At 41.8% G+C, this 139,545-nt stretch overlaps 2 protein-coding genes and 1 long non-coding RNA gene across 6 annotated transcripts; 2 read left to right on the top strand and 1 right to left on the bottom strand.

The window, feature by feature from the left end:
- Window positions 1-7,272: 7,272 nt before the first annotated feature.
- On the top strand, window positions 7,273-9,678 carry LOC134355235 (transmembrane protein 125-like). The gene has a single exon (XM_063065024.1). It carries the CDS (start codon window positions 8,600-8,602, stop codon window positions 9,260-9,262), a length of 663 nt encoding a protein of 220 aa, XP_062921094.1. The 5' UTR covers window positions 7,273-8,599; the 3' UTR covers window positions 9,263-9,678.
- Window positions 9,679-18,204: 8,526 nt separating this feature from the next.
- Window positions 18,205-69,861, top strand: LOC134354982 (uncharacterized). 2 transcript variants are annotated; one of them, XR_010019943.1, is made up of 4 exons: window positions 18,205-20,566; window positions 61,284-61,443; window positions 67,536-67,648; window positions 69,739-69,861. It is a non-coding gene; the product is annotated as an uncharacterized LOC134354982 (long non-coding RNA). The 2 variants fall into 2 exon arrangements; XR_010019944.1 differs by having other exon boundaries at window positions 67,536-67,652; window positions 69,739-69,770.
- LOC134354981 (AP-1 complex subunit mu-1-like) lies at window positions 22,352-72,970 on the bottom strand. Of its 3 annotated transcripts, none has more exons than XM_063064570.1 (12): window positions 72,835-72,970; window positions 59,142-59,298; window positions 57,158-57,225; window positions 55,294-55,424; window positions 46,721-46,868; window positions 44,457-44,583; window positions 42,545-42,687; window positions 36,378-36,449; window positions 31,548-31,706; window positions 27,992-28,117; window positions 26,582-26,657; window positions 22,352-25,811 (listed from the first exon to the last, which is right to left on the bottom strand). In XM_063064570.1, the coding sequence occupies exons 1-12, from the start codon at window positions 72,874-72,876 to the stop codon at window positions 25,786-25,788; spliced, it is 1,275 nt and encodes a 424-aa protein (XP_062920640.1). In that variant the 5' UTR covers window positions 72,877-72,970; the 3' UTR covers window positions 22,352-25,785. The 3 variants fall into 3 exon arrangements, with proteins under 3 accessions (XP_062920640.1, XP_062920642.1, XP_062920643.1); XM_063064572.1 differs by having other exon boundaries at window positions 72,738-72,849; XM_063064573.1 differs by lacking the exons at window positions 57,158-57,225; window positions 59,142-59,298; window positions 72,835-72,970 and adding an exon at window positions 55,845-57,139.
- Window positions 72,971-139,545: the final 66,575 nt, after the last annotated feature.

Here is a 139,545-nt window from a genome sequence, read left to right as displayed (position 1 = left end):
ATCTCCATTGGAATCACTTTTTGCCTTTAGGGCAGGAGGTATGTGTTGGTCCAGAACCTGACTTGGAACTCTACACAGAAGGAGGAGAACAGAAAGGCAATCAGCAGAAAGAACTGAAAAGAAACCAAACACTGAATACTGGAATACCGTACAGACTCAGGGGATGAGTGTGTATGCTTTCCCTTATGCAAACTCTCCAAGAATTGATGAAGAGATGTTTGAATCTCCCAACTCTGACTCAGATGTAGCGGGGTGGGGGGACTAGCAGTGGACAGGCAGACATGATGATAGTCAGTGAGGGGAAACTGGGCTCCAATGTAATTGGGGATGTAGCCGAGCTCAGTCAGGTGACAGGGGGACCTGAGCTGCTGGAAGATACAAGTGATGGATAAGGGGAAGCACCCACAAGTAAACAGGAACAGTCCCAAGGAGTGCCTGAGGCTGAAGATGAGATAAGAATGTCTCAGAGAGTCAGGAAACCCCCAGATAGGCTGGCATATAACACACTGGGGAAACAGAGTGTTATGGCTATCCCAATAATGAGATATGTTACTGCCATTTACAAATGGATTGCGGGGTGTGGGCCCTGAAATCATGAAATTCATTTGGATACTGTGACGATCTAATAAATTCCAAATGGATTTAATAAGTTCCAAAGTCAAAAGGACATAACTATTTTTGGTGGGGGAGTGAATGTAATGCCCTGGTTAAAATTTCTACTGCTATGCTGTGAGGTAATTCATTTTAGTAGTATTTTGCAAAAGTAGTGTGTCCTGCTGGTAAAATGTTCTGGTGTACGAATTGTCATTTCTTGGCAACCAGTAATTCTGTATGGCGGTATTTATCAAGGTTCATATCAAGGTTCCTTTAATCAGAACTTCCCAGCTTTCCTGTTTAGTTGAAACACAAACCATACCGACCCAGACGTATATTATTATAACATATTGCCTTCTCATTGCAGAGTCAGGTGGCTGTTAGTGGAGTTATCTATCAATCCAATTTTGCATATGAGCCCCAGTGAGAGGGCTACAGTTACATTTTTCTGTATGTAAATATAATTGATTGTGTTTATTTCTTACAACTCAGTCAATTGTTTAATTATCAAACTATCATGGCCTACTTCACTACCAATATACAAAAGCTAATTTTAGAATTCAGTATATACACAAAATCAAGAAATCAGTAAGGCTTACACATTATCTTCAACTGCAACATTTTGTGCAAGTACTTTCTGGAGTATATTTGAAAATAATCATTTTTTAGATCAGTGGGGTATCTTTGTTTTCTCATGTCTATGTGGTTGGTCCATGGTAAGATTATAATTTTTGATTCTTTACAGATGGGAAAAATTCAGAAAGTCTTTATGTCATGATCCCGATCATTTATTCCCTATCTTGCTTCTAATTTCTGTTGATTGCATCACGGTTCCGACTGTTAATTTCCCAATTGCTTCTAATTCGCTTTGATGACAGCACACCTGGTTTCCATCAAGAACTGCAGTATAAGAACTCCGGCATCACAACCACTAGTCGCCAGATCGTTGGTCTTTTTCCTGTGAGTAAACTACGTTTCCCAACCGCTTAGAACCACTTGTTCTAAGTTTAGCTCCAGTTTCAAGGTTTACCTATGAGACTCCGTTTCTCTGAATCAAGGCTCCGTGTCAAGTCTCTGAGTCAAGGCTCCGTGTCAAGAACCCTCCTGCTTGCTGTTCAGCGTTTACACCCGTGTAAACATCCAAACTCAATCTCCGTGCCTGTGTCCTGCACTTGGGTTCGCTTCCTTCGCTCCTTGCAACACTTTAATTCATTCTGTTTCTTGTCACATTTCCTTTTATGACTGGTCCTGTTGAAAGTCCCCGCTCCCCCTTGTCAGTTTTCATTAGTTTTCGCTTTGGGGACTTTATGATGTGGTATATGCCTCACACAATAAAACTCTTCTAAGCTTGTGAACTGCATTCTGAAGGGTTTGGTGCACTTGAGATTGATGGTCACCATTTACATCAACAGTGGGCCAGAATCGAATGCATGTCAGTGTTTCATCATTGAAAATCGCTGCTGCAGGAGCAGAAGAAATTTGGGGACTGCACAAAATGCTGGAGGAACTCAGCAGGCCAGGCAGCATCTATAGAAAAAAGGGCAGTCAATGTTTCAGGCCCAAATGTCAACTGTACTCTTTGCCATAGATGCTGCCTGGCCTGCTGAGTTCCTCCAGCATTTTGTGTGTGTTGCTTGGATCTCTAGCATCTGCAGATTTTCTTTTGCTTGTGAATTTTGAGAACGTTGAGAAGGTCCTGGTGAGGGTACTGCACGGGATACCAGATAATGACCTAAATAAGCACCTGAACCCAAGCAAATCTCAAGTCTGTTCCTTTCACTGAGATAGTGGGATGTGGCACAACCTTTCAATGTCACGGGAGTGGGGGGCAGGGGCTCGAACATAATGAACAGTCAGTGTAATTAGACTGTGTACTTGATTGCAAAAACAAACAGATGTAGCAGAGACAACAGAAATTCTGCAGATGCTGGAAATTCAAGCAACACACATCAAAGTTGCTGGTGAACGCAGCAGGCCAGGCAGCATCTCTAGGAAGAGGTACAGTCGACGTTTCAGGCCGAGACCCTTCGTCAGGACTAACTGAAGGAAGAATTAGTAAGAGATTTGAAAGTGGGAGGGGGAGGGGGAGATCCAAAAATGATAGGAGAAGACAGGAGGGGGAGGGATGGAGCCAAGAGCTGGACAGTTGATTGGCAAAAGGGATATGAGAGGATCATGGGACAGGAGGTCCGGGGAGAAAGACAAGGGGGGGGGAAACCCAGAGGATGGGCAAGGGGTATAGTGAGAGGGACAGAGGGAGAAAAAGGAGAGTGAGAGAAAGAATGTGTGTATAAAAATAAATAACGGATGGGGTACGAGGGGGAGGTGGGGCATTAGCGGAAGTTAGAGAAGTCGATGTTCATGCCATCGGGTTGGAGGCTACCCAGACGGAATATAAGGTGTTGTTCCTCCAACCTGAGTGTGGCTTCATCTTTACAGTAGAGGAGGCCATGGATAGACATGTCAGAATGGGAATGGGATGTGGAATTAAAATGTGTGGCCACTGGGAGATCCTGCTTTCTCTGGCGGACAGAGTGTAGGTGTTCAGCAAAGCGGTCTCCCAGTCTGCGTCGGGTTTCGCCAATACATAGAAGGCCACATCAGGAGCACCAGGCGCAGTATATCACCCCAGCCGACTCACAGGTGTAGCAGAGAACTCATCATTCAACAAATCCTCAGATCTTATTAGCAGGCAGTACGTCATCTAAGCACATTACTTCTCTGTATTTGAACATTCCTACTTTACTTCGGACACTGAAGTCACATTAAATGTTAGCACTGCTCATATATGTTCTGGCACAGAAGTATAGTGGTTAGCACATCACTTTACAACACCAACGATCACCGATCGGGGCTCAATTACGTTCTCCCCATGACCATGTGGGTTTTCTCTGGGTGCTCCAATTTCCTCCTGCATTCCAAAGAGTTATGGTTAGGATTAGTGAATTGTGGCCCATGCTGGGATTTTGCTGACACTTGCAGGCTGCCAAGCACAATTGTGACGATTTGATTTGATGCAAGGGATGCGCTTCACTGTATGTTTCAAGCCCAAGTTTATTGTCATTCAACCACACACATGGATACAGCTCAATGAAACATTGTCCCTCTGGGGTGAAGGTGCAAGGCACAGTCCATGTAGTCACACACCGCGCATACTGTATAGTTATGATCCAGCTCATACAGTTACAAAATAAGATTAGAAAAAGTCTCTGAGTGGCATGGCCTGAATATTAACAGTATGACATAAACGGTGAGGTGCATGCTTATGTAAGACAGTGTGGAGTTACTGGCATTATTATAATAAAACAAGCAGACATGCAAATCTGTGAAACAGCAGCAATAAATGGCCAGTGCAGGATGAGAGTGTGTCTGTGATTTGGGCAGTGAGGTGTTTTGATGTAGATTTGTCAAACAAACTTATCTTTATGTTATAATTGTTAATGGGAAAGTGTGATGGCTGCAGGATCAGATGAATGTTTCAAAACATCTGAAATCCTCTCTTAAAAACGCAAACACGAGGAAATCCGCAGATGCTGGAATTTCAAGCAACACACATAAAAGTTGCTGGTGAACGCAGCAGGCCAGGCAGCATCTCTAAGAAGAGGTACAGTCGACATTTCGGGCCGAGACCCTTAGTCCTGACGAAAGGTCTCGGCCCGAAACATCGACTGTACCGCTTCCAAGAGATGCTGCCTGGCCTGCTGCGTTCACCAGCAACTTTTATGTGTGTTACTTGAGGAATTCTCTCTTATATACTTTCTCACATGAGCCCGGTGAAACCCATCAACATTGCTACTGCAGCTACACACTAGCACACAGGCTGTCATACTTTCCTCTGCTGTGTTTTGAGGAGATAATATAACTTAAATAGTATAATTTTAATGTATATAATACCAGAAACCTTGGATATATATGTTCACCTGTCATCAAGGAAGGACAATACAAGAAGGCTAATTTTACAACTGGAGTGTTAAAGAGAGACACAGAGGAAAATTAAAATCATCTTCATCTTTAAGATTTCCATTAGACAAGTGTAAAAGAGAATGAAATAATTGTTACTCTGGATCTGATGTAGCCAGTGTAACAAAAGATGAAGAACATAATAGTAATAAACACAGTAAATATAAATACATGAGATCGTTTAATTGTATGTCCATAAAGTAATGCTAGGCACAACGTGACTGCTAAGAAATGATGAAGTCATGGTATCTGGGGTTGTGGAGGAGTGGATTAGTGAGCGGAGGTGTGAATCAGCCATACTGTTTGATGCCCTTGATACCCAGCCACGCAAGTCAGTGGATCATTATTGGTCAGGTGTTCCTGAATGTTTTTGTGCATAGGCAGCCTTGGCCCTCTTGATGCCTGATATGAGGTTCCTCTTGGCTGCAGAAGAGTCAAGAGAATTTAAGAATCTTTATAAATGACTGTGTCGGCACATAGCAAAATTCACAAGAAAAACATAAACTATGCATAAATTATACACATTTTTTTACAAGAAGAAAACATATAGAACAAAAAAAAGTCCATCATGGTGCAAAGTGGCCAAAGTGGTTATAGTGTTGCTCTACTGAGGCAGCAATTGAGGTTGTTCACGTTGGTTCAGAAAAAGCATTTTATAGAAGCAGCATTGAGTGTGTCCGGACAGGCTGCATCTTCATCCTGTATGGAAGCAGCTGAGCATAGGACCAGAAGTCCCTACAAAGGACTATGAGAATGGCTGAAAGGATCACAGGGATCTCCCTAGCATCCATCGGGGACATTTATTAGGAGTACTGCGTATGCAGGGCACTTAGTATTATCAAAGATCCCACCCATCTATCCAGCATCTGACGTTCTACCATCAGGCAGGAGACTCTGATGCATAAAGGCAAGAATAATCAGGATGGGAGAAAGCTTCTTCCCCCAGGCCATTAGGCTTCTGAACTCCCTACTGCATAGCATTCAATGTGTCACTAGTTAATCTGTTCTGTACCTTACAATATTTAATCTATGCACTTTGTTCATTTACGCATAATTTACTTGTAGACGTAATTCTTACTTTTCGAAGTTATTGTGTGTTATGTGTACTACTGTGCTTCACATCCCAGTCCGGAGAAATGTTGCCTCGTTTGACATGTACATGGTTAAATAACAATAAACTTGACTTGACTTGAATGGACAAGTCTCAGGACAACTGAAAGAGAAAAGACAAAAGACTTAGTGAGGGTTATTGAGAGTTGCATGCAACATGATTTGGAGTGTTCTTTCTGGATTATTACAAGGCGAAAATTCAAAGGTATCTTTCAAAATGAGACCAGATAAATCCTTGAGGGGGAGCATTTTTCAAGGCAAAGAAGACAGAACGAGTGACGAAGCCAAATATATTAACACAAGAGATTCTGTAGATGCTGGAAATCTAGAGCAATGCACTCAAAATGCTGGAGGAACTCACCAGGTCAGGCAGCGTCTATGGAAGTGAACAAACAGTCGATGTTCTGGGCCAAGGCCCTTCTTCGGAATTGGAAAGGAAGAATGAAAATTTGAGGGGGGTGGGGGTGGAAGTGATGGGTGAAGCCAGGTGGGTAGGAAAAGTAAAGGGTTGGAGAAGAAGAAATCTGATAGGAAAAGAGAGTGAACCATAGGAGAAAAGGAAGAAGAAGGGGCACCTGGGGGGAGGTGATAGGTAGGTGAGTGAAAGAGGTAAGAGGCCAGGGTAAGAAATAGAATCAATTAAATGGTTATCTCATTTAAGGCATTTCCACTAGTTTGATGGGCTGAAAGGTTTGCCTCTATATTTGATTCAATCGAATGACATTGTCAAAAAGCTGATAAATTATTGGGATTTTATTTTCAGAAAACTTCCAACAATACCAGCAGTATTATGCTAATCACACCACTAAATCATTACACCACGTGGCCAGGCATTCAGATTAGGACAATTGTCATACCCCAAAGGACTCCATTATTTATAAGACAAGAGGACATGTTACCTATGGAGAGATGGCACCAGCTGACATTTCAGCTCTTCAGAAGCACCAGTCGACCATTCCACCATTTTCCAGCTGCATAACAACTACAGAAAGGATCTATTCATTGAACAAAGACCACACTCACACACCAGGGACCAGAAATAAAGTATAATGCATGAAGCAAGAGAAGCTCATGGCAGTAAGAAAACAAAGGAAGTGTGTGTGTAATCCAGGCAAAGGCTGACCCAATACTCATTAGACATATTTAAAAAGTGCCAGATAGTGAGTTAAGCCTTTGTATTAATATAAAACTGTTTTGCTCTTTTTCTCTTCAAGGGAAACTAGAAAACTCTATCTGACATTAATTTACTATTTTTAATATTAATGATATTTTATGGGATCTGGCACACATATTTAAAATTACAAGCATTTTCTTTTTATGTTTCTGTGGATCAGAGATTTTCTTTTAGTACATGTAAAATTTTTCTGTATTTGCTGAAGTCCACCTTAAGTGGAAGTGGCTGACTGTTCCAGGTGAAACACTGGAGTAAACTACCCAAATTATAAATGCACCAAGGAAGGTTTTAGTTAAACAAAGCACTTTGACTGGCTTGTTGTACAAGCCATTCTGTCTGCAAACTGCCCAAGTGGCTGGATTATTTGAACACAACACAAAGCTTGTCAAAAGGCACGGTCTAACAATAGTAGGACCTGAATCTTCTTGGGAGCAAAAGTGGAGGCAGAGTCAAAGCTTGCTCACAAGAGATTTACCTGAAACTGGAAAACAGCACAGCAAGCTCCACCCACAAGATTCTGGAAAAATCTGCCAAACTGCAGGATGAAAACTGACAATGGATTTACTTTCTTCTCCGAGATAGTTGTCTGAAGCAGCAACTCACTCCACCACCAGAGCTGGACTAATCAGTTACCTGCTTTAAGACGGCAGTAATCGATCTGGAAATTAAACACCTTGCCCTGTGACAGGCTGGAAAAGATCAAGGTGATATAGCAGAAGAAACGTCTAACCTGGAGTCAGCGTAATTGGAATGAGACAGTAAGCTCACCCTGATAAACAAAGCCTGGAGAATTCTCACTGTTTGCAAACTCAGCTTGTAAACAGCAAATACCCTTTGGAACTGCAGAATACCATCACAATCTGTGCGCATGGACTATTTGTGGACTGGAGGACTGCCTTCTTTCACATCAGGTTTGCACCTCTTAGTTGCATCTTCATTAGACGTTAGCCTTACCTTGAGAAAGCCATCCGGTGTGAAATTGCACCATTGGCTGAAACTCATTACTAATAAGGAGCAGGATGCTGGCGAGATTTAACACAGAGAGATAGCTCTGAATTGAAGATTGCATTAAGAAAAGCAGCAATAGTCATCCATCGGTGAACTTTATGTTATCCTGTTTTCTGAGATAGCCCCAGGCTCAGCAAATCATCAGAAGTGCATCTTTTCCTTGACCACATTATGAGAGATGGGAAATTCACCTCATCGTTATGGAACTGAGTAAGGAAGAGAATTAGAGAAGATAGTGTGTTTGAATTCACTGAGTGATTTCATAAGACAGGCTCAGACTTATGGATGGTTGGAATAATGTTACCTATGATTTTCCTGTGAACTTCTGCAAACTTACTAACATCCAAGACAAATAAAAGTCCGGGCATATATATCCAAGGCTGCTTTATTTGTGGTATCAAGGATGTACTGAAGAACATGAATGAAAAGGTGATACTGAAAAGCATAACATGGAATTTATAATGTCTATTCAAATGAAAATCATGTTCAAAAATGTGGTGAATACTGCTTTCCAATTCCTGAAGTTTCTGTTCTCTGATCTGATGTGACATGACTATCTATTAAGACCACGGTTCTCTTGTTATCTATAGGTTCTAAATTAATCTGAACAACTTTGAAGATTTTTGTCAAATAATTATTCAATCAGTAGAACAATTTTGAGTTTTGCTATATGTGTTTTCAAAATCTTGTATATTTCTAAGACTTAGATAGATATTGATTTTCCTTTTGAATGACTGTGGACAATTTCTCCAGATGTCTGAGCAATCTGAGATCACACCTGGCCGACCACCAGCAAATCCTTTTCGTATCCAACAGAGCATTCTGGAGGATCAGGTGGAACTGTGGTGGTTCCAGGACCTTAAGCGCTCAATCTTATGTTACTCCGTGGCTGTGGTGTTGATCCTGGCCACTGGATTGGGAGGAATCGTTTTATTGTCCACAGCCACGAGTAAATCGAGTGAATGGCGTCTGGGAGTTGGAACTGTCCTGTGCCTCCTAGCTTTAGGCATCCTCCTAAAGCAGCTGCTGAGCTCTGCAATCCAGGATATGAACTGTATGAGGAACCGGACCCAAATTAACAAGCTAAGAAGTGGAGGGTCAATTGATTATTTGCTTATTTTAATTGCTGGATCTGTAATACTCATATGTGGTTATGTGCTGATAATCCTGGCAAATTCCGATCCTCATCTCTCAGTCAGGTCCTGGAGTGACATGTTAATTGCAGGAGTTGCTATTACACTGTTCGGCTCTATCATTCTCCTCCTGCTCCTTCTCTACAGTTTAATCTTCAAGCTTTGTCCCCACATAGTAACTGGGACTTCAGGTAGAGCGGAACTGAGCATTTATGTCATACCAGCAGCTGTTACAGAGGGGAGACAAAGACAAGTCTCTTCCAGTACAGCCAACCTGATATAGGATGGGCACTCCTGCTCAAAATAATGAATTGTTTAAACAGTGAAATGACCAGTTTGTCTCGCTTTTGTGGACACAGAACACATAACAGCAGGAATAAGCTTTTAACTAATTAATACCAAAATCAAATTTGTTTGAGTCTAATCTTAAACTTTAGTAGGCTGGTGGAAATCTGGCACAACATACAAGCAGAAATTTGATATCACCTTATGAAAATATTAATCCATTGCTAATCAATAACTGTAGACTAACCACTGCAGTTGTCACGAATGGCACTCGCACAAAGCACTTTGTTTCTGGTATGTCAGGGGAGCAAACTGAAATTAATGTCAAACACAAACGCACTTTGCTTTGGCCAAGTCAGGAACAAAAGGTACTGTTTAGCTGCTGAAAATAAATGGAAATAAATGTTAAATATTCAAGAGTGGGATTGATTTCTATTCACCTGTCACGAGAGCACCTCTAGTATTTGATCTGCCTGATCTTTCTTCATTGCCTTCATTTAATATTTAACTGTTGCAGTGTTCTAGTAAAAATATGTTCATAGGGTGTTACTTACTTTAACATTTCTGTTATTATATTGTTAAGGTATTTATATTACTCATTCTTTGTTAACAAATTACTTCAGCTTAATGTTTACTACTTTAATTATTTCATTTGGTTAGTTTGCAGAATTGGATTTATATCTAGTTTGAAGCTAGTTAAGCATCTCAAAAGTCTTAGGAGCTTTTATCTCAATTAGATCAGAAGGTTTGGGTAGAGTGCAGAGTGTAGTCACATGGTTTATTTACCACAGTCACATCCTGTGGAACATAGTACACCTCTTTATGTGTCATGTGGCACGGCTATGCCCATCTCATAAACACAGGAGATTCTGCCAATGCTGAAAATCTTGAGGAACGCATACAAAATGCTGGAGGAACTTTACAGGTTAGGCAGCATCTATGGAGAGGAATAAGCAATCGATGTTTCAGGCTGAGACCCTTGATCAGGACTGGAGAGGAAAGGGGAAGATACCCAACACACAGCTTTTCATATATTGTACTTTAAAAAGGCTAAAACTCAGTAGCATCACTGCTGAGTAGGAAATGAGGTAATTGTTTCATCCCAGTGTTAATGGTAGCTTTCCAGTGCACCTTAAGTGTTTGTTGGAAGAAATCCAGGTTGCTGAAGCATATGAAACCATTGCATCTTGATAGACTATCAGTTTTGTGCCAAGTCTGAGGCCTTGTTCTTCAAATACCTCTTTTTTCAGTTGACCAAAGTCTATGTAAACACACTGCATCATCAGTGTCTACCTTCACTGATATTTTTGGTAATTTCAAAATATTAAACTAATCCAAAGAAAGACTCGCAGAGTCCAAAATTGCAGCTCTGGCTTTCTCTTTACTTTAAGCGGGGCACAAACATATCATGTGCTAGCATGATGATGTATGCAATTAACATATTTTTACATATAACCTGTACTAATTATTTAAACAAACAAGAATACTTTATCAAAACAATATATATAAGATTACTCAAATATTATTGAAATATTAAATACACAGCATTCGCCAGTAACAAGGCCCTGACACAAGGACTGGCCATGCCATTCACATGTCCAACACCAAAAGATGCATGGGTAATAAGTTACAGGTACATGGGTACAGAAAGTTAGCTGCTAAGTTAAAGACTGAACCACCAGGGTTGTGATCTCAGGATTGCTATTTATGCCACATTCCACTGAGGCCATAACTAGGAAAATAATACAATTTATGGGCTATGAAGATGGTGCATGAGGGAGAGCTTCTAATTTTAGGATCATTGGGCTCTCTTCCAGGGAAGGTGGGACCTGTATAAAACGTATGGTTAGCATCTGAACTAGAGGGGAACTAATATCCTCGTAGGAAGGTTTGCTAGTGCTTCACCTGGGGGTTTAAACTAGAGTTGTAGTGAGATGGAAACCAGAGTACCAGAGCAGATAGTGAAGTGGCTATGAGAAAAGATGTTGTTAAGTTTACATACGAAGTCAGGGATTGAAAGATTGAGCATGGTGGGACTAATGTTCTGAGCTGTGTATTTTTCAATGCAAGGATTATGGTAGGAACGACAGATGAGCTTAGATCATGGACCAGCACGTAGAAATGAATTGAATTGACTTCATTACTTACATCCTTCATATACATGAGAGGTAAAAATCTTTATGTTATATCTCCATCTAAATGTGCAATGTGCAATTTATAGTAATTTATAATAAATAGTATGTACAACAGGACAGTCAATATAACATAGAAATACAATTTTTATCAGCAGGGATTACTCAGTCTGATGGCCTGGTGGAAGAAGCTGTCCTGGAGCCTGTTGGCCCTAGTTTTTATGCTGCAGTATTGTTTCCCAGATGGTAGCAGCTGGAACAGTTTGTGGTTGGGGTGACTCGCATCCCCAATGATCTTTTGGGCCCTTTTTACACACTAGTCTTTGTAAATGTCCTGAATAGTGGGAAGTTCACACCTACAGATGCGCTGGGCTGTCCGTACCACTCTCTGCAGAGTCCTGCAGTTAAGGGAAGTATAGTTCCCATACCAGGCAATGATAAAGCCAGTCAGGATGCTCTCAATCGTGCCCCTGTAGAAAGTTCTTAGAATTTGGGGGCCCATACGAAACTTCTTTAACTGTCTGGGGTGAAAGAGGCGCTGTTGTGCTTTTTGCATCACACAGCCGGTACGTACAGACCACATGAGATCTTCAGGGATGTTTATGCCGAGGAACTTAAAGCTGTTCACCCTCTCAACCCCAGATGCACTGATGTCTATAGGTGTTAGCCTGCCTCCATTTCTCCTGTAGTCCACAACCAGCTCCTTTGTTTTTGCAACATTGAGGGAGGTTGTTTTCTTGACGCCACTGTGTCAGGGTGATGACTTCTTCTCTGTAGGCTGCCTCGAATTATAACACTATAGTCATTAGTGAGACTTGGTTGCAGAAGAGGCATGACTGACAGCTCCATGTTCTGGAATTTCATTGTTTTAGACTGAAAGTGACATACTTGAATGTGTGCAGTACACAGGATAAGGTAAGTGAACTTGGAGCACAGTTACAGATTGACATGCATGATGTCGCCATCACTGAATCATGGCTAAAAGGAGATTATAGTTGGGATCTTAATGTTCAAGGATACACATTGTATGCCAAAAGGACAGGCAGGTAGGCAAAGGGGTGGTGGGACTCTGTTGATAAAAAATGAAATCAAATCATCAGAAAGAGGTGACATAGGATTGGAAGGTGTTGAATCGTTCTGGGTAGAGCTAAGGAACTACAAGGGTAAAAAGACCCTGATGGGAGTTATGTATAGACCCTAAAACAGTAGTAAAGATATGGTCTACAAATTACATCAGGAGATAGAAAATGCATGTCAAAAGGGCAATGTTACGATAGTCATGGGGGATTTCAATATGCAGGTAGGATGGAAAAGTCAGGCTGGTGCTGGATCCCAAGAATGCCTACGGGATGGGTTTCTAGAGCAGCTTGTAGTTGAGCCCACTAGGGGATCTGCTATTTTGGATTGGGATCTATGCAAAGAACCAGAATGTATTAAGGTAAAGGAATCCTTAGGGGTACGTGATCATAATATGACAGAATTCACCCTGCAATTTAAGAAGGATAAGCGAAAGTCAAGTGGATCAGTATTACAGTAGAGTAAAAGGGATTACAGAGGCATGAGAGAGGAGCTGGCAAAAATTGATTGGAATAGAACATTGGCAGGATGACAGCAGAGCAGCAATGGCTGGAATTTCTGGAAGCAATTCACAAGGCGCAGGATGCATACATCCCAAAGAAGAAGAAGCATTCTAAAAACAAGATGACACAACTGTGACTAATTGCAGTGAAACTGGGTGAGGCTTGAACTAGAAGTTATGGGTTAAGTGTGAAAGGTGAAATGTTTAAAGGGAACTTCTTCACTCTGAGGGTGTGTGGAATGAACTGCCAGTGAAAATGGTGGATATTGGTTTGATTTCAACATTTAAGAGAAATTTTACTTGGTACATTTTAATAGGTAGGGTTATAGAGTGCTATGGTCTGGGTGCCGGTCGATGGGACTAGGCAGAATAATTGTTTGGCACGGTCTAGATAGGTTGAAGGGCCTGTTTCTGTACCATAGTGTTATATGACTCTATAACATGTGAGGTACAATGAAAAATTTACTGCAGCAGCATCACAGGCACGTAGCATCACACAAGTAGCATTCAAAAGAAAAAATAATTAAACACAAATTCTACTTTGTTTTAAGAAAAGGGAATACAATTAGAACAAAAAGAAATCCATTTTGGTGCAAAGTGTCATGTACCCCATGACGGGTTAAAGAACCAGCAGAAATGGAAAACACTTTGGAGTCCAGTATTGCTATTAACTAATAATATTCATTAGTAACTACGCAATAGAGTAATGTAAATGCAGATAAATCAAACAGGTTAGCAATGATTATATATAAGTAAGTGTGGAAATATATGAAAACCAAGCTTCTTCAAGTCTAGGGGTAAATAGATACAGTCTTATGATGATGAGTAAAGTTCAGTTCAGTTCATGGTATTGAGTTGAGTAGTGATGGAGAGAGAGAGAGGGAGAGATTTGAGTCTTCAGGTGAGCTGACGCCGTCGATCTTCCCATTGTCCTCCGAAATCCTTTAGAAGTCACCGACTATGACCGCAACAAAAGGGGACTGTCCTTCTGTGGTGGAGCTATCAACCCAGACGAGGGCTGGACACACAAATAACTCCCCACTGGTCATGCCCTGTTCACACTGCGAGAGCCACTGATCAATCTGCCTGATCAATCCTCCAAAACCCACTTTTTATATGGGCACAACAAAGCTCATTCAGTGTTCAAAACCATGTGTCTGGAGTTTATCATCTGACACTCTATTCATCTCCCCGTGCTGAAGACCAACTGTCACTCAAACAGCTCCTCCCTTCTCTGTCTGTAAGAATTTCCAAGCAGGCAGCGTCCTTGTAGAAATGTAAACATACTGTGAGCAGTCTTCGCCTCTCTCTCTCTTTAAAAACAAGATGACAGTGTTAAATAATCTCTCTCTCTTTTTTCAAAAGCACAGTTCATAGGGGTAATCGAGCACAGTTCATAGGGGTAATTCAGGACCCCGTCACAAAAGTGATCGTAGTGGTCAGTTTTGATAAACTGCAGTGATTAGGGTTGTGCTGGTTAGCTCAAGAACCAAATGGTTGAAGGTAAGTACCTGTTCTTGAACCTATTGGTGCGGAACTTCAAGCTTCTATACTTTTGCTAGTGGTTGTCTGTGTGAAAGTGGCATGGCCTGTTTAGTGGGAATCCTTGCTGATAGATGTAGACATGCTGAGCTCGTCAATTTTATCAGCTTTGCCTCTGTCTTCACTCTGCCCTTGAATTCACTTAGTCCATCTCTGACACCTTCCTCCCCTTTCTTGATCTCTCTGTCTCCATCTCTGGAGACAAGCTGTCAACCGACATCTTTTACAAACGTTCTAATTCCCATAGTTATCTCGACTATAGTTATCTTGAATACAGTGTTGGGAAATATTTGATAATGCATCTTGGTAAAAGGAACAGTAGTGCAGACTATTATCTAAATGGGGAGAAAATTTGAAACATCAGAGGTGCTAAAGGACTTGGGAGTCCTCATGCAAGACTCCCAGAAGCTTAGTTCACAGGTTGAGTCTGTGGTGAAGAAGGCAAATTCAATGTTGGCATTTATTTCAAAGGGAACAGAATAAAAAAATCAAGGAAATAATGCTGAAACTTTATAAGACACTAGTCAGGCTGCTCTTCAAGTATTGTCAACAGCTTTGAGCCCCTTATCTCAGAAAGGTTAGAAACATAGAAACATAGAAAATGTTTTGACATTGGAGAGAGTCCAGAAGAGGTTCACGAGGATGATTCCAGAAGCGAACGGATTAACATATGAGGAGTGCTTGGCAGCTTTGGGCCTGTACACACTGGAATTTAGAAGGATATGTGGGAATCTCATTGAAACCTGCTGAATATTGAAAGAGCTAGAATGGGTGGATGTGGAGGGATATTTCCCCTGGTGGATTTATCCAGAACTAAAGAGCACAGCCTCAAAATTGAGGGGTGACCTCTTAGAACAGAAGTAAGGAGGAATTTTTTAAGCCAAAGAATCCGCGGAATGCTCTGTCACAGACTGCAGTGGATCCTTTCGTGGGTACTTTCAAAGTGGAAGTTGATAGATTCCTCATTGGGCATCACATATGGTGAGAGGGCAGGTGTGTGGGGTTGAATGGGATCTGGAATCAGCCATAATGAAATGGTGGAGCAGACTCGATGGGCTGAATGGCTTAATTCTGCTCCTATGTCTTATGACCTTATGGACTATACCTCTTCCCACCGGATTCCCTTTTCTCAGCTTCTTCACCTCTGCACATCTATTCTCAAGGCTTTCCATTCCTGGACATCTGAGATGTCCTCCTTCTTTAAAGAACAGGGTTTCCCTCACTTTATTATCGATGCTGCCCTCAATACATTTCCTTCATTTCCCATACATTTGCATTCACCCCATCTTCCTGTTGCCATAATGATAGACTCCCTCTTGTCCTTACCTACCACCCTACCATTCTCCACATCCAACACATTATCCTCCCAACCTCTGCCATCTCCAGAAGAATCCTACCACAAAACATATTTTTACCTCCCCCCACCCCCACCTTTCCACACTGATCGGTGCTTCTGTGATGCCCTTGTACATTTGCCCCTTCTCCCAGGCACTTAACCCTGCAAGCAGCCTAAGTGCTATCCCTGTCCTCTCTCACCTCCATTCAGGGCCCCAAACTGTCCTTCCAGGTGAGGCAACACTTCATCTACAAATCTGCTGGGGTCATCTATTGTGTGCGGTGCTCCTGATGCAGCCTCCTGTACATTGGTGAGACCCGTCGTAAATTGGGGGATCGCTTCATCAAGCACTTCTGCACCATCCACCACAAGCGGGAATTCCCGGTGGTCAAACAGTTTAATACCGATTCTCATTCCCGTCCAACGTGTCAATCCATGGCCTCCTCTTGTGTCAAGATGAGGCGACCCTCAGGATGGAGGAGCAAACACCTTATATTCCATCTGGGTACCCTCCAAACTGATGGCATGAGTATCAATTTCTCCTTCTGGTGAAAAATATTTTCCCCCTCCCCCTTCTTCCATTCCATCTCTGACCTTTCACTTCTTCTCGCCTGCCTATTACTTCCCCCGGGTGTCCTTTTTTTCCCATTCTCCACTCTCCTCTCCTATCAGATTCTTTCTTTTCCAGCCCATGACCTTCCCCACCCACCTGGCTTCACCTATCAGCTTCCAGCTAGCCTCTTTCCCCTCCCCTACCTTTTAATTCTGGCATCAACCCCCTTCCTTTCAGTCCTGAAGAAGTGCGTCAGCCCGAAACATAGACTGTTTTCTCTTTTCTATAGATGTTGTCTGACCTGCTGAGTTCCTTCAGTATTTTATGTGTGTTGATTCCGTAGAAGTTTATTAGAGTGTTTGGTGATTAGAAATGTCAGCTATGTTGGCTTAAAATTAATTAAGGTGTTTAACAGATATCCAATCTGTCCTACCGAAGGAATGTTTATCCCAACAGATCATTTATGCCAGATTTCTACATTACATTACTATTTGTGGGATCACTCGGTGAGGGAATTAGCTGCCTCATTTCACTGACAAGACATCAAAAGTAATCAATGAGCTATTAATGTGTAATATTAGTACAGGTTTGTTCTTACCTTTGTTGTCTGCTTGGATTTATCAAGTTATGTTTTAACCCCCTAATCTTTCATTACATGTTCCTATAACCTTTGCATATGGTGCAAATTTCCCACTGCATTGATACTCCCTCCCTTTTATCACACACATCCACTTGACCTTCAGTTTTGTGATAGGAGTTCCTATCTTTTTATACAATGTCTTGTTTTAGAAGACTGTATTGGGAATTGATTGCAAAATGTGTAAAAGACCATTCATAATCTCCTGTTTCATCTTTTTAAGCAAAATATTCATTATCAAACAACCAAAACGATCAACAAGTTCCAAGACTTTGGCCTCAATACCTCCTTGTGCAATTAGATTCTGGATTTCCACACTTGCACACCTCAGTCAGTCTAGATTGACAACAAAATCTCCTCCATGATCTCCAACAGCACAGCTGCATCACAAGGCTATGTTACTTAGTACCCTGCTCTACTCTCTTTACACTTATGACTGTGTGGCCAAGCACAGCTCCAATGCCTTATTCATGTTTGCTGGTGGCACCAAAGTTGTTGCCAAATCAAAGTTGGTTATAAATCAGCATTTCGGAAGGAGATTGAAAGTCTGGCTGAGCGGTGTAACAACAACCACCTCTAACTCAATGTTATTAAAACTGATGAGCTGGTTATGCACTTCAGGAGATGCTAATTTATTCATACAATTTATTTATTTTTGTACTTGCATAGTATGCTGTCTTCTGCACTCTGGTTGAATGGCCTAGTTGGGCAGTCTTTCATTGATCCTGTTATTGCTATTATTCTATAGATCTATTGATTTATGCCCACGGGAAAATGAATCTGTGTTGATATGATGACATATATGAACCAAACTACAGAGGTATCCAAGTGCAAATATCATACGGTTTCAGAAAAGATCTTTTCACAAAGATAACCATATGCTGAAAAATCCTGATTTATGTTTTGGTTTGCCAACTCTAGTTGGGTCATCTCAAGGACAGCCCCTCCTCCACCATTAATATCCCAACCCTAGGTTGTTGTTGTTGTCTCATACAACAGTAACCATCACCTCCTATCCCAATTGGAAAAAGAACAGACTACGTTATTCAATTGGATTAATCTTCACTATAGACAGAAATTTTTTCCCATTTTCATTTTTGTTTTTATAAAACTGATGAATAAAATTGTTCACAGAATGTGAAAATTAGTGATGTTCTTGCTAATGACCTTCCTTCTCAACCTTTACAACAGGTAATGGAAATTTAATCTTTAGTTGCTGTGGTACCAAAAATACTCCAGGTGTACACAAAAGACAACCACACAAATGCCACATTCTTACAACTTCAGACTTACAGAATGTATTAGCCATTTAAATCATCTTTTTGTTATGTGTGACAAGGATAGAGATTGAATATAGAACAAAGAGCAGTACAACACAGTACAGAGTCTTCAACCCACAATGTTCTGCTTATCTTTTAACCTACTCTAAGATCAACCTGACCTTCCTCTCCATTTTTCACTCATCCACGTCTTATCTAAGAGTCTTTTAAATGTCCCTAATGTATCTGCCTCTACCACTACCCCATCAGTACATTCCACATACCTACACTCTGTGTAAAAAAACTTACCTCTGACATCCCCGCCATACCTTCTTCCAATCACCTTAAAATTGTGCCACTCATTTTAGTTTGAGTTTGTCATTTATGTTGCCACAGAATAAGTCATAAGACTATAAGAAATAGGAGCAGAATTATGCCATTCGCCCCATCGAGTCTGCTCTGCCACTCTGTCATGGCTGGTTCATTATTCACCTCAACCCCATTTTTCTGCCTCCTTCTCATAACCTTTGACACCCTGACTGATCAAAAACCTATCATCCTCCACTTTAAATATGCTCAATGTGTTGGCCTCCTCAGCCATCTGTGGCAATGAATTCCACAGATTCACCACCCTCTGGCTAAAGAACTTCTCCCCTAAATAAGTTTCTCCCCTAAATTACTCTCTGTTCTAAATGGATGCCCTTCTGTTCTGAGGTTGTGGCCTCTGGTCCTAGACTCCCCTGTTACTGGAAGCATCCTCTCCATTTCCATTCTGTCAAGACCTTTCAATTTTCAATAGGTTTGGTAAGTGTAAAGAAAACCAAGTTCTATTGTGTGGAAACCTTACAGAGCATTTTATAGAATTATTTTATTTGCTTCATTTATAGAATCTTAAATAATTATAAGAATACTTTAAGAACTATTGATTTTTACACACACAAATTTCATGCTCTTCCACTGTAAACAAAACATTGACAATGTCTGGAAACTCTGGATTTCTGTCAGTATCTCTAGTAATTTATAAAAATAACCTATCTGAATCCCTCTCCACACAATGCTGTGGTTGTGTAGTTGTCATCTTGGACCCTGCAGCCTATGGCTGAAAAGGCTCAGGATCTGTTGACATGTAAGTTCCCAGCCCAGGCCTTCTTTACCCAGACAGAAGAAGAATTAACAGGTGTCTTTTAGACTAGTAAATAGTTTGAAGGGACAGACATAAATGGTTAAGGCCACTTGAGGGGAACCACAACAGTGACTTAGTCCCTAATAAATCCAGAGGGGAGAGGTTTTATTCAGACATAGAAACATAGAAACATAGAAAATAGGTGCAGGAGTAGGCCATTCGGCCCTTCGAGCCTGCACCGCCATTTATTATGATCATGGCTGGTCATCCAACTCAGAACCCCGCCCCAGCCTTCCCTCCAAACCCCCTGACCCCTGTAGCCACAAGGGCCATATCTAACTCCCTCTTAAACATAGCCAATGAAGTGGCCTCAACAGTTTGCTGTGGCAGAGAATTCCACAGATTCACCACTCTCTGTGTGAAGAAGTTTTTCCTAATCTCAGTCCTAAAAGGCTTCCCCTCTATCCTCAAACTGTGACCCCTCGTTCTGGACTTCCCCAACATCGGGAACAATCTTCCTGCATCTAGCCTGTCCAATCCCTTTAGGATCTTATACGTTTCAATCAGACATAGGTTAGAATGAGGGACTCACTACTGAAGTAATTCATTCAGAGAGAAATTGGATTAGCTCTGAAGAGAGAAAGGCACATGAAAATATGAGGGAACATAAAGATGAAGGGGGTTGGGAGGAAGTTTGCATGGAGCAGCAACACCAGCGTGAATTTGGACCGAATGGCCTGGTTTCGGGCAAGCACATTCTATGTAACTCAACACAATATTGTTTCAGGTGGGTCAAGGTCATGAGAAGCTGACAGGTTCAGGTTACTGTGGTGCAACTTGCCCTCTGCCTGACGCTCATGTGCAACAATAACTGAGCTCTGCCCAGGCATGTCAGCAGCTTCACTCTCCAGGGGACCTGTTTATTTTAGTTCTTAAGAGAACACATAGCAGTAACCCCTCCTCCCTCTTGCACACTAAAATGATTCCATTCAAAGCTGTCGGAATACTTCCAAGCCGTAGCTATTCTGCTTTGGAACTGATGCAGCTCTCCAGCGCATGCATAGCAGCTTTCTCAGCTTCCATCACCCCAAGGACCTTCACAAACCACGAGGTACTGGTGAAGTGTGATCGCAGCTGCAAGGTAGGAAAACACAGCTGCTAATGTGAACGAGATGTTTCTACCAACAGCAGTGCACTAACGGACTGATAACCTCTTTTATAATGTTGATTCCAATATATTGTGTCTAGGACAAAGAAGTGGGCAAGGAAAATCATTGCGGACCCTATCCTTTTCTGAAAGCTTCCTTCTGGAAAGTGCTGTACAGCTATTAAAACCCACCATCTTAAAGATTTTTTTACCCCAGACAGCTGATCTAATCAACCATTCCAGTTAGTCCCACACCCTCCTCTATTATATTGGTTACTGCACTACACTGCAAACACTTTAAACCACGTTTTACAATGCTGTTTATATTGTAAATACATGCTGGTATTTATGCACATTTTATTCCATATCTGTACGTTAACCTCTAACTTTACAGAGCAAATTTCTAATACACGTAAATGTGTATGGTGAATAAAGTTAATCCTGTATTCAGAAATAAGCGGTGGCCTTGACACCAGGGATCCAGCTCCTGTGGCTCAGACCAACACCATGGGATAGTAAGCCTAAATGAAGGGGCAGCTTGGCTTAATGTCAGTCCAGCAACAGCATTGGAGTGTCTGATCTGGTCACGGGTGAGGAACACAGTGACAAGTGAAATAACCGAGCCACATCAGATACCTGTGGGCAATGGCTTCAGCTTTCTGCCAGACACTGAGTATATTTCTCAGCAGGAGTAACACCCTTATCTATTCGTTATCTATCAAAAGTTAAGTGTACTGTTATTGTCAGTGCATTTTTGGGAAACTGTTCTGGAGGAGTGTGGTAGATTATTGCACATAATGATGAACATGCTTCTAGAAGGCTCAAAGCAGAACTTCCAACCTTGATCCACCCCACCTAGTCAAATGGAGATTTCTCCATACCTGCAATTTTATAGCTATTAATTCTGAAAGAGTCTATCTATTTGTTTCTGACCGCGCTGCCCCCCGTGACATTTTGTATTACTCTATTCCTGAGGAAGTTCAATCTTCTCAATCCTTCCATGCATGAATTATTGATTAGTTAATGTTACACAAGTTTGCAGTCCTGCTGGGATGTTCTGAATATGAAGGGACAGATTTTTCTCAGCAAACACTCAGCTTTATTAACCAGTGGCTAGACAACAAGTTCCAGTGAGCATTCCTGCCCACTGAACTCAGATGCTCTTGTCTAGGTGGACCTACTTTTTTTTTAGAAGCTTCCCCATTCCAGTATCTGAGCCAACAACTCAGCATTGAAAAACTTGGAACATTCTTAAATTTTCTGTACTCGCACAATGGATGCTCACCGAAGTTACTCAGTAATATTTGGGCTGTCCATTCTGGCTTCAGTTGATTATTAGCTATGAGTGCATCCCTGGAATTGAAAGAGTGGGGCCTCATACCTTCAGACAACAAAAAAAAACACATGGAATTGCACCATTAACCCTTTCAGCTCTACTTAAAGAACATAGAGCATTACAACACTGTACAGGCCCTTCAGCCCAATATGTTGCACCGATCTTTTAACCTCCTCTAAGATCAATCTAACACTTCCCTCCTACATATCCCTCCATTTTCTTATCATCTATGAGCCTGTCTAAGTATCTCCTAACTGTCCCTAATGTTTCTTCCTCCATCACCACCCCTGGCAGCACGTTTCACAAACCCACCACTTTCAGAATAAAAAACTTACAGTATATCTGGTACTTCCCCGATACTCTTTTTGAATCACCTTAAAATTAGTCTGTCTCATATTAGCCATTTTCACCCTTGGAAAAAGTCTGGCTGTCCACTCAGTGTATGCCTTTTATCATCTTGTCCACTTCTATCAAGTCACCTCTCAATTTAACTCACTCTTCTAAGATCATGGCTGATTTTTTTTTTTACCTCAGCACTACCTTTTCTGCATTCACCTAATTTTGATTGATTCTTTTAAACTCGAAAAGTATATTCATCTCCAGCTTGATTATATTCAGTGACAGAACCTCTGTGTGATAGAAATCCTTCATATCATTGGGAGCACAAGAGACTGCAGATGCTGGAATCAGCAGCAAAAAAAAACAAAAATTGCTGGAGAAACACATCAGGACTACAGCATCTGTGGAAGCAAAAGGACAGTTGACATTTTGGGTCAAAACCCTATGTTGGGGGTATTAAAGAGCCACAGACCACTACAGCACACAAACAGGCCCTTCATCCCATCTAGACCATACCGAGTTATTATTTCTTTTTCTCTTCATGATTGTTCTAAATGGCTGACCCCTAATACCGACATACCTTGGTCCCTCATACCATTTGCCCAGAGAAGCATCAACTCCACTTTTAACATGTCTAACATTTTACTAATATTCAGGAGAGTATGGCCATACCCAGCCTTGCCTCAGTGACAGCCGGTTTCACCCAAGTTCCAGGCTATAAAAAGATGGCAGCTTTGCACTGAGAGCAGTTCAGTGTTTTGGAATACCTGTCAGGGAGCTTGGACACAATGTCAAACAATGTGGAGGAAGGGCCAACATCAGGTTAACATGCCATTTAAAGGACTGAGGCAATGTAGTCAACCACATCCCATGCAGTTCACTGATTGCAAAGTGTGGAAGGATCCTTGGTAACAAAGCACCCAGGCATTATTACAATAGAGACTCCAACCATTGTTATTCAGGCTTCAGGTTCCAGATCTTTGCCAATGATATTTTTACAACCATCAAACCTAGCTATGATAACTCCCATTTACCAAAGATAAGTATAGAACAGAGATGAGAAGGAATTTCTTTAGCCAAAGGGTGGTGAATTGGTGGAATGCATTGCCTCAGTGGGCTGTGGAGGCCAAATCATTGGGTATATTTAAAGCAAAGGTTGATAGGTCATTGATTAGTCAGAAGTTATGGAGAGAAGGCAGAAGAATGGGGTTTAGAGAAATAATAAATCAACCATTGGAATGACAGAGCAGACTTGATGGGCTGAATAGCCTAATTCTGCTACTATGCTTTGTGGAATTATATGTTCAGGGATTTACAATACAGAGGGCATTGAACTCACAATCACTGTGTCAGCTCATTGCTAAAGTAATCTGAAAGTATTTGAACTACCTTACTCTTGCATAAAAATGGTGCCATAATAGTGTCGTGGTTAGTGCTACGCCACTACAGCTTGGGGCATTCTGGAGTTTGGAGTTCAATTCCAGCACTGTCTCTAAGTTCTTCCCCTGTGACTATTGGACTTCCTCCGGGTGGTCTGGTTTCCTCCAATAGTCCAAACGTACTGGTTCGTAGGTTAACTGGTCATTGTAAATTGTCATGTGTTAAATCGATGGGGCTCGTTGCACCGTAAGGGTCTGACTTGCATTGTATCTCTAAACACAAACGTTGTAAATTAAAACATAAACATTTGTTACACAACTGGACACCATTTAACCAATCATGCTCTTGCTCGCCTAAAAAGACACTTTCAGAGAATTAGTCCATAGCTTTGTTGATTATCTTCTGGTTTTCATCCAGGTACATGATCGGGAGTAAGAAGAAAAGGGTGCAGAAGTGAAGGAGGACATAGAGATAAACACTGGACAAATGCCCTAGATTTTTAATGTGGGGTAAAACCATAAGATAGAGGAGCAGTAGTAGGCCATTCAGTCCATTGAGTCTGCTCCATCATTCCCATAGGTTGGGAGAGGCAGTGTGCACATCCTGGTTCCACATTCAAGTATGGGAATTATAAAAAGCAGACCGTTTCTAGTTACTGGCCTGGATACTCCCTTGAAGGACTGCTGATTAGGCCACATATTGATCTGGTTTTCCTGACAGCGACATCACGGGACAGGGTAATGGACCTGTCACTGACAGCTGTGACAGCTTCACTGAAGTCTAAGGTTTCTGAATGTCTGGCTTCTGACATTCTTCACCTTGAGGAGGAAAGCAAACAATCAACCTACTCCTGCAAACTGCCACAGGCAGGCTGACATCCTGCAGATTCTGTCAGAATGGGCAATATAAACCCAACAGTAAGCAGCGCAGTATTGGGCTCCCAATCCTTTCCCAAGTAGAAAACTCAGTAACAAATAACATCTGTACTACCTTGATAGGTAATTGAAAGAGGGCTAAATTGATGGAAGGTGGCATATAGGACATCATGATTTCTAGCTGGAACTAAAATGGTAAATGATTTGTGAAATGGAGGAGCACCAGATCAGGCAGTTGTAGATCACCAGGCAGTGGAGGAAAAACTCTTTCCTTCTACTGCTTTCAACTTCTTTTCCACTTTGTATTTGTAACTACGTCCCAATTATTTTGCCTCAGACAATTAGTCAAGGTGAAGACATGGAGAGAATTCAGGGAAGTAGACACACTGTAATGGTGTCAATGTGCACAATTCAAAGTGTTAATGTCAATGTGAAGAGCCTGGGGTGAGAAACCTGCAATTTGGACTTTCTTTGGGAGAATGGATGGAAAGAGGAGCAAGGGTTAGACTTATCTTTTGTTTATTTATTAATTCATCAGTTACAGGTGTTGCTGGTAATACCAGCATTTACTGTCCTTCCCTAGTTGCCCCTGAACTGAGGCTGCAGTTAAAGAGTCAACCATATTATTGTGTCAGGAGTCACAGGTGAACGAGGGTGGCAGATTTTCTTCCCTGAAGGATATTAGTTAACCAGATGCCTTCTTTGTTTAAGTCTTTGTAAATCTATTTTTAATTCCAGATTCTTTAAATGACTTTAACTTAAATCCCCCAGCTGCCATTGTAAGATTTCAAGAATATTCTAACCCCTGGTTTTAGTTCAGGAAAGTAACCACTATGTGATGTGATTGAGTAAAAGGAAACATAATCCATATCTCATCCACTGCCCTCCTGGACCTTTCTTAGGTCAATACCACCAGATTCCCCTCTGTATCAGCCTGATGAAAATGTTTGCAGCATGTCAGAATGTTTGAAGTAAGACAGAAATCCCAGCAGAGAACAGCAATTAGCCTGGACATAGCCTTCAATTGACCATATCCAGGTAGCAGCAAAACCAGGAAGGATAAATAATGAAATGATAACCTAACACTCATTCATTTGCTACAAAGAAATGCTATGTCAGTAGTAGCTGCTTTTTCCTATTTGATTGGTACAAGCTCTCTTTCAACGCTTTGCCATGTAATAGTGTCCCGAAGCCTTGTGGACTTGGATTTAGGACCATCATTTTCCACTTCTTTACTAAATTGTGTCCTTCAAACTTGGGAATTCCATTGGAGAGCAGTGTTCCTATTGGTTGGTGCGCAATTGATAATCTAGAACATAACAGAAGACACATTAAGTAACAGGAACAGGGCAACTATAAGTCACAGATATATGGTTCAACACAAACCCTCCCCTGTTAAACCATTTCTCTTCCAAATACCTATATCTGTATATTGACCTAAATTTATATCAACATCGACCTTTCAGATCTCCTACTGGTGAGTAAATAAAACTTTCACCATTCACTCTTCCCTTTCATCAACTAATTTTTCTTCTTACAACATGTGAGTATGAATTTGCTTCAGGATAGAGTGGATATGATTTCTCTGTAATCTAATGCACTCTGCTTACTCGGAGAGTTGCTAAGTAAACAGCAGCCCAAGTTATTAATGGTGCAAGGTTCATATATTTGCTGGGCTTTTTAGGGTGATTACAACCATGCACTTGTACAAAGCTAGACTCTTATATGTTTTTCACAAAGGAATTAGATAAATTCAAAGAATTATTTCCACAGAATAATCCATTCCTATCAATTTGGAAATTATCCAAATGGTTTATGCCCATTGAAAAAAGATTGCATCATTGTGTACTCAAGATTGGAGAAAATATTTCAGGGAGTGCCATTTCTCCGGCACTTAGGAATTTGATGATAGATTTGACAGATTTTGCAAAAAATAATCCGGAGTTATCATTGAACCATTAAAAAGGATGTGAGCTAAATCTGAGAGCTAATAAATAGTAACTATTAACTCTGAGAATCATAAAATTTCATAGTACAGAAGGCAAACTTTGGACTTCTCTGTTTTACCAAATTGCTTACCTCCACTCTGGGTAATGTATCGGACCCAAGGGAGAGCTTGATAACCGCTCTTCTCGATGATCTTCAAATAGCGGACCTAGTGGGCGATAAAAAAGCATGCATGTAGTGAATTTTCCCAAACATTTTCCAGTGATATTTCATATTACAACTGTCATTTTAACTTTTCTCTGCTGGGGCTAGAGTATAGAAAGGTGGGGGAAGAGGGAGAGGACAGCAAAACAGAGGGAAGGAGTTTCATTCCAGGACGAGGGAGATGTCCTTTTTTTAAAGAAAGGGGCTTCCCTTCCTCCACCATCAACTCTGCTCTCAAACGCATCTCCCCCATTTCACGTACATCTGCTCACACTCCATCTTCCCGTCACCCCACTAGGAATAGGGTTCCCCTGGTCCTCACCTACCACCCCACCAGCCTCCAGGTCCAACATATTATTCTCCAAAAAAAAAGATGCTGCCTGGCCTGCTGCGTTCACCAGCAACTTTGATGTGTGTTGAAGGAAGTTTGGGGAAGGTGGGACACAGAGAAAGGAGGAAGAGTGAAGGAGGAGAGTGAGAGAATAAGCAGGGAGAGAAGAAGAGTTGGAGAAAGGGAGGGAGAGTCATGACAGGAAATTGCAACTATAATTAGACATAATTTTTAAAATTTTTATTTTTGCTTCAATTTGTATGGTGTTTCATGAATTTTTTGGTGATAGGCAAAATTAGGTAAGAGATTCTGTAGATGCCGGAAATCTTGAGCAACGCACACAAAATGCTCAATGTTTCAGGCTGAGGCCTGAAAAAGACTGGAAAAGAAGGCAGCAGAAGCCAGTATAAGGAGGTGGGGGAAGGGAAGGAGTACAAGTTGGCAGGTGATAGGTGAGATCAGGTGATGGGGGGAGCTGAAGTAAGAAGATGGGAGGGAATGCTTGGAAGAGGTAAAGGGCAGAAGAAGAAGAAACCGAATAGGAGAGAACAGTGAACTATGGAAGAAAGGGATGGAGGAGGGGAACCAGAGGGAGGTGATGAGCCGGTGAGGAGAGGAGAATGGGTGAGAGGGGAGCCAGATTGAGGAATGGATAAAGGAAGAAAGAGGGAGGGGGGAAGAAATTACCAGAAGTTCGAGAAGCCAATGTTCATGCCTTCAGTTTGGAGGCTACCCAAAAGAAATATGAGGTGATGCTCCTCCAACTTGAGTTTGGCTTCGTCAAGGCAGCAGAGGAGGCCATGGGCAGACATGTCAGAATGGGAAGTGGAAGTAGAGTTAAAATAGGTAACTACAATCTAACAGGATTGGTCAGCAGTCTGTAGGAACTTCTTCAAAGCCAAGTGCTATATTTTAATGCAAATGAACAAAATTGTAAGTTTCTGGAAACAAACAAAAAGAATGTAAAATTGGAAACTCCAGCTTCCTCCCTTAACTGAAATGCTGACCTGAATTCCAGAGACAGTAAAATATGGAATTTCAAAATTGATGGTAATGGGCGGCTTTCCCTCCTGCTCTTCTCCCTCAACGCTTGGGAGACCAAAGTGTGCCCGCATCAAGTACTCCTTACCACCCTGAAAAGACAAAAAAAAAATTGGGCAATATTACAAATGCTGGAATAAGCCCAAGTGTTCACAAAAGCAGAATGTAGCACTGCTGGCAAGTTTGGTACAGATTTCATATTCCACTTAAGTGTTGGTACTATTGAGGAGACTGAAGCAGGTGAGCACCACATCTCTCTCCCCCCACCCCCCACCACACCATTCTGACTAATTTTTACAAGAGCACCATACAGACTGTCCTGACCAGTATAGTGATATACTGTTTACTTTTTAACTTGTGTCATAAATGCACCTTATGTTAAATATCAATCTTTGGGAAATATCACACTATTTGTGATTAATTTATGGTAATATTACTCTATATGTTGTGTATGAGTTATATGTACTGTGTTGTATAACTTGGTCCAAAAGAACATTGTTTATTTGCTGGTATAATTGTATACGGTTGAATGACAATACACTTAAACTTGAAAGCATTCCTGAAATGGAGACACAAGAGTTTCTGAAGTTTACAACACAATAGTTATTGAGATTGCGCAGGATTGGTCCTTCAGGACCTTCAAGCTGCACCTGCCCAACAAACCCTGAATTAACCCTGGCCTAATCATGGGACAATTTATATTGACCAATTAGCCTAGCAAACAGTATGTATTTGGACTGTGGGAGGAAACCCAGAGCACCCAGAGGAAACCCAAACGGTCACAGGGAGAATGCACAAACTCCTTACAGACAGCATCAGGAAGTGAACCCAGATCAATGGTACTGTAAAGCATTGCACTGACCACTATGTCACCATGCCACGGAAATTGTTGGAGGTGCTGGTTCTCAAACGAGACATTAAATTACCCTTTCAGATGGAGATATAAAATACGGCACCAGTGTGAAGAGAGAAAGGAGAGTTCTCTATAATACATAACTGCTACTTTTCCCAAGTCTTTCAGGGGCCATTAATCAACTGGTGATTATCTTGTTACAGCTGGAACTCTGGCAGAAGCCATTGTTGTTTTCTCTTAAGAGTTGTGGTTGCTCGATCTGTGCTGATGCATCAATGCGATTAATAAAACTGTCAAAATAAAAAAGCTCAGCCTCTTTCTTTGGCTAAGATATAACAGTTGCCCAGATTCAGAATCAGGTTTAATATCACGGGCATATGTTGTGAAATTTGTTGTTTTGCGGCAGCAGTACAGTGAAATACACAAAAAACTATAAAATACAATAATTATTCTATATATACAGTGCCTATAAAACGTATTCACCACCCCCCCACAGAAGTTTTCATGTTTTATTATTTTACAACATTGAATCGCAGTGGATTTAATTTGGCTTTTTTTTGACACTGATCAACAGAAAAACATTTTCTCGTGCCAAAGTGAAAACAGATCTCTACAAAATCATCTAAATTAATTACAAGTATAAAACACAAAATAATTGATAAAAGTATTCGCCCCCATTTAATATGACACACCAAATCATCACTGGTGCAACCAATTGGTTTTAGAAGTCACACGGTTAGCTAAATGAATATCTATTTTTGAAAACCTGTGCAGACAAGGTGTTTCAATTGATTGTAGTAAAAATACACCTGTATTTGGAAGGTCCAGCTGCTGTTGAGTCAGTCTCCTGGCAAAAACTACACCATGGAGACAGAACAACACTCCAAGCAACTCTGTGAAAAGGTTATCAAAAAGGACAAGCCAGGAGATGGATACAAGAAAATTTCCAAGTCACTGAGTATCCCTTGGAGTACAGTTAAGACAATCATGAAGAAGTGGAAAGAATATGGCACAGCTGTAAATCTGCCTAGAGCAGGCCATCCTCAAAAACTGAGTGACCGTGCAAGAAGGGGACTAGTGAGGGAGGTCACCAAGAGACCTATGACAACTCTGGAGGAGTTACAATCTTCAGAGCTGAGATGGGAGAGACCGTGCATACAACAACTGTTGCCCAGATGCTTCACCAGTTGCAGCTTTATGGGAGAGTGGCAAAGAGAAAGCCAGTGTTGAAAGAAACTCACATGAAATCTTGGCTACGTTTGGTGTAAGCTAAACACCGTACATCATCAAAATCACACCATCCCTACCATGAAGCATGGTGGTGGCTGCTTCACTGCAGCAGGCCCCTAGAAGACTTGTGAAAGTAGAGGATAAAATGATTGCAGCAAAATACAGGGAAATCCTGGAGGAAATCCTGATGCAGTCTGTAAGAAAACTGCGATTTGGGAGAATGTTTTTTTCCCCAGCGAGACAAGGACCCCAAGCTTAAAGCCAAAGCTACACAGGAATGGCTTAAAAAACCATAAAGTTAATGTCCTGGAATGGTCAAGTCAGAGTTCAGATCTCGATGCAATTGAGATTTTGTGGCTCGACTTGAAAATGGCTGTTCACTTACATTCCCCATGTAATCTGATAGAGCTTGAGCAGTTTTCTGAAGAAGAATGGGGCAAAATTGTAGTGTTCAGATAGAGACCTCTCCACACAGACTCAAGTCTGTATATTGCCTCCAAAGGTGCACCTACTAAATACAGACTTGAAGAGGGTGAATACTTATACAATCAGTTATTTTGAGTTTTATTTTAATTCATTTAGATTACTTTGTAGAGATCTCTTTTCACTTTGACGTGAAAGAGTCTTTTTCTGTTGATCTGTGTCAAAAAAAAGCCAAATTAAATCCACTGTGATTCAATGTTGTAAAGCAATATAACACAAATATTTCCAAGTGGGAGGGTGAATACTGTATATTAAATAAGTAGAGCAAAAAGAGTAAAAAAAAATAGTGAGATAGAGTTCATGGGTTGATTTCTTGTCCGTTCAGAAATCTGATGAGGGGGAGGGGGGAAGAAGCTGTTCTTAAAATGGTGGGTGCGTGTCTTCAGACTCCTGTACCTCCTTCCCGAGAAGAGGGCATTTCCCGGTTGATGGAGGACAGGAATCCTTTTCAATATTTATCCCTTATTCAATATTTTATATAATATAGTTGTTATTTCACTGTTGTATATTCTGGATGCAAACAGGCTGCCACATTGCTTAAACTACTATATTGACTACCCTTCAGGTATACTTCATTGGGTATAAATTGCTCTACGACTTCTCATGATGGACATGAAATTCAACATGGAAATAAATGTATTTTCTTAAATAAAATAACTGCTTTCCTACCCAGAGTAAATAATCCAAATAATTCAAATAATATATCAATCTTAATAATTTCTCCATTCTACTTGGACTAGAGTAATTTGGATGGAAAATTTGTCAAGTTGTAATCCCAGAAAACTGTTCAAAGGTTTTCACCAAATCTGTTGCGTAGACCTCCCTTTGAGAAGCTCCTGCAGCTTCACCTTTCCCAGTGTTTAAACAGCGGAAGGGCAGGATAAAGACACCTTACCCGTTCTGGTTTGCTGAACCACTATGACAGCACTATCTTCAACCATCCACATATTACTCACAGGGAAAGACTTGATCGACCAGACAACAACATTCTTTTCTGGCAGCCACTTTGCATTGCCGGTACTGGTCTTGAATTTTGGTGAGTCAGCATCGCTAGGAACTGGCACAAATATCTCGACATTGTTTGCAGTAGAACGGTGCTTAAATTGACTTTTTGCCTGAATTTGAGGAAGTACAACAATTTCAGTTATGAAATTAAGGTAACAAGAAGATATAATAGATATGTGACATAAACACATTCCAAAAAAAACCCGATAACAATCCTTACAGGCAAAAGCACGCCGAATTCCAAACCACCCCACCCCCAACACACACACCACAGACACACACACACACACACACGGCCATAAGAAACTACAGTCTAATCAAGAACAGGGGAAGCAGACAAACCATTTGTCTTTGTTTCCCCCCATTTTGTAGACTGTGAACTGTTTCTTGCTCTTGGATAATCTAATCAGAGCAACTGAATGTGGACACAGGAAACTTCAGGTGATGCCCTGCTAAACCTAAGACTATTCTCAAACAAGTAGCTATTTGTTATGTGAAGGGTGTGGACTCTAAACTAATTCTTGACTCTGGGACAATCTAATCAGAGCAACTGAATGCGGACACAAGAAACTTCAGGTACTGACCGACTAAATCTGAGATCATTGAAACAAGAAGAGTAGCTACTGATTATGTGAAATGCCAGACCTATCAAAGAAGCAATCAGTAATGTCGTTAGACTCGATCTGGGTTGGGTTGTCTCATTTAACTGGTTTGGATCAGTCAGCGTCGACACAAATACACAAGGCTGGGGTGGGCAGAACCATGAAACAATGTGGGTTTTAGCCCTGTACAATGACTAGCAAGAAGGTGACCCAGGTAGGTCAGGTGACCTTGAGCCAACGGGATGGAGATCCAACAGTTCAAATGATGAGGAACAGTGTAAGACTCAGGAGCTCTCAATACGTAGAGATGATGAATCTCCAGCAACCAGAGACCAACCATCGCGGAAAGGAGGACCCCAAAGACGCGAGGAGATTGGGACCACGAGGAAAGCCTGGCCAGCATAGATTCCTTTCCCGGGTAATACCTTTTCTCTGCATTGACTGTTCATGGAGGGTCAGGGATATCTAGTAGGGTGCACACAGGTAGATAATTTGCAAACCCACGTGCTTTTTAGTTGAAACAATAAAAGTTGCTTATCAGTAAATACAGATTCTCCGTGCCTCACTGATAATTATTACAAGGGGTGATTTTTGTAACAACACACACACACAAAATTAACAGTAATTTAAGTCAAAAGATTTATACTAAATATACCATATAGTAGATTAGGAACAGGCATTGTAAATTAATGTATCAGTTTGAGAGATCAAAGCTATACCTGCTCAATGGAATGATCTCAGTAATATTCGTAACTAGACAATGGGGTGACCCGTTGGGGCACCCTATGAGAGAAGGGTAGTGCAATCTGATGTGACCAGGATGAACATTAAATTTTCCTGAATGCTATTGGTATGGCTTTGCTTTGGAAACTGAAGTACAAAACCTCAGTTTATTGAAGAACAACACGTAGCAAAGCAAACATAGCTGCTCCTTTTTTAACGAAGGACACTTTTGATGGCATCATTTCTGGTTTATCTGCCACCCTCATGCCTCTCGTCGTCATTCTGGAGACGTGCAGCCCTTTTGTTCCCCCGTCTCTTCAGCTCTTCTGCTGTTGTTGTTTGTCTCTGATCGTGCATTTCTCAGCTCCTTTCCTAGCATCTGTGCTTTTCCCAAATGGCAACAGGCTCAGCAGGTGCTCAGAAGTTTTCTTTTGGTGAACACTCACCACTAAATAAATATGTTTCAAATTCCACATATTTCATCACAGTGTGTTGTTTCTTCCCCTAATCACCACTGTTGTAAATAGAGTGGATAAACAAGATGCTGTCAGATACACCTTGACTTTAAGATGTGCTACATTCCATCGCTTACTCAGTTATTTTTTTGCCCTTTGCTCAACCATACTTGTTCTGGCTCCACACCTTGTCTTAACACGACAGTATTGACTATTTATAGCAAAGCCTCTGAACATTTTGCTGTTTAGCATAAAGGAAATAGTTAATGCCAATTTTTTTTGAGGTTCCTTGGCAGGGATGCCTTAAATATTTGCCTATGGTATGACTGTTCTTCACAATGGTATGAAAGCACGCGATAAGACCATAAGACAAAGGAGCAGAATTAGGCCATTCAGTCCCTCGAGTCTGCTGCACCATTTCATCACGGCTGATCCATTTTTCTCCCAACCCCATTCTCCTGCTTTCTCCCATAGCCCTCATGCCCTGACTAATTAAGAATCTATCAACCTCTGCCTTAACTGCCCCCAATGACCTGGCCTCCACAACTGCTTGTGTTAATGAATTCTGCAGATTCATCACCCTCTGACTAAAGAAATTCCTCCTCATCTCTGTTCTAAATAGATTTCGCTCTATTTTGAGGCTGTGCCCTCTAGTCCTAGATTCCCTCACCAAAGGAAACATCCTCTTCACATCCACTCTGTTTAGGCCTTTCAACCTTTGATAGGTTTCATTGAGATACCCCTCATTGTTCTAAATTCCAGTGAGTGCAGGCCCAGAACCTTCAATGGCTGCTCATATGATAACCCTTTAATTCCGGAATCAATCTCGTGAACCTCCTCTGAACCCGCTCCAATATCAGCACATCTTTTCTTAAATAAGAGGCCCAAAACTGCTCACAATACTCCAAGTGCCTCACCAGTGCCTTATAAAGACTCAGCATTACATCCTTGCTTTTATTTTCAAGTCCTCTTGAAGTGAATGCAAACATCATATTTACCTTCCTTGCCACCTGTTCAACCCACAAATTAACCTTCTGGGAATCCTGCACGAGGACTACCAAATCCCTTTCCACCTTGTACTTTTGAATTTTCTGCCCATTTAGAAAATAGTCTATGCTTTTATTCCTTCCGTCAAAGTGCATGACCATACACTTCCGACACTATATTCCATCTGCCATCTCTTTGCCCATTCTACTAATCTAAGTCCTTCTGCAACCTCTCTGCTTCCTCAGTGCTACCTGCCACAAAGTCATCAATTTCATCACCCAAATTGTTAATGTGTAACATAAAAAGAACTGGTTCCAGTACAGACCCCTTTGGAAAACCACTAGTGACTGGCAGTCAATCTGAAAAAGATCACTTATTCCCACTTTTTGCCTCCTGCCAATCAGCCAACGCTCTATCCATTCTAGTATCTTTCCTGTAATACCCTGGGCTTTTACCTCATTTAGCAGACTCACGTGCGGCACCTTGCACAACATCCACCAAATCTCCTTTGTCAATGCTGCTTGTTAGTTCTTCAAAGAATTCCAACCGATCTGTCTGGCAAGATTTTCCCTTGAGATAACCATGCTGACTTTGGCCTATTTTGCTATGCGCCTCAGAGCACCCCGAAACCACGTCCGTAATAATCGACTCCAACATCTTCCCAACCACTGAAGTCAGGCTAAGTGGCCTATAATTTCCTCTCCTCTGCCTCCCTCCCTTCTTGAAGAGTGAAGTGACATTTGCAACTTTCCGGTCCTCAGGAAATATGCTAGAATCTATTGATTATTGAAAGATCGTTACTAATGCCTACACAATCTCTTCAAGCTACCTCATTTAGAACACTGGAGTGTAGTCCATCAGGTTCGAGTGACTTATTTAGACTTTTCAGTTTCCCAAGTACCATCTCCCTAGTAATAGCAACTGCAGTCATTTCTGCTCCTTGAACTTCCAGCATACTACTAGCGTCTTCCACAATGAAGACTGATGCAAAATACTTATTCAGTTGACCTGCCATTTCCTTGTCTGGCATCATTTTCCAGCAATCCAATCTCTACTCTCACCTCTCATTTACTCTTTATTGATCTGAGAAAAACTTTTGATATTATTTTTGATATTATTGGATAGCTTATCTTCATGTTTCATCTTCTCCCCCCTTGTGGCTTCATACAGGGAGCGATTAGGATTGGACTCCATGATCAGTGCTGTTTGTTAGAATAAATAGTGTGTTTGGGGAGGGCTGGAGCACTAAGCTCACTAAATCAGCATCTTATGAACTGATATATCTGTAACGAAAGTGATTGGGACGTAACTGAATGGCAGAGTAGGCCTGAGGAGAAGAATAACCTCCTGGTCCATCTTGTGCTCTTAAATCTTGCTGGGCTGTCTTAGCTGGGGACTGTACAGCCACCAGATGAGCTTGGCCATTTAGATCAAGGATCAACAGGCTGTAGCCCAGGAGTGGAATGGAGAAGTGGAAGGGGTGAAAATTGGGAATAGAGACACACACAAAATGCTGCAGGAGCTCAGCAAGTCAGGTAGCATCTATGGAGGGGAATAAACAGTTGGGGTTTCAGGCTGACACCCTTCATCAGGACTGGAAAGGAAGGGGGAAGAAACAGGAATATGAAGGTGGGGGTATAGGTAGGAAGTAGTACAAACAGGCAAGTGATAGTTGAAACCAGGTGAGGGGGAAAGGTGGGTGGTTTGGGGAGAGGAACAAAGTGAGAAGATGGGAAGTGGTAAAGGGCTGAAGAAGAAGGAATCTGATAGAAGAGGAGAGTTGACCATGAGAGAAAGGGAAGGAGGAGGGGCCTCAGATGGAGGTAATGAGCAGTTGAGGAGAAGGGGTAGGAGTGGAGCCAGAAAGCTGCGAACTGTGTTTCATACAAGATTTATGGACCCACACCCTCATTAGACAATGCGACTCTGTGAACTTCAGAACAGACAATAGGAGCCAGAATCCTTGAGGAAACGTAGTAAACCTCCATAACAGGGTTTTTACCGTCAATCTTACCTTTATCATAATCTCCACCCTGCTGTGTGAATATTTCTCAATTGCTGACTCAATCCAAATCAAGGGCTTTACCTGCAAAACAAATTATTGTGACAAACTGTGTGCATGTCACTTTTTTATAATAATAACTAACATTCACTAATAATGTTCAATGAATAAATGTTTCAAACAAAACCACACGTGTATACTGGGATTACCCAATATGCTTCCAATCTGTAAGTGCAGATATCTCAGTAGTTAGCCAGAACTACCTCCAAAGCAAAGCATAGGTATCTGTACGAACTATCTTACCACATGTACTTCTGACAAAATTCTTTGCTCACTGTCAAGCATGATGTAAGGTAACATGCAGGTGAAATATTCATTCTTCAGCAAGTAATGAGAGAAGAACATATAACTAGTGTAAATGAAAATGCACATTTTTACGCTCTCCCTGTGACTGTGTGGGTTTCCTCCCACAGCCCAAAGACGTACTGGCTGATAATTCAGTCATAGGTTAGTTGGTCATTGTAAATTGTCCTGTGATTAGGCAAGGATTCAGTCCAGGGATTTTCGGAAGGGCCTATTTCACACTGTATCTCAATAAATACATAACATCCCAATCTCGTCGATATTACGCAAAAATTGCTTTTACATCAAGCTTAGTTTTACATTGCCAAATCAAGCTGAATTTCTTAAAAAAGCCACACACAAAATATGTTCTTTACCCAAAGCATATTAATTAAATTGTTTTCCTGGTACAGATACACGTGTGTGTCCTATAACCGGGTTTATATTTATGAGTGCTACATGGAAGCACCTTATGTACTGGAGGACACGATTATGAGTAATATTACAAGACCATAAGACCATAAGATATAGGAACAGAATTAGCCCATTTGGTCCAGGGAGTCTGCTCCAACATTCCGTCACGGCTGATCCAATTTTCCTCTCAGCTCCAATCTTCTGCATTCTCCCTGTATCCATTCAAGCCAGTCAAGAATCTATCAACCTCTGCCTTAAATATATATCAAGCCTTGGCCTCCAAAGCTGCCAGATTCACCACTCCCTGGCTAAAGAAATTCCTCCTCATCTCTGTTCTAAAAGAACGCCCCTCTATTCTGAGGCAGTGTCCTCTAGTATTAGACTCTCCCACCATAGAGAGCATCCTCTCCACATCTACCCTATCAAGGCCTTTCACCATTTGATAGGTTTCAATGAGGTCACCCTTCTTCTGAATTCCTGCAAATACAGGCCCAGGGCCATCAAACGTTCTTCATGAGACAAGCCACTCAATCTGGAATCATTTTTGTGAACCTCCTTTGAACCCTCTCCAGTTTCAGTACATCCTGTCTTAGATAAAAGGCCCAAAACGGCTCACAATACTCCAAGTGAGGCCTCTCCAATGCTTTATAACGTCTCAACATTGCATCCTTGCTTTTACATTCTAGTCCTCTTGAAATGAATGTTAACATTGCATTTGCCTTCCTCACCACAGACTCAACCTGCAAATTAACCTTTAGGGAGCCCTGCACAAGCACTCCAAAGTACTTTTCCACCTCAGCTTTTTGTATATTCTCTCCATTTTAAAAAATAGGCAACCCTTTCATTTCTTCTACCAAAATGCATGACCTTCTGACACTGTATTCCATCTGCCATTTCTTTGTCCATTCTCCTAATCTGTCTAAGTCCTTCTGTAGCCTCTCTACTTTCTCAAAACTACCTGCCCTTCCACCTATCTTCATATCATCTGCAAGCTTTGTAACAAATTCATCAACTCTGTCAGCCAAATCATTGACATACAATGGAAAACGAATCAGTCCCAACACAAACCCCTGTGGAACACCACTAGTCACTGGCAGCCAGCCAGAAAAGGCTCCCTTTATTCCCATGCTTTGCCTCCTGCCAATCAGCCACTGCTTTATCCATGCTAGAATCTTTCCTGTAATATCGTAAGACCAGGTAATGAATCTGAATGTTACTTCTGAGGTCGCTTGTTAAGCAGTCTCATGTGTGGTACCTTGTTAAAGGCCTTCTGAAGATCCAAGTACATAACATCAACTGATTCTCCTTTGTCTACCTTGCTTGTTACTTCTTGAAAGAATTCCAACAGATTTGTCAGGCAAGATTTTCCCTTGAGGAAAATGGCCTGTCAGCTTATTTTATCATTGTGCCTCCGAATGCCCTGAGGTCTCATCCTTAATAATTGACTCCAACATCTTCCGAATCACTGAGGTCAGAATAACTGGCCTATAATTTCCTTTCTTCTGCCTCTCTTCCTTCTTGAAGAGTGGAGTGACATTTGCAATTTTCCAGTCTTCCGGAACCATTCCAGAATCTAGTGATTCTTGGAGGATCATTACTAATGCCTCCACGATCTCTTCAGCCACCTCTTTCAGAACTTGGGGTGTACACCATCTGGTCCAGGTGACTTACCTACCTTCAGGCCTTTCAGTTTCCCAAGAACCTTCTCTGTAGTTATGGTAACTTCACACACTTCATGACCCCTGACACCTGGAACTTCCACCATGAAGACTGATGGAAAATACTTATTCAGTTCATCTACCATTTCGTTGTCCCCCATTACTACCCCTTCAGCATCGTTTTCCAGCGGTCTGATATCTACTCACGCCTCTCTTTTACACTTTATGTATCTGTAGAAACTTTTGATATCCCCTTTAATATTATTGGTTAGCTTACTTTCGTATTCCATCTTTACCTTTTTAATGACTTTTTTAGTTGCCTTCTGTTCCCAGTCCTCTAACTTCCCACAAATTTTTGCTCTATAATATACCTTCTCTTTAGCTTTTACGTTGGCTTTGAATTCTCTTGTTAGCCACAGTCGTGTCACCTTTGGCTAACAAGAGCCAACATAAAACCCAAACAGAGGACATATAATCGAACAAAAACTAGTGGGAAGTTAGAGGATACCTATGGATACAATACATGGTATACAATTGTGGTACTAATTCTGAACATGTAATGAACCTGAATGTTACTCCCTCTCTCTCCTTCACAGTCCATTAAGGATGACTGCTTCCCATAACCTTATCTAGCTGGGCAGAAGATGCTTAACAGGGAAGGGTTCTGTGTTCAGTCTGGTGTTGTTATAGGGTATGGGAAAAACAATGCCCTTGAATGGAAAAGCCTACCAAAAATATTGGATACAGCCCAATCCATGGGTAAAGCCCTCCCCACCATTGAGCACACCTACAAGGAGTGCTGCTGCAGGAAAGCAGCATCCATCATCGAGGACCCCCACCATCCATCCAGGCCATGCTCTCCTCTTGCCGCTGCAATCAGGAAGAAGGTACTGGAGTCTCAAGAACCATGCCACTAGGTTCAGGAACAGTTTTTACCTCTCAACCATCAAGCTCTTGACCTGAGGGGATAACCTCACTCAACGTCACTCATCCCAACACTGAATTTGTTCTCACAACCTATGGATTCACTTTCAGGGATTCTTCATCTCATGCTCTCAATATTTATTGATTATTTATTTATTTATTTATTTTTTATTATCACTTTATTTGCTTTATTTTTCTTTTTGTTATTGCACAGTTTCTTGTCATTTGCACATTGGTTGTTTGTCCGTCTTGTTTTGTGCATTTTTTCTCTTGATTTGTGGTGTTTCTTTGTATTTACTACGGATGTCCACAAGAAATTTGATAATAAATTTACTTTGAGCTTTGAATGCTGAACTTTACATGGTCTAGTGGAACAAACTTTAAATGGATTCTTGGTGTTATCTCAGATGCTCTTTTTCTATTTTCTTTTCTTTTTAAATCTTTTTATTAATTATTATTGAAAATCAACAACAGAGAAAAATACATCAAAATAATCAAGATAACATATCCATATATAGAGTAAGAATTAAACTATCGACCAGGCTGAACAGTATATCAATAATAATCAAAAAACAAAGTATTAAAGCTTTTTTTTATGGAAAAAAGGAAAGAAAGAAAAAAAAGAACCCCTACTAACTAAAACAGAGAAAACCCCTGATAACTTTTAAAAAAGGGAAAAAAAAACCAATTGGAGAACAAACCCGGAGCTATGTGCCATACAAGCTTCCTCTTTTTCTATTTTATCTGGTTATGGTCCAGGGATTCCTATAAGTTAGAGATTTTCAAAAAGTCTTTAGGAATATCCTTGAAGTGCCATATGAGAAATCCTGTGCCTTGAAGAAACTCAGTAACACAATATCTTTCTCTGAGTCTGATGTCTAGCACAGAGATAATGTGGCCCACACATTAGAGGCTTGAAGTTGGGGAAGTTGGGGATGTTGGGCAGGCACGGGTCACTGGCATTGGCCGCTTTATCCTGCCACTAGGTTTGATGGGACTTGCCACGCCCGAGATGATTGTTGCAGGAAAGACATAGTGAAGAAGGCATTTGTTGCATTGTTCTTTGTCAGTCAAAGCACTGGGTACAGGAGTTGGGCTGTTCTATCACAATTCTACAAGATGTTGGTGAGATCACACTTGGAGAATTGTACGCAGCTTGTGTTGCCTTCTTATAGGAAAGATCATTAAAATGGAGAGAATGCAGTGGAGATTTATGAGGATGCTGACAAGACCTGAGATCCTGAGTCATCGGGCGATGTTGGGCAGACTAGTATGTTATTTCTTGGAGTATTGGAGACTGAGAGATGATCTTATAGAGATGCATAAAATCACAAGGGGCATAGATAGGGTGAATGCACGTGATTTTTTTTCAGGGAAGGGGAACATAAAACCAGAGGGCATATGTTTGAGGAGAGAGGCGAAAGATTTAAAAGGAGCAATATCTTCATGCAAAGGGCAGTGCTCATGTGAAGCAAGCTGCCAAGGGAAGGGATTGAAGCAGGTACAGTAACAACTTTCAAAAGACATTTTGATAAGACATGGACAAGAGAGGTTTAGATGCATGCAGGCAATTAGGGGCAGCACGGTGGTGTAGCAGTAAGCACATCGCTTTACAGGCACAGTGATCACTGATCAGAGTCCAATTCCTGCTGTTATCTTTAAGGAGTTTAGACGTTCTCCCTGCGATTGAGTGGGTTTCTTTCCACATTCCAAAGATGAATGGTTAGGCTTCGTGAGTTGTGGGCATACATCCTGCAGCAGGATGAGTCTTGGCCCGAAATGTCGACTGTACTCTTTTCCAGAAATGCTGCCTGGCCTGCTGAGTTCCTCCAGCATTTTGTGTTTGTTACTTGGATTTCCAGCATCTGCAGATTTTCTCTTATTTGTGGGCATATGGTGGCGTGGCAATATCTGCAGACTACCCAGCACAATCCTCTCTGAGTTGATTTGACACAAAACTACGCATTCCTCTGCATGTTTCAATGTTTTGATGAACTTAAAACTCTTAAAACCTCAAATAGGCCTTGTTTTGTGGGCCCGATGGTCAGCATGCATGAGTTGGGCCAAAAGGCCTATTTTCATGCCATATTAAGCTATGATTCCCATTAATGCCTCAGAAAAGTTAAAAGTTCAAAGTAAATTTTATTATCGAGGTACATACATAAATGTCACCACATATAACCCTGATATTATTTTTCCTGTGGGCTTGCTCCACAAATCTATAGAAAAGTAACTATAACAAGATACAGGACACAATGAAAATCAAGTAACGTTCAGAAGACAACAAACTGTGCACATGCAGATATAAATAAATAGTAATAAGTAACGAGAATGTGAGATAACAAAATAAAGAGTCCTTAAAGTGGGATCATTGGGCAGGCCTTTTGTTCAAGGACCTGATCGCTAAAGGGTAGTAACTGCTCCTGAACCTGGTAGTGCGAGTCCTGAGGTTTGTGTACCTTCTAGCTGATGACAGCAGTGAGAAGAGAGCATGACCTGGGTGGTGGGGACCTTTGATGACGGATGCTGCTTTCCTACTGCCCTGAACATTGTAACAATGTTTTTCTCTCAGATGGTCAAAGGTAACAATGTTGGTTTGGGAGAAATGGTGAATTTCATCATCAGCTTCTATTCCTGCTAAGAGGTGGCTCCAGAGGTATGGAAAATAATCCACAGTTCAGCAAAGGGCCTTTGCCTTATGAATACTTGATATTAACCATGTTCTCTTGTTCAGTGCAGAGAATCAATGACTTAGTACAGTATACTTCATGACTAGTGTAACATTTGCCAGTATACTAATACCTGAGTGTACATTTACTGTACAGCTACTCTGTTACGTACCTGTGTATATAACCGGTAGGACATGAGTTCAAATTCTCCATCTGGAGGGATGAAGGATATAGTTCGATCATTTTCAAAGCGGGATAGACGCACACACTGATGAAACTTTACATCCTCCAGTTCCACAGATTTAGACTTGTCCCCTAACATAAGCAAAAAATAAAATGTGCCAACAGTTAGAGAAGAAGCTGAGCAAAAAAGACTTTGCAAAATGAGGTGATTCAGGAGTGATTCGTAAACACAAAATACTCTGCAGATGCTGGGGTCAAAGCAACACGCACAACACGCTGGAGGAACTCAGCGGGTCGGGCAGCATCCGTAGAAACGAACAGTCAACGTTTCAGGACGAGGGTCTCAGCCCGAAACGTTGACTGATTGTTTCCACGGATGCTGCCCGAACTGCTGGGTTCCTCCAGCATGTTGGGCGTGTTGATTCGGGAGTGATATTTTCTAAAGGGTTGACAAGGTCCCAGTCATTGAAAATGAGGATGGTATTACACAAGGTCAGTGTCTGGGAACCTACAAGCTGCAATTATTTTTTTCCTAGAACATGTGTGGTCTTTAATCTCCTTTCAGTGCTGAGTTGTATTGTTGGCTCTGCCTGACTCATAGTATTTCAGTAATAGGCCGGCAAACTTTCCAATGCAAAAACATATCAAAGAGCAGGGAACCAGAGCCTGCTCTCTAATTCAATAAGATCATGGACAATCTGATTTGCTCTTAACTCTACTTTGCTTCTTGTTTCGCATGACCGTTGGTTTCATTTCAAGTCAAAAACCAATCTGTCTTATACTTAACATTTGCTGCTCTTAGCTTAGAGAGAGAAGTTTTAAGAAGTCACATTCCTATAAATGCTTCAAAATTGCATTGTCATTTCCATTCTATGATCACCTCACCAGAAGTAAATTACATTTACATTATTTCCAAGTAAAATTGTGTTAATTGTGAATCAGATTTCCTGTTGCTATTCATGTTTACACATCTAAGCTTTTTTTCTGACATCTGTGATGAACTTAATGAAATACTCAGCAGGTGAGGCAGTACCCACGGAGAGAGAAACAAAGGAATAGAGCTGATACTTCGAATTCATGGTATTTCATCAGACCTGGCAAAAAGTTACAAAACCTCCCTTGTGGATTGTTTCCATAGTTTTCTGCTTTTATTTCTATTTCTAGCATCTAGACTTTTTCTTTTGCTCTTAGAATGTATTTCCTTGTGCAGGTTTTCTTTGATGACTGTTGATGTCGGAATATGTGTCATTCTGTGGAAGGACTTTGAGCCAAAGTTCTGGTAAATGGAATGCAATTTTTTTTAAAACATGAAATTGTCAATTTTGGCAGAAGAAGCATTTTATCTAAATGATGGCGCAATGCTGAGCCATCTGGGTGCATGATTCATTCAAGGTAAGCTGATGCAGTGGGTAATTAGGAAAGCTAAGAGAATTTTATTATTTATTACCAAAGGAACCAAGTAAAAAATAGGGAGGCTGTGTTTCAGATATATAAGGCATTGCTGAGACTTCATCTGAAGCAGTGTGTACAGTTCTGATGTCTTATTTAAGTTCAGAGGTTTCTAGATTAATAACTAGAATGGGGGTGTGTTTAAGAGTGAACAGACAATTGAAACATATAAGAAACCTTTTGTAGAGTGATTGTTGAGGTAATGTTTCCTACTTTGGGAGAATCAAGAACTAAGTATCATTTTTCAGAAATAAGTGGACATACACCAAGGACAGGAGTGAGCCAAAATTCATTCTCCCAGATGTTCATGAGTCTTTGGAGCTCTTCTTGAAAGGGCAATGGAAGCAGGGCCTTTCTTATATTTTTTTAAACAGGTGTAGTTAAGATACTTGCTGAACATGTGACCTAGTCCTGCTCTTATTTCATTTGTCAGTATGCCCATTTCTACTTACTTCCAGAGATCTCGAACAGGACCTTATCATTGAGTCCAAGCCGGAGTTCTGGCATTCCTGAGAGTATAACCTTCAGTTTTACATTTCCAACAATTTCACTTTTCAGGACATTGCCATTTGCACTCACCTGGAGAAACAGGATACAATGAAGCAGGCAACACCCAGCGCGCAGAAAATCAATAGCATTCTGTGGCAATTCACATACACGTACATACGTGTGTGTATATATGTACAATAGGACACACTGCAAACACATGCCCACAGGGTTATACACATCTAACCGTATGCACACACTCTCACTCTCTCTCTCACACACTCACGTACAAAAGCTGTACACTTAATGACACATATCCATACAGTATAAAAACACATGGACATACACACAAATGCACAAATCTATACTCAAGATTATACACATGACCTGGCCCCCATCATTATAGGACGAATGTGGAAGCTTTAGAGATGGTACAGAGGAGATTTACTGGGATGCTACCTGAACTGGAGAGCCTGCCTTATGAGGATAAGCTAGGGCTTTTCTCTTTAGAGTGAAGTATGATGAGAGATTACTTGATGGTGGTGTATAGGAGTTATAGATCAAGTGGATATCCGGAGTCTTCTCCCTAGGGTGGAAATGGCGCATACAAGAGAGCATCAATTTAAAGTGATTGAAGCAAAGTTCAGGGGAAAGTCAGAGAAAAGTTCACATACAGAGAGTAGTGGTAAGTAGAATGCCTTGGTGGTGCATAGAACTCCCTGAAGGTGATGGCAGAAGCATATATATTCAAGACATTTATTAAACTCTTAGACACATAGATGATAGAAAAATGGAGGGCTTTGTAGGAGAGAAGGTTTAGATCTTGGAGTAGGTTAAAAGGTTGGCACAGCATCTTGGGCTAAAGAGCTTGTAAAGTGTTGTAATGTTCTATGTTCTAAAATCACACACATAAACCTATATACACATACTTAAATAACTTCCAGTTCTGCCAGACTGTAAGCAGATTATTGCTCATTTCTACTCTCCCTCGATCCTTGTGAACCTCTTCTGCACCCTTCCTATTATTTCATACACTTCTTATGAAAGGAATGAGAAGTTCTAAAAAGTGTTAATTGTGAATCAGACTTCCCGTGGCTATTCATGTTTACATATCTAAGCTTTTTTCTGACATCAGTGATGAACTTAATGAAACACTCAGCAGGTGAGGCAGTATGCATGGAGACAGAAACAAAGGAATACAGCTGATACTTCAAATTTATGATATTTCATCAGACCTGGCAAAAAGTTAGACAGAGTTAAACAGAGTCCTCCTCTAGCGACCTCACCAAGGCTTCACATTGACCACTATGTGCTGATCTGCATGTGCTCTGCTTACGTTTGCCAAACCCACTGACTACCTACATTTTTCTGCCTTACTCAGCACATGAGTGAAAAGTAAAAGTACTTGGTCTAAATCACAAAGCCACAATGCTGGGTTATGCTATTGAACACAAATCAACTCTGACAGCAGTTGACTTGCACTGACTGACAAGAGAAAATTCTGATACACTGAGTCAGGAGAAACTCTTAATAGCAGTAGCATCTTATTTGTGCATTTATGAGTAATTGAATGCTGGAATAGATTACTGAACATGCTATGGAAGTACATACAATGGCAAATTTTCCAACATGATTGGATAAAAAAGAGGAAATAAATACAGGCTATGTGGATTCAATTTGGAAAGTGAAATTAAAGACAGTACTACTGAAGAACTGGCATGGGCACAATTGTATGAATGGTCTTTTGTCTGCATCAGTATTATACGCTGACACAGACTGAAGGCCATTCATGTAATGGTCTTTATATGCATGACCGATGTCACTGAACCCAAAAATGTATTTATAACGCCTCAATGATGTTTTTTTTGGTTTCCACCTGTTTGCTAATTATGTTGGCTGAAGGGACTAATTCCTTAGCACTTCAATTTTTAGAATGTATTTATGCATGTACAGAGTATAGAGCTTCTCAGTCATTAACATATGCACTTACGATGGGTCTACTAACAAGAATTAACAAGAATTTAACTCAAACAGGATTAACATCCTCCAATTACTAAAATGAAATGGACATCACAATCTCAGATAAATGGTAACTCTCACCAAAGGAGGGCAGTACATTGCAACATTCATGTCAAGGTGTTTTAATGCAAATTCCTCTCTCCCTATAAGAGCTACGTAGAGATTTAAAGTGGTTTGATGGGATCCCACTGCTGCAGAAACTGCTGCTCACCAGTAAGTTGACAGATTCAATCAGATCAATGAACACTTCATTCTTTCTGTATTTAATACCATCTGACCTCCAGGACACCGCATTTGTTAGGGTAGCAGGAGGACGTGGTGCTCCAATCTCCAGCTTGTGTCCCTGTTGAATGATGTACCTGAAAATTAAGGGTAACAAGAGACATTAGATAAACAATGGAATTCACTCCAAATAGGATTAAGACACACCTTGTTACAAGAACACAGAAACACACCTAAACATATAATATACTGGGCATGTTGTCACATGGGTTAAGTAGTGTAGTGTTAATATAATACTAGTCCAGTACCTACAAACAAAAAGAACTAAAGTATAGCTGGTCATAGAATAAATTAAATTTTAAGTAATATGCACAAAATTCCAGAGGAACTCTGCAGGTCAGAAGGGAATAAGCAGTCAGCATTTCAGGCCTAGACCTTTCGCTAATTTCTCCATACTCCTCCTTCTCTCCTTTTCTGTTCCCTATTCTGTCTCCTCTCTTACCTCTCCTCCTCTCCTCAACCTGTCAATCACCTCCCTCTGGTGCCCCTACTCCTTCCCATTTCTCCCAATGTCCACTGTCCTCTCCTGTCAGATTCCTTCTCCTTCAGACCTATACCTCTTCCACCCATCACCTCCCAGGTTCTCACTTCATCCCCACTTCCTCACCCAACCATCTCCCCCTTACCTAGTCTCACCTATTGCCAGCTTGTACTCTGTCCCCTCCCCCGCTTTCTTATTCTGGCATCTTTCCTTTTCCTTTTCAGTCACGATGAAGGTTCTTGGCCCGAAACGTCGACTGCTTATTTCCCTCTTTAGATGCTGCCTGAACCTGTTGAGCTCCTCCAGTATTCTGCGTGTGTTACTCTGAATTTCCAGCATCTACAGAATCTCTTGTGTAAGTGAAATTTTAAACTTTCCTTCGTTCTCTACAGACTGGTGTTGAGTATTAGAAACAAGGGTCTTGGTCCAAAACATCGACTCATTTCCTCTCCACAGATGCTGCCTGACCTGCTGTGTTCCTCCGGCACTTCAGCACTTTGTGTGAGTTACTCTGGTGTTGAGTATTTCTAGTTTTCTTTTTTATTTCAGGCTTTCAATCTGTGTGGTATTTTGCTTCCATGTTAATAATCTGCCTGTACCTCTTCCTAGAGATGCTGCCTGGCCTGCTGAGTTCACCAGCAACTTTGATGTGTGTTGCTTAATAATCTGCCATTTATTTTGAATATCTTAACTACCTGGTTTACATCTTCCAGTGGCTATATTACATCATTGTATTAAAGAATATCAGACATGCCACATTAGTTCAACGTGTGTGGAAGTTTTTCTGATTTCCCAACAAAAGCATCCGATGCAAAAACTTCAGATGACTGAATTTCCCCATCCGCTCTTTTGTGATACAACAAATCAATTCATCCAGCACTTTTTCAGTCCATTCTTTTACACACACTGTAACTTATCTACTCCTGACACGTCGTGTCTGAGCAAGACTATTGTTGCTATCACTTCAGTTCATCCATTGCAGCAAAGATCTGCCTTAGCTAAAAGAAAAATCATATTGTGTCTCTGTAGGGATGGTCTTTCACTGGGAATACACAACTGTCTTAAGATGAATCGAGTTCTTTCGGTTACTGTATTGCTTTATAAAATCATAGTGGGTTTATGTATTCGTTTTAATAACTTCAGAATTCTCACATCAATGCCCAAAGAGTTCAAAAATCTCAGAAATGAATCAGACGTTATTGGTTGTAATTAATGATCCTCTAACTAAACACTCACTGGTATGTTCAACATTTTCAGCATTAGTTTTTTATTTCTGATTTCCAGCACTTGCAGTATCTTGCATTTAAATACTTACATTCATTCTTAAGCAAATTTATGTTGGATTTGTATAGTTCTTACTGGATTCAAAATAACACCATTTAAACTCAGCCCTCGCACATAGATACCAGCACTCCCTCCCCTCCCCCAGCCCAACCTTATCAAAACCAATTTTTCAAACTAAACAACACTTAGGAAAAGAAATCAAGTGGCAACATCCCAAACAAAACTCCACAAATGTATTATTTGGGTGATCTCGCCATTTAACATCATTGTAACATATGATCTTCGTTGGGTTAGAATTGCAGAAAATGCATATTTGTTTGTGTATGGATTTAAATAAGGTTAAATACTTGTGTCTTTTATTAATAGGGTTCTATGTGTATTTTCTTTTACATTTCAAGCTCTGACACTGAATCAGGCATTCTCAAGGGAGTGATACTATTATTTCCATCATCCTCTGCTGCATGAACACATAACTAAATAACAGGCGATTAATCACGACAATGGCTGTTTGAACTTCCAGGAATTCTGTTCAGGTAGAGAAGCAGAGAACTAATTCATCATTATTTATGGGTAGCTTTTATTGAGGAGTAAATATAAATGTGGGCAACCAGGATTCAGTGAGAAGTGGCTGAGTGTAACTGCAGTTTATGGAGCAAGATTGATTGTTAAGAGGTTGGCTCAACATTGTGGCCGGTGCTATGTTCTGTGTTAACATGCAGGCTGAGTCGGTGGTAAGGAAGGTAAATGCAAGGTTGGTATTCATTTCGAGGGGACTAGAATTTAAAAGCAAGGATGTTATGCTTACACTTTAAAAGGCAGACCACACTGAGTATTGTGAGCAGTTGTAGTCCCCTTGTCTATGAAGAGCATTTAATGGCTCTGGGCCTTTATTCACTGGAATTTAGAAGAATGAGGGGTGACCTAATTGAAACCTATCAACTGGTGAAAGTTAAATAGAGTGGATGTAAAGAGGATGTTTCCTATGGTGGGAGTGTATGAGGCCAGAGAACACAGCCTCATAATAGAGGGGCGTCGTTTTAGAATGGAGATGAGGAGGAATTTCTTTAGCCAGAGTGGTGAATCTGTGGAATTCATTGCCATGGGCAGCTGTGGAAGCCACCTTTATGTATATTTAAGGCAGGGGTTGATAGAATTTTGATTGGTCAGGGCATGAAGGGACATGGAGGGAAGGCAGGAGACTGGAGCTGAGAGGAAAAATGGATCAGCCATGATGAAATGGCAGAGCAGACCTAACAGGCCAAATGGCCTAATCCTGCTCCTATATCTTATGGTCTTATGGTCTAAAAGACGTTCTGACAGAAGGTCCAGAGGATGTTCACTAGAATGATGCTGGCAATTTATTGAAGAAATTACAGGCAAGGTAGGCAAAGGAGATGTAGTAGATGTGGTATACTTGGATTTTCAGAAGGCCTTTCAAAAGTGTCGCACATGAGGCTGCTTAGCAAGATAAGAGCCCGTGGAATTACAGGGAAGTTACTAGCATGGGTGGAGCATTGGCTGATTGGCAGAAAACACTGAGTGGGAACAAAGGGATCCTGTTCTGGCTGCTGCTGGTTACCAGTGGAGTTCCACAGGGGTCGGTGTTGGAACCGCTGCATTTTACGATGCATGTCAATGATCTGGATTATGAGATTAATGAATTTGTGGCTAAATTTGCCAATGATACAAAGATAGGTGGAGGCGCGGGTAGTGTTGAGGAAACAGAGAGCCTGCAGAGAGACCTAGATAGTTTAGGGGAATGGGCAAAGAAGTGGCAAATGAAATAGAGGGTTGGGAAGTGTATGGTCATGCACTTTGGTGGAAGAAATTATCAAGCAGACTATTATTTAGATGAGGAGAGAATTCAAAATGCAGAGATGCAAAGGGCTTGGGAGCCTTTGGGCAGGATATCCTAAAGGTTAATCACCAGGTTGAGTCAGTTTTGAAGAAGGCAAATGCAATGTTGGTATTCATTTCTAGAAGTACAGAATATAAGAGTAGGGACATGATGTTGAGGATCTATAAGGCACTCATGAGACCACACTTGGAGTATTGTGTGCAGTTTTAGGCTTCTTATTTTAGAAAGGATATACTGACATTGGAGAGGATTCAGAGAAGATCCACAAGAATGATTCCAGGAATGAGGGGTTACTGTATGAGGAACGTCTGGAAACTCTTGCGCTGTATTCCCTGGAGTTCAGGAGAATGAGGGGGGATCTCATAGAAACATTTCAAATGTTAAAAGGCCTGAACAGATTAGACATGGCAAAGTTATTTCCCATGGTAGGGGAGTCTAGGACTAGAGAGCACAACTTCAGGATTGAAGGACGTTCACTTAGAATAGAGATGCGGAGAAATTATTTTAGTCAGAGGGTGGCAAATCTGCGGAGTTTGTTGCCACAAGCGGCTCTGGAGGCCAAGTCATTGGGTGTATTTAAGGCAGGGATAGATTGGTTCTTGATTAGCCAGGGCATCAAAGGATATGGGGAGAAGCCAGGGGAGTGGGGATGACTGGAAGAATTGGATCAGCCCATGATTGAATGGTGGTGCAGACTTGATGGGCTGAATGGCCTACTTCTTCTCCTATATTTTATGGTCTTATGAAATGAAAGGGTTAACGTATAAAGAGCATTTGATGGTACTCGCTGGAGTTTAGAAGAATGAGGGGGCGATCTCACTGAATCACATTGAATACTGAAAGGCCTAGATAGAGTGGATGTGGAGAGAATGTTTCCTATAGTGGGTGAGTCCAGGTCCAGAGGGCATAACCTCAGAATACAGCAACGACCATTTAGAACAGAGATGGGAGGAATAATCAATCAGCCATGATGGAATGGCAGAGCAGACTTGATAGGCCAAGAGGCCTAATTCTGCTCCTATGTCTTGTGTTCTTAAAATGTTATGTCCTATTAGTGAACTACAGTAAGGGGGGCTCCTGTCTTCTAATTTCTTCACCAGTGCTATATAAATTTGTTTTATATTTCTAACCAAAAGGATAAAAGGCAAGGAATTGGATGACATGTGACACTTATTTTCCTTTCTTGATAAATATATTCCACTGTATCCTAAAAGAATGGATAGTACAAGTCAGGACCATATCACTAAAATCCAGGAACTGATTGTAGACTTCAGGAAGGGGAAGTCAAGGGAATACATATCAGCTCTCACTGAGGGATCAGCAGTAGAAAGGGTGAGCAGTCTCAAGTTCCTGGGAGTCAAAATCTCTGAAGATCTATCGTGGGCCCAACATATTGATACAATTACGAAAAAGGCATGTCAGCAGCTATGTTTCATTAGGAGTGTGAGGAGATTTAGGGTGTCACCAAAGACTCTAGCAATGTCTAAAGATGCACCATGGAGAGCATTCTCACTGGTTGCATCTGGTATGGAGGAGCCACTGCGTGGGATCAGAAAAAGCCGTAGCGGGTTACAAGCTCAGCCAGCTCCATCATGGGCACAAGCCTCCCTAGCATCAATGCCTCAAAAAGGCAGCATCCACCATTAGGGAGCCCCATCACTCAGGAATACTCTATTCTTAATTCTAACATCAGAGGAAGTACTGGAGCCCAAAGCTTCTCCCCCTCCGCCATCAGATTTCTGAACGGACTGTGAACACCATTTCTGCCCTTTTTTTGTACTACTTATTTAACTTATTTTTATATCTATTTCTTATTGTAATTTATAGTATTTTTATGTATTGCACTGTAGTGATACCACAAATCCACAAATTTCATGACAGATGTCAGTGATATTAAATCTGATTCTGATTCATGTAATTACAATTGGGCCTTCTACTCGTCACTTAAAATCAATCTCTAGGCTTTCCTGACTTTGTTCAAACTCTTAGGTGAATCAGCCTGCCTGACTGGCACTTCATTCAGTAGCCTAATTAAAAGATATAGGGTGATCACCAAAAGGCGCAGGGATGTGATGAAAACCCACAGGGGCTCTAGATGTCAAGATGCTGAGTATTTTTACGAAAGAGATAAATGCATTTCTTGATACCGAAGGAGTCAAAGGATATAGGAGAGAACAGCTAAATAGTATTGCTGTAAATGATCAAATGAACTAATTGAATGGTGAAGCAGGTTTGAATGGCTGAATGGCTTACACCTACCGGAAATAGTAAGGAAAGTGACTTGGTTTGGCACTGGAGGAACAGTAATGTGCCTGGCTGTTAAATACTGTACGCTTCAAGGAGCCCGCAGATCTGTTGATAGAATGCCCTCACATTGTGCTATAACGCGTCCATTTCCAGCCAGTTTTGGAACAGTTTAGACTATAGTGAATGATGGTTTCCTACTTCGTTTCTCTCCAGAGAAAGCAATCAAGATGGTGGGATACTGCATGATACCCCAAAGGACGTTATGAAGATCATGTGGAAGACGAAAATTCAAAAAAGAAAAGTTACATTTCTCCAGTCCTGCCGAAGGGTCACAGCTTGAAACGTCGACTGTACTCTTTTCCATAGATGCTGCCTGGCCTGCTGAGTTCCTCCAGTATTTTGAGTGTGTTACTTGGATTTCCAGCATCTGCAGATTCTCTCTTGTTTGTGATTACAAAGATCAAAGTGTATGGCAACATTATTTAGAACTGTGCAGGACTACTAATCCAATTAGTGAACTAGATTGTGATACAATCATTCAGCTGTTCCTGAATTAAATGATTAGTTTTAAATCATTATGGTTAAGCACTATCAATGTTGACATTTATCCTTGCAGTTTCTTAGTGCTTGCATGATATGACAGTTCAAATCATTTTGCCTAAGGAATACTGTGGAATCACCTTCACATGCCACACAACAGACCACAATGATTTTATTTATTCATTTGTTTTTGAGATGTAGATGTCCATGTCAAGACCAACATTTGTCACTTATTATTAACTGTCCTGAGAAGATGGTGAAAGACTAACGTTCTTCAGTTGAGTCTACAGGAACATATTGGTTCCTGGATATGGGCCCAGTAATCCTGAGGGACTAGTAATGTATTTCCAAAGCAGGATAAGACCATAAGGCATAGGAGCAAAATTAAGCTAATGAAAGACATGAAGAGAAAGTTGCTGTGGTGTTGTTCCCATGCACCAACTGCTCTCAAACTTGCAGATCAGGAGCTCCCAACATTTTTTATGCCATGGGCCCCTACTATTAACCAAGGGATCCATGGACCCCAGTTGGGAACCCTGTTCTCAATGATATCTGTTCTAGATGATGCAGATTGTAGGACTGGAAGGTGCTATCCAAGTAACCACAGTAACTAGGTGCAGTGCATTGATGGCACAAGGCAAAGATAATGAATGTTTGCTGCAATGGATGGGGTATCAGAACAGTGGCCTGCTTTGTCCTGGGTGGAGAAGTGCAAATTGAGTGTTGCTAGGACTGCACTCATCCAGATATGTAGAGTACTCCATTAGGCCTAACTTAGATTGGGGGCCCCTTTGTCAAGCACCTTCGTTCTGTCTGCAACAGGGAGGATTCCTGGAGGCCAACCATTTTAATTCCACTCCCATTCCCATTCCAAAATGTCAATCCATAGCCTGCTCTACTGACACAATGAGGCCACTCTCAGATTGGAGGACTAACACCTCAAATTCCATCTGGATAGCCTCCAACCTGAAGGCACGGAGATCAACTTCTCTGACTCCCAGTAATTTCACCCACCCCCTTCCACATCTCTCCTTTTCCATTCGCCATTTTGCCTTCCCTCTTGCCCCTTTTCTCCTTAACCGCCTATCACCACCCTCTGGTGCCCCTCCTGCTTCTCCCATAGTCCACGGTCCTCTCCTATCAGATTCCTTCTTCTTCAGCCCTTTACCTTTCCCAGCTATCTCCTCCATGCCTCTCACTTTATCCTCCCAATCCCCCTAGCTTCAACTATCACCTTCCCGCTTATAATCCTTCCTCTCCCCGCACATTTCTTCTCCATTCCTTTCCAGTCCTGATGAAGGGTCTCAGCCCAAAACATCAACCCCTTATTCATCTCCGTAGATGCTGCCTGACCCGCTGAGTTACTCTGGCATTTTGTGTTTAATCTCAATTTCTACCTGTAGGTGCTGTGGATGGTGGATTAGTTTTGGGATGTCAGTAGGTGAATTGCTTACCCGAGGATACTCAGCCTTTGACCTGCTACATTATTTGAAAGGCTGGTTCAGTTGAGTTCTGACCAGAATTCTGAAAATAGCAACGCCTTTGACTGATAAGGATAGGTGGGTAGATCCAAGGTATGCAACCAACAAGGTGTGACTTTATAATATTCCAGTAGGGAGTACTGTTTGACCTGTGATTCAGAACCTTCAGTCTCCTATGACGGATAATCAATCGAAAAAACATTACTTTTACAGATTTAACAAATTGGAGCTTGTGATGTATCATAACTGTTATTCCAAGCACTGAAAGAGAAGTGGCTAGTGTAACAGCATCACAGCGGCAGCGACATGGGTTCAATCCCACCGCAGTCTGTAAGGAGTTTGTACGCTCTCTCCATGAGTGTATGGATTTCCTCCAGGTGCTTCAGTTTCCTCCCACATCCCAAAGACATACGGGTCAGTAGGGTTAATTGATCACATGGGTGTACTTGACTTGTTGGGCCAGAAGACCCTGTTACCCTGCTGTATCTCTAAATAACTAAAGAACATATATGTAATAGCTTTCGACAAAAAAAGAAATTTACTAGAGACAAAAGTGCAGATGAACATCAGTAAGTTATGGATAAAATTAAATTCCTCAGTTCTATACTTACTCCTGTAGTATCTTACTATCAGTTGTCTGTGGGAATCCAAAATCCATCACCTCATCCAAAAGTTCGTAAACGATAACAAAGTTATCTCGAATACTTTCTTCTTCAACCTCTTTAAAATATTCTGTGAAAACCTGAGGGCAACACAAATTAAAAGTGGAAGTACGGTGTCAGAGCAATGATTATTTGGGCAGATCCAGTAAAAAAGATATGTGGACTGGAGGGAGAGGTCTTATAGGTCTGTGTGGATGCCAGACAGGGAGATAGGGATCAGAGGGCTGGAAGGCAGAGTCAGCAGGTCATAATAATCACTGTTTGTCAAAGCGACAGTGTAAAGTGGTTGGGGCTGGGCGGTGAGGTTGAACTGGAGGCGTGAACTGATTTTGCTCGCTCTCTGCTGTGTTCACTCCTTTCTCCATGGCACTGTGGCTATGATGACTGCCCCGGTCCAAGCCCACTAATATAATGAACTAATGCCAAGGCTTTGGGCCTATTCCGGGCTAACCTGCGTTCCAACCTAAGAACTCAATTTGGTTTGGAATGTTGTTGCTCACTTCTATTGTTTGCATGACTTTTGGGGTTTTTTCCCCCTTTCTCTCGCACATCGGCCGTTGATCTTTTTTTTAATTGGTTTCTTTCAGATTTCTTGCTTTGTGGCTACCTGTAAGCAAACAAATCTCAAGGTTGTGTAATTTATACATTCTTTGATAATAAATATACTTTGAACTTTGAGTTGTGGGTGGAGTGAGAGGGGAGTTGGGAAACTGGGGTAGAGGATTCTGCTGATAGAAAAACATGTATTTCTGCAATGTAACAAAATGACAGGAACATACATTCTCAAACACGAGGAAATCTGCAGATGTTGGAATTTCAAGCAACTTTTAGGAACATACATTCTATCTCCTTTATATCCTGTTTGCTTGACCTTTACATTGAAACCTGAAACCACATAGATAAGAAGAAGAACTGGTTCCAGAGATCATGGCATTGAGAGTGTGAGAGTGCGAATGTATTCTTGTCTGACATAAGAGTGTTAATGAACTGATTCTGTCATGAATGATGAGGTAAGAATAACAAAGTAATTACCCAGTGCTGTTAACTTTAAAATGATAGATTTTGCCAATACGCAGATTTGCACTTCTAGAACTAATTCCAGTTTTGAAGCTTATCGGCAATTCTTTATGCCAGTAGAAAATCTAACTCAGTAGCCACTTTATTAGGTACACCTGTACACCTGCTCATTAATGCAAATATCTAATCAGCTAATCATGTGGCTGCAACTCAGGGCATAAAAGCATGCAGACATGGACAAGAGGTTCAGTTATTGTTCAGACCAAACATCAGAAAGGGGAAGAATTGTGATCTAAGTGACCTTGACCATGAAATGATTGTTGGTGCCAAATAGGGTGGTTTGAGTAACTCAGAAACTGCTGATCTCCTGGGATTTTCACTCACAGCAGTCTCTAGAGTTTACAGATGTGAGAAACAAAAAAAACATCCAGTTCTAAAGAGTGACAATGCCTTGTTAATGAGAGAGGTCAGGGGAGAATGGCCAGACTGATTCAAGCTGACAGGAAGGCGACAGTAACTCACATAACCATATGTTACAACAATGGTGTGCAGATGAGTATTTCTAAACACACTTGTCGAACCTTGACGTGGACGGGGTACAACAGCAGAAAATCACATTGGTTCCACTCATGTACTTAATAAAGTGGCCACTGCGAATAATAGTACGTCAATACAAAATAAAAGTAATATTTTTTGTTCAGTACAGCACAATGTTTAAAATCAAGACCAATAAAATCCAACTGTGTAGGCAGAAGAGTTAATCTTCATGTTTCCAAAACACAAGAACGACACCCACCTGAATAATTTTATATAAAAAAGCAAAAACCAGAGCTGCATTTGCATTTTTCTTTGTCATTGCTACCACTTGGTGTTCAAGGTTAAAGAAGTTAAGTTGTTAAACAGCAGGTTGAACAGTTGAGCGGGTATTTTCTGGTCACGATATCTAATCCATCTATCTATCAGCCCTGAACCGTATGGAAAGTTCTAAATGCCATTTTGTTACAATAAAGTTCTGAATCAGCAATTAATTTGTTCCACTTCAATTCACTGTTATAGGTTTTAAAAATTACAGGATTTCAATATAAAACTGAACATAAACATAAGGAATTGGAGCAGGAGTAGACCATCTAGCCCATCAAGCCTGCTCCGTCATTCTAGCCATTGTCTCATCTCCATCTACCTGCCTTTTCCCCATAACTCTTAATTCCCCAACTATGCAAAAATCTATCCAACCTTGTCTTAAATATATTTACTGAGGTAGCCTCCAATGCTTCAATGGGCAGAGAATTCCACAGATGCGCCACCCTCTGGGAAAAGCAGTTCCTCATCTCCATCCCAAACCTACTCCCTAGAATCTTGAGGCTATGTCCTTGAGATATAAACATACATCTGATTATCATTTAAGTGCATCCAGTATAACAAGAATATTTTGTGATATACGGTTAGAAATTATTGCTGCATTTTGTTGGATAAACAATTATCACATTCCGTAATGTTCTACTATTCATTGTTTTAATGTAAATGTAACATAATTCCTGTGTTAAAATAGCAATCATAAGGAAATGTCCAAAAATTGGTCTAAGCATATAAGTAATATCTTGTATTGTCAAAATTTTGGGTTTTGAACAATTTTATATTGGTCTTAATGTGTACCTAGGCATTCTCCTATTATATGCATGCCAACTACTTGCAAATCATCCAGTATTATACCCCATTCAAAATCAACATTGTCTATTAACCCCAACAGATAATGTTTGAGAACTCATTGTGTTCACAGGTATAAGGAAAAGGAGTTCTAACTGACCGCCTGCCACGGTAGTGAAATTCTGCCCAGTTTCTCCTCTTTTATTTGCAATACTATGGCCCTTTATAGATAGACAAGACCCCACATCTTTCTCCAAGTGAATACAACGTGCAAATGACTGAAAACATCAAATAAAATTTAAAAGGTCCAAAATTTTGTTAACCTTAGTGCAACTATGAGGGTATTACATAGAACATTGAACATAGAATAATACAGCACATTACAGGCCCTTCGGCCCACAATGTTGTGACAACCCTCAAACCCTGCCTCCTGTATAATCCCCCACCTTAAATTCCTCCATATGGTGCCCTGGGGAAGAGGCGCTGGCTATCCACTCTATCTATTCCTCTTACTATCTTGAACACCTCTATCATGTCTCCTCTCATCCTCCTCCTCTCCAAAGAGTAAAGCCCTAGCTCCCTTAATCTCTGATCATAATGCATACTCTCTAAACCAGGCAGCATCCTGGTAAATCTCTTCATTACAAGTTATGCTTCCTCAGGTCAGGGCTACTATACCAAATTATATTGGTACAATAGGCCAAATAGCCTCTTTTTGCTTTGGCATCATGTTGGTAAAAACAAAATGGGGACAACATGGTAGTGTATTGGTTAGCATAACGCTATTACAGCCCCAGCCACCGGGTTCAGTTCCCCGCTGTCTGTAAGGAGTTTGTGTGTTTCCTCCATGACCACATGGCTTTCCCCCAGGAAGCTCTGGTTTTCTCCCACATTCCAAAGACACGTGGGATTGGTGGGTTAGTAGATCACATGCTGTTATTGGGCAGCGAGGGCTCATTGAGCTAAAAGTGCCTGTTACCGTGCTGTATCTCTAAATAAAACCAAATAAACAACAGGTATCTCCAATCTCTTCCCAATCAAGGCCATGCTAAGTATTACTCTTATGTATTGCTGTGGATCACACCAATAGCGTCTACAGAAATCCGCCCCAAAACTGGGCTTACTTTAAAGGATACAGTACAAGTTATTGTGCCTTATCCAGAGGAAATGAACACGTCCATGGACGAGGAATGGGGAGCTAGTCCCTTCATCCTCTTTCTGTGTCAGCACAGGTAGGAAGTAGTCAATCTCATTCATGTCCACATCACCCATGTAGTTTCTGCATATTAGAACCTGGCAAAAGAATATGTTAAATATAAGAACTCCGTATGAAATGAACATAGCTGCTAGAGACCTTGTTTTGCAATCTCAAGCATTTTAGACCAAGTAATTATTAGACATGAGAACTATTAGTTAGGGTGGCACAATTGCATAGTGGTTAGCACAATGCTTTACAGTACCAGTGACCTAGGTTCAATTCCCGCCACTGCCTTTAAGGAGCTTGCACGTCCTCCACATGATTACATAGGTTTCCTCCCACAGTCCAAAGATGTACCAGTTGGTAGGTTAATTGGTCGTTGTAAATTGCCCTGTGGTTAGGCTAGGATTAAATCGGGATTGTTGGGTGGTGCAGCTCGAAGGGCTGGAAGGGCCTGTACCACACTGTATCTCCATAAAAAAAAACTGATCCCCCTTAAAGGAGATGAATAGCGATGAAAAATCAAATCAGTTATGATAGTTCCATTACACCACCTCACATTCATTAAGGACTGTAAGTCATTACATTCATTACGTTCTGATAAGATGGTGGCACATTTGATCGCAGCAGCTTCTACAGGGTCAACCAGAGGTGTTATTGTCTTTTATAAACATATTTTTTATGATTGCAAGACCCTGCTGGACATTAAGAACTTAACAGTACTGCAGGTGTACCCCATCAGAGATTTGCTCATTGGAGGGGAAACTGAAGGAGCTGGTCTATGTCTGGACGGTACTGTTGCCTGCGTCAAAGGAGTCAGAGTTGAACGTTGTTAATTTAGAATGCTGTAAGCACGATTCACTGATTTATTGCCGGGGAGCAGAGGCAAAATGGCGAGGAAGCTGTGTGGCCTCAGTTGTACAGAGGACCAGGCCTCAAGCCAGGGTGTCACCTGTTAACAGACGCCCGGGGAGAGGCAGTAGAGTTGGGGTGCTCCACCAGAGTTGGTGTGGCAAGCCACCCTACTGGAGTTGGTGTTATCCCCCGCCCCCCCCCCAGCATTCACTCAGCAGAAGACAAGCTATATTATGTTATACTGCGACTGCTGCAACATTCATGGACTCATGATGTGGTATTGTGTTTTGCATCTTGGGCCCAGAGAAATGTTGTTTAGTTTGGCTGTGTTCATGGGTATTTGTGTATGGTTGAATGACAATTAAACTTGAACTTGAAATTGCTGGTACTCATTTTTGCACCAAACATTGGACGCATTCCATTAACATGAAACAAAATGAGTTTCAATAATTATTCATGTCATGCACAAATCCACAGGGCAACAGTTTAATTGCTGATTTGGTTGAGGTGATAGCTAATGAATTCACTGATAGAGCAGTTCATTTAGAGAAGCAGTTGTTGAAAATCTTCCATTGAAACAGGTAGTTTGCTTTTAGGAATATGCAGATTTGGGGAAATGGGGTTGCAGAGAGATCATGGGCTTCCCCAAATTTAGGATGTGTACACTTGTACATAAATGCATAACGTGCATTTAAATTCCCCTCCAAAAAGTCAAAAATTAATGTTGATCTTATTCTGCTGGGGAAGGAAGATTCTATGAGAAAGATGTGATGTTCATGGCTAACAAGTTCAAAGTTCAAATTACATTTATTCACAAAATATGCATATGTTACCATATATTACCCTCAGATTCATGTTCTTGCAGGCATTTACAGAGGAAAAAAAAGAAACATAATAGAATTTTACAAAAAAAATTGTACATAAACAGACAAGGACAGACAAACAACCAACTTAAGTAAGTCAAGGATGGTATCAATGTTAAAGAAAAGGCATACAGTGCTGTAATAAATTAAGTGTGAGGGGTTTCTGCTTTCATGTTATTTGCTAAGGCTAATAAAATGGCTTCTCTGTAGTGTTATAATAAGATGGCTTCTCTGTAATGTTAACTGCTGATGTATGGGGTTCTGTGTAGCAGCATATTTGGGTTATAATTAGTGATAACGGGACTTGTATTCATTTGTTAACCAATTGGGACAGGTGTTATTCTTTCTTGTGCATCTGAAAGCTGCTGTTCGCGTGGGATTTGGTCAGAACGCGCCATGGGGAAGAAGAGAGAAGACGCACCCGAAGAGATGCTGTGACCCAGTGAGCAGAGCGAATCCTGAGCGGGAGCTCGGGACCCGGCGGAGTTCGGAGGAGATCGAATGGTGGAAAGTGGATATTGCGTGAGCTCCAACAAATTATTTGCGCACAGACTGAATAAAGATATAGTGGCGCCTTTTTAAAAAATTTTATATTTTGGTTCTCTACTAACCCCATAGTTCAAGTAAAAATTATAAAATCTTAATTATTTAACCGCATCCTGTGTACGGCTTGTCATTACAGGGTACTCATTTGAAACAGGGGGCACATCGCACAGCATTCACCCAAACGAGAGTTCTAAGGTTTGGCCGGGCAGAGGGTTATCACCCCGAGATCATGCCACTAGACAAAGCGAGTGTTACCTAAGTATAAGCCAGAGGATGTGCAAGTTATTGGAAACCATCAAAGAAAGAGTAAAAATTGGGCATCACAGGGTGTAGTGGTTAGCTGAATGCTGTTACAGCTTGGGGCATTCTGGAATTTGGAATTCAATTCTGGCCCAATTCTGTAAGGAGTCCCTGTATGTCCTCCCTGGGGTATGCATAGGTTTTCTCCAGACCCTCCAGTTTCCTCCCACAGTCCAAAGACATACCAAGTAGGTTTAAAAACGCAAACACGAGGAAATCTGCAGATGCTGGAATTTCAAGCAACACACATAAAAGTTGCTGGTGAACGCAGCAGGCCAGACAGCATCTCTAGGAAGAGGTACAGTTTATGTTTCGGGCCAAGACCCTTCGTCAGGCCTAACTAGTAAGAGACTTGAAAGTGGGAGAGGGAGAGGGAGATCCTCTCAAATCCCTTTTGCCTATCAACTTTCCAGCTCTTAGCTCCATCCCTCCCCCTCCTGTCTTCTCCAATCATTTCGGATCTCCCCCTCCCCCTCCCACTGTGTACTGAGTCCCCTCCTTTACTCCCTGTATACCCATGACTGTATCGCCACCCACAGCTCCAATTTGCTAATTAAATTTGCCAATGACACTACATTGATTGGCCTTATCTCAAACAATAACAAGTGGGCCTACAGGGAAGAAGTCATCTCTCTGATACAGTGGTGTCAAGAAAACAACCCCTCCCTCAATGTCGCAAATACAAAGGAGCTGGTTGTGGATTACAGGAGGAATGGAGACAGGCTAACCCCTATTGACATCAATAGATCTGAAGTTGAGAGGGTAAACAGCTTCAAGTTCCTCGACATACACATCACCAAGGACCTCACATGGTTTATACACACCAGCTGTGTGGTGAAAAAACCACAACAGCACCTCTTTCACATCAGACGGTTGAGGAAGTTCATATGGGCCCCCAAATCCTAAGAACCTTCTACAGGGGCAAAATTGAGAGCATCCTGACTGGCTGTATCAGTGCCTGGTTTGGGAAGTGTACCACCTTTAGTCACAGGACTCTGCAGAGAGTAATGCAGATAGCCCAGCGCATCTGTAGTTCTGAACTTCCCATGATTCAGGACATTTACAAGGACAGGTGTGTAAAAAGGGCCCGTAGGATCATTGGGGACCCAAGTCACTCCAACCACAATCTATTCCAGCTGCTACCATCTGGGAAGCAGCACCGCAGCATAAAACACAAGGAAATCTGCAGATGCTGGAAATTCAAGCAACACACATCAAAGTTGCTGGTGAACGCAGCAGGCCAGGCAGCATCTCTAGGAAGAGGTACAGTCGACGTTTCAGGCTGAGACCCTTTGTCAGGACTAAGTGAAGGAAGAGTTAGTAAGAGATTTGACAGTGGGAGGGGGAGGGGGAGATCCAAAATGATAGCAGAAGACAGGAGGGGGAGGGACGGAGCCAAGAGCTGGACAGGTGATAGGCAAAAGGGATATGAGAGGATCATGGGACAGGAGGCCCAGGGAGAAAGAAAAGGGGGAGGAGGGGAGAAAAAACAGAGGATGGGCAAGGGGTATAGTGAGAGGGACAGAGGGAGAAAAAGGAGAGTGAGAGAAAGAATGTGTGTATATAAATAAATATTGGATGGGGTACGAGGGGGAGGTGGGGCATTAGCGGAAGTTTGAGAAGTCAATGTTCATGCCATCAGGTTGGAGGCTACCCAGACAAAATATAATGTGTTGTTCCTCCAACCTGAGTGTGGCTTCATCTTCACAGTAGACACATTTTAATTCCACGTCCCATTCCCATTCTGATATGTCTTTCCACGGCCTCCTCTACTGTAAAGATGAAGCCACACTCAGGTTGGAGGAACAACACCTTATATTCCGTCTGGGTAGCCTCCAACCTGATGGCATGATCATTGACTTCTCAAACTTCCGCAAATGCCCCACCTCCCCCTCATACCCCATCCGTTACTTATTTATATACACACATTCTTTTTCTTTTTCTCTCTGTCCTTTTTCTCCCTCTGTCCGTCTCACTATACCCTTTGCCCATCCTCTGGGTTTCCCCCCCTCCCCCTTTTCTTTCTCCCTAGGCCTCATTTATATATATATATATATATAAAATAGTTAAATAAAAAATTGCGCAAAAAAAGAAATAATTTTTAAAAATAGGTAGTGTTCATGGGTTCAATGTCCATTCAGAAATCCGATGGCAGAGGGGAAAGAGCTGTTCCTGAATCACTGAGTGTGTTTTCAGGTTTCTGTATCTCCTTCCTAATGGTAACAGTGTGAAGACGGTATGTCCTGAGTGGTGGGGGTCTTTAATGGACACTGCCTACCTCATCCATGTTGATTAGTGGCCGCCCCTCTGCATTAATCCCACCTAACCCCGGCATTTGACTGGATCAGGCTATTGCAACATTCTGTAATGACACCTCAAATTCTCCAATGCAGTATCCTATATCACTCCAATTTATGAAATCTTACCATAGTTCTTGTAGATCTCATTTGAAACATCTTCCTGTCCTTTAGAGTCTTGTCATTATGTTGCATGCACAATCATAACAACCAATAATTTCCAATATATTTTGTTAGATTGTACATATTTGGAAAGCATTAGATGTTCTTAACATCCAACTTTATTAGCACATATACAATATATTCATAATAAAGTCAGAAAACACTGGGAACCCTCAAAAAATCAGGCAACATCTGTGAAGAAAGATGTAGGTTTTCATTTCAGGTCCATGGCCGTTCATCAAATGGTCAGCCACGTATTTCAGGCAATTTTATTTTTATTTCCAATTTCCAGCAATTGTGTATTCAGCCTTAGCATTTAAGCATTAATATTATAATTACAGTTATTCAGCCAATTTACTATTTTTTGTAATTATATAGATTCAAAGCTGTTTCCTCTATTTTCTCCCAACTCCCCTCAATGCGATATAATCTATGAACAATGAATTCCTAACTTCCATGTCATTTGTATACGTATGTTAAAAGCAATGCATTTTTGTTGGGTCATGGGACACCTTGCCGTGTTTCCCTCTGACCTCAGATTTCTAAGCAATACTGACTACGTCTTGTTCATGTGCATTCCCTTAGGGCTTGTTTGCAATGCTAATGGGAAAATGTATGGAAATTGCCATACATAGTCCTTAGCCAACTCCTTATGATCAGAGTTTGCCACAAATACCATTTTATCTTCACACAGCAGTGTGATATGAACACCACAATCTGGAAGGCTTATCACAGAGTACACTTCCAAATAAAGTTCGTCAGCTGCAGCCTTCGCTTTCTAAAGAAAACAAACTTGCTTTTATGTCACAGGCTAAGGGTATGTCGAAGAACTAAATGTAAATTATAATTACTGTGTTCAACCAAATGGTACCAAGCAATGAGTGGTCAGCCATTCTGCTATAGTGACATTGATGGAAGAATATCTGTAGAACTCCCCCGGTCTTCTTCAAGTAACAGTTTAGGGTGATTTATATTCATAAGAAAGTTTGAAATATTACCCAAAAAACTAATCTGTCAAAGCAACATGACACCAGAACAGCACTGAAGCCTCAGCCTGTATTACACACCCAGGCTCTGGAGGAAGTCTTAGAACCCACAGTGCTCTGACTCAGATACACTCATAATGTTATGCTGACATATAACACCCAAGGTCAAGCTAGATGCTATTTGGTCTCATTTCCATTCCTCTAAGGTATGTAGTGTATTTATGAAGAAACAAACAAAAATCTGAACAACAAAGGTTAGTGTCAAGGGACCTCAATCTAAAAAAGATGTGATCAAAACACTATTAAAAATTCACTTGAGCATGGATTTAATGATTTTAGTACTTCCATTACTTTCTACTGTAAGTATCATAATAGGCTTAATGACTTTAATGCCGTGCTTTTGAGCAATTATAAAATCTAAACAATGCTAATCTTCAGTTGGGGGCTCCTATTTTAATTTACTGGGACTGGAAATTTGTTCACAGCTTGGACTTTTCATGGAGTTTATAGCAAATTCAGCCAACAGAGCTATGAGTGTTTTATGTGGGAAACCTGCGCAGGGATTACTCAGGGCAGTGTCCTCGGTTTAACTCTCAGATACAGCCAAAGGGGGCAAGCTTCATGATAATTGTGCCTTCATCCCAAGAACTGCAAGGGTTCAAAGTTCATAGTTGAAAGTAGATTTATTATCAAATAACTTATCACAAGAGATTCCAAGAAAGTGGCTCATTACCACATCTCAAGGGCAATTAGTACACAGAACAATAACAGTATAGCACAGTACAGCCCCTTCAGCCCACAATGCTGTGCCAGCCCATATAAATGTAAACTTTCCCTGCTACACAGCCCATAACCCTCCAATTCCCTTACATCTCTGTGCCTATCCAAGTCTCTCGTGTCCTCATTAAATCAGCCTTTACCACTACCCCAGCAGTGTGTTCCAAACACCCACCATTCTCTGTGTAAAGAACCTTCCCCTGAAACTTCCTTTAAACTTCCTTCTAATCAGCTTAAACATATATCCTCTGGTATTGGCTGTTGTCGCCCTTGGAAAGAGCTGCTGGCTGTCCACTCTATGCCTCTCATAATATTATGCATCTCTATCAGGTTGCCTCGCATCTTCCATAACTCCAAAGCGAAAAGCCCAAGCTTGCTCAACCCTTCCCAACCTTTCCCCGTAGGAAATGTTCTTTAATCATCCTGGTAAATCTCCTCTGAACCCTCTTTAAAGCTTCAAAAATGGCCATTAAGATATGGCCTTTCCACTCTTCACCTACATCTCCTGCATTCTGTAAATGTAATGCTCCACAAGCCAATACTCCTTTCACTATCATATGTACTTAAAGTTATCTATAAATGTGTTAATGATAAGTATATGGCTGGCTGTCCACATCACACCAATTTGACAATGAATTCCATCGCCTCAACTGTCTGTGAGAAAATCTGCTTTAATTTATTCCACATACAATATCAAACCTTCAATGTACATGTGACAAATAAAATTAATCTTTAAATCTGCAGTCCTCCAAGAGGATCACAACCTTGTTGTAGAATTTGGAGGCTTGTGTGCCTCAATGACCCAGAGAGCTACATTGGCTGGAGTCAGGGCCTTGTGCTTTGGCTCTTGGTAGGGTTACCCATGGCTACAAGATCAAAGGATAAGGACCAGATTAAGAGAAGTCCACCAGTCCTCCAGGTTTAGGGGTTCAGCTCAGGGCTAACAATCCTGACTGATCAAAAAAATTGCTACAGAAACATGCATACAGACAGAAATGGAGGACCTTCGTTGCTACCCTAAACACCAATGGTGTAACAGGCAGTAAGTAAGTACGTAAAATCTGCAGAGTCTTCTTATATTTTCCTCACCCATCACTTTAAGTAATTGCTCCACATCCACCTTATATAATGCCTTTTTCACACTAATGACCTCTATCCTTTTAGTCTGCCTTCCAGAGAAAGGATCTTCAATCTGCTTAGCCCTACCAATTACATTTTTAACTCTCTTGGTGTACAAACATGGATGGAAAGAATTTAATAAGCAGCCTAAACTGGCGGAGTACCTTACTGACCTTAGTTTGTGCCAATTTGGTGTAAACAAAAATACTTTAGAATACAAAGAGGCCAATATGTGCAGAGCACGTTGTTGCAAATGGCAAAACAACAATGACCAGATGATCTATTGAAGTTGGGAGAAGCACAGTGAAGTAAACTTCAATGCATTTCAATGAACAGTCCATGGGATCTTTTACATCCATATAATGCCAAACTGACCCTCAGTTGAACATCTTATTTTAAGTTTTTAAGTTCTCTGTCTTCTTCTTAGGTAGTTCCTTGCAGTGAAATATGACTTCTGTTCCATTGGTTATGAGATGGCTGAAATGTTCCATGTGGGATCAACAGACCATGTCACAGACGGGGCATTTAGTGGTTAACAAGGTAGGTAGGTTCTAAACTATTTTCACATGGTCACATCACAGAAGTATAAGGTGTTCAATGACCTCCTAGTTCCTCCTTCTCTATTTTGCATGGTCACGACCAAGTAATATTCTCTCGAGTCAGTAGGGAAAAATAACATTCCCAGTAGGGATATTACTTTTGTTTGAGGAGCCTGTGATTCCTTGATGTGTTTTCTCTTTGTTCCTGGAAATCACTCACTGTGACAAGAGTACAGCACTGGTTATGAATTCCAGGCAAACAGATGATAGAGTCAGGTACGTTGAAGATGACTGAGTGTCTCAGTAGTGTGGATATTTCCCTGAGCAAGGACACGGGTCCCAAAGACTATTTTCTGTCCAGTGCATGGATAAGAGAACCAGAGAGGCAATCGGAGTGTGATAGAGTCATAGAGCATGGAAACCGGCCCTTCAGCCCACTGGTCTTTACTGACCAAGGTGTCCAATCCAAGCTAGCCCCATTTGTCAACTTATGACCAACAACCTTCTAAACCTTTCCAATCGATATACCTGTCCAACTGTATTTTTAGAGTTGTTGTTGTATCTACCCTAATCACTTCCTCTGGCAGCTGGTTCCACATGGATAGTACCCTTTGTGTAAAGGTGTTGTCCCTTAAGTTGCTCTTAAATCTTTCTCCTCTCACTTTACACCTGTGCCCTCTGGTTCTTGATTCCCCAACTCTGGGGAAAAGAATGAGTACATTCACCCTATCTATGCTCATGTTGTTATACACTGCTGTGGGAACACTTCTCAGACTCCAACGCTCTAAGTAAAATCTTACCTCGCCCAGATCTTCCTATGCTTCAGTCCTTTAGGTCCTGGCAGCATCCTTAGAAATATTTTCTTTACTCTTTCCAGTTTAATGACATCTTTTCTATAGTAGGGCAATTAAAACTGAAAACAATACTCCTCGTGTGGTCTCATCAGTGTCCTGTACAAGCACTCCATGATCTCACACATACTATAATCAATGCCCCGACTGATTAAGGTCAATGTGCCAAAAGCCTTCTTCACCACCCTGTCTACCTGTGACTCCACTTTCCGTAAACCATGTACTTGTGCTGCAGTATCTCCCTGTCTCAGGGCCCTCCATTCACTGTGAAAGTCCTACCTGGATTTGGCTTTCCAAAATGGTAATTCTTGGATTTATCCAAATTAAGCTCCATTTGCCGTTCCTTGGCCCACTTACTCAATCAAGATTCTCCTGTAATTTTTGATAACCTTCTTCATGGGTCAGTTACTGTCATCATAGCAACTGTAAGCATGGATATGGCAAAGGAAAAGGATCTACTGATTCTGAGCTTCAAATTAACAAGAAGAAGCATAAAGCTAATAAATATTAGATTAGGACACAATTAGCTTTATCCTACATGTAAACTGGCATGGAGTCAATGAGAACAGAGTGTTAAATATCTGGTTCAAAGATAGGTGTAGAAGAATGGAATTCAATTCACGGTTCACTGGTATTTGTACTGGGAATAAAGGAAGCTGTTCATTTGGGTCAGACTACACCTTGTTGGGCTGGAACTATTGTCCATTAAAACTGAATACTGTATGTAAGATTGTAGATAATGTTTTAAACCTGATATTGTGGATGGTCGGGTAGCAGAGGGGAAGGTTCTGGGGAGGGGGAATTTGGAAGTTAAAGAGAAAAAGGGCAAGGCAATAGTGCAGGCTGGGAACATAGAACCAGAAAGTGACAAGAAGTAACAGAGCACATAAACACATGAGTATATCTCCAGTTAGAATCAAGGGGAAATGATACAAAGATAGAACTGAAGGCATCTTATCCGAACATATGCGGGCTCTGCAAAAAAAAAGATTAATACACAGCACATAAGTAAAAAGAAACAACTGTATATGATGCAACTGCCTTTACAAAGACATAGTGGCCAAAACTGGGAATTAAATATTCCAGAAGACATAACTTTTACGAGGGGTGATTGATAAGTTCGTGGCCTAAGGTAGAAGGAGATTAGTTACACAGCTTTTGTTACATGCACATGCAGTTCAACTCTTTGAGTGAAAATGCAGAAAGTTTGAAGTTAATAACTCATCTCCTTCTACCTTAGGCCACGAACTTATCAATCGCCACTGCTGTTCGCCACTGCTGTGGACCACTTTCTGGAGGTCCAAGACGCTGACTTCTACAAAGAAGGGATCCGTATGCTCCATGACCGCTGGACTAAGTGTGTAAATGTAGGAAAAATAAATATGCTAGGTTTTCTAAAATTGACTCCTTCTACCTTAGGCCTCGAACTTATTAATCACCCCTCGTAGAAGGACTGGGCAAAGATAAAAAAAAGGAAAAAGTGGCAGCCCTGATAAAATAATATAGGATAAAGGCAGTAAAGAGAAACCTTAGTTCAAAACAATCATTTATTACAATCAGTTTGGATGTTGCCCATTAATAGTGGGAGAAATAAAACATAGGTGGGTGTTTATTACAGGATCTATATTGTAGTGGGTATAAATTGAGAATTCAAAGGCACATGTTACAATATTAATACAAGATATTGGTTAGTGAAGGACATCAACCTACATATAGACGAAATAAGCAGTAATATTGTGGTGGATGAATTCAAGGAGTGTATAAGAAATGATTTTTGAGAATGGTATTCTGAGGAAACATCAAAGAAACAGGCATTTTTACATCTAGTATTATGCAATGAAAGATCATTAGTTAATAATCTGGTGATTAAAGTCCTTCAGAGAAGAGTGATCACAATCTGATGGAATTTTATATCAAGGTATTGAAAGATATCCAGCTCAACCTGAAATCAGCGTCTCAATTATAAACTAAGGAAATCACAATGGTAGAAGACATGACTTGGCGATGGCAAATGGGGAAACTAACTAAAAGATACAGTAGTAAATGACACAATTGTCACAGCTGTGAATGATCAGAGATTTGTAAAAGATTGTGCATTTCTTTTACTTAAGCCTTGATGGGAAGACGAAAAGAAGTTGAAAAGCTAATTTGTTCTTTATCTCAAAGGAGCTGGGGCAGAAAGAGGTGTAAGTTATTTTGCCATCATTTGAAGCTGTGATTAGGTCCTATTTTGAGCAATACATTCTGAGCTGGGCACTGCACATCAGGAGCAATGTCATGAAATTTGTTCTGTAGCAGTACAATGAAATACATAAAATATACAAAGTTACAATAAGAATTGTATACTGTATATTTTTGAATAAGTAAGTAGTGCAAAAAGAAAGCAAAAATAATGAAGTAGTGTTCATGGGTTCATTGTCCATTCAGAAATCTGATGGCAGGGGGAAGAATCTGTTACTAAAATGTTGAGTGTGTGTCTGCAGGCTCCTATACCTCCTCCCTGCTGGTAATAATGAGAAGAGAACATGATAGGGGTCCTTATAGACGGATGTTGCCTTTTTGAGACATCACCTTTTGAAGATCTCCTCAGTGGTGGGGAGGCTAATGCCAAGCTTGCAACACTTTGCAGCTCCCCTGCCAAAGGAGACCATGTGATGAGAATTGGATCTGCTGTTGTTGTTCCTTTTCACGCCTTGTGGTGCATCGGGCGGCATTTTATTGCCATTGCTTTAGCATTTGCTTGTTTTTTACAAGATGGAGTTGTTAGCTCAATGCTCGACCTAGCATGGATGGAAAGTGTGCAAAGGGCCAGTCGGATTTGAACCTGGGACCACTCGCCTCAAAGTCCAGTGCTGATGCCACTACACCACCGGCCCACATAATTGGATCTGTACCGTTCAGAAATTGATGTTCCACAGTGTTTAATTACACAGAGAAATAACAGAAATTTGGATCTCTTCTCTCTCTTTTGTTGATGATGATGATAGTCAAATGAACATTTCAAAACCAGGAATGATATGGTTTATTTGGTCATGATATTTGGGATGACGGAATTGAACGGTCTATGTTCTTTGAGAAGAATGAAACATGTAGGATCACTGGGGAGTATGAAAGATGGATATCAAGATGTTTTTACAAGTGGGACAATCTTAAATGAAAGAACATATTTACACCTGCAGAACTAGGGGACAGTGTAGCCAGCCTCTGGAATTTTCTGCCCAGGAGAGTTGTGGACCTTAAATCATTGAGGGTATTTTAAGAGGAAGTAGACACATCAAAGAATTGAGATTTATGGTGAACTAGGAGAGGGGGCAGACATAATCTCATTGAATGTGGGGGGCAGTGTTGTGGACCCTTATGAACGGGACAGAGGGATTCAATGGCTGCAGACTCCCTCTATCTCTCCTGCAACACTAACCCCCATAACCAGTCAAAAACTCTTTCTAACCTCGTCCTCATTACTTGCATCGGGATCTTGAGATCCAAGTGCACTCTTGTTTCAGGTCCCAGCACCACTGCTTCTTTTTTTTTGACAGACTGGTGCGGGTAGGAATTTGCAAAATATAAAACGCAGAACAGAACCAGTTCTGGATGGAGACGACTGGCCCATCCATCACCTTTCCTCCTTCCACCACCGTCCCCCTCCCCACCTGCCCAGCATGAGCTGTTTCCTTCGCCATTCAACCCCAGAGCACCCCCCCACACACACACACACACACACACACACACAACCCCAACCCCGCCTTTAGAAAGTGACGGCAGGGGGAAATGTAAACAGGTTTTACCTGTAGTAGGATTACAGGATAGCAATCCGTAGAGTGCTTAATATGCTCTACACTAATCACAGGGCAAGAAACCCGCAGAATTTAACAGTGTGATCAGCAAAACCAAAAGCTGCAGTTTGCGAGTTTGGAATGTATTTATTGTTATTTTCCTTCCCTGGAAACCGGCGAGTCCCCAGGAACTAATCAGTCATCCGGACATCACCGAGAGGCTGGGGAAAGACAAGCTGGGCCCCGAGAAACAGCCATGATAAGAACTAATCTCTATAATTGTAGCTTTAAACTAAATTCCAGCCGTAACTTTTGCTCCATTTCACTGGAAAAGAACGCCCTCTTCGGAACTCCTTTGGAATGACCCAAACAAAGAGCTGCCGATCCATCGAAACCCGTTGCTGCAAACTTATTTTCTCTTGCAGCAGAAATGGGCAAAACTCGAGAGAAACTGACGCCGGCTCACCTGCGCTCTCAGGTGCAGGACCTGCTCCTCCCAACCTCTCCTCGCCGCCCAGTTGTTGCTGACAAACCAGCAGCAAGAGCGCGTCCCGGGGCCTTACCTTCCCCTTCAGATCGAGCACGAAGACGGCCGAGGCTGACATGTTCCGCGCAGCAGCTCAGAAGCCAGATCCCCGCTCCCGCCGGCTTGCTGGGGTTGTCTTACTTGTTTCCGCATCCTCCGCGTCATGGACAGTGATACCGACAGCTCTGGAGATCGTGGGAGCCTGCATGTTCCAGCAGTGGCGCCCATCCATGCGTAAATATCCGAGATAACACGGGAAATGTATATAGAGGAAGGCCTGCATATATATACAATGTATTTCAGCTTCACAAGCAATCCGATATACTGTATCTGACCTTTTCCGACCCTTCCACACGCTAGTGCTATCCTCACCTACCCCCCTCAGTCATCTGCAGCCTCATTGCATCCAACCTTGCCACACTCCATGTCTCACCGCACCTTGCTCCCCTACCTCACCAATCGTCTGTTCCCTCGCTCACAGCCCTGTTGACCCTCCTCCCTGTGAATACTGACCTTCCTCTCCGTGCCCTTCCCTTCTGCTCCCCGATCCTCCTCCCTACTTCTCCTCCTCTCATTGACACTCTCCTCCCTACCACTCCTCCTCTCCCCTCGCTGACCATCTCCATCCAAACCCTCCTCCCCTTACCTCACTGACCACCTACTCCCTATCCTTCCCTCCTCCCTACCCCTCCACTCCTTCTCTCACTGGCACTCTCCCCTCTACTCCCCTTCCCTCACTGACCTCCTTCTCCCTATCCTTCCCTCCTCCCTACCCCTCTACTTCCCTCACTGGCACTCTCCTCTCTACTCCCCTTGCCTCACTGAACCTCTCCTCACTCCCCTCACTGACGCTCTCCTCTGTACCCTCCAGCCCTTCCCTCACTAACGCTCTCCTCCTCTTACCACACTGACCACTTCCCTACCCCTCCTCCTATTCCCTCACTGATGCTCTGCTCCCTACCCATAGTCCCCTTCCCTCATAGACCCTCTCCTCCCTACTCCCCTCCCCTCACTGACCCTCCTCTATCTTCCACCCCTTCCTTTACTGACTCTCCTCCCTAGCCTTCCACTCCTTCCCTCACTGACCCTCTCCTCCCTGTGTTCCTCCCCTTTCCTCATGGACCCACTCCTCCCTACCCTACACCCCTTTCCTCACTGACGCATTTCTCCTTATCCCTCCTCCCTTTCCCTCACTGACCCTCTCTGCCCTACCCCTCCTCCGCTTCCCTCACCTTCCCTCACCAACCCTCTCCTCCTCTGACCTTCTCCCCCTACCCTCCAGCCCTTTCCTCACTACCCTCTCCTCCCCTCCCACAGTTCCCTACCTGTCCTCCCATTCACTCACTGACACTCTCCTCCCTACCATACTTCCTTCTCTCACAGACCCTCTCCTCCCCACCCTCCTCCAATTCCCTTACTGACCCTTCCATCCACCCCTTTCCTCACTGACCGTCTCCTCCCTACACATTTTCCTATTCCCTCACTGACACTCTCCCTTCTACCAGCCTCCCCTTCCCTCATAGACCCTCTCCTCCCTACACCCCTCCCTTCACTGACCCTCTCCTCTCTATCCTCCACCCCTTCCCTCACTGACCTACTGTTCCCTACCCGTTGTCCCAATCGCTCACTGACACTCTTCTCCCTACCACACTCCCCTTCCCTGATAGACCCTCTCCTCGTCAGTCTCCTCCCCTTACAGACCCTCTCCTCCCTACCTTCCTCCCACTGTCCTGCTCCTCCCTTCCCCTCTCTGTTCATCTCTTCACACCCCCTCCCCTTCCCTCACTGACCCTCTCCTCTCATTCCCACACTGATGCTGTCCTCCCCTCTCCTCAATGATCCTCTTCCTCCTCCTCCCCTTCCCTCACTGACTGTCCTCCCTATCCTTCCTCCCCTCCTTCACTCACCCTATCCTCCCTACCCTCCTCCACTTCCCTCACTGACCCACTCCTCCCTTCCCCTCACTGTTCGTCTCTTCACAACCCCTCCCCTTCCCTCACTGACCCTCTCCTCCCATTCCCTCACTGATACTCTCCTCCCCTCTCCTCAATGATCTTCTTTCTCCTCCTCCCCTTCCCTCACTGACCCTGTCCTCCTTCACTCACCCTATCCTCCCTACCCTCCTCCCCTCTCCTCACTGCCCTGCTTCTCCCTATCTATCCTCCACTTTCCTCACTGACCCTCTCCTCACCTTCCCTCACTGACCTCCCCTTACCTCACTGAACTTCCCCTCCCTACTCCTCCTCCCCTTCTCTTGTTGAACTCTCCTCCCTGTGTCTCACTGAACTCCTCCTCCTCTCCCCTCGCAGACAGCTCCTCCTGTTTACTGCCCCTCTTTCCCCTCTCCCCCCTCTCCCACAGACACGGGCTGCTCAGGAATGTAGCTGGAGATCTGTGGCCTCAAACTCCCAGAGAACTAGGATCTCTCCTGACTTCTGGTGTTGTTTGTGTTGAGTTTGCATGTTTTCTCTCCGAGTGTGCAAGTTTCCTGCATGTCCCAGAATGCAGATTGACCACTGTAATTTGCCTCAAGGTAATTGACAACTGTAATTTGCCTCAAGGTGATTGACAACTGTAATTTGCCTCAAGGTGATTGGTAGAATCTTCTGGGGGTGTGGAATTTGATGGAAATATGAGGAGAATAAGATCTGGGATTCCTGTAATGTAGATGTTGCATCTATGTAATGTTACAACAATGAAGTTTTGCATTATGTCAGAACTAATATAGATGAGTGTTTAATTGCACAGATGTGATAGACCAAAGGGCCTAATTCCATGATGTATGACTAGTGCTCTATGACTTACCATTCTCTTTTTTCACTGACCAACCTCTTCTCACTCTACATCTCCTTGTTTAACGGCGGGAGGAGAGGGAGCAATGCGCCGCACGTGCGCAGCCCTCTGGTGAAAAATGATATTGTTTCCGTTAAATAGGGGCCGTGGACAATTCTGATTTGATGGAGACAGACGTGAAAGCACAGAGGAACATCTGGAGAAATTTCTGAAACGCTCGTTTGCTGCTGTCGTTACTGCGCGGTCGGGAATCTTCCGGAGGGAAGGCCTCAAAATCCCCAGCTTTGCCTGCTGTTGGCGACCAAGATTGAGGTCAAATCGTTCGGACAGAGATGGTGCTCAGTTCTCGTTGTCGGAGAGCTGATCAGAGCTCGAAATTTTCGGACGACTCAGAGTCGGATTGTGGTCGGCATGGCAGGGAGATTTTTTCTTCCTTCTCCCGTCTGCGTGAGATGTGGGATGTTTGAGAGACTTTGAACTTTTTACTGTGCTCATGGACTTCTTCATCAAGTTATGGTATTGTTGCACTGTTGTAACTATATGTTATAAATATGTGGTTTTGTTAGTTTTTTCAGTCTTGGTCTGTCCTGTATGATATCACACTGGAGGAAATAATGTATCGTTTCTTAATGCATGCATTACTAAATGACAATAAAAGAGGACTGCGTGTCTTCATAATCTATAATCTATACAATTTTGGCCATTCATTCCATTCCACCATGCCCCTCCTTTTCCCTTATTGACCCACCTCTTCATCCTCACTATTTTTCTTTATCTCCCCCTTTGCCCTGTCACTGACCTCCACTCCTTTCTTCACAGCATCTCCCCTTACCTATTGTCCTTCCCCACCATTTCTATTCAAACCTCCTCCCTACTGTTCGCTGCCTGCTTCCCGCATTGCCCCACTCCCTCACTCCATTATTGTCCAGCAACTCCTCCCTCACAGACTTTTCTCCAATCCCTCTGACCTACCTCCCATTAATTCTTTGAACATCCCCCTTCCCTTGTTATCTCTTTTCTTCCTTCACCATTCCTCCTTCCCTTCCCTCATACATTCAACTTCTTCCTTACTGTCCTCCCTTGCTTTTCTTTACAGTTTCTTCTCTTTCCTTATAACTCCCTCCCTCCCTCCCTCCTCGTGGCTCCTCCATGCTTTCCTCCAATTCCTCCTGCAGATCTTCTTTTCCATCATAATTCACTTTTCCTTCCACTTTTGACTCCATCCCCTCTCTCCCAACCAGCTCTGGGCAACATTAATGATCTCATTCAGTATTTTGAAGAAATCTGGAAGATTATTCCAGAGTATTGAAGCTATTTTTCCCTCAAGCAATGTCATTAAAACCTGATTAACTCATTGTAGAATGGCTACATTTCCAAACAAACCATCCGTGGCTTGATGTGGCAAGCTTCATCATTTCAAGAACATATTATTATTCACTGAATATTAACTACTCCAGTGACAGGCCTGGCATAATTTATTTCAATCTCCACGACACCATAGATATGTTTCAATTTCAGCAATCATTACAAAGTATTATCAGGAAAAAATACTTTATACTTTATTGTCGCCAAACAATTGGTATTATCATAGCGATATTTGATTCTGCGCTTCACACTCCCTGGATTACAAATATTAAATATTAAAGATATTAAAAATAGTTAAAATTAGTAAATATTAAAAATTTAAATCATAAATCATAAATAGAAACTAGAAAAATGGGAAGTAAGGTAGTGCAAAAAAAACGAGAGGCAGTATGTTTTTGCATAATAGCTTTATATGTGTTTTATTAATATTTGTTTTGTATTTCCTAAATAAGGTCATCTTGAAGAGTATATTGACCATGTAAATGTATTCTCTCAATAAATAACAATTTTTATTCTAAGAGAGAGACATTGTATCTTTGGCATCCTTTGCTGTATTATGACAATACCAGTGGGATAGTATTACTACTATTTCACTCTGGCTGAATTGTAGCTATAGGATATTTCTATACTGAGGTTTACTGGGAAAGCCCTAATGCAACGTTACAACAATCATGTTTTACATTATGTCAAAACTACAGAAAACAGACATTATAATCGCATCATCTAAAACAAGCAGAACTACAGCAATGGAGCATTACAGTACTGATCTATGCTAACAGACATACACAGAGAGATATATTAATGAGATCTTATTGAGTTTCAGGGCTACAGCAGTTGGGCATCAGGTTACTTGTGATCTTATACTCTAGCTTTGGTGGTGGAAATTGCAGTACTGTTAAGATTACATCAGCAAGCATAAGGCAAGTTGAATTGTTTTCAAATAAAAATATCTCTTCTCAATATGGGCATATTTTCGCACTGAAAAAATGGGAATGTCTTGTGCAAATGGAAACCTGCCATTGGCCCCCTATAGAAATATTCAATTTGTGCTTCTTGAAAGAGTCACTGATGTAAATATAAAATAATGAATTTTCTGCCTCATATTCATTTTGATCTTAACCATCTACAGTGTTCTCAGACAGCTCCATGAAAATTCAAGGAATAAGCATCACCTTTCAGTGAGCTGTTTTACAGGTTCATTCATGAGGCCAACAATTTCAGATCTAAAGCCGCCAGTGTTTATTCAATATCTGCAGATAAGAACACCATTGTTGCCATTTATACCTCTTCAAGACCCATATTCTGTTTCTTTTCTTGTCGTATTACCAATTACTTTTATCTCCCATTATTATTTCTCTCACCTGGATTCATCTATCACCCTGTAGCCCAAGCTGCTCCCTTGCCCTTACTTCTTTTTAAATTTTAGTTTCTGTTCTGTTACTTTTCAGTCCTGATAAAGGGCCTCAACCCGAAATGTCAACTGTCTATTTCCATCCATAGATGCTGTCTGATCTACTGAGTTTCTCCAGCATTTTGTGTGTGTTGATCCAGATTTCCAGCATCTGCAGAATCTCTTGTGTCATTATTTCTCCTTTGTTTAATTCCTCCTGCTATCTACATATTTGTCTCCAATCACCTACCTTCATCTGGCACACACCAACTCCCACCCAATATTTTCTCTACCTTTGTGCATGCTTAAAGCCTGTTTTGTCTCTGGCCCTTGCTAGTTTTGACAAAAGACCATGGATTCAATTGTCTTCTCTGGTTTCCTCTCTCCACTGACGCTGTCTGTCTTGATGCCCATTCACAGCACCTTTCATTACAGTAGCAAGAGTGAATGATATCTGCAACAGATCTCATAAGCCTGCTGCTGACCATCTGAGTGGATACTTAGTCTTTGCCATCTTTATCCTGCAAAACAGATGCTTTGTGGAAATACTCAACTCACAGATATATCCCATTGAGGTGATTACCTTCTGTGTTTTTACATTATCACCAGCAGAGTGGGCAAACTGATTGTTAACTGATAGCATGGACTCCTGCGATCGATGATTTTATATTTTCTGTATAATCTCTTTCTAGAACCTCCTTAACATGGTCTTAAAAAGTCTTAGCAACAATGGAAGATCTACTACCACACTGGAAGAACTCAGCAGGGCAGGCAGCATCTGTGGAAAAGAGTACAGTCAACATTTTGGGCCGAGACCCTTCATCAGGACCGGAGAAAAAAAGATGAAGAGTCAGATTTGGAGGGGGTGGTGAAACAAAAGGTGATAGGTGAAACCGGGAAGGGTGGTAGGGGTGAAGTAAAGAGTTGGGAAGTCGATTGGTGAAAGAGATACAGGGCTAGAGAAGGTGGAATCTAATAGGAGAGGACAGAAGGCCATAAAAAGGGGGAGGAGCACCAGAGGGAGGCGAAGATCTGCTACTTATTTCACTGCCCTTTAGAATGGTGTGGTAAACAGAACTCAAGGGATCTAAGGCAGGATTCTCAAATCACCACGGTTCCCCCATTCGTTATTTCCTCACTATTACCAGCTTTTATCTAGTTCTGGGCATCCATGTTAATACCTCAGCACTCAGTTAATTAAAAAAAAGTGCTACCATTCAACTGTACTGTCTACAGATTCTTTGGGTGTTGGAAGTCTTGTGGTTTTGTTTTTCTCATCCTCAGGCATCTGAAATATTATTTCATGTGTGTCTAGGAAGCGAAGTATTCATTAAACAATGATTCAATTTCCTTTCATTTCTTCAGACTCATATTTAAAATGACTCCATAATGCAAAAACAAAAAAAGAATCTGACAAATGAAAGCAGATTTTGCAAATCGTCATTTATCATTTCAGGCATATATCCTGTTTTCTATTTAAGACTTCCACTAAACACTTTATATCCATAACGAGGATACCTTTGTTCTGTCAACACTCCTGTATCCAGTGTTAAGGTTATAGCTATGGCACCTGATCAGTGACGGGGGGTAGCGCACAGTGAAAAGGTTACTCACAGGTGGGTGGTGCTCGTTTAAAAGGAGAGCTTCGCGGGCACTCGGTGTCAATCCGATGGCCCAATCAGTGGCAGGAGCAGCACAGAAGAGGAGTAAATAAAAGTACAGAAGCGACAAGCAGAGCGGCCATTGTTGGGAGTGGGCCATTTGCGAGAGTGGGAGTGTCAGGCTTTGCTCAAAGGACGCTCTGTCTCAGAAGAGGCATTGGCTCTGTGTGAGTTATCGGGATAAGTTTCTGTTAAGTTTCCCTTTTTCCTTACTGTGTCAGGGGTACATAGTGTAGTTTAAATGGCTGTTGTGTGTTCCTCACGCCAGATGTTGGAGTCCTGGGTGTTCCAGAGTTTCCCAGGGAACTATATCTGCATGATATGCATCTGGCTGCAGCTCCTTCAAGACCGTGTTGGGGATCTGGAGCAGCAGCTGGATGACCTTCAACTTGCACGGGAGACTGAGGAGATCGTCGATCAGAGTTACAGGGAAGTAGTCACCCCTAAGCTGCAGGAGGTGGGTAGCTGGGTGATCGTCAGGAAAAGGAATGGAAAGGTGAATAGGCAGTTAGCACAGAGCACCCCTGTGGCCATTCCCCTCAATAATAAGTATACCGTTTTGGATACTGTTATGGGGGACCTCCCAGGGGAATGCTACAGAGACCAGGTTACTGGCACTGATCATGGGTCTGTGGTACAGAAAGGAAAGGGGGAGAAGAGGGGACTGATGGTAATAAGCCACACTGTAGTCAGAGGAACAGACAGGAAATTCTGTGGATGTGAACGGGACACCCGGATGGTATGTTGCCTCCCATGCGTCAGGGTCAGGGACATTTCAGATCACGTCCACAGCATTTTGGAGAGGGAGGGAGAGCTACCGGATGTCTTGGCACATATTGAGAAGCAGGACCTCCAAGGTAGTAATTTCTGGAACTCTACCCATGTGCCAATGAGGGTTGGGCAGATAAATGTGTGGCTGAGAAGCTGGCGCAGGGGGAAGGGCTTCAGGTTCTTGGATCATTGGGTTCTCTTCTGGGGGAGGTATGACCTATTCAAAAGGGGCGGATTGCACCTGAACCCAAGGGGATCAATATTCTTGTGGACAGGTTTGTTAGAGCTGTTGGGGAGGGTTTAAACTAATTTGGCAGGGGAATAGGAACTGGAGTGAGGGGACTGATGATAGGACAGATGGTAAAAAAGCAAAGATAGCAGGCAGTCAGACTTTCAGGAAGGGCAAGCAGATGATAGGACAAAATTGCAAGCCAGCAGGGTGAGTATCAGTGCACTAGGGGGGACTGAATCAAAAAGGGTCGCAAATACAGTACTGAAGGTGTTATATCTCAATGCGTGGAGTATAAGAAATAAGGTGGATGATCTTGTTGCACTTTTACAGATTGTCAGGTAGGATGTCATCACTGTATTGTGACTGAAGGACTGTTGTAGTTGGGAGCCGAACGTCCAAGGTTACACATTGTATCGGAGGGATAGGAAAGCAGACAGAGGGGGTGGTGTGGCTCTGTTGGTAAAGAATCGCATCAAATCATTACAAAGATGTGACATACGATCAGAAGATGTTGAATCCTTGTGGATTGAGTTGAATAAAATGCAATGGTAAGAGGACCCTGATGGCAGTTATACAGTAGCTGGGATGTGGACAACAGGTTACAGGAGGAAATAGAAAAGGCATGTCAAAAGGGCAATGTTGTGATAGTCATGGGAGATTTTAACATGCAAGTAGATTGAGAAAATCAAGTTGGTAATGGAGCTCAAGACTGTGAATTTGCTGAATGCTTACGAGATGGCTTCTTGGAGCAGTGTATCATTTAGCCTATAGGGATCAACTCTGCTGGATTGGGTGTTACGTAATGAACTGGAGGTGATTAGGGAACTTAAGGTAAGGAACCTTAGGAGGAAATGATCAACAATATGATTGAGTTCAACTTGAAATTTGATAGGGAGAAAGTAAAGTCTGACATAGCAGTATTTCAGTGGAGTAAAAGAAATTACAGTGGTACGAGAGAGGAGGTTAATTTGCAGGTTGAGTTAGTGGTGAGGAAGGCAAATGCAAAGTTAGCATTCATTTCAAGAGGTCTAGAATATGAGAGCAGGGAGGTGATGCTGAGACTTTATAAGGCACTGGTGAGGTATTGGATATTGGGAACTGTTTTGGGCTCCTTATCTAAGAAAAGATGTGCTGGCATTAGAGAGGGTTCAGAGGAGGTTCACAGGGATGATTACAGGAATGAAAGAGTTATCATATGAGGAATATTTGATGGCTCTGTGCCTGTACTCACTGGAATTTAGAAGGATGAGGGGGAATCTCATTGAAACCTCTCAAATGTTGAAAGACAGAGTAGATGTGGAAAGTGTGCTTCCCATGATAGGGAGGGGGGTCCAGGACAGGAGAGTACAACTTCAGGATAGAGGGGTGTCCATTTAAAACAGAAGCGGAGAAATTTCTTTAGCCAGAAGGTGGTGAATTTGTGGAATGTGTTACCATCGGCAGCTGTGGAGACCAGATCGTTGGGTGTATTTAAGGCAGAGCTTGATATGTTCTTGATTGGCCATGGCATCAAAGGTTAAGGGGAAAAGGCCGGAGAGTGGGGCTGAGGAGAGGGAAAACAAGGATTACCCATGATTGAATGGCAGTGCAGACGCATTGGGCCAAATGGCCTAATTCTGCTTCTATGTCTTATGGTCTTATAGTTATTCTAAGTCAGGGGCTTCCAACCTTTTTTTAAGCCATGGACCAAATGCATCAAGCAAGGGGTCCTTGGATCTCAGGTGGGGAACCCCTGCCCATGCTGGACAAGCAGTTTTTTTTAATCATGTACAAACCCTGACTCCTGAAGCAGAGTCTCTATTCTTAGCTCTATCATGGACAGAGGTCTAGAGCTGGACAGAAGCTTCACTGAACAATTGCAACATTTCTACCCACTCCTGGGAAATTCTGGTCCTCAACTTATCAAAATGGAGAAAGAGCATTTGTGAAGGTATTCAGAGTCCTAAGTACATCCACAGATGTCTGATGTCAGTGGCTAAGGAAACATAATTCCACACAAACCCATGTGTCCTTTCAGTCATCACCTATACCATATATGGGAAGGCTTAGCTTTATTATTCACCTGAGGACTAGAAGTATATTATTGTTGATGAAGGATAAGAACGTCTTCTGTGGAGTCAAAGTTCAAAATTCAAGGTACATTTATTATCAAAGTCCTGCTGAAGTGCACAATATTAACCTTACGTTAAATATTTCCAAATGAAACAACCGAGGAATTTTCATAACTTGAACAAATCGAAGATACAAATCAGGATCAAATATTGAAGGCCTTCATCTGGTCCATAGTATCAGTTAAAGAAAAGACAGGATAACTTGGCAAGTGTAGAAACATTGAACTAAAATCAAATAATTACAAAGAAACTTGTCTTCCCATTTGCCATTTCATTCACAGGCCAATGAAGTCCCATTATTTGGAGCTTCAAATTATTTGCCATCTTATTCCCATTTTCCATTGTAATACCAGGGGATCCAGGCAAAGATGGGATCCAAGATGGACAGAACTGAAACATGAGGCTAGATTTATCACATTATTAACAATATAAGTAGTGGACAATATAAGTTCTGGGAGCCTGTGGAAGGCAATCCAAGGCCTCCTGAAGTTTCAAAAGCTGAAAACCAGCAGTTTCCATCAAAAGCCCTGAATCCAAACAGCAAAATTTACTCCAGTAAAAAGACAGAGAAATGTGTAACTAGATATAGTAGAAGAAAGTCTATGGAGTCAAGGTAAAAGGCCAATAAAACTCTCAGGAAAGATTTCTAGACAGCTGATTCATTGGATTTGCAATAGCAGAACTCTATCAGTTCCTTCCTCCCATATCTTCACTCAACCTCGGCTCCATTTTTCTTTGTAATTTGTTGTGTGATGCGTCTTGTGGGGAGAAAATAGGAGGGTTGAGTTTTGGGATAGAGTACAATTAGCTCCTTAAATGTAGATTCATAAGCTTGGCAGGTATTTGAATGTGTGGTCAAACTTGAACTTGAAGCTGTGTACATGAAGAGCTGTGGACTATGATCTGGAAGATAGGAATAGTGGGTTAAGCTCTTTTCAATTGGTAAAGGTAAGGTGGGCTGAATGGCTTCCTTCTGTGTTGTAAAGTTTCTGTGATTCAATCGATGCACCTGAAATCAAAGCAGTGAATTTTGGAAAGGAATAGTGTCACCATTCAAACTGAAACAAGAAGGGATGTTAACACTGCAGATTCAGACACCCTGTAGAAATTATGATCCACCGGGCAAAGAAGAATCTACTCCATCCTTTTTCCATCCCACTCTACTCATACCCAGCTACAAAGAAAATCAGCTAGATATTTGATGCCTCAGGTCGCTTGTTTCAGTTTTCACATTGGATACAGGAGAAAGATGATACTTAACCTCCTCTTGAACATTATTGAAACAGTAGAACGACTCAAATACAGAGCATCAGGATGAGACTTGGAGGAAGTGTTTTAATGTTATACTGCATTTAGACTGAACCACATTTGCAGTCAAATTCAGTGAACATTTATCCCTCTTTTGTTACAGAGGAGAGCTCACAACAAGCAGCAGAAACTGGAAGGCGGGCACTGGAGGAAGAACTTGTGGCATTTCTTCATCTGGAAAAGTATTTGGCCAATTGCTGCAAGTGATGGATGTCACATGAGAAGCAATGGACAACACCAATATCAGATATTACCTCTTCTTCTATCTCATGTTCACCGTTTTGATTTATTTGCTTATTTATTTTTGTATTTGCACAGTTTGTCTTCTTTTGCACATTGGTTGTTTGTCGGTCTTTGTGTGTGGCTTTTTATTGGATCTGTTGTATGCCTGTAAGGAAATGAATCTCAGGGCCGTATATGGTGACATGCAATATGCGTATTTGATAATAAATTTACTTTGGACTTTGAACTTGATTCATTTTCTTTCTCTGACAGTTGCAATTTCTTCTTCATACACAACGGGGAGAGGCTTCAGCAAGTTCCAGTGCCTGAGCAACAAACTTTAACCATCGCGTATGATAAAGTGGACAGCAAGACTCAAGCTCTCAAACTGGTGAAAACAGACTGGTTTAGAAAATATTGAGGTGGTGGATCTGCTGTTGTTAAATGGTAACGTGCATCTCTTCGTCATCTTCAGATTTCGCTCCCATCTGAATGTAATTATCTTCAATGTATCCGTCATCTTCTTCCAGGCCCTCAGATGGATACATGGGTTGATTTCTATTTTCCTTCATGTTGCCATCATATACCATGCTTACACTAACTGTGTCATTATCTTGGGTGGCCACTTCTGGCAGCAGTTGGTGGCTGTAGCTGGTAAAGTACTTGCGGAAGAGTTTAAACTTTGCACAAATGACAGTCAATGCTGAGAGGCAAATCGCTGTCACCAGTACACCAACAAGATAGTGCCATGCCTTGCTGCCGCCTTCTGGTGACACGTATGAAGCTGAAGATTTCAATAAACACAGTGTTAATTAAATACTTATCTGGACATATATCAATGAATATTTATACAATATATGTGAGCCATATGAAGAATGTTATTTCAAAATTAATATGAGTTCTTGCCAAATGGACCGAATGTGGAAAGGAAGCCTTGTCTTGGGAATTTTCCAGATCTTTTCTGGAAGGTTTCCTCACAACACAATATTAAAGATAGACATAAATATCAAAGTTCATCATACTTCTCAATGTTTAAAGATTTTCTTCACTCTGAAGGTTGAGAGAGTGTGGAGCAATGTGCCAGTGGAAGCTGTGGGTCTGGCTTCAATTTCAATATCTAAGAGAAATTTGGATAGGTACATGGATGGGAAGGGTATGGAGGGCTATAGTCCGGGTGCAGGTCGATGGGGCTAGGCAGATTAATACTTTTTTACAGACTAGATGGGCTGAAGGGCCTGTTTCTGTGATGTAGTCATAGTGTTCTATGACTCTATATTTTCTGAGCAAGTTTCCACTATAAAGCGGCAAGCGCAAAAGTAACTAACTTGTTGAACGTTGCAAACTGGAACTTACAAAATCTGGAAAACCGGTAGTATCAGATCAAAGGTATTGAAAATACCTTCTAGCTCAATATCACTCAGACACACCATCGCATTAGACAGTAAGAATGCCTTATTGTTACAGGACATAAGCAGGAGAATGAAACTGAGAGGAATAATAAATCAGCCATGTTGAAATGGTGGAGCAGACTCGATAGGCTAAATGGCCAAATCCTGCTTCTATGTTTTATGGTCTTATTTGGGAAAGTGATTCAAGCTAACAAATCTTAGGTTGGCTAAGTCAAACCCAGTGCTGGGCTGTGGATCCTAAATTCTTGGGTAAGGTAGGCAGTGACATTCTGAAGAATTATTCTATCAGATTATTCAAACTTCCCACCTTCAAATCTTATGGTTCCTATTTGACTCGGTGTATCAGCAACTTCAATTTGTCATTCTGTTCTCATGAAACAAATTGAACAGATTTTTAAAAAAAATGTACATAAGACTTCCTCTCCAAAAAAAAACATGCTTAAACATAGTGGCTGAACTCAGCGTGAATACATAGAGATTTATAAACAAAATGACCTTTGAAAAGAGCTCAAATATTGAAAAGCAATTCATTTATGGGAGGGAACAAATGCATTGAACTGTAAAGGAAATAAACAGGAAGCCTTAGCATAAAGCAATGGTTACAGAAGTTTGATATCTTCATAACAAAATAGTATTCAGTAGAGGAAAAATAATTACCACAAACATAATTTCTACAAGTATTTATTGTACTCATTTACTATTATTGTAAATTTAAGGAATTAACATGTAGAGGAACTTTACTGTGTATTTTACTGGGCAGTAAATGTGCTTCCTCAAGATTCGCCTCTTATTTACACTCAACTCTCTGGCAACTTTTTAATGCTGCATTGTTCATAGGTATTGAACAGTTTTGGAATACAGAAGGGACAAAAGAGACTGCAGATGTAGGAATCTTGAACTGGAGGAACTCAGGAGATCAACCAGCATCTGTAGGAAGGGAGGAATTGTTGACAGTTTGGGTCAAGGCCCTGGATCAAGACGGGAATATGCTGAGGTGGGGTGAAATTTATAACAGCAGAAATATACAGAATAACATTTCTGGAACAACAATAATAATTTGTATTGCAATATAAGGCCTTTCCAGACAAGGAGGATCAAGAAGATTAAGGCACATGGAATTCACGTGACTAAAACTAACGGAAGAGGGAGTATAATGGTGGAGGAGTATTATTCTGACTGGAGGTCTCAGCCGGGACCTCTGTTGCCTGTGGCATACACGTTATTACACAAAAATTAAGGTGGGCTGATTAGTAAGTTTGTAGATAACACAGAAATTGCCGGAGTTATGGATAGTAAGGAAGGTTGAATAGGGTGCAGAAAGATATAGATCAGTGGGAAATTATGGGCAGAGGAATAGCAAACAGAGCTTAATATTGGAAACTTCGGGACACTTTGGGACATTAAATATAAGAAGGAAATATACAATAAATGATAGAACTCTGAGTACATAAAATTGAGAGGTACAGAGAAAGTAGACAGAGTCTTTCAGCTTGGAAATTTCAACTAGAGGGCATAGCTTTAAGGTCAAGGGGAAATTTTAAAGTAGATTGCAAGCCCAGTTTTTGTTAAAAAAGTGGCAGGTGCTTTGAATATTGTGCCAAGGGAGGTGCTAGAAGCCGATGTGATAGCTATGTTTACATACAGACAGGTAAGAGAATGAAGTGGATTTTGCGCAGGTAGACAGGATTCATTTAATTTTGGCATCATGGAATAAAAGGCCTGTTCCTGTGTTGAACTGTTTTGTGTTCTATGCTCTGTATTATGAACAGCCTCAAGATGGTTGAAAAGAAAGTAATGGAAGTAGTCTTGTTTCCACTGTGAACATGTGTTCGATGGCCTGTGTTTCTAACTTTTGTTTGTGAAACCATGAAGCATGTGCTGGACTCAATCCATAGCCCTCAATATCCACCAGTGATCCGTATCTGCCTGCTGTTGACTTGATGGGTTAAGTAGTCAATCCTTCTTCTCCTGTCACATACTACAATTGCCAAGCACAGCATGTGACGTTCAGCAAGCAATATGAGAATATGCAAATATATACAAAGACTTTTGCTTACTCTGATTGGCGGAAGTTGTCAGTGACGCCATTTCATGAACTTTGCATCAAAATCTTGCATATGTCTGCAAACAGGACACATGAGAGAGGTCCAGATTCAGCAGATCTTTTTTACCGGCAGTCAGGTGACAGCATGCAGTGCAAGTCTTCCAAATCTTCAAACAGATGTCACTGCACTTTTCTAGACACTGGCAATCAAATTAGAAGGATGCAGATGAAGGATTGGCAGAGCACCTCCTCTTGAAAAGGACCCTACTTTGGATCATCAGAAAATTATCTCCAACACTATCACTAGCTTCATCAATTCTGGAGAACTCCCATCCATTTTCACCAAACTCATAGAATCCTTACCCAACACTACTCACTTCTATCCCCTACCCAACATCCACAAACCTGACAGTCCAGGTAGGCCCATTGTCTCTGCCTGCTTGTACCCCACTGAACTTGTGTCTACACACCTTGACTCCATTTTATCCCCCTCGGTTCAGTTCCTTCCCACCTACATCCGTTACACTTCACATACTCTCAATTTCCTCAACAACTTTCAATTGCCTGATCCTGACTGCCTCATTTTCACCAAGGATGTTCAGTTCATATAGACTTCAATTCCCCATCAAGGTGGGCTTAAAGCACTCTGTTTCTTTCTCCACAAAAGACCCAACCAGTTTCCCCTCCACCACCAACCTCCTCCGCCTGGCAGATGGTCCTCACTCTGAACGATTTCTCTTTCAGCTCTTCTCCATTTCTCCATCCTCAAGAAGTAACCATGGGCACCCAGTAAGCCCCCGTATGCCTGCCTTTTCATTGTCTACATGCAATAATCCATGTTCCAAGCCTTCCACAGTAACACTCCCAAGCTCTTCCTGCGCTACATTGATGCCTGCATTGCTGCTGTCATGCTCCCATTCTAAGTTAATCAATTTCATCAAAGTTGCTTCCAAATTCCACCTTGCCCTTAAATTCACCTGGTACATTTCTGACACCCCTCTCACCTTTCTTGATCTTTCTGTTTCCATCTCTGGAAATAAACTGTCTACCGATAACTTTTATAAGCCTACCTATTCCCACAGCTATCTTGACTATATTGCTTATCTCCCTGTCTCCTGTAAAAATGCTATTCCCTTTTCTCAGTTCCTTCGTCTCCACCACAATTGTTCCCAGGATAAGGCTTTCCTCCTTTTTCAAAGAATGGAGTTTTCTTTCCTTCGCCATTGATGTTATTCCCACCTGCATTTCCCAGAGATCTGTGCTCAACCTATCTTCCCACCACCTTAACAGGGATAGAGTTCCTCTCGTCCTCACCTACCACCCCATATGCCTCCGCATCCAACATATCAGTCACCTCCATTCATGGCACCAAACAGTCCTTCTAAATGAGGGAACACTTCACCTCCAAATCTGTTGGTGTCATCTATTGTATCCAGTGCTCTCGATGCAGCTTCCTTCACATTGGTGAGACCTGCCGTAAATTGGAGGACTGCTTTGTCAAGCAACTCCACTCCATCTGCCAAAAGCAGAATTTCCTGGTGGCCAATCACTTTAATTCCTATCCCCACTCCCTTCCGACATGTCAGTCCACGGCCTCCTATTTTACCAACCTCTTTTGCTTGAGCATCTATTTCTCCTTCTGGTAAATGTTTTTCCTCCACCGCCCCCCCTTGTATTCCCCACATTGGCCACCTACATCTTCTCCCTGCCTGTCTATCGCCTCCCCCTGGTGCCCCTCCTTCTTCTCTTTCTCCCTTGGTCCACCCTCCTCTCCTCTCAGATTCTTTCTTCTCCTGCCCTTTATCTTCCCCATCCACCTGGTTTCATCGATCACCTTCCAATTAATCCTCCTTCCCCTTTTCCCACCTTTTTATTCTGGCATCTTCCCCCTTCCTTTGCGGCCCTGAAGAAGGGTCTTGGCCCAAAACATTGACTGTTTATTCAGTTACATAGATGCTGCCTGACCTGCTGAGTTCCTCCAGTATTGTGTGTGTGTTGCTCTAGATTTCCAGCATCTGCAGGTTATTCGTGTTTATGCAGTACTATTTGTTTCAGAGTCACAGACAGTGACAACCATTTCTTGGTGAAAATATCAATTTGTAAATCCCAATGTGAAGCTCACTTGTACGCCTCATATAATTTCAGTACCAGTTGCGATGCTGTTCGCTGTGCAATGTTCCTCTTGGATAATTTAATGTCTGCTGTCATTTCCTAGACAACCACGCTTTCATTGCACACCGCAGGAATGGGAGCTTGCCATTTACTTTACTTACTTTCTCTTATTCAGTAAGTTTCTTATTTACTTTCTTTCCAACACTGCCCAAGAATGGTACCCAACACCAGACCATCTTCTGACAACTTGGCAAACCGATGCCCTGATGGCCACAATATTCCAATCACCATTGCATGCCCCTCTCACAAAGACACACACTCTGCATTGCTTCAACTGCTTCAATGGCAAATCCCCCTGACAACACCACAAGTAATCTCAAGCAACACACATAAAAGTTGCTGGTGAACACAACAGGCCAGGCAGCATCTCTAGGAAGAGGTACATTCGATGTTTCGGGCCAAGACCTTTGTCAGGACTAACTGAAAGTAGAGTTAGTAAGAGATTTGAAAGTGGGAGGGGGAGGGGGAGATCCGAAATGATAGGAGAAGACAGGAGAGGGAGGGATGGAGCCAAGAGCTGGACAGGTGATTGGCAAAAGGGATACGAGAGGATCATGGGACAGGAGGCCTAGGGAGAAAAAAAAGTAGGAGGTGGGGGAACAAAGCCCAGAGGATGGGCAAGGGGTATAGTGAGAGGGACAGAGGGAGAAAAAGGAGAGAGAGAAAAAGAATGTATGTATATAAATAAATAACGGATGGAGTACGAGGGGGAGGTGGGTCATTAGCAGAAGTTTGAGAAGTCAATGTTCATGCCATCAGGTTGGAGGCTACCCAGATGGAATATAAGATGTTGTTCCTCCAACCTGAGTGTGGCTTCATCTTTACAGTAGAGGAGGCCGTGGATAGACATATCTACCGCACAAAGCCACTTGGCGCCAAGTGATGGGGACCTTGAAAGAGCCTTTTCCTGTGACTCCCCCAACCCCCTCCATTTCCCAGCTCAGTCTCCTCCCCTTATTCCCTTGCAGGCTGCATATGAGCGTGCTACATGCTGAGCCATCACATCTGTCAGTGCAGTGCTCCCTCTGCTGGTCACTGAAGCGTCAGCCTCTCTACAAAAGGCGGCAGAAGTAACACTAACTTTCGGACTCAAGGGCAACAACCACTATACTGAGCAAGCAAATGACTGCTGTGCAATGACAGTAGCAATACCAGCAGTCTATGTAGTAAGCGAGTTCTGGGACCAAACAGTGACACTTCTGAACAGTGCTACAGACTGCCACGTGCTACAGACACCCTAGGTATTGTCTAGCCTTAGGCATGTATTATATTCCTGCAAGGCCACTTTATTAGGTACCTCCTGATCGTGGTCTTCTACTGTTGGAGCCCAGTCACATTAATGTTCAACATGTTATGCATTCAAAGATGCTTTTCTGCACACTACTGTTGTAACGTGTGGTTATTTGAGTTACAATCGCCTTCTGGTCAGCTTGAAATAGACTGTTCATTCTCCCCTTACCTCTCTCATTAAAAGGCATTTCTGCGCACAGAGCTGCTACTCACTGGATTTTTTTTTTTTGCTTATTTTCTGCATCATTCTCTGTAAACTCCAGCGACAGTTGTCAGTTAAGATAGATAAGATATAAGAGCGGAATTAGGCCAACAAGCCATTTGGCCCATTGAGTCTGCTCCACCATTTCATCATGGCTGATCCAACTTTCCTCTCAGCTCTAATCTCCTGCCTTCTCCCCGTATTCCTTCATGCCCTGACCAGTCAAGAATCTATCAACTTCTGTCTTAAATATACATAAAGGTGGCCTCCACAGCTGCCTGTGGCAAAGAATTCCACAGATTCACCACTCTCTGGCTAAAGAAATTCCTCCTCATTTCTGTTCTAAAAGGACACCCCTCTATTCTGAGGCTGTGTCCTCAGGTCTTAGACTCTCCCACCATCGGAAACATCCTCTCCACATCCACTCTATCAAGGCCTTTCACCATTCAATAGGTTTCAATGCGGACACCCCTCATTCTTCTGAATTCCAGTGAATACAGGCCCAGAGTCATCAAACGCTCTTCATATGAGAAGCCATTCAATCCTGCAATCATTTTTGTGAACCTCCTTTGAACCCTCTCCAGTTTCAGCACATCCTTTCTATGATAAGGGGCACAAACCTGCTCTCAATACTCCACGTGAGGCCTCACCAGTGCTTTATAAAGTCTCAACATTACGTCCTTGCTTTTATATTCTAGTCCTCTTGAAATGAATACTAACATTGCATTTGCCTTCCTCACCTCAGACTAAACCTGCAAATTAACCTTTAGGGAATTCTGTACAAGGACTCCCAAGTCCCTTTGCACCTGAGTTTTTGTATTTTCTCTCCATTGAGAAAATAGTCAACCCTTTCATTTCTTCTACCAAAGTGCATACCATACACTTCCCGACATTGTAATCCATCTGCCATTTCCTAATCTATCTAAGTCCTTCCATAACCTCCCCAAATCCTCAAAACTACATGCCTCTCCACCTATCTTCATATTGTCTGCGAATGTTACAACAAAGCCATCAATTCCATCATCCAAGTCATTTACATTATGACATAAAAGGAAGGAGTCCCAACACAGACCCTTGTGGAACACCACTAGTCACCAGCAGCCAACCAGAAAAGGCTCTCATCCTTAATAATTGACTCGAACATCTCCTCAACCACTGAGGTCAGACTAACTGGCCTATAGTTTCCTTTCTTCTGCCTCTCTCCCTTCTTGGAGTGACATTTTTCTAATTTTCCAGTCTTCCAGAACCACTCCAGAATCTAATGATTCTTGAAAGATCATTACTAATCCCTCCATGATCTCTTCAGCCACCTCTTTCAGGTCTCTGGGGTGTATACCATGTGGTCCAGGTGACTTATCTACCTTCATACCTTTCAGTTTCCCAAGAACCTTGTGTTTAGTTGTGATAACTTCACACCCTTCATGCCCATGATACCTGGAACTTCCACCATACTGCTAGTATCTTCCACAGTGAAGACTGATGCAAGATACTTATTCAGTTTGTCTGCTATCTCATAGTTCCCTCGTTACTATCTCTCCAGCATTGTTTTGCAGCGGTCCAATATCCACTTTTGCCTCTTTTTTACACTTTATGTATCTGAAGAATCTTTTGGTATCTAAAGTTGTGTGTCAAAATTCTGGGAGATCTGCAGTTTCTGAGATACTGAAACCACCCCGTTTAGAACAACAATCATTCCATGATCAAAGTCACATAGGTCACATTTCTTCCCCACTTTGACATTTGGTCTGAACAACAACAGAATCTCTTGACCATGTCTGCATGTTTTTAAGCATTGAGTTACTGCCATATTAGATATTTGCATTAATGAGTAGGCATAAAGGTATACCTAATGATGTTGCCACTGAGTGTATACTGAAATCAAAAGTGTATGTTAGGTTGACATTCAGAAGGTTATTTCAATCTAATCCAATTAATAGGATAAACTCATTTTACATTTTACAGTTCATTTTACAGCCAGTCCATAGTCCTTTTCAATTGCATACTGATCGGTGTCCTACCATGTAAAGCTTTGGTTAAAACTCATACTTCAGTCCTGATGTTGTGGAGAAACATCAGGCTCAAAGATCACACTGATGGCCCTCTTCTCGTTACTACCATCAGGGAAGAGTACAGGAGCCTGAAGGCACACATTCAGCATTTTAGGAACAGCTTCCTCCCTTCCACCATCAGATTTCTGAATGGTCCATGAACTCATGAACACTACCTCACCAGTTTGCTCTGTTCCTGCGCTACTTATTGACTTCGAAAATAGAGCATAGAACAGGGACAGGGCAGCACAGGAACAATGTTGTGCTGAACCAAATAAATTAGTAATCAAATGGCCAACTAGACTAATTCTTTATGCCTACACAATGTCCATACCCCTCCATTTTCCTCACATTCATGTGCCTATCTAAATGTCTCTTAAAAATCCTTGATATATCTTATTCTATCCAGCGCATTCCAGGCACCCATGTCTCTCTGTGTAAAAAGCTTGCCCCTCACTCTAAATGCATGCCCTCTGGTATTAGACATTTCACCCCCAGCACCTAGTATTAATCACCTATTTATTTATTTTTCCTGTGGATCTATTTGTGTACTGCACTGTACTGCTGCCACAAAACAACGAATTTCATGACATAGGTCAGTGATAATAAACCTGGTTCTAGTTCTCATTCCAATGTTCCCCAGAAACTCCGCAGGCTTATCTGAAACTGAGTTGAAATTGCTAGTTGTTAATCGCTTTCCCAGTTGTAGCTCCAGCCTGATCTGAAGTGGAAGCAGTGCCTGATCATAGAACAAGGATTTCCTTTCAGCCAAACCTCATCTTTTGCTTCAAATTTTGCTAATGGTATTACAGTCAGTCATTCTGGTCAGCTTGTTATGTTCCAGATTCAGTGCTGACAATTCCCTCACACTGCTGAAGCACCAAGACGTTTAATCTGTTCAAGTCCTTTTATTGTGGGCCAAAGGGCCCATACTCTATGACATTATTGCTCAGAATCAGTATCTATAAGATATGAGACTACTTAGGGCAGAAGCAGATTAATTTGCAGTTATTCAGATTTTACACCCTGAGTATCTCCAAGTTCACAAGTTCCACTCAGTTTAGAGACAAGATATGATTGTTTAAGAGACGAGGAAGGTTAGATTTCCAAGTGCCTGCAATCTCCTCTCAGTGTTCTCTGGATGAGATATATTTACTAAGTTTTATGACAAATCCAACTGGTTAGTGCCAGGAAGATTTGCAGGTACCTTTGTAACATTATTACCAATGTAACATGCTGACTCCTGGGAACTACATTCAAAATGGTGTAAAGGGAATTACAGAAGCACGAGAAAGGAGCTGGCCAAAGTAGATTGGAAGGGGACACTATTAGGGATCACGGCAGAACAGTAATGGCTGAAGTTTCTGGGAGCAATTCGGAAAGTGCAGGACAGATACATCACAAAAAAGAAGAATTCTAAAGGCAGAAGGAGGCATCTGTGGCTGACAAGAGAAGTGAAAGCTAGCATAAAAGCAAAAGAAGGGACATACAGTATAGCAAAACACAATTTTTTCCTTCTGTCTGTGAGACTAATACCATGCCTCCAATGAGATCTCAGTACCTGGACACAGTACTGTTTACCTGTGCTGTGCACTACATACATTTTGAATTACATTTTATTAACTTATTTATAATAAGTTTATTTATGGTAATATTATGTGCTGTGTGTGATGTATGTTTTCTGGGTACCATGATCTGGAAGAACTTTGTTTTGTTTGGTTGCAGTCAGATGACAGTAAACTTACACCTGAACTTGAACTTGTAAGGTAGCCAACAATATAAAAATAGGTTCCAAAAGTTTTTTCAGATATATAAGGAGTAAAAGAACAGCGAGAGCTGGAAAATGCACTGGAAAGGCAGTAATGGGGAACAAAGAAATGGCAGATGAACTTAATAAGTATATTGCATCAGGCTTCACTTTGAAGACACTAGCAGTATAGCAGAAATTTGAGAATGTCAGGGGGCAGAAATGAGTGTGGTTGTTATTACTAAGGAAAAGCTGCATGGGAAGCTGAAATGTCTGAAGGTAAATAATTCACCTGGACCAGATGGACAACACTGCAGGGTTCTGAAAGAGGTGGCTGAAGAGATTGTAGAGGCAATAGTAGTAATCTTTCAAGTATCTCTAGATTCTGGATTGGTTCTGGAGGACTGGAAAAATTGCAAATATTATTCCACTCTTTAAAAAGAGAGGGAGGCAAAGGAAAGGAAAATAGGTGCCAGTTCACCTGACTTCAATGGATGGGAAGATGCTGGAGTCCATTACGAAGGAAGCAGTTTCAGGGTACTTAGAGGAACATGACAAAATAGGCCAAAGACAGCATGGTTCCCTGAAAGGGAAATCAAGCCTGACAAATCTGATGGATTTCTTTGAGTAAATAACAGGCAAGCTAGACAAAGGAGAGTCAGTGAATATTGTTTACTTGGATTTACAGAAGACCTTTGACAAGCTGCTGCACATGAGGCTGCTAAACAAGATAAGAGCCCATGGTGTTACAGGAAAGATATTTGCATGGATAGAGGAGTGCCTGACTGGCAGAAGGCAAAGAGTGGGATTAGAGGGAGCCTTTTCAAATTGGCTGCCAGTATCTAGTGATGTTCTGCAGGGATTAATGTTGGGACTGATTCTTTTCATGTTATATGTCAATAATTTGGTTGACAGAATTGATGGCTTTGCGGCTCAGTTTATGGATGATACGAAGGTTGGTGGAGGGACAGATAGTGTTGAGGAAGCAGGCAATCTGCAGGAATTCTTGGACTTGAGAGAGTGGGCAAAGAAGTGGCAGATGGAAAATAATGTAGGGACGTGTAGGATCACGCACCTTGGTAGAAGGAATAAAGGCATAGACAGTTGTCAAAAGGGGGAAAATTTCAGAAATCAAAAGCGGCCAGATGCAGGATTCCCAGAAGGTTAACTTGCAGGATGAGTGGGAGGTGAATGAGGCAATTTCAATGTTACCATTCAATTCGAGAGGAATAGAGTATAAAAGCAAGAATGTAATCCTGCAGTTTTATAAGACATTGATAAGACCGTAATTTGAGTATTGTGAGCAGTTTTGGGCCACTTGCCTAAGAAAGGATGTACTGGCATTGGAGATAGTCCACAGGAGGTTCACACAAATAATTCTAGGAATGAAAGGTTTAACACATGAGGAGTGCTTGATGGTCCTGACTCTGTACTCATTGGAGTTTAGAAGAACGAGGGGTAACTCAGTGAAACCTATCGAATATTAAAACAGAAGATTGAATCAAATATTGAATAGAAGGATGTGCCGTCTGTTCAGTGCTGATAAATGTGAGGTGCTGCATCAAAATAGGACATACATGGTAAATGGTAGGGTATTGAAGAATGCTGTAGAACAGAGGGATCTAGGAATAATGGTGCATAGTTCCCTGAAGGTGGAATCTCATGTGTGTAGGGTGGTGAAGAAAGCTTTTGGTATGCTGGACTTTATAAATCAGAGCATTGAGTATAGGAGTTGGGATGTAATGTTAAAATTGTACAAGGCATTGGTAAGGCCAAATTTGGAGTATTGTGTACAGTTTTGGTCACCGAATTATAGGAAAGATGTCAACAAAATAGAGAGAGTACAGAGAAGATTTACTAGACTGTTACCTGGATTTCAGCACCTAAGGTACAGAGAAAGGTTGAACAAGTTGGGTCTTTATTCTTCGGAGCATAGAAGGTTGAGGGGGGACTTAATAGAGGTATTTAAAATTATGAGGGGGATAGATAGAGTTGACGTGGATAGGCTTTTTCCATTGAGAGTGGGGGAAATTCAAACAAGAGGACATGAGTTGAGAGTTAGGGGGCAAAAGTTTAGGGGTAACATGAGGGGGAACTTCTTTACTCAGAGGGTGGTAGCTGTGTGGAATGAGCTTCCAGCAGAAGTGGTAGAGGCAGGTTCGATATTGTCATTTAAGGTTAAATTGGATAGCTATATGGACAGGAAAGGAATGGAGGGTTATGGGCTGAGTGCAGGTCGGTGAGACTTGGTGAGAGTAAGCGTTTGGCATGGACTAGAAGGGCCGAGATGGCCTGTTTCCATGCTGTAATTGTTATATGGTTATATGGTCCTAAACTCCCCCACTATAGGAAACATCCTCCCTACATCCACTCTATCTAGGTCTTTCAACATTCACTAGGCTTCAATGTGATCTCCCCTCATTCTTCTAAATTCCAGTGAGTATAGGCCAAAAGCCTCCAAATGTTCCTTTTTATATATATTTATACTGATTCACTCTTGGAATCATTCTTGTGAACTTCCTCTGAACTTTCTCCTGTGTCAGCACATTATTTCTTAGATAAGGTGCCCAAATCTGATCACAATGCTCTTAACAAAGGTCTTGCCGGTGCCTTATAAAGACTTGGCATTACATCCTTGCTTTTATATTCTAGTTCTCTCAAAATGAATGCTAACATTGCATTTGCCTTTCTCACCACCAACTCAACCTGCAAATTAACCTTTAGGGAATCCTGCACAAGGTCTCCCAGGTCCCTTCACAACTCAGATTTTTGAATTTTCTCTCCGTTTAAAAGTAATAAGAAGAGATTATTGCTATAAAATGCAAAGCATAAATGCAGCCTTGGGTAGTTGGGTAGTCTATGTGATTATAATTCTGACTATAAATTGCACATCAGGCCAAATCTTGTGGAAGATATCTTACAAGTACCTTCCCCACACAACAACCTGACCTGTTAGTCTTAGATCCAAATAAAAGGAATTTCTAAGTCATTTACTGTAAGCTTTTTTTCGTAAGCACTCATTGCATGTGGAACAGCCACCAGGTCTCCCAAGGAAAACAAGAACAAGCAAATACAATTCTGCCGAGTTATTGTCATAGTCTGTCCCAGAGTCCTAACTAAAGTTAATATTTTAAAAATTGCATTAAATTGCAGGAGAAATCGAGGATCAATAAAAACATCTTAAGTATTATGAGCTTTGCAATTATCCAGACCACTGAGTCATTGAGATTTTCACCATTAAGATCTTACTGAAGTGGTTATCAAAGCCACAACTAATATTCTAAGTGACTGTTACAATTTGTCCTTCCTCATCTATTTCTTCAACAGGATTGACACTTACAATTCATTATCTCCATCCAGCTGAGTGGCTGCATTCACTTGGTTCCATCCTATATTTTCCAGACTGAAGAAGAGAATCACAAATAATGGCTCCTCTGCCTATCACTCAACATTACCTTAAAGTGTTCTCACGATCTATCACTCACTCTCTCCTATTATCCCCTCCTGTGATTCCCCTTGGTAATATCATCCAGAAACAACACAATGGGGTAAATCTTGCTGGAGAGTGTCAAACTTCTGAATGAAACTGCCTGTATTCAGCCTTTGAAACTTCATTTAAGTTTTCGAATTCAACTGTTACTGAATGGCTCCAAATTTGTCTCAATGTCCATTGCTGATCTCGACATGGAATCCAGCACTGAGGTTAGCTCATTGGTTTGTCAACCAGGCTTGACATTGAAATCTTTTCTAAATAAAGACACGACGTTAGCCATCCATGGCTAACTATGATTCAAATGTCGCTACAGTATCCAATGATACACTTATTCAAGTCCTAGGGATTTATTGACCTTTATGTGTTTTAAAAGTGCCAGCACATCCTTGTTTGTAAAGTCAATATGTTTCAGGACACCACTATTCTGTTACCTGAATTCCTTAGCTTCTATGACCTTCTCCATGGTAATTATAGATGTAAAGCATTCATTTAAGACTTTACCATGTGCCATCTCTTCACACATAGATGACCACATTGATCCTGAAGGGATCCTATTCTTTCCCTAGTTCTTTTAGGGAATATCTTAAGATTCGCTTTTACTTTATCTGCCAAACCATCTCAAGTCCTCTTTTTGCCCTCTTGATTTCTTCATTAAGTGTACTTCTATGTTCCTCATAAGACCATAAGACAAAGGAGCAGAAGTCGGCCATTAGACCCATCGAGTCTGCTCCGCCATTTTATCATGAGCTGATCCATTCTCCCATTTAGTCCCACTCCCCCGCCTTCTCACCATAACCTTTGATGCCCTGGCTACTCAGATACCTATCAATCTCTACCTTAAATACACCCAATGACTTGGCCACAACTGCTGCCCTTGCCAACAAATTCCATAGATTCACCACCCTCTGAATAAAAAAACTTCTTCGCATTTCTGTTCTGAATGGGCGCCCTTCAATCCTTAAGTCATTCCCTCTCGTACTAGACTGCCCCATCATGGGAAACAACTTTGCCATATCCACTCTGTCCATGCCTTTCAACATTCGATATGTTTCTATGAGGTCTCCCCTCATTCTTCTAAACTCCAAGGAATACAGTCCAAGAGCGGACAAATGTTCCTCATATGTTAACCCTCTCATTCCCGGAACCATTCTAGTGAATCTTCTCTGTACCCTCTCCAACATCAGCACATCCTTTCTTAAATAAGGAGACAAAAACTGCCCACAATACTCCAGGTGAGGTCTCACCAGCGCCTTATAGAGCCTCAACATCACGTCCCCGCTCCTATATGCTATTCCTCTAGAAATGAATGCCAACATTGCATTTGCCTTCTTCACTACCGACTCAACCTGGAGGTTAACCTTAAGGGTATCCGGCACGAGGACTCCCAAGTCCCGTTGCATCTCAGAACTTTGAATTCTCTCCCCATTTAAATAATAGTCTGCCTGTTTATTTCTTCTGCCAAAGTGCATAACCATACACTTTCCAAAATTGTATTTCATTTGCCACTTCTCTGCCCATTCTTCCAATCTATCCAAGTCTCTCTGCAGACTCTCCATTTCCTCAGCACTACTGGCCCCTCCACCTATCTTCGTATCATCAGCAAACCTAGCCGCAAAGCCATCTATTCCATAATCCAAATCGTTGATGTACAATGTAAAAAGAAGCGGCCCCAACACGGACCCCTGTGGAACACCACTGGTAACGGGCAGCCAACCAGAATAGGATCCTTTTATTCCCACTCTCTGTTTCCTGCCAATCAGCCAACGCTCTATCCACGTATGTAACTTTCCCATAATTCCATGGGCTCTTATCTTGTTAAGTAGCCTCATGTGTGGCAACTTGTCAAAGGCCTTCTGAAAATCAAATATACAACATCCACTGCATCTCCCTTGTCTAGCCCATTGGTAATTTCCTCAAAAAATTGTAATAGGTTTGTCAAGCAGGATGTTCCTTTAAGGAATCCATGCTGAGTTCTGCCTATCTTATCATATGCCTCCAGGTACTCCGTAACCTCATCCTTGACAATCGACTCCAACAACTTCCCAACCACCGATGTCAACCTAACAGGTCTATAATTTCCTTTTTGCTTCCTTGCCCCCTTCTTAAATAGCGGAGTGACATTTGCAATCTTCCAGTCCTCCGGAACCATGCCAGAATCTATCGACTTTTGAAAGATCATCGCTAATGCCTCCACAATCTCCACAGATACTTCCTTCAGAACACACGGGTGCAACCCATCTGGTCCGGAAGATTTATCTAGCTTTAGACTATTCAGCTTCCTGAGTACTTTCTCTGTCGTAATTGTGACTGTGCACGCTTCTCTTCCCTGCTACCCTTGAGTGTCCGGTATACTGCTGATGTCTTCCTCAGTGAAGACTGATGCAAAATACTCGTTCAGTTCCTCCGCCATCTCCTTATCTCCCATTAGAATTTCTCCAGCATCATTTTCTATCGGTCCTATATCTACTCTCACCTGTCTTTTACTCTTTATATACTTGAAAAAGCTTTTAGTATCTTTTTTGATATTATTTGCTAGCTTCCTTTCATAGTTAATCTTTTCCCTCTTAATGACCTTCTTAGTTTCCTTTTGTAAGCTTTTAAAAACTTCCCAATCCTCTGTCTTCCCACTAATTTTTGCTTCCTTGTATGCCCTCTCCTTTGCTTTAACTTTAGCTTTGACTTCTCTTATCAACCACAGTTGCATCCTTTTTCCATTCGAAAATATCTTCTTTTTTGGAATATACCTGTCTTGCACCTTCCTCACTTTTCGCATAAACTCCAGCCACTGCTGCTCTGCTGTCTTTCCCGCCAATGTCCCTTTGCAGTCAACTTTGGCCAGTTTCTCTCTCATGCCACTGTAATTTCCTTTACTCCACAGAAATACCGACACATCAGATTTCGGCTTCTCTTTTTCAAATTTCACAGTGAACTCAATCATGTTATGATCACTGCTTCCTAAGGGTTCCTTCACCTCAATCACTCTAATCAGCTCCGGTTCATTACACAATACCCAATCCAGTACAGCCGATCCCCTAGTGGGCTCAACAACAAGCTGTTCTAAAAAGCCATCTCGCAGACATTCTACAAATTGTCTCTCTTGAGATCCAGTGCCGACCTGATTTTCCCAATCTACTAGCATGTTAAAATCTCCCTCATACAGTTCCTATATCAGAAATATTTAAAAAGTGCTAAATATCCCTTCATTTTGCTTCTGTCAAAGACTCGCCTTCACGACATCTCAAGCCCAATTGCCAGTCAAATCTTGGTTCCTGAATCCTGGCTGCAGAGGAGAACCAGATCTTGCAGCTTATCCATGTCTGGTTGGATTTAGTGAGCTCGAACACAATGTCAGATTCCCTGTATACATTGATAACCTCCTATTCTGTTTGATCATCACCATCTCTCTTGAACCTTACACTATCTCTATATAGTTCACCAATTTATCTTGTAACAGATGTTCATAGAGCTGAAATTTCTCCTGCAAAATGTTGGGAAAGACAGAGCCATTGACCTCAATCCACTCCACAAATTCTTTAGTCATTGATCCAAATTGCTCATGACTTTGGTATCAACATATCCTTGCCATCACTATCAGAGTATACTTTCACTTTTTACAAGATTGTTTGATTCTGTCCCTTTTAACTATTGAGGATGCCATCGTCTACCTGCTGAACCGTGTCTACGCCAACCTGGACAAGCCAGCGGTCATGTTTTTTGACTTCTCCAGTGCATTCAACACCATCCGCCCTGCTCTGCTGGGGCAGAAGCTGACAGCGATGCAGGTGGATGCTTCCCTGGTATCATGGATTCTTGATTACCTGACTGGCAGACCACAGTATGTTTGCTTGCAACACTGTGTGTCCGACAGAGTGATCAGCAGCACTGGGGCTCCACAGAGGACTGTCTTGTCTCCCTTTCTCTTCACCAGTTACACCTCGGACTTCTACTACTGCACAAAGTCTTGTCATCTTCAGAAGTTTTCGGATGATTCTGCCACAGTTGGATGCATCAGCAAGGGAGATGAGGCTGAGTACAGGGCTACGGTAGGAAACTTTGTCACATGGTGTGAGCAGAATTATCTGTAGCTTAATGTGAAAAGGACTAATGAGCTGGTGGTAGACCTGAACAGAGCTAAGGTACCGGTGACCCCTGTTTCCATCCAGGGGGTCAGTGTGGACATGGTGGAGGATTACAAATACCTGGGGATACGAATTGACAATAAACTGGACTGGTCAAAGAACACTGAGGCTGTCTACAAGAAGGGTCAGAGCCGTCTCTATTTCCTGAGGAGACTGAGGTCCTTTAACATCTGCCGGACGATGCTGAGGATGTTCTACGAGTCTGTGGTGGCCAGTGCTATCATGTTTGCTGTTGTGTGCTGGGGCAGCAGGCTGAGGATAGCAGACACCAACAGAATCAACAAACTCATTCATAAGGCCAGTGATGTTGTGGGGATGGAACTGGACTCTCTGACGGTGGTGTCTGAAAAGAGGATGCTGTCTAAGTTGCATGCCATCTTGGTCAATGTCTCCCATCCACTACATAACGTACTGGGTGGGCTCAGGAGTACATTCAGCCAGAGACTCATTCCACCGAGATGTAGCACAGAGCGTCATAGGAAGTCATTCCTGCCTGTGGCCATCAAATTTTACAACTCCTCCCTTGGAGGGTCAGACACCCTAAGCCAATAGGCTTGTCCTGGACTTTTCATAATTTACTGGCATAATTTACATATTACTATTTAACTATTTATAGTTCTATTACTATTTATTATTTGTGGTGCAACTGTAATGAAAACCAATTTCCCCCGGGATCAATAAAGTATGACTATGACTATTTGTGAATCAGAAGTTCATATTTTCATATATAATGTCAAAATCTAATGATATTAAGTGTTGCAGAGCAATATTGTTGGAATTAATGATGGTAACAAAAATCAACAACACTGATAGCGACTAGAACTAGAGGTCATAGGGTGAAGGGTGAAAAGTGAAATATTTAAAGGGAACCTAAAGAGAAACTTCTTCACTCAGATGGTCTTGTGAGTGTGCAACAAACTGCCAATGGAAGGGGTGGATGCAGGTTCAGTTGCAACATCTAAAAGAAGATTGAATAGGTACATTGATGGTAGGGGTATAGAAGGCTATGTTCTGCATTCAGGACTAGGCAGAAAAACAATTCGGCACTGACTAGATGGGTGAAAGAGCCTTTTTTTCTGTGCTGTTGTGCTCTGTGACCCAATGACTCTACGATGATCTAATATCATAATTTGGTATTTATGATATTTCATAAATATTGATAATCTAATAATCAGATGGTCAAAAATAAGCAGTGATTTGTAATAAATAATAAAAATACAGATGAACCATATTTCAAATTGATTATTAATATTCTAGTCAATGAATTTCTAATGCCTTCTTACTCTAAGTATGGCCAGTAATCTGTCTATAATTAAAGAGATTATTTTTTCATAGAATATGGGCCTCTCCAGAACTCAGAACTTCTTTCCTGTCTGTTCTTTAGAAAATAGCGTTCGGAAGTGTTCACAAGGTGATAGACCCATTGTTTAAACACAGTACTAATGTGGAAAATAGCCAGAGGAACACTTAAATATTATTCCAGTGCTCAGCAAGTTAGACCATAAAGTTGCCTGGAGTCAGAGCCAGAACCTCCAGGGTCCAACTAGTAAACAAACGGTGGAGCTCCAAGGTTTCTCATGGAGGGGAGGGCAACCATTGTTTTGTAAAAACAATGTGTAATATAAATTTGGCACTTCCTCCTGTGTAACTTTGTAGTTCAAGACATTATTATTAAACAAGATTCTAAACGTGGGAGCTTTTTGCAACTTCTATCAGATTAGACTGCCACTTGCAGTTCCACATTGTTAACCATTAGTGCCCGTTATGTCCACAATGCATTTATTTGTGATCTTACCTGATCCTAGGTCATAGTCATTTGCTGTCAAGATCGCAGCAAGCCTTCACTTAAATACATTGGCATCCTTGAGTGTTGTTATTGATATTTCCCCTGTGTTATATACTTGGCATGTCAGGGGAACAATGTAGTCCATAATGTCGTCAATCCAGTCAGGAAAACAAAATCAGCACTTGGAAAAGAAAGTGTTACTCATCTAATTGATTACCTTCTGTGAATAATCTTGTTTCTCTCATTCTAAGCCAACCATAGAATTCTAGAAATTTACAGCACAGGGAGATTTCCCCTGTATTTATCTTGGGAAAATAAATAATTTATTAAGATAATCCCAATTCCCAACTCTCAAACAGTAGCTCTGTAATCCACAGGGCATCAAGTACTCATACTTTCTAAACATAAAGAGGGTGTCGGTCTATACCTCTCTTTTCAGACAGTATGAGGAATTACATGTGCAGTAAAATAACCAACGCTTTTTATAGTCTTGAAGTCTTCTGTTGGTCCATTGATCCAATCAGGGCCATTATTTTACAGGCTGATTATCAGGAGGTAAGAGAATCCCAGTCCTGTCTGCATTCACTTGTTCATTGTTTGCTGTAGTTAATGACAGATCATCTGTTATCAACCCTATTTACTTTCTATGTTCTGTGGCCTTTACTGAGTTCTCCACCACCATTTTCAAACTCTCCATATTTGACCTTGTCTCTACTTCTTCAATTTCCTCCAGCTCTACAACCTTCCAGACGTAATATATTACATCTCTCGATATAATCCTTCCAATTTTGCAGGTTGTGATTTCAATTGTCCTTACCTCCAAAAATTTTGCCCGTTTCCTCCTTCAATTCTAATCCTGTCCTCCTCAAGTTCTTTTATGGTTTATTAATTAATTTGAAGATTCTGAACTCAAAACACTGATGTCTATTTCCCTCCATAGAGGCTGCCAGGCCTGCTGAGTTCCTCCAGCATCTTATGTGTTGCCCCAGATACCAGCATCTGTAGTTACTTGTGATTCTAGTGTTAATTTTACTTTTAGCTTGGTACCACTCCTATAAAGTGCCATAGGATATTCTGTTTAATTAAACACAGATAAATTATTGTTTCTTGGTTATCCCTATATTAGTACAGTACTTGAGTCTTTATTACAGGGTGATGCAGCACTCTAAGAGGAAATGTGCACAATGGCCTAATCTCTGCTCTCTTATATTCAATAAAATGATGTGCAGAATTAAAAGGGAGCCTTGAGTTAAAAATATGCAGATTGTTTTCCTCCTCTACCTGGAAGAACAACCTGCTAGCTGGCTGCATCACCATCTGGGTTTGGGGGTGGTGGGTGGGCGGGGGGTGGAGGGCTGTTGCACAGGATCAGGGCTGCAGGGAGTTGTAAACAAAGTCAACTCCACCATGGGCACTGGTCTCCCCAGTATCAAGGATAATTTCAAGAAGCGATGCCTTAAAAACGTGCCATCCATCATTAAGGGCCCCCATCACCCAGGACATGCCTTGTTCTCATTGCTACCATCAGGAAGGAGGTACAGAAGCCTCAATGATTCAGGAACAGCTTCTTCCCTTCTGAATGAACATTGAACCTACAAATACTATCTCTCTACTTTTTATTTCTATTTTTGCACTACTTATTTAATTGAACTATTTAATATATATACTTATTGTAATTCATTTCTTCTCTATTTTTATGGCTGCCACAAAGTCAGCAAATTTCACAACACGTGTTGGTGATATCAAACCTGATTCTGATTCCGATTCAACTCCATGTTCCTGTTACTCCATTTTAAAGCCTTCCACATTTTCCCATCTGCTCTATTCCACTTAACGTCAATGTTGTGTATGGTCCTATGTGGTTTCATCCACAGTTGCTTCTCCCATGGCTGCGCAATTTAAACATCAGGGCATTGGATCTATACTCAGTGGCTGCATTACAGGTACACCTGTACACCTGCACAGTGATGGTAACACCTAATCAGCCAGTCATGTGGTAGCAACTCAGCACATGAGGACATGGTCAAGAGGTTCAGTTATTTTACAGACCAAACATCAGAATGGGGAAGAAATGTGATCTAAGTGACATTGACCATGGACTGATTATTGGTGCCAGACAGGGTGATTTGAGTAATTCAGAAACTGCTGATCTTCTAGGTGTTCATGCACAACAGTCTCCAGAGTTTACAGAGAATGGGGCAAAAAAAAAACAAAATAAAAAACCAGTGAGCAAAAACACCTTGTTAATGAAAGAGGTCAGACGAGAAAGGCCAGACTAGTTCAAGCAGACGTGAAGGGGACAGTAATTCGAATAGCCACTCATTTCAACAGTGGTGTGCAGGAGAGCATCTCTGAAAGCACAATACATTGAACCTTGAAGTGGATGGCCTAGAGCAGCAGAAAGCCACACTGAGTCCCACTTCTGTACCTAATAAAGTGGCCACTGAGTGCATTTTTTGGGCTAAGAGGAAGTAAGTCTGCCTTTGCACATGTCGTTAACGCAATTGCTCAGTAGGCAGACAGGAGGAAGTAGGCCTTTCCTTTTAACATTTGCTTTAAAAAGTGGACAAACGAGGAATCACTTACCTGAGGCTGTTAACTTAAAAATAAGAGGCTGGTTTCTCGCTGTCGTTTTCTCTCACCAAATTCAAATGTGTTTGTAATAGAGGAGTGCCACAGGGCAAAGGTTGAAGCTTTTGGTAATCTTGTCCTGGCTGTAAACTGTTCGCTGTGGTTGATCTATACAAGACGAATACTGGCTAATCTTTAACCAGACAATCGAATCAAACTTGGATTCTGCCTTTCCAATCATTCACTATGGTGGTAGTGAACTGAAAGTAGCAATTACATATTGTCAAACACACCAGCAGTTTGCACTACTTCCCTAGTAGCTGAGAATGCCTAAGAAAACAATGCTTATTTTGAAATGTCAGTCGACTGTGAAGTTTGATTGTGAGCATTTGCAGTTTAACCATTTCTGAGCTGATTTTCTGCTCTATCAACAACACTTCCTGTTAGCATACCTTTTCCGGCAGGTCAAATGTTAGAGAAGCAACTCTAAACATCCATGGAGATTTAATCCAATAAGCAAGCTGCTTCAGAAGCTTAATAGGTCAAGCAGTATCTGTGGGGAGAAATGGACTGTCAGTGTTTCGGGTCGAAACCCTGCATTAGGACTCTCTGCAGTCTCTTGTGCCTGTCATCAGTGAAATACAGGACACATTTTCCAGGTGACTAGTCAGGTAGGGATGGGTGGATATTGCATAGTTTCAGAGGAATGTTGTTGCAAAAACATTTCTCATTGATCTCCACAGTAAGGCAGCAAAATGCTACAAGTGCAAAATTAACCTTTAAAGTGTCAGAGCATGGTTGTTGAATGCCTGAGGGAAGCAGTTCCCTTTCTTTCTGGTTGTTTCTAACAGCACAAGCAACAGCCTGCACAACCATTCCAAGTGGCTGTACAACACGGTAGTGTTGTGCGTAGACAATGCTTTACAGCACCAGCTGTCAGATCAGGATCAAATTCCTGCCGCTGTCTGTAAGGAGATTATACGTTTTCCCGTGACTGTGTGGGTTTCCTCTCACATTCCAAACACATAGGGTTAGGGTTAGTGGGCATGCTTTGTTAGTGCCAGAAACTTGGTGACACTTGTGGGCTGCCCAGCTCTATCCTCACTTATTTGATTTGAAGCAAATAATGCAGCCCACTGTCAGTTTTGATGCACAGGTGACCAATAGACCTAATCTTTAAATAAAAGAATTAAACAATTATCTTTAATCTTTTCTTTTGGTCTGAGACTGAAGAACTTATGATCTATCATTACCCATTTAAATGCTCCCTCCCTCTGGTTTGCAGACAAGAATTTGCAAGGCACCTGACTGCAGGTTCCTACAAAGGATTGCAAGGACTGTTGAAAGGATCACTGGACTGTCTCTTCCACCCATCAGAAATATTTATCAGAAGCGCTGCGTTTGCAGAGCCCTTAATATTGTCAATAATCCCTCCCATTCATTCAACAATTTCCTTGACCTTAAGGCAGGAGGTACAAGAACTGTTAGGATGGGAAACAGCTTCTTCCCCCAGGTTGTAAGACTACTGAACTCCCTGCCACCAACCAGGTCTCATCACACATGAAACACCACTGGTGCTATACTGTTTACTTTTTAACTTGTGTCTTAAATGCACCTTATTATGGGTTAATATTACTTTATGTATTAGGTGTGTGAGTTATAGGTATTGTGTTGTGCACCTTGGTCCGGAGGAACGTTGTTTCGTTTGGGGGTACACATCAAGTAGAATGACAATAATCTGATCTTGAACCTGATCATACTCACATCTGCCCTTTATTCCAGCCAGGGGAAATATTCTTCTCTTTTTAAAGATTCAAGATTCAAAATACATTTATTTTAAAAGAATAAATGCATTATTGAACCTTGAGATTTGTTTGCTTACAGGTAGCCACAAACAATGAAAGGTTTCAATTAGGTCACCTCTTATTCTTCTGAATTCCAGTGAATACAGGCCCTCACTTCTGTTTCCTTCTGAACTTCTCTCATGATTCAAATTGCCCTTTTCCTTTGAATCATAGATTCAGTTTTTGTTGAATTATATCCATGATTTGCTCTCTCATACCTCCGCTCTCTCTCACAATCTCATCTCTCACCCATTCTGAATTGTCCTAGATCAATCCTAATTCCAACCCACCTTTGCCTACATTTAACCTCTCAAATTCATTAATAAATCTCTGGCTTACACCTTCTATTAATCTCACAGACTTGCCCTCTGTTATATTCCAATATTGCAAAGGTCTCTTCCATAAGGATCTTTATTTTGTCTTCTAAAAATAAAATGGAAATCCAAATACTTCGATCCTTTAAACTTTAGCACTGAGCCCCATACCAAGGTTAACACTTGGGCTACTAACCTGGGATTGTTTTTTAGGGAATAAAGACCATTTCCGCAATGTAATCAAGCAAGTCTGATTTACAGGGTTGGGAGGAAGTTAGATATGAGCTTACAAAAACAATATTCCATGTCCTGCTGACTAGAATGACTATCGGCCTCTGAACTTTGCTGTCAACACAGTCATGTGACCTTGGCAAGAGAGAGTGGGAAAGGATCAGTGATATGAAATATTTCTCCAACCAGACAAAGTTTCCTGTAATGAAATGCTTTAAATTGGCGGCGGGCTCGGGGGGTGGGGGTGAGGGGAGAAAAAATTTCTTTCTTTATTCTAAAATCACTTCCTTATTCCAGGAAGTCCTGTTGTGGAACCTAGCCCCTCACTGCTATTTGACACAGGGTTAGTAGGCAGCTCTGTGACTGCTGTGAGACAATAAGTTAGTAACTAACTCAATTACTTTTGTCACGCATAGATCAGTAATCAGCATATTCAGTGATTCAGATTCAGATCTATTGATCACGTGTACACTACTGTTGAAAAAGTCATAGGTACCCTGGCTATACCTTTGTGCCTAAGACTTTTACACCCCTTCATCTTTGGAATCAACCTGGTGAACCTCCTCTGCACTGCCTCCAAGGCCAGTATATCCTTCCTCAAGTATGGAGACCAGAACTGCACACAGTACTCCAGGTGCGGCCTCACCAGTACCCTGTACAGTTGCAGCATGACCTCCCTGCTCTTGAATTCAATCCCTCTATCAATGAAGGCCAATATTGCCTTCTTAATAACCTGTTGTACCTGCAAGCCAACTTTTTGTGATTCATGAACAAGCACTCCCAAGTCCCTCTGCACAACAGCATGCTGCAATTTTTCACCATTTAAATAATAATCTGCTCTTCTATTATTCCTCCCAAAGTGGATGATCTCGCATTTACCAACATTCCATCTGCCAGACCTTGGCCCACTCACTTAACCTATCTATATCCCTCTGCAGACTCTCCACATTCCTCTGTACAATTTGCTTTCCACTCAGTTTAGTGTCGTCAGCAAATTGTGCTATGCTACACTCATTCCCCTCTTCCAAATCATCAATGTAAATGGTAAACAGCTGCAGACCCGGCACCGACCCCTGCAGCATCCCACTCACCACTGACTGCCAACTGGAGAAACACCCATTTATACCAACTCTCTGCCTTTTGTTGGTTAACCAATCCACTATCCATGCCAATACACTTCCTCCGACTCCATGTATCCGTATCTTATTTATAAGTCTCTTATGCGGCACTTTATCAAATGCCTTCTGGAAATGCAAGTATACAACATCCATCTGTTCCCCTCTATCCACTGCACTCATTATGTCCTCAAAGAACTCCAGTAATTTTGCCAAATAGGACCTGCACTTTCTGAATCCATGCTGCATCTGTCTAATGGAACCACTCCTTTCTAAATGTTTCGCTATTTCTTCCTTAATGACAGCTTCAAGCATTTTCCCGACTACAGATGTTAAGCTAACTGGCCTATAGTTGCACGTCTTTTGCCTACATCCTTTTTTAAAAAGTGGTGTGACATTTGCTGTCTTCCAGTCTGCCGGGACCTGCCTAGAGTCTAGAGAATTTTGATAAATGATTACTAACACATCTACTATAACCCCCGCCAATTCTCTCAGCACCCTGGGATGCATCCCACCAGGACCAGAGGACTTAAGTACCTTCAGGCCCTCTAGTTTTCTCATCACTATCTCTTTAGTGACAGTGATTTTATTGAGGTCTTCACCTCCCATTTCGTCCATAACATCATTTTCTGGCATATTAGATGTTTCCTCCACTGTGAAGACCGACACAAAATAGTAGTTCAATGCCTCAGCCATTTCCTTATCACCCAATATCAATTTCCCCTTCTCGTCTTCCAAGGGACCTATGTTGACTTTAGCCTCCCTCTTCCACTTTATATATTTATAAAAACTTCTGCTATCTGTTTTTTATATTTTGTGCTAATTTACTTTCATACTCTATCTTCCCTTTCCTTATTTCTTGTTTAGTCGTTCTTTGTTGCCTTTTAAAGTTTTCCCAATCCTCCAGTCTGCCACTATCCTTTGCGACTTTGTACACATGAGCTTTTAATTTAATACCATCGCCACAGATTCCCTTACCAACATAGCATACCCACAATGCTTAGCAGAATAACACAGAAAATAACACAACAGGACACAACAACAGCAAAACAAGCCTCTTTCCTTCCTCAGCCCTTCTCCCTCCTACCCACCCGCACACATGGACAGTTCCTCCAACTCCAAAACAGGACTCTAGTCTCCAGGGTACAACTTCCAGACATCTGATAAACCTTCAGGCTTTGATCTTCAGTATTGATCCCTAGAATAGCCAATGAGGTGACCTCGAACCACAGGCTCGAAACGCCGGCAAGCCGAATCACCAGGCCTCCGGCCTCCTTGTACTTCCTGCTTGCACGGAAATCCAATCCTGGGCACCATGCTGTCAGACACAGAGTCGTAACCAGATCTGTCAATGGTGAGACAGAGAGTTAGTGACTGACTCCGTGCTGTGTCAGATACAAATCCAACACCAGGCTCTGTCACTACTGTAAGACATGGGCTTGCCAGCACCCAGCTCTACCGCCGCTGTCACACTGGGTTCAGTAGCCAGTTCCGTAACTACAGGGTCGGTACCCAGATCTGTCACTGCTGTTGGACACCGGGAAATCAGTACTATACTGTGAGAAACAGGCTCTGTACTGAGATCAGTTATCACTGCCAAGTACAGGGTCGATTCCAGATATGTCAGTGTTAACAGATACCTGTTGCTGTCTGTAAGGAATTTGTATGTTCTCCCCCTGACCGTGTACGTTTCCTCCAGGTGGTCCGGTCTTCCCCACATTCCAAAGGCATACAGGTTAGTTAGTAAGTTGTGGGCATGCTGTGTTGGCAACAGAGGTACGATCACACTTGTGGCTGCCCAGCACAATCCTCGTTGATTTGATTTGACGCAAGTGACGCACTTCACCGTATATTTCGATGTACATGTGACAAATAAAGCTAATCTTTATTGTTGTGTATTTGATATTTCAGTAATATTTGAGTAATCTTGCATATATATTGGTTGAATAAGCGTTCCTGTTCATTTAGATATTAGTTACGGGTTACATGTGTAAATATGTTAATTTCATAAGTCATCACGCTACCACGTGATACATGTGTGCCTCACTTAAAATAAAGATGATGTTACACCCTTATTTTTGGACTTCACGTGTTTCCTTTGAATTAATTTAATGTTTTGAAGTTACAAAACATAACGCTTATCTTGAATCTTTTCTAAAGGATACAAGGGCAGTTCCCCGTACCAGCTCAGTCATTACTGTCAGACACAGGGTCTGTACCCAGATCTGTCACAACTGTCAAACACAGGAGTTACTAACCAGTTCTGTCAGTGCTATGAGAGTTTGGACAATGGAATAAGAAATAAAAGCAGGACTGGACGCTTTATCTCCTTGATCCCAGACACAAGAGATTCTGCAGATGCTGGAATTCTTCAGCAGCACACAAAAAACTGAAGAAACTCAGCAGGTTAGGCAGCATCTATGGAGGGGCATAAACAGACAATTTTTCGGACCAACACCCTTCATCAGAACATCTATCTCCCTGATCCCATGTCTCCCTTCAATGTTATGTATTCAAGGTAATACAGTATATTTCCGTTTGCGTCCAAAAACGTATCTAACAGCCACATGTAGCTTGAATGGCTGAATATCAATTGTGGTTGAAAATTCCAAAGATTTACAACCCTGTCTCTGAAGAAATTGCCTTTTATTTCAGTCAATCACATGCTGAGACTATGCCCCCAGTTACATACTCTGTATGCTGGTTGTCCGTCGATTTTGATGATGATGGATGCATTTGCCCGACTCCTCTGAAGTGTGGTTGGAAGTGACTGTAGAGACCAGTTTTTGAATGGCATAGACCTTCACAGTGGGGACAAGGGAGCTGTCCTGCTTCCGTAGACACAGTGTTGTCGCTGCTTTCCTCGTCTGTTGGGTGGTCTCCAGGCCGGCGTGACACCCATCTTCTAAGTTTCTGAGAGCAAGTTTAAACAAGGCATGCCAGCCAGTTCTGTCTGTCTGTGTTCCAGATGCCGGGGAGAAAGCATGATGTAAGCAATGCTTTCATACAGTCTTTAATCCTCAAACGAGGTCGACCGCGGCTTTTGCTTTCCTATGATAACAGGCAATAGAGGAGCTGCTGCTGAGGGAGTCCTCCAGGCATATAATATGTCTAGTCCAATGAAGTTGTGCTTTCAGGATCATGGAATCAATTCTGGTAGTCTTTGTCCTATTGCGAGCTTCCAGGTTTGCGATATGGTCAGCTAGCAGATGCCCATAATGGATCTCAGGGTGCGCATGTGAAACTGCTCCAGCAGTTTGAGTTGCCTTTTGTTCACTACCACACAGGAGGTCAGTGAGGGCAGCAGCCTTGAACAAGTTATTCTTAGTGGACATTTGGATATTGTGCTGGTTTAGCACACGTGATCGCATGTGACTAGCACTGCAAATCCTGATATTGTTTTCTTTGTCCAAGGAACCATCACTGGGGATGATACTGCCGAGGTATTTAAATTCCTTTTCTACCCTCAGTGTTGTACCTTCAATGGTGATGGAAAGGTTGCACAGCATTGGACCCAGGAGCAGGCTGAAATAAGACCTCTGCTTTGTTCAGACTGATGGTGAGGCCAAACAGACACGAGTCTTCTTCAAACCTATCAATAAACAGTTGCAGATCAGACTCCATGTAGGCCATTAGAGCACAGTCATCCGCATAGAGTGCTTCGAGGGTGACTCCTTTAACCATCTTAGATTTGGATTTTAGAGAGTGCAGATCAAATAATGATCCAAGGTTTCAATAAGATCACATCTCATTCATCTATGCTCTAATAGATAGAGCCTTATTTGACACAATTTTTCCTCATGCGGCAGTCTCACTTTCCCAAGAAGGTGACCAGATGAAGACTAGGCAACCACATTGCAGAACATTTGTAATCTGTTCACCTTGGCCATCCTGAGCTACAAGTTGCATATTATTTCAGTTCAGTTTCCCCTTCCCATACTGACCTGTCTATCCATGGCCTTCACCATTGTCAAATGCAACAGTGACGTCAAATGCAAACTAGAATAGCGGCATCTCATATCCTACATGTGTAACTTATAGCCCAATGGTATAAACATTGAATTTTCCTATTTCAGATAACCCACTCCATCATGTTTCTTTCCAACTCCTACTGGTCCAACCAAGTTCTGTTTCTCGTATTCTATTCTAATCCCCACCTGTCGCATTACCTAGACTCGCTACCCTCCCCAAAATGGTTCCATCTGCCCATCACGCATATACTATCCACCTGGATTTACTCAGAGAAAGAGCGTGGAATAAGCCCTTCAGGCCTTTCGAGTCATGCCACCAGCAACTCCCAATTTAACCCTAGCCTAAACCTGGGACAATTTACAATGAACAAATAAACTACTAACTCGTATGTCTTTGAACTATGGAGCACCTGGAGGAAACACACGCATTCCACAGGAAGGACACAGGGATCAAACTCCAAACGCCAACAGCCCAAGCTGTAGTAGCGTGGCACAAACCACTATGCTACCATGGCACCTCATGGGATTTCTTCTTCCCTGGTTCACCTTTGCTATTCCATCCTCCATTGGATCCATCTTCCTATCACCCCTCCCTATTCTTGGTCCACCTATCGCCTAGCAGCATTTGCCTCCACATTCCCCTTTCCTTCCCCAGCTGGCACCATCTGCCCATCATTTACACCATTATTTGGTTCCAACCAACATCTATCAACCTCAGTCACACTCCTCCCTCTTATTTCTATAGATTGGCTGCCTTCCCTCTACACTCTCAATCCTTCACCCGAAACATGGACCATCCCTTTGCCTCCATAAATGCTGCTTAATCCATTGAGTTCTTCCAACAGTTTGTTGTTTTGTTGCTCTGGATTCCAACATCTGCAATCTCTCGTATCATCGCTTGAACTAATGTTTTATTCTGGTGCAGAACTCACTATAAATGCTGATGAATCCCCACAAGGCTTTGCTCTTCTTTCAGACCCTATAAGGCAGAGCACAGTTGGAAAAAAAACAACGGATCTCAATCAGTAAAGTGAGGATTTTCCCATTTGTGTAGGATTCCTGAAACTTGCTAGAATTTACACCGAGAAAACGCAACATGATGCAAACTATGCATCCACATCACAGCTCAATTTCTCACCATCTTTGTACCATCAACAATCTTGATTCCTTACCATAAGACCATAAGTCATAGGAGCAGAATTAGGTCATCTGGCCCATCAAGTCTGTTCCGCCATTCAATCAGGCTGGTGCTTTTTATTTCTCCTCCTCAACCCCAGTTCCCAGCCTTCTCCCCATAACCTTTGATGCCATGTCTAATCAAGAACCTATCATTCTCTGCCTTAAATACAACCAAAAACTTAGACTTCACAGTTGCATGTGGCAACAAATTCCACAAATTCACCACCCTTTAACTAAAGAAATTACTCCTCATCTCTGTTTTGAAAGGGCGATCCTCTATCCTGAGGCTGTGCCCTCTTTTCCTAGACTCTCCCACCATGAGAAACATCCTTTCCACATCGACTCTGTCTAGGCCTTTAAACATTCAAAAAATCTCAATGAAATTCCCCCTTCATCTTCTGAATTCCAGCGAGTACAAACGTAGAGCCATCAAACGTTCCTCGTATGATAACCCTTTCATCTCTGAAATCATCCTTGTGAACCTCCTCTGGACCCTCTCCAACGCCAGCACATCTTTTCTAAGATGAGGGGCCCAAAACTGTTCACAATACTCAAGGTGAGGCCTCACCAGTACCTTATAAAGCCTCAGCATCACATCCTTGCTCTTGTATTCTAGACCTCTTGAAATGAATGCTAACATTGCATTTGCCTTCCTCACCACCAACTCAACCTGCAAGTTAACTTTCAGGGTGTTCTGCACAAAGACTCCCAAGTCCCTCTGCATCTCAGATTCCTGGATTTTCTCCCCGTTTAGAAAGTATTCCGCACTAAAAAATATTAGAAAATATTAGAAAATATTTCTACTACCAAACTGCATGACCATGCATTTTCCAACATTGTATTTCATTTGCCACTTTTTTGCCCATTCTCCTAATCTGTCTAAATCCTTCTGCATCTTACCTGTTTCCTCAACACTACTTGTTCCTCCACATATCTTCGTACCATCTGCAAACTTGGCAACGAAGCCATCTATTCCATCATCTAAATCATTTATATACAGCATAACAAAAGTGGTCCCAACACCGACCCCTGCAGAACACCACTAGTCTCTGGCAGCCAACAAGAAAAGGATCCTTTTATTCCCACTCGCTGCCTCCTATCAATCAGTCAGTGCTCTAACCATGTTATTAGCTTTCCTGTAAAACCATGAGCTCTTAACTTGGAAAGCAGCCTTATGTGTGGCACCTTGTCAAAGGCCTTCTGAAAATCCAAATATACAACATCCACTGCATTCCCTTACAGTGTATCATTTCAACTAGCTCATCAAAACAAAATATTAATTGTAAATAGCCAAGGACCTAGGACTAATCAATCCCTAATGTACCCAAGTAATAGTATTTTGTCTAGCTGAGAAAGATTAATTTATTTCATTATGCCAGAGAAAGCAGGATCTCACAGTGGCCACACATTTTAATTCCACGTCCCATTCCCATTCTGATATGTCTATCCAAGGCCTCCTCTACTGTAAAGATGAAGCCACACTCAGGTTGGAGAAACAACACCTTATATTCCATCTGGGTAGCCTCCAACCTGATGGTATGAACATTGACTTCTCAAACTTCCGCTAATGCTCCACCTCCCCCTCGTACCCCATCCGTTATTTATTTATATACACACATTCTTTTTCTCTCTCTCCTTTTTCTCCCTTTGTCCCTCTCACTATACCCCTTGCCCATCCTCTGGGGTTTTCCCCCCCTCCCCCTTTTCTTTCTCCCCAGGCCTCTTGTCCCATGATCCTCTCATATCCCTTTTGCCAATCAACTGTCCAGCTCTCGGCTCCATCCCTCTCCCTCCTGTCTTCTCCTATCATTTTGGATCTCCCCCTCCCCCTCCCACTTTCAAATCTCTTACTAGCTCTTCCTTCAGTTAGTCCTGATGAAGGGTCTCAGCCCTAAATGTCGACTGCACCTCTTCCTAGAGATGCTGCCTGGCCTGCTGCATTCACCAGCAACTTTGATGTGTGTTACTTGAAATTCCAGCATCTGCAGATTTCCTCGTGTTTGTGAATTTATTTCATTTTTCTGCTTTCAGTCTTTTAACCAATCCTCTGTTCATACTAATGTTTGACCCACAATCTTATCACCCTTATTATGTATAGCACCTTATCAAATACTTTTTGATAATCTAACTACACTATATTCACTGTGTGTTGCTTGGATTTCCAGCATCTGCATGGAAGGTCAGCATGGTTTCTGTAAAAGTAGGTAACAAGCAGAGTGAACAAAGGAGAGGCAGTGGATGTCATTTACTTGGATTTTAAAAGGGCATTTGATAAGGTGCCATACATGAGGCTGCTTAACAAGATAAAATCTCATGGCATTACAGAAAAGTTACTGGAATGGATAGAGGAATGCTGACAGGAAGGAGGCAGCAAGTGAGAATAAAGGGGTCTTTTTCTGGTTGGCTGCCAGTGACTAGTGGTGTTCCGCAGGGGTCAGTATTACAAACGCTACTTTTCACCTTGTTTGTTAATTATGTCGATAATGGAATGGATGGCTTTTACCAAAGTTTGCAGATGATACGAAGATAGATGGAGGAGTAGTTAGTGCTGAGGAAGTAATGTGTTTGCAGAAGGACTTAGACAAATTGGAAGAATGGCAAAAGGTGGCAGTAGGAATACAGTGTTGGGAAATGTATGATAATGCATTTTGGTAAAAGGAACAGACTATTATCTAAATGAAAATTCAAACATTAGAGGTGCAAAGGGATGTAGGAGTCCTCGTGCAAGACTCCCAGAAGGTTAATTTACAGGTTGAGTCTGTGGTAAAGAAGGCAAATGCAATGTATTGTCAATGAGGAGTGGAGAACAAGTTTGTAAATCTAGCAGGAGCAAAGGATGTTGGGAATGGCAAGAGTGGAGCAGCACAGGAGGGGTGTGGAACAGGTGGCAGAGGAAGAGTGCTGGGGTGGAAGGTGGCAAGGGTCCAGATACACCCAGCCCTGAGACACCAGGCAAGGTCATTTGATCCCAAACAAGTGGTTTAATTGATCATCACAGAACCATGATTCCCCTCTCCCTGGCCCCTTCCATCTCTCAGTCCATAATGGAGGCCCATATCAGAATCAGGTGTATCATCAGCACATATGTCATGAAACTTTATTTCCATAAGCTAAGCTTTGGCAACCTCCAATTTGCATCCTAGTTTGCTATCAACTATTACATAATTGCTTTAGAATTCCTTGCTGAAGCTTAAGGCATAGGGAGTCTTCCAAAATGGTAGGGAATCAATCAAGTAATCTTCGTCCTGAACTACTAACACCATAGTTCTAGTCTTAGTCACAAAGCAGGCCTAAAACTTTAGGTATGGATCCACCTGCTGGACTGCCTCAATCTTGAAGAAAACCAAAGTTATTAAAGCTGCAAATTTCTTGAAGGCATAGAGCAAACCAAAGCCATTGAGGGAATCACAGCCAAGTACATCAGAAGTCCAGCCTCACAGTTTTCAGTCAGGAACACGTCAGGGTTTGAAGTGTTAGGCTTACTCTTTGTCAGGTTAATAAGGTGAAAATTCAGCATTGGATTTCTTTGCAAGAAATTGATATTTCAGTTGCTTAAATTCAAACTAGTAGTTCAGCAACTAGTCATACTCATCTCTGAAACAAGTCCCTCCTGTGAAGCTGAAACAACTGGACATACAGAAAAATGTCTGATATTTGGAGTATGTTTAAACACTGGCAAACAAAATCAAATATCTCCCCACCCACCCACCCTCTCGCCTTACAGTTCTGTTCTACAGTCCCGTATCAGTCCCATTTTAAAACAAAGCTCAAATCTATTCTCCTGCAACTTCTTTGCAATGCTGTCAGCCATTGCCGTGTTTTGGCCTCTATTTTGGTTTCCTGCATCACTTTTAAGCAATCATCATGTTATGTAAAATGTTGTTCAAGTTTATATTGCTTTGTGAACCTTGCCGCCAAATGTCATCCACAATTATACAGTGTTAGACCATTACTGTTCAGCTATAATAAAGTGTGAATTCAAAGGGCAAAATTCTCATTAACTTTCGATGAGCTCTGTTTTATTTTGAAACTGGATTTCTTTTGATCTAATTAACTAGGTTTCACAGTGAAAGCACTCGTGAGCTGCCGTTTCAGGAAGTTCTACTTTATAAGATTTGTTCCAGACCCTTTTATCTTGTCTCCTTCTCTGAAGGCAAAGGGAGTAGTGGGCAGAGTGTATTTGTTTCCTCACAGTGAAAGCTGTGCTTTCATGAAAGACATTCAAACAATAACACTGATATCTCAAGGATCTATCTGCTTCCTGATGAAAACTCATAGAACAGAGAGATTTTTTTTCCACAGTAGTTTTCAACTGCAAGTTAGCTATTAATTTGGGCAATTATATTTTATAACTTAATGCTCAAAGTTCAGATATCAGTTTAGAAGGAAGATTACATTCCCATGCCTCTTCCCAAATGCAATGTGCAAAACCTCCTGTCACTTTTGCACAGACTGTAGATTTCTGTGTATAGCCTAGTAGAGGTCCTTAAATCTTTGGGGAAACGTTTTTTGTCACCACCTCATATAAGATTAAACTATATTTATTACATTATCCACATAAGCTCCACCTTTCTTGAAGGCCCCTTTCTCATCACATTATTTGCCACTGTTTTTAACACCCAGCTTTCAACTTCCTTATTCTTTTTTTTGTAATTTATTTTTTATTGAAGTTCATCATCAAACAAAACTTTCCATAAGGCGTATTTCAGATACTGTACATATATATCATATAGTCATATTTGTCACAAATCTCCACATAATATTTATCTGAGCTGTGCACTTATAGAAAGGAGAGGAAAGAAAGAACAATCAGAAGAAGAAAACTATGTACAAAGTAGGGAGTGATTTTTTTTTACAACATATTCATTGACTTGTGAGAATAAAAATTGTGATGTGAATTTTTAATGTGAAGATTACAATGTAAATACAAGAGGCAGAACAGACTGCAGATGCTGGAAATCTGGAGCAATACACAAAGGAGCTGGAAGAACTCAGCAGGTCAGGAAACATCTATGGAGGGATAGGGACAGCCGACATCTCAGATCGAGGCCTTTCAACAGAAGCAGTCCCGAATAAGGGTCTTGATCACATTAGCAACTGTCCGTTTCCCTCCATAAGTACTGCCTGACCCATTGAGTTCTTCCAGCTCCTTTGAATGTAAATATAAGCTGCTGCTAATGAGAATAAATAGTAATATAAACTCTTATTTATGGAAGTACAGGATGTTTAGGTGGACTGGCTCTGTACCCTGCAGTCAATGAACAACACACGTTAAATTGAACTGAACTAAATTAAACATTCCTGGACTGTTTCAATTACTTTGTGTTTTGATGTTTTATATTCTGTGTTTTTCACTCTTTTTTTGCCATTTGGGTGATTTGTTCTTTTTCTTGGCACATTGGGAGTTTGATGTTTTCCTTTCAATGGGTCCCATGGTGATTCTTTGTTTGGTGGCTGTCTGTGGGAAGACAAATCTCAGGGTTGTAAACTGTATCCATACTTTGATAATAAATGTACTTTGAATCTTTGAATCACTTGCAAAGTTCGCATTCAGTTATTGTTAGCAAACAACCGAAATTTTACCATTAAGGCTTCTTTAGGCAAATTTAATGTTAAATTCTGTACTACAGTAAGATTTTTACAATTTCTCAATTATAACTCCTCAATTAGATTCTGTCAGGGCCACAAGGCAGCAGGGCTCTTTGTAGCTATGGTTAAAATATGGAAAAAAGACTAATTTTGGCAAATTTAGTGTAGTACTCTGTACCGCTGTAAGATTTTGACATCTCCTTAATGCTCTGTTTAGATTCTACCGGGACCATATGGTTCCAGGGCTTATTGTAGCCTTGGTTAAAACATAAATAAAAGACTTGAGTTCCAGAGGTGAGGTGAGAATGAATGCTCTTGACATCAAATAGAATTTGACCAAATATGACGTTAAGGAGTCTTAGCGGAACTGATGCCTATTAGATTCAAGGAGAAAAGTTTCTATTATCTTGACAAATGTGTCAGATTGAGACTGATATGCTGGAACATTTCAACATTCAGAGGATATGTTGAAATTTTGAAAATATTAGGATAGATAAGTTCCAAAGGCCAGACGGGATATACAGGAAGCGAGGGAAGACATTGCCGTGCCTTTGGCAAAGATCTTTGCTTCATCACTGGCCATATGAGTTGTACCAGAAGACTGGAGAATGGCAAATATTATTTCTTTGTTCAAGAAAGAAAGTAGGGGTAACCCCGGCAATTATAGATCATTAAGTCTTATATCAGTAGAGAGCAAACTGTTGGAGAGAATTCTTAGAGACAGGAGTTACAACCATTTGGAGAGGCATAGTCTGATTAGGGATGGTCAAGATGGCTCGGTGAGGGGCAGGTCATGCCTCATGAACCTGATTGAATTCTTTAAGGAAGTGACTAAACAAATTTATGAAGGCCGAGAAGTGTATGTGGTGATTATGAATTTTAGCAAGGCATTTGACAAGGTTTCATATGGTCAGCTGATTCAAAACGTCAGGAGGCATGGGTTCCAGGGAAACTTGACTGCGTGGATTCAAAATTGGCTTGCCCAAAGAAAGCAGAGGGTGTTAGTAGATGGAGTATATTCTACCTGCAGGTTGTTGACTATTGGTATTTCACAGGGATCTGTTCTGGAACCCCTACTCATTGTGATTTTTATAAAGGACTTGGATGATGAAGTGGAAGCTGGGGTTAGTAAGTTTGCAGATAACATGAGGAATGGTGGTGTTGTGATAGATTGCGGAGTTGGGCTGAGAAGTGTCAGATGAAGTTCAAACTGGAAAAGTATGAAGTCATTCACTTTGGAAAATTGAAATTAAAGGCAGAATACAGGGTTAATGGGAGGATTCTTTGTAGTGTGTAGGAACACATTTCCACTGATCCTTCAAAGTTGCAGTGCAAGTTGATACTGTGGTATGTCACTCAGATGGGGGATTGAGTTCAAGAGCTGTGAGATAATGTTGCAGCTTTATAAAACTTTGGTCAGACTACACTTGGAATATTGTGCTCAGTTCTGGTTGCCTCATTATAGACAGGATGCAGAAACTTTAAAGAGGATACAGTGGAGATTTACCAGGATGCTAAATGGATTAGAGAAATGTCCTATGTGGATAAGTTGAGCAAGCTAGGGCTTCTCTCTTTGGAGTGAAGGACAATGAGAGGTGACTTGACAGAGGTGTGTAAGATGATAAGAGGCATTGATAGAGTTGACAGCCAGAGACTTTTTCCCAGGGTGGAAATGGCTAATAAGAGTAGGCATAACTTTAAGGTGTTTGGACGAAAGTAAAGAGAAGGGTGGTGTCAGAGGGTTGGTTCTTTGCACAGAGAGTGGTAGGTGAATGGAATGCACTGCCAGGGGTAGTGGTAGAGGCCAATACATTAGGGACATTTCAGAAACTTAGGTAGGCATGTAGATGAAAGATGTGGGTTAGATTGGTCTTAGAGTGGGTTAAAGGTTGGCATGACACTGTGGGCTCAGGGCCTGTACTGTTCTCTACTGCTTTATGTTCTATGCTTCTGTTCTAGATGGAACATATTTGGTGCAGAAGAAAATGATTATTGTGAATGGGTGCCACACATTTCAAACCTAGGACATCCTTATATCTGATCAAATGTCTTCAGCTACTTGGTCAAAAATCCATCAAATTGTTTTAATTAGATGATTGATGTCCATTACATAGCATGTCAGCCCACTTAAAGCTCCTCAAATAGAGAATCCATCCATTTTGTAAACAGTAAAACTTGGGCAACTTTTGAACTCAGGCTGGGAATTAGCATATAATTATAATACCAGACAAGTGTCTGTCTTCAAAAAGTGAATGCATAGCCAGCTCCCTTTCAAATTCCTAATATCAGCATCCTGAGGTTAACTAGAGAAAATGAACAAGACCAACCACGTTAATATAGTGGGTACGAGAGCAATTAAAGACTGGGTATTCTATGCCTAGTGACTCACCACCTGACTCCCCCAAAACCTTCCAAAATCCAGAAGGTTTTGTAGGTCTGATTGAAAATCCTCCATCTAACTGGATGTTCCTAGTCCTGATAAAATCTTGAGTAGGTTGATATCTCTGAGGGAAAGGCAGAATTAGTGGATTAGTGACCCACTAAATCATTCAATTCATCAACTATATAGGAGGGAGGAAAGATGGCGACGCGACACAATGCACATGGCCGTTCCGAATGAATATCAATATGTGTAACTAGGGGTGCCGTGTACAATCCAGATTTGATGGGGACAGCCGTGAAGCGCAGAGGAACACCTGGAGAAACTTCTGAAATGCCTGCTTCACTGCCGCTGCTACTGTGCGATGGAGAATCTCCGGAGACAAAAGGCCCTAAATCCTCAGCTTTGCATATCGCCTGTTGCCGGGGCCGGGGTGGAAACACTCGGCAGAGATGGTGCTCGGTGCCCGATGTCGAATAGGCGGTCAAAGGCTCGGAGTTTTTCGGATGGACTCAGAGTCGGACTGTGGTTGGATGCTTCCGGGATGCTGCATCGGCAAGTTTGCGGTGCTGGAGGTTTACCGTCTGCGTGAGATGATGGGACTTTCGAGAGACTTTGAGACTTTTACTGTGCCATGGTCTGTTCTTATCAAATTACGGTATTGCTTTGACCTGTTGTAACTATATGTTATAATTAGGTGGTTTTTGTTAGTTTTTAAGTCGGTTTGTCATGTGTTTTCGTGATATCATTCTGGAAAAACATTTTTATCATTTCTTAATGCATGCATTACTAAATGACAATAAAAGGAGACTGCGTGTCCTCATAATCATAATCATAATCATATAGGCCACAGACTTGCTGTGATACCCATCTACAATAAGTGTTGGAGCAATTCAACAAGGTTTCATCAATGGCATCTCTCAACCTGCCACCTAGAAGGAGAAATGAAGCAGGCACAAGGAACACTATTGCCCTACCAGTTCCTCTCAGTGTTACACACCATATGGATTTGGAATACTGTACATCAACGTGTCTTCATTGTCACTGGGGTCAAAGTCCTGGAATACCTTAACCAGCAAAGTTCTGGGAATATCCGTTCCCCCAGGACTGCATCAGGTCTGCAAGGTGGCTCCAAGGGCCTATTACGAGTTAGTAAGTTGGGCACTTAAGATGTTGGCACTGGAAGTGTGGCAGCACTCGTGGGCTGCCCCCAGCACATCCTCGGTCTGTGTTGGTCATTGATGCGAAACAATACATTTCACTGTACGTTTCATTGTTTCAATGTCCGTGTGAAAAATAAAGCTAATTTCATTTTAAAACAAGTGTCAGTCTTACCCCCACATCCCACATATGATTAGGAGAAAAAAAAATTGACTGCTCCCTGCTGAAGAAAGTATAAAGTAATTCAAGGTGAATATGATTTCAACAGCAATCTAAGTCAGTGTTCTTTGTTTTGTTGCTGCATTAAGTATATCTCTAAAGATTGAGTTTCCTTGTCACAGAATCCACCTGGATTCCAAAAAAGAATGCAAAAGAATCTTGCCATCAACTGCATTCAAGAAGTCACAGAAGCACTAATAATGAAAATCAAAAACCTGAATATTATTTTTATTAGGTGACATTGAAGGAATAAAACCAAAACTTAAATTGAATAAATATCAGAAAGAATTTATAAAAATTGCATTGGCCATAGCCAAAAAGCCAAATACTTGGAAATCGGATTCGTATTTAAGTATGGATCATTGGAATAATGAAATCTTTAGCTGTATTCCACTTGAAAAAATTACTTATAATTTAAGGAATAAATATGATACACTTTTGAATATTTGGCGCCCTTATTTACAAAAGATAGGATTGTATATATAGGTGCTCCGATGATAAAGATGTTGATCCTCTGGGGAAAGAAACAAATACATATATTAAATTTATTTTGAATTCCATGGAGCATGTGGAGACCTTCCAATATCCAGGCAGTCTTTCTTTCTTTCTTCTGTTTTCCTTTTTTTTTAGGTAGGGGTATGTTACAGGGGGAAGGGGGAGGGTAGATATTATTCTATGTAATTAAATTTGAAAATTGAATAAAAAATAATTTAGAAAAAAACCCTGAATACTGGAAGTCTAATATAAAAACAGAAGTTGCTGGAACCCCTCAGCTAGTCAGGCAGAATTTAAGCAAATGGAAACATTTAGTGTTTCTAGTTAAAGAATCCTTATCTAACCTACTAAAGAGGGTTGCATCAATGGCATTACTAATATATTGCTCCTTTAACATTTTACACTTCGGTTGAATTTTTGGTAGACAGTTTCTTAAATAAGTTAATTGTTTTGCAAATAAGTTTTCATGGGACAAGCCCAGCACTTATTGAGCATCTCTAGTTTTCCATGGTGCAGGTCCTCTTTATGGCTGACCACAGCCTATGTCATCAATGTAACCATACTCTTTTTCGAATCATGTTTATACCAACTGCAAAACTGAGTTAAAAGAAAACTCATTCATTTTGAATCAATTATCCTTGCGCAAGTTATTTCACGAACCCCTGACTGCATCAGGAGCTTCCAATTTACATGGTTCAGGAAAAAAACTATGAGTCAGCATGACATTACGCAAAGAACCATCAAACATAGTCACAATGAAATTAACTAAAGAATAGTCTGTCACTGAACAGTCTTGCGTGTTCAGTCTTGACCTGGGCAGCATAGTGGCATGGTAAGTAGACAACAGAGGGGAACACTTTGTGGAGGCACTGTTTCACCATAGCACGGTCTCTGACCGTGGGGGTTGTCTGTGTAGAGCAGGGTTGTTTTCCTCATGAATGTAAGGGTTTCCTCTCACATCCCAAAGGTGTGCAGGTTAGTAGGTTAAAGGTGGTCACTATAAATTGCCTTTTGTTTTATTTTACTCATATCCAGGCCTGTGCTGATAGTGGCAAATAATGTTTGCGCTACACAAGTAGCAGTCAATGATGGTATTCAACAAGAGAGATAGTCGTGGGGATTTCAATATACAGGTAGATTGGGAAAATGAGGTGGTGCTGGATTACAAAAGAGGGAATCTTTGAACCAGCTTTGAACCCCTGGTGTTCAATGGCATTACCAATACTGACTCCCTCTCTTTTAATATTCTGGTGGTTACCATTGGCCTGAATCTGAACTGGAGTAGCCATGAATGCTATGTGGATACAAGAGCAGGTCAGAGGCTCAGAGTCCTGCAGTGAGTAACGCACCTCCTAACTCTCCAGAGCGTGTTTACCATCTAAAAGGATAAAATCAGGAGTGTGATGAATGATTCTCCATTAGACTAGATGAGTGCAGCTTCAACAACTTGCAAGAAGCCTGATACCATACGAGACATAGCAATTCACTTGATAGGCAACCCATCCACACCTAGTTACTAACTCCATCATTGATTCAGAGGAGCTGCAAGTTGTACCATCTACAAAATGCAATACAGAAACTCGCCAAGGCTTTTAGACAGCAGGTTCCATCCCCACACACTCTACCAGTCAGAAGGACAAGGACAGCTATAGCATTATCTGGAAGATACACACCATTCTGACCAGGAACCGTAACATTGTTCCTTCACCGTCACTGGCTCAACATGCTCCCTAACAGCATTGCGGCAGACCCACACCTCAAGGACTACAGCGGTTCAAAAAGGTACTTCACCACTACCTTCCCAAGGGCAACTAGGGATGGGAAACTTAAATGCTGCCTCAGACTGCAAAGCCCATATTCCTTGAATAAATTAGTAATAATTTAAAAAATAATCAAGAGAGATGGGCTCCACAGACAGAGCTAGTATTCAATTGCCCTTTCTAAATTGCTCCTGAGAAGATTGTGGCGAGCTGCCTTCATGAACCATTGTAGTCCTTGATGCATAGGAATACCCACAATGCCTTTTGGGAGGGAATGCTGGGATTAATGTAAATGGGTGATGGATGGTGAGTGTGGAGTCAAGGAGCCTAGGAGGCCTGTTTTCTTGCTGTATCTTTCTATGGCTGTATGATCCTATGGCTTCAATTGCATCACTGCCAGAATGTATTCTGCAGTTACTACCCCATCCCATGACGAGTACTTAGGATATGCACAGCACAACGGGCAGGTGTGTTTACAGACATTATTAATCTCTCCTTCTCCCAGCGTAGAGTGCCCTCCTACTTCAAATTATCCACCATTGTCCCTGTACCAAAAAAGACCAAGATAACATGTCTGAATGGCTGGCGTCCTGTTGCACTCACCTCAGTAATAAGCAAATGCTTTGAGAGGCTGGTCAAAGATTACATCTGCAGCTTGCTACCACACAAACTCGACCCCCTACAAGTCACCTACCGACACAATCGATCGACAGATGACGCAATAGCCGCTGCTCTACAGACCATCCTTACACATCTGGAGAAGAAGGATGCTTATGTGAGAATGTTCTTGGACCACAATTCAGCAGTTAACACCATAGTTCCATCCAGGCTCAGCAAGAATCTCAGAGACCTTGGCCTTGACCCTGTCTTGTGCAGCTGGATCCTGGACTTCCTGTCAGATCACCAGCAGGTTGTAAGAGTGGACTCCCTCACCTCCACCTCTCTGACTCTCAATACAGGAGCTCCTCAGGGCTGTGTACTGAGTCCCCGCCTTTACTCCCTGTATACCCATGACTGTATCGCCACGCACAGCTCCAATCTGCTAATTAAATTTGCCGACAACACTACATTGATTGGCCTTATCTCAAACAATAACAAGATGGTCTATAGGGAAGAAGTCATCTCTCTGACACAGTGGTGTCAAGAAAACAACCTCTCCCTCAATGTCGCAAAAACAAAGGATTGTGGATTGTAGATTACAGGAGGAATGGAAACAGGTTAACTCCTATCGACATCAATGGATCTGGGGTTGAGAGGGTAAACAGCTTCAAGTTCCTTGGCATCCACATCACCGAGGACTTCACGTAGACTGTGAACACTTGCTGTGTGGTGAAAAAGGCACAACAGCGCCTCTTTCACCTCAGACGGTTGGGGCCCCAGATCCTAAGAACCTTCTACAGGGGCACAATTGAGAGCATCCTGACTGGCTGCATCACTGCCTGGTATGAGAACTGTACCTCCCTTAATCGCAGGACTCTGCAGAGAGTGATGTCCGCATCTGTAGTTATGAACTTCTCATGATTCAGGACATTTACATGGACAGGTGTGTAAAAATGTAGCATCATTGGGGACCCAAGCCATCCCAACCACAATCTATTCCAGCTACTACCATCCAGGAAGCAATACCGCAGCATAAAAGCCAGGACCAACAGGCTCCAGGACAGCTTCTTCCACCAGGCCATCAGACTGATGAACTCACGCTGATTTGAGTGTATTCTATGACACATTGACTGTTCTGTTTATAATAAATTACTATGATTGCATATTGCACACTTAGATGGTGACATAACATAAAGATTTTTACTCCTCATGTATGTGATGGATGTAAGATATAAGGTCAATTCAATTCAATTCACCCTGCCTTGAAGTGTGTGCATGTTCAGTAGCACTGTAGCATAGGTTAGGCAGCATGGCAGCCTTCATCAACAGGACTAGGCAGAATAACAGTTTCACACAGACTAGGTGGGGCAAAGAGCCTGCTTCTGTGCTGTCGTGCTCTACAACTCTGTGTCTTTATGGGGGCACTTCCTTTCTGGAAGTTATACGAATCTGCTTGATGCAAATAATTCCACTGACAGAGAAATGAGAGAGCCTTAGCTTTACATATTGCCAATTTACATTTCTCGAAAGTGCTTCATAACATTTTACAAACATGAATCATTTTCTGGTTTTAATGGAAACTCAATTCAGGGCACAAAGGAAAAATGTAACCATGAGGGTAACTGGAAAAAATGCATAAAAATATCAAAGCTCTCATTAACTTGAACTTTACAGCCTATTCTAACATTTTAGTAAATAACTCCACTGATATGATTGTTGAAAATCTGCTTTGATGTTCCTCACTTGTGTAGCAGGAGTAAAATGCTCCATAAAGCTTTGCTTAAGTTATTAAGTGGTGGTAAAATGGTTCAGCAGATTATGGAGCTGTCACACATTTCCAGTGTCCCAGCTTTGATCCTAAACTCCAGGAATCTCTGTGTGAAATCCACATGTGCCTCCCAGTAATGACTGGTTTTCCCCCGGCTCTCCAGTTCATCCAGTGTCCAAATGATGCGCTGGCTGGTAGGGAATTGGCTCCTGGAGATGTTCCCTGTAGGTGGATAAAGAATACAGCATGTGAAGGAGAATAGGTTAGCTGAAAATAAGTGGGAGAGTAGAATTACTCTGAGAGCTTGCAAAGGTTTATCGGGCTGCATAACTTCCTTTTACATCTAGAGCAAATATGATATGAAAGTTAAGAAACTGGTAGCACTTCTAATTTATCATTTACTTGCTTACACTATTGCAATAATGTATCTGATTTGCATTTCAGTCTTTTGGACGAAAAAGTGCAAGTAGTCTTCCCCAGTGTTCCACAGGGGTCGGTGTTGGGACCGCTTCTTTTTATGCTGTATATCAATGATAGAGATGATGGAATAGATGGCTTTATTTCCAATTTTACAGATGTTTTGAAGAATGGTGGAGGGGCAGGTAGTGTTGAGAAAGCAGGTAGGCCACAGAAGGACTTGGGAGTCCTTGTGCAGAACAACCTAAAGGTTATCTTGCAGGTAGAGTCAGTGGTGAGGAAGGCAAATGCAATGTTAGCATTCATCTCAAAAGGTCTGGAATACAAGAGCAGGGATGTGATGCTGAGGCTTTATAAGGCACTGGTGAAGCCTGACCTCGAGTATTGTGAATAGTTGTGGGCTCCTCATCTCAGAAAAGATGTGCTGGCATTGGAGAGGGTCCAGAGGAGACTCACAAGGATGACTCCAGGAATGAAAGGGTTATAATACGAGGAACATTTGATGGCTCTGGGTCTGTACTCGCTGGAATTCAGAAGGATGAATGGGGATCTCATTGAAACCTTTTGAATGTTGAAAGACTTAGTCAGAGTAGATGTGGAAAGGATGTTTCCCATGGTGGAGGAATCAAGGATATTTAAAACAGAGATGGAGAGAAATTAGGAGAATGGGCAAGAAAATGGCAAATGAAATACAATGTTGGAGAATGCACAGTCATGCCCTTTGGTAGAAGAAATAAATGTGTAGGCTATTTACTAAATGGGGAGCAAATCCAAAAATCTGAAATACGAAGGGACTTGGGAGGCCTTGTGCAAAACACCACAGTCTGTGCAGATCGGTGATAACATCTCCTCCTCACTGACGATCAACACTGGCGCATCTCAAGGGTGTGTGCTTAGCCCACTGCTCTACTCTCTATATACACATGATTATGTGGCTAGGCATAACTCAAATACCATCTATAAATTTGCTGACAATACAACCATTGTTGGCAGAATCTCAGGTGGTGAAGAAAGGGCGTACAGGACTGAGATATGCCAACTATTGGAATGGTGCCACAGCAACAACCTGGCATTCAATGTCAGTAAGATGAAAGAACTGATTATGGACTTCAGGAAGGGTAAGATGAAGGAACACATACCAATCCTCATAGGGGGATCAGAAATGGAGAGAGTGAGCAGCTTCAAGTTTCTGGGTATCAAAATCTCTGAGGATCTAACCTGGTCCCAACATATCGATGTAGTTATAAAGAAGGCAAGACGGTGGCTATGCTTTATTAGGAGTTTGAAGAGATTTGACATGTCAACAAATACACTCAAAAACTTCTATAGTTGTACCGTGTAGAGCATTCTGACAGGCTGCATCACTGTCTGGTATGGAGAGGCTACTGCACAGGACCAAAAGAAGCTGCAGAAGGTTGTAAATCTAGTCAATTCCATCTTGGACACTAGCCTACAAAGTATCCAGGACATCTTTAGGGAGCGGTGTCTCAGAAAGGCAGTATCCATAATTAAGGACCTCCAGCATCCAGGGAAGCCCTTTTCTCACTGTTACCATCAGGTAGGAGGTACAGAAACCTGAAGGCACACACTCAGCGATTCAGGAACAACTTCTTCCCCTCTGCCACCTGATTCCTAAATGGACATTGAAGCTTTGGACACTACTTCACTTTTTTTTTAATATAGAGTATTTCTGTTTTTGAGCGTTTTTTAAAAATCTATTCAATTTACGTAATTGATTTACCTGTTTATTATTATTATGTTTTAATTTATTTTTTATTATTAGTTTTTCTCTGCTAGATTATGTATTGCATTGAACTGCTGCTGCTAAGTTAAAAAATTTCACGTAACATGCCGGTGATAATAAACATGATTCTGATTCTGATTCTGAAATTTCTTTTGCCAGAGGATGGTGACTTTGTGAAATTTGTTACCACAGGCAGCTGTGAAGGCCAGATCATTGAGTGTATTTGATTGGTTCTTGATTGGACATGACATCAAAGGTTATAGGGAGAAGGCCGGGGAGTGGGGCTGAGTAGGAGAAAAAAAGATCAGTCTTGATTGAATGGCAGGGCAGACCTGATGGGCCAAATGGCCTAATTCAGCTCCTATGCCTCATGGTCATATGGTCTTATCATGAGAGTTCTAGCTTGTTATTTTTGTAAAACACACACAATGCGGGAGGAACTCAGCAAGTCAGGCAGTATCTATGGAAATAAAAACAGCCAATGCTTTGGGCCAAGGCATTTCATCAGGACTTCCAGCATCTGCAGATTTTCTCATGTTTGTGATTATATTTGTATTTCATTTAGTCTTACCCCACATGCATGCCTAAAGAGCCGACACATTTAATGGCAGGTTGGAAACCAAAAGCCGTAGTGCTATTGACTGATTGTTCTGTGTCTGCAATGCCTGCAAATGCAATAGGGACAAGTTGGGCTCTCCTAGTTCAGTCGTGTAAACGAAGATAGTATAGTGGTGTGGAACTACAGGACAGCAGTCAACATTTTGGGCTGAGATCCAAAGAGTCTGGAGCATGAGGAAACTGTAGAGACCAAACAAAGCTTCAGCTTTAACCCATTGTGAGGTACCTTGGGACATTATTTCAATGCCAGTTTTATATTTAATATATGATGATTTGCATTTGATGCCAATATAGAAAATACCCTGAATGAAGATTCCTACCTCTTTTTCCAAATCTCCTTGATATGGCTTAAACAGTCTCCAAGCAACAATTACATGGCTAGGACCCGTCAAGGCACCAACATTAATGCCTCTTAACTTTAAACAATACCAACACTTTTAATGCACGCTAAACTAAACCAGGCCAATTGCTGGCTTGGAATGTGTTGGGTATTCTGAAAAATCCATGTGGATCAGGAAGTAGTAAACTTTTCATTGTAAAAGGATTTATGGTTCCATTATAGGAACAGAGAGGGAATTTTCTTCATATACACCTGCAAATGCACCGTGACCTTAACTGCCATTCATCGACTGTATATGTGACACTTCAGTTTCATTAATATTTCAAGACTTTCAGAGATTTTTTTCTCTGTTTGCTGATGCAGGTATTTCTTGTCTGAAACAAGAGAATCTCACGTTCTCTTGAAGTGCATCAGGTTCCTGTTACTGAGGTTCCAATGGCAAAAATTGGCAGAAAGGTGCCATAACATCATGAAGGATCTCACACACCCTGCTCATGGGCTGTTTGCCCCACTCCCATCAGGGAGGAGGCTACATAGCAATCACATTAGGACCCTCAGACTCAAAAACAGTTACTTTCCCGGAGGAATAAGGCTGATCAACACCCACTAACCCCCACCCACTAACTTCACCACTATTTTATTGTTTCCCATCAATCACCTTATGAACAGCCCAGAGTCACTTTCTGAACAAGTCATCCTAAGGCTCAGATCAGGAGTGTGATGGAATACTCGCCACACGCCTGGATGGGCGCAGCTCCATCAACACTAAAAAGCTTGACACCATCCAGTACAAGGCAGCCCACTTGATTGCTACCCCTTCCACGAGCATCCAATCCCTCCACCATCAATGAACACTTGCAGCAGCGTGTACTACCTACAAGATGCACTGCAATGACACACCTCCTTGCTGAAGGCATCGCCTTTGATTTAACCAACAACAACGGTGTCATTGGAGCTGTACTAGACTTCGCAGTCATAAGTATCAAGTGAGAAGAGCAGAGGGCTAAGCACACAGCCTTGTAGTGCACCCGTGCTGATGGTGATTGTGGAGGAAATGTTACTGCCAATTTTTTTAGATTATGAAGTCACGCAGTCCTCTTTTATTGTCATTTACTAACGCATGCATTAAGAAGTGATACAATATTTCCTCCGGTGTGATATCACAAAACACAGGACAGACCAAGACTGAAAAAACTGACAAAACCACATATTTATAACATATAGTTACAACAGTGCAACAATACCATAACTTGATGAAGAAGTCCATGAGCACAGTAAAAAGTTCAAAGTTTCTTAAGTGTTCCACATCTCACGCAGACGGGAGAAGGAAGAAAAACTCTCCCTGGCATGCCCGACCACAATCCGACTCTGAGTCATCCGAAAACTTCGAGCCTCGGAATCAGCTCTCCGACACTGAGTACTGAGCGCCATCGCCGTCCGAACGATTCGACCTCAATCTCGGTCACCAACAGCAGGCAAAGCCAGGGATTTTGAGGCCTTCCCTGCGGAAGATTCCTGACTGTGCAGTAACGACAGCAGCGAACGAGCGTTTCAGAAATTTCTCCAGATGTTCCTCTGTGCTTTCACATCCGTCTCCATCAAATCAGAATTGTCCAACAGAATTGTTTGAACAGACCGGAGTCTGCAAAAGAGGAAATAGAGAATCCATTTGCACAAGAGCGTATTAAGGCCTAATTCTTGGAGCTTATTGATTAGTTTTGAGGGGATGGGTAAAGCTGAATGCAGAGCTGTTGTCAAAGAAGAGCACCCCGATGTGTGCACCCTCACTATCCAGATCTTCTAGAGTTAGGTAAAGAGCCAACGAAATGGCATCTGCTGTTGACCTGTTGTCACAGCAGGCAAATTGGAGCGGATCCAAGTCACTCCTCAGGCGCGAGTTGATACGCTTCATCACCAATCCCTCAAAGAATTTCATCACTGTGGATGTAAGTGCTACTGGACAACAGTCATTGGGGCAGGTTACCGCGTTCTTCTTCGGTGCTGGTATAACTAAAGCCTGCTTGAAGCAGGTGGGTGCCTCAGGCTGCCTCAGTGAACAGTCCAGCCAGTTGATCAGCACAGGTCTTTAGTACTCGACCAGGCACCCCATCTGTGCCAAATGCTTTCCACAGGTTCACCCTCCTGAAGGATACTCTCATGTCAGCCTCAGAGCCTGAAGTCGCAGGGTCGGTGGTGGGAATTCGTGCCTCCATGTTTTGACAGTCAAAGTGAATATAAAAGGCATTGGGCTCATCCGGGAGAGAAACCTTGTTGTCACATATGTTAACACGAGGAAATCTGCAGATGCTGAGAATTCAAGCAACACACATCAAAGTTGCTGGTGAACGCAGCAGGCCAGGCAGCATCTCTAGGAAGAGGATGTAAATGCTACTGGATGGGACTCGGCCCGAAAGGTCGACTGTACCTCTTCCTAGAGATGCTGCCTGGCCTGCTGCGTTCACCAGCAACTTTGATGTGTGTCACATATGTTATTGGTTTCACATTGTAAGAGGTAATAGCATTCAAACCAGGAGCACACTGTGCTATTTTGTCAAGTATATTCTCAATAAATGGTAGACCTATCTGTCCAACTTCAGAGCTCACTACAAACTGTTCAAACTTTCCAGGGTCCACAGGATATGTTAAGGCAAATAATAAAAGTAGCTTTCCCCAATGTTTACTATTGAGGTACTCATTCCACGGTGTCTTGGTAGTGATAATGGAGATATCAGGCAGCTATGCATTACTTCAGACATCAATGCGACAAGAACTCAGTACACAGCATGATCCAGCGGTCCTCGTGGTGGTGGGCAATGACATGTACATTAGTGAAGATTGTCCTCCCAGCAAGTATCCAAAGAAATCACATCCTACCTAGACCTTTCTGCTGAATATCTTATACATAAGCTTAGGTTTTCCCAAGTTTGTCGTCAGTGGATATCCTTTGGGAATACCTCCACCCATGCTTGAATGCCAGTAATGCTCTGTCTGTGGAGATCATAGTCACTTTGGCCCTTACTTTCCTTGTCTCTGGACCTCTGCAAAGAGCCACATAGTTCTCTGCCTTTTCTCTTGATTTGCTTCTCACCAGTGCATCAGTGAAGTCCCCCAAGCTATGGCTTCATGAAGAAATTATCCCTTCTGTTTTAAATTCAGTGAGCGATTGGTGGCACCTCGGCCGCTGGGATTTTTCTAGCTTTGCAGCTACTGGCTGTCTTCATGAGCCCACTCAGGCTTCCCATTTATCAGGACTTTCCTTCTACACACAAAACTTTCCAGCCCTCAAAGATCTGGTGATTGTGAACTATGAGAATTTCCTGATGGTGAAGGCTATATTTGCAACCAGCACATATGACACATTAATCCTCAGTCTATCTGAAATGCCAGATATTTTCTGCAGGTGTAGACACTCCATTATTTCATGCCATATACTAGTCAAACTAGCCAATTAAATACAGCAACTGGTGCCAGATGAAGGGTGGCAAGGAGACTTAGAACCTAAGGGACATGAAGTATAGACTGAAGAACAGCAGGAACTTGAGGAGCTAAGATGACAAAGATGGTCACCATGGCTACTGGCAGAAAACTATCAACATCATTTCCCTGAAGAGCAGCGGAAGGACACATTGACTGCATGAGCTAAAGGAGACTCCTTCAAAGAGGAGAACCTTTCAGAAGAAGCCCCTTAGGTTATGTCCACCAGCATGGAAGCAGAGACCACTACAATGCTTTACAAACTTATAGTTTACCAATTATCATCTAACAAATTGGGGAAGAATAAACCTCAGATCCTCTCTTGGCACGAGGGATGGCAATAGCTGAAATGTTGGACAATCGCAATGCTTGAGATGTCACCAGTCACTCAGTAAAATCAAAGTAGATGAAATAACTTCTTCATGAATGCAGTGCCTGGGTGACTTCAATATGATTATTACTATTATAATAGGAAAACAGATTATTATCTGAATGGTGGCCGATTAGGAAAAGGGGAGGTGCAACGAGACCTGGGTGTCATTATACACCAGTCATTGAAAGTGGCATGCAGGTACAGCAGGCGGTGAAAAAGGCGAATGGTATGCTGGCATTTATAGCGAGAGGATTCGAGTACAGGAGCAGGGAGGTACTACTGCAGTTGTACAAGGCCTTGGTGAGACCACACCTGGAGTATTGTGTGCAGTTTTGGTCCCTAAAGGGATTGGACAGGCTAGATGCAGGAAGATTGTTCCCGACGTTGGGGAAGTCCAGAACGAGGGGTCACAGTTTGAGGATAGAGGGGAAGCCTTTTAGGACCGAGATTAGGAAAAACTTCTTCACACAGAGAGTGGTGAATCTGTGGAATTCTCTGCCACAGCAAACTGTTGAGGCCAGTTCATTGGCTATATTTAAGAGGGAGTTAGATATGGCCCTTGTGGCTACAGGGGTCAGGGGGTATGGAGGGAAGGCTGGGGCGGGGTTCTGAGTTGGATGATCAGCCATGATCATAATAAATGGCGGTGCAGGCTCGAAGGGCCGAATGGCCTACTCCTGCACCTATTTTCTATGTTTCTATGTTTCTATGTTTCTATTTACTATTATGATTAATGGCTGCATTAATCATAATCTGTGAATGAATGAGTCCCTGATTTCTGAACTTGCCTGCAGTGACATGCAGCTCCCTTGACTTAGTAGTGGGAATGACATTTACTTTTATGTTGTACAGTTAGGTGAGGATTCACACACCTGGAAGAGAAAGCTGTTTCCAGATTCTGGAAGTTCCCTTAATCTTCTTATGTATTAAAACTCCTTGTTGCCTTCTAACCTTGGGATGAGGATTTCCATGTCCCATTGAGTGAAAATGAGAATACCCTTCCTCTCCTCACAACTTCTTTATCCTCCTTTGCAGCCAAGTGTGTGCACTATTGTGTGCCTGACATGGGGAGTGTGCCTTTAAGAGCTGACATCCTGCAAAGAACAGCGCACAGTACATCATCAGAAGATAAACAAGCCAAGTCCCATAAGGATCTCATTTTAGTACGAGCTTCTGGATGTAAACCAAACTAACACTGCTTGGACAATTTCATGAATTTTTGCTAGGGATCGATTGAGTGTTCACCCTATATGTAGTCAACTGTGGGGCTCTGAATTACTGTTTCCAGGTATTGGCTTCACAAATGTTAGATGGAGATTTTCATTTACAACTCATTCACGGGTTGTAGATCATGCTGTCAATTATCGCCCACCATTTACTGTCTTTTCCTAATTGTCCCGAACTGAGGAGAGAGTTAACATTCAACTTCAGTTGGATCTGGGATCACATGGACCAGACAAAGAAAGGATGGCAGATTCCTTTTCCCAAAAAGCATCAGCAAACTGAATGAATATTTATTATTGGCAAGATTGTTTTTTATTAATTCCATATGTCAGGGGTTTCTTCTTTTATGTTGCTGCGTAGGCTAATTAAAATGGCTTCTTTGTTATGTTAACTGCTGAGAAAGTTCTCTCGCTAGCAGCTTGTTTGGGTTATAGAGAGAGTTATATTCTGTTGCTAACCAATTGGGATAGATGTTATTCCTTCTTGTGTGTCTGTAAGCTATTGTGATACGCGGGTTTTGGGGCAGAAGTCGCAATGGGGAGAGAGAGAGTGGACGCGATGCTGTGAGCTGGCCGACAGGACGGACCCCGAGCCGGAGTCTGAGGTCCAGGGTCTTCAGTGAGGAGAGGAGACAAAGACAGACTCGTGTGGAGCATCCGGTCAACCACCGTGGTTGGTCCCAGGAGGTGGGTCGAGGTGGTCAGAGGGGATCAAATGGTGAAAAGAAGACTGTTACTAGAGCTCCAACTGGTGTGCATGAAGAGGTTGAACTTTGATAAGTTTGGCACCTTTTACTTTCCTTTTATATTTTATCTCTATTAATTATATAGTTCCAGTAATATCTGTAGATTGTAATCATTTAATCATATATGGTGTATTGTCTGTTATTTGGTGGGGTGAGGTACATCACACAGCTTCCACACAAACTTGATTACCCAGTTTAGCAGGGCCGAAGGCTGCTCCCCCGGACAACAGCGAGTTGAGCAATCCTGAGGCTTGCCGGGGGGCTACGCATATTTATCTGATTATTTCAAGCTGCTATGATTGCTGTTGTCACCAACGTGTAACCTGTTGCACCAGAGGCTCTAATGCTACGCTACGATAAGGGATGCCCATCGTTCCTTTCTGAGATCACACTTTGGTAAGTTGGTTCATTTGGCTGTACTCCTACTACCTGC

This window comes from Mobula hypostoma, chromosome 12 (genome assembly GCF_963921235.1).
Source record: "Mobula hypostoma chromosome 12, sMobHyp1.1, whole genome shotgun sequence".
NCBI lineage: Eukaryota > Metazoa > Chordata > Chondrichthyes > Myliobatiformes > Myliobatidae > Mobula > Mobula hypostoma.
This window is presented reverse-complemented; position numbering and strand designations above follow the sequence as displayed.

Excerpts from the sequence above, each read along its gene's own strand:
- LOC134355235 (XM_063065024.1), top strand. The coding sequence starts at position 8,600 with ATGTCTGAGCAATCTGAGATCACACCTGGCCGACCACCAGCAAATCCT.
- LOC134354981 (XM_063064570.1), bottom strand. The coding sequence starts at position 72,876 with ATGTCAGCCTCGGCCGTCTTCGTGCTCGATCTGAAGGGGAAG. Across the intron at positions 36,450-42,544 it reads CCTACCGGTTATATACACAG|GTAAAGCCCTTGATTTGGAT; the intron begins GTACGTAACAGA and ends TTTGTTTTGCAG. Across the intron at positions 28,118-31,547 it reads GGTCGATCAAGTCTTTCCCT|GGTGGTAAGGAGTACTTGAT; the intron begins GTGAGTAATATG and ends TTGTCTTTTCAG.